We start from the raw sequence: 144,179 nt of genomic DNA, 5'->3' as shown, positions 1-144,179 counted from the left end.
AGTTTCAGAATGACATCCCATCACTTCTGTCTCATTCTGTTCATTAGAAGTGAGTCAGTAAGTTCAGTGCATACACAAGGTGAGGATATTACACAAGGCTGTGAATTCCAGGAGGCAAAGAATGTTGGGGTCGTCACAGAGGCACTGATCACATTACACCTTCTGGTCCCCAGTGATTCATATCTTTCCTGCAAGTAAAATACTCGAGATCTCAAAAATAGTTTTGTTGTTTTTTGGTAGATGGGTTATTTTGATTGAGGTATAGTTGACATATAATATTATATGAGTTTCAGGGGTACAACATAATGATTCCATGTTGGTATATATGAAGAAATCATCACCACAGTAAGTCTAGTTAGCATCCATACATAGTTACAAAATTTTTTTTCTTGTTTTGAGGACTTTTAAGATTTACTCTCTTAGCAACTTTCAATACAGTATTCAATACAGTATTATTAACTGTAGTCACCATCTTATTCATTACATCCTCATGACATTCATTTTATAACTGGAATTTTGTACCTTTTGACCTCCTTCACCCATTTTGCCCACCCTCACCCCTCTGCTTCTGGCAACCACAAATCTGTTCTCTGTGTCTATGAGTTTTTTCTTTTCTTTTCAGATTCCACGTATAAGTGAGATCATATGGTATGTATCTTTCCCTGATTTATTTCACTTAACACAATGCCCTCAAGGTCCATCCATGTTGTCACAAATGGCAATATTTCATTATTTTTTTATGGCTGAATGATATTCCATTATATATATATATATGTATATATATATATTCTCTTTATTCATCCATCGATGGACACAGGTTGTTCCTATATCTTGGTTATTATAAATAACGCTAAAATGAAAATGGGGATGCGTATATCTTTTTGAGTTAGTATTTTTATTTTCTTTAGATAAATATCCAGAAGTGGAACTGCTGGATCCTATGATAGTTCTATATTTAATTTTTTGAGGAAACTCGATACCGTTTTCTATAGTGGCTACACCAATTTACATTCCCACCAACAGTGTGCAAGTGTTCCCTCTTTTCCATGTCCTCATCAAGACACGTTATTTCTTGTCTTTTGATAATAGCTATCATAACAGGTGTGAGGTGACATCTCATTGTGGTTTTGATTTGCATTTCTCTAATGGTTAGTGATGTTGAGCACCTTTTCATGTACATTTTGGCCATCTGTATGTCTTCTTTGGAAAAATATGTATTCAGATCTTCCACCCAGTTTTTAATCTGATTGTTTATTTTTTTGCTATTGAGTTGTAGGAGTTCTTTATGTATTTTGGATATTAACCCCTCACCAGATATATGATTTGCAAATATTTTCTTTCATTTTGTAGGTCATCTTTTCATTTTGTGGATGGTTTCTTTCGCTGTACAGAAACTTTTTAGTTTGATGTAGTCCCACGTTTATTTTTGCTTATGATGCCTTTGCTTTTGGTGTCTTATGATGATCATGTGATTTTTATCCTTCATTTCATTAATGTGGTGTATTACATTGATTGATGCGCAGATATTGAACCATCCTTGCATCCCTGGAATAAATCCCACTCGATAGTGGTGTATAATCCTTTTCATGTATTGTTGAATTTGGTTTGCTAGGATTTTGTTGAGGATTTTTGCATCTATGTTTATCAGAGATATTGGCCTGACAATTTTATATTATTATGGTGCCTTTATGTTTACTGGACTCCATTTATAAGTTTAGTTTAAAGAAACCTTCATAACTTAGTTAAGGAAATTGGTTTGAGTAGGAAGTTTTTAATGTCCCCTCATTCTTGAAAATATATTAGCACATATACAAATATATACTTTTAAGGAGAAATGCTTTTTTATTTTGCTAAACATCTTTCATTTTCTTTCTAAGTAAAAAACGAGAATTTTTATAATATATACCTTTCATCTCTTAAGTAGATTCCTCTTTAAAATTGCTCCATATAGTCTTTACTTATATTTTCCATTAATTCTAGTCTGAATCAAATTGCCATCTCTAACGTTTGAGAAATTTGGAACTGATATAATTTTGAGGTATATTTTTCAAACTTGCAAGAAATTATGTTTAAGAATACCAGTGGACACTTATTTGTTTACCATTTCATTTTTTTTTTACTTTGGATTAAAAATTAACTATTTTTTACTTTCAAAGGATTACAAGAAATTTATTTTGTTCTCCCTATGCTTTTTAAAAAATTAATGAAGTTTCAATAATTTTTGCAAACTCTTTCCAATTCAAAACAATTTTATTCTCTGATATATATCCTATCTCTCTCCTTGGAGAGCTCTTTATCCCATTACTGAATCAGCTCAATGTCCAGAATCTCATCATCTAAATCAGCTCCATACATGGATGAAGCCCTTTAGGTGTGTTTCCTAAGTACATATCCTCAATTATAGTTCCTTTCAAACTATGGAACCAGGAAACCAAAAAGACATGTTATGGGCCCTCAATATATATAACATAAATGGTGAGACAGGCATAGGATAATTGCTATAGACATTCCAGTTTAAGAAGGAGGGAAATGAGAGGCAAAATGCAGTCACTTGTTCCTAAGAATTCTAAAATCTATCCAAATATTGGAAACTCCTTGATTATGTCTCAAAGCCCAGAGATAATTCTCGTTGGCATTCATGTCTGCTCTCTGGGCTCTTGGTTTCACCCTATGAGTCATTTTTTCTTTTGCATGAAAAGTAGCACCTTTTTTGCAGTAAAGCAGATGCAGTAGCCTGCTTCCTGCAAGTAGAATTCTGGAGGTTAGAGGCCTCTTCTTTTTTGGTAGTTTCTTAATTTTAGCATCATGAGAGTCTAGAGAGGCTGAAGATTCTTCAAACCGTCAAGTCCTGCCTCTTTTTAAAGTCCTTCTTTCACTTTATCTCTTTTCTCTTGACTTTCACTATTAGCAGCATGAAGAAACCAGGCCACACCTTCGAACTTTTCTTGGACATCTCTTTAAGGAGATCACCCAGTTGGTTAGGCACATCTTCTACATTCTACACAATCAAGTTTAGTGTTGCTAATCTTTCTGCCATTAAATAACAAGGATTTCCCTTCTTCTGGTTTTCAAAAGAGACTTTTTCTCACTTTCCTATAAGCCCTCACCCACAGCATATTCAAAGTACAAAATTCCACAAATAGCATTTTCAAGGAACTTTAAGTTTCTAGTCACTAACCCTCTCCTCAAAGCCTACTGCTCTATTTCAAAGCCATTCTCACATTTTAGGTTTTTGTAATGGCAATCTCCACATCCAGGCACCAGAATAGATTAGAAATCTATTGTTGCCTAACAAATTACTCCAAAACATAGTGGTTGAAAACAGCAAACATTCATTATTTTGTAGTTTCTGTCAGTCCAGAAGCCAGGCACAGATTTGCTGGATATTTCTGCCTAATGGGTCTCTCAGGAGACTGCAGTCAAGGTGTCAGCTGGGACTACAGTTGTCTCATATTTCAACAAGGGAGGGATTCACTTCCAAGCTTTCTCTCCTGATTCTTGGCAAGCTTCAGGAGGTCTGCTTGTGACATAGTAGTGATATGGACCTCTCCACAGGGCTGCCCCATGATGTGCCAACTGCTTTCTCCCTGAGTGGGCAATCCAAGACAGAGCAAGAGAGAGTGCTAAAGACAAAGGCTACAGTCTTTTTATGACCTAATATAAGAAGTGACATCTCTTTACTTCTGCTATATTCTTGTCACTAGAAATAAGTCAATATGCCCAGCCCACATTCAAGAATAAGGTATTACACAAGGGCCTGAACACCAGCAGGCAGGGATCTCTGGGGTTGGGGCAGTGGGGAGGATGGGGAGGGGAGCATTTCAAGGCTGAATACTACAATAGTTTGGTATAAATACATACTAGTAGTGATTTGGAATTGTCTGTAATATTGTGTTAAATATTTCCCTCAATTTCAATGTTTTTACAAAAGTATACTTCATGTCTTAAAGGCGAAACCAGAAAACTTGAATGGATGGAAAATTTCCTCAATGTATCTTTTAAGACATACTTTAGCAGATTCTAATTAGATGTAGGTGAAGTTGCCTTTTTGCATACTTCCTAGCTCTTGTTTTGCGTATGTATGCACTGTGAAAAAGAAGACCATTACTTAAACATGTGTTTTTTATTGATTTTCCAATATAGGAATTTCATAAGACTTGACTTGTGCTCTCATGCTGCCGCATCTTTTCACATTATGTCCTGACAATGTTTATGTTTATATACTAAAGTTCTTGATGTTTAAGAATTTAGACCATGCTACTGTAGTTCAGAGAATACATGCTATATCAGTCAGGGTCCAGCAAAAAAGACCCAGAGATTTAATAGAGGCAGCTGTTTTCATAGGTGAAGTCTAAAAGAGGATAAGAGAGATGCTAAGGGAGCCCAGAGAATCAAAACTGCATAAACCCCCACCACCCTTTGATCAGGGAAACCAAAGGGAAGAGGTGAATTTACCTAAACCTCGTGAAGGGGACATCTTGCAGCTGGTGCTCAGACCTCTGATGAGGGGCTGGGGTTTGATGTCATTTAGACAGAAGAGGAGAGGTGGATACAACTTGATTCTTCTCAAACTTTCATTCCTGAGTGCATGTTTCTGGGCTGTTTTCATATTCCAGAGGGAGTGACACATGGCTGCTGGGTGTGTCAAAAGAAGTTGGATTCTGGACCTGGCCATCCTAACCAGAGAGAGATCAACCAAACCAGGCAGCTGGAAGCTCCTCCCCTCATTTCCAGCTTTCTAATCTTCCACAAGTGACTACCATTAGGAGAGATTAACTCGGAGCTGACAAAGGAGCTGATTAAATACCGTTTGCAGTTCTAACTCCAACATCACTGAGCAGAGTTTACAGGAGTAAGATTAAAACGAAGAGACTAAACACAAGTAAGGGCTCCCTAAGAGAATGTTGTAATGCTTTTGGGTTACTAAAAACCTGACCACATATAAAGTTCTGTGAGCTCTTAAAAATATCATAAATATTTATTTTCAGGTTGATATTAAGAGTCTTGATTCATGTAGTACTGGTACAACAAAGTTGTTGCGGGTCGGGTTCCAAATAAGCAGGTACTGAGAAAGAATTGGGCTGTAAGATATTTATTAGAGATTAACGTCCATAATGAGAAAGGAGAGGAAGAAGGAGAGAGGAGAGCAGTGCTTTTCATACTTCAACATCTATCAGAAATTGTTGATATCCACTTCCAGAATATCTGATTCAGTACTTCTAAGATCGGCTGAGAATTTGCATTTCTAAAAAGATCCCAGTTGCTGCTGCTGCTGCTGCTGGTTTGGGCTTTGTGTCGAAAAATTACTGTAATGTCATCCTCAAACTCAAGAAAAGCCCTGGCCAGGCTGGCAGGGAGCTCTCAGGAGAGGCTGCACATCAGCTGATACCCTGGATGAGGCCCTTGTCCTCTCATCTCTCTCAGTCACGGGATGCAGGTTGCCCTGGGAAGGGTGTGGAGTTGGGTGAGGCCAGCTCTCTGCGGCTGAGGCAGGCTCTGAAGAAGTTACGGGCTGGAAGCTGTGTGCTCGCCTTTGTCTCCGCTGTTAGGCAGTAAGCCTTCCTGATGGAAGATCTGGTGCTAAGTCTCTGTATCTACCAAAAAGGTTGAAATAAACTTCCTTCGCTATGGACTGCTGTAAGTTTTTAAAAATTTCAATTAAACTAATGGAGTATCCAATATAAGATAAAATACAAAATACAGAACTGCAGTTTCCTATAAAACACAATGGAAAGAAAAATATGCTTAGAAAATGAATGTGATATCTCTGTGTCCTCACGTTGTTCTGAAATAATTGTGCAATAAATCTATAAAACAAAGCTGTTTTACAAAAATAATACAGGATGCAATTAAGGATGTTGGAGCTATGCTAAACGATATAGATGTAAAGTCCAGGTATAATGGGTACAATTTATGATTCAATTACGCAAAATATTCACTTTCTTGGTTGCCAACATAAACTATGTTCAAACCATGGTTGGTCTAATTATGAATTCATGCTGAAACCAAAAATAAACTTGTTGATGAATTATAACATTTTTCAACATTAATATTAAAGTATATTTAAATGCACCATATTTTCAGATGAATAGCTGAATCTACATATATTTTAAAGCATTAAAACTTCATGTTTGTATATACCCAGAACCACAAAAATATTTTTTATTCAGAAAGTAACTAGCAGGAGGTTTTTATTTTGAGAAATGAATCAACCATTTACTACATAAAATTATCTTTTTTTAGAAAGCCTAGTCTTAACAGAATGAGTTTGATTTTTTTTTTTTTTTTGTGCTTTACTTTGCAAATCCTGTTATTGCTGAATATACAACTCAGGTGCTATTTCATAATGGCCATTCTCAGCTAGTCATTTCCAACTCCATGACTTAGTAGTAAGTATGTTCAAAAGTTGCAGCAAAAACTCATGGCCAGATTAAAAGATGCAAAGCCTACAATAATCATAAAAATGGCTGAAATATTTGACAGCATCTAAGGAAACATATTATACAAAAATGTTCCATTCTTCATGACATTCTCTTTGAGAACAAAAAGTGACTCCTTAAGGATCTGGAGCAAATTTTCACCCAAGAAATGACGTATTTTAAGCAAAAAGGAACATATATGCTATGTAGCTGCCAATTCCACAAAAGATTTTTATGTGAATATTTTATTTTGCAACACTGAATGAAGCAATTCAATTGTTATAAGTATTTTGATATTTATTATATCACCTATATTTAAAGCATCAGAATACATTAATACAGCAAGATTATTTTTGGATTGATGTTATTCCAATAATATTTGTAAGTACATTCCAGTCGTATTTATATATGTATGTATAAGTGTCAGTCTGTGTGTGCTTTTGGGTGTATGGGTCTTTATACGGTCACCTATGGATGGTTTGAATGTGATGTAAGAGTGAATGGATGTGCGAATGAGAGAAAGTGGGAGGTGTCTATGATTGGATCAGTGTTCAAGTAGTTGATATATTTATTTTTAATGCTGTCCACTATGCCAATAATATCCACATTTATGAATGTGTGTACATGCGACTGTTTGTATGTGTGCATGTTTTTAATTGAAATCTATAACACTAATACTTTAAATTGTATTTAAGAGGTGTAGTGACAAGTTTTATAATCATTGTGTCTGTCTGTATGTTTGTTTGAAACACTTAAGGGTATTTTTAAAAGAATTTATTCTGATATATTAGATGTAAAAGAATTTCAAACACCAGGAAGCTGCCTACACTTAGAGGTAGGTATTTCAAATGGTTGAAGGAAATAGACCAAATTTTCAGTTGTAGTTTGAAATGTCTTAAGGAATTGATAAAATCAAGTTTGTAAACATTGCTAGATGTTTAGGGAAATACTCATCAAAATGAAAATTAATTGAGCATTAAACATGGTTCCACTTATATGAGGTAGCTAAAATAATTAAACTCATAAAAACAGTGAATAGAATACAGATTCCTAAGAACTGGAGGGTGCAGGAAATGGGGAGTTGTTGTTCAACGGATATAAGGTTTCAGTTATGCTAGATGAATAAATGCGAGAGGTCCGCTGTATAACATAGTGCCTGTGGTTAATACTAAAGTATGGTGCCCTACACAATTTGTTAAGGTTGATCTCATGTTGAGTTCTTACTAAAAAATTAAACAACGACAACAAAGGGACATAAGGAAACTTTGGGAGGTGTTGGATATGTCTATTACCTTGATCATAGTGATGGTGTCATGGGTGTTTGCTTATGTCAAGACTTATCAAATGGTGTACATCAAATATATCTAGTTCTTTGTATATCAATTATACCTCAATAAAGCTGTTAAAATAACAAATATCCCAAATAAAAGTATTTAATTATAACCTACCTTACTATATTTATAATTGAAGATACTGGATTATAAACTGTGTTTAGGAGTTTAAAGGAATGTAGATTTTTAAGTTTGTAAGTTGAATAAATCAAGCACTAATGAAAATACAAGCAACTGTGAAGATTCTTCACTAAACACGGAAGCTACACCTCCCCCTGTACCAAAATCTCAAATAATGACTATACAGAGGGCCTGCAAAAATCTTCAAACAACCACACACATGTACAGATGAAAGATGATTTCTTTGTCAAGAAATGATTTCTTTTTCTTCACAGGCCCTCCCCTCCCCTTTTCCTGGATAGCATCTAAAGGAAAATCAACAGAAAGCTAGACATAGTGTATAAAATAAGCAACTTCAAGAATCTCTGATGGAAATACGGGGCCGGCCCAGTGGCACAGTGGTTAAATTCTTGCACTGTACTTCGATGGCCTGAGGTTCATGGGTTCGGATCCCAGGCACAGACCTACACCACCCATCAGCCATGCTGTGGTGGTGACCCACCTAGAAAATAGAGAAAGATTGGCACAGATGTTATCTCAGGGCTAATCTTCCTCAAGCAAAAAACAGAGAAGGATTGGCAACAGATGTTAGCTTGGGGCAAGTCTTCCTCAACAACAACAACAACAACAACAACAACAACAAGAACAAAAATCTCTGGTGGAAATAGTCAGTCTTTCTAGGTAAAAATGCTTAGTCTCTCAGGCTTCTCAGACTTCATCTACAAATGATGGAGAAGTGTTTGGAAGTATGACTAATGGGACCTCTTCTTAAGGTGAGGGGACAGGACATTTCTGTTTTTAGGGTCCTCTGGTCACTCTTTGCCCAGATAACCCTTGCTGCCAAAGTCCATTTCAGAGTAACAGATACCCTGCCCTCTGTGTCTTGATCAGGCTCACTAATAGTCCTGGCCTCTCTCAGCCTTCCTTTGAGCCTGAGTAGAAGAATACCTCTCTGTTAGATCTTTCTTCTGACACCTGCTTCCTTCTGGGACCTTGCTACTTTAGGGTCCATGACCACCCAATTGGCTCTGAACCAACCATGTCCACATCACGTGGTAAATATGGGTGGCTCTGCTAGGTAAATGGGACAAAGATGGCCTCTGTATATTGGCCCTATGTTGTTTATTTCTTCTTAGTAGGCTGGGACCCATTAGCTCAAAAGCCTGCCAGCACCAAATTCAGATTTTTTACATTAGACCATTTAGAGACTGTTTGCTTTGCATATCCTGCAAAACTGTGCTCAACACCTGCTAGCCATACATGTGATAAACCCTCGTCTATAAAAGACCCCGAGCTGCTGCTGTCCTTCAGAGATCTCGGACCCAGAGACTCCCCGCTATGCTGCTGAGTGCCATCACCTACACTGACCCAATTCTACTAGTTTACGTTACAATGTAAAATACTCTTTTAGAGCTACATTGATGTTTGGCCAATCAAATCATGTTTTTTCCCTCTCTTCTTTTTTTATTTCCCTCAATAAGAAGAAGAACCAATATTTATTAAATGCTGATTATGTTGCAGGCATTTCCCTAAGCATTTACATATATTTACTTAATTCTCACCAAAAAAACATTGCTATAGGTACTAGCATTATTCCAATTTAAAGATGAAGAAATAAATTCACAGAGAGATTAAGTAATTTGTGGAAGGTTACGGAACCCAGATTCAGACATGCTTGTCTTAGATGCTTACAAACTTACTTCACTGAATTTCATTTTATTGGGTCCTGAACTTTTATTAAAATTATAGCAAGACAAACAAAAACAAAAACCAAAGCAAAACAATATCCTCCATTTACTTTTGTTTAAAAAATTCTCTCCAAGAGAGTCCTCTCTCTGTTACCTCAGATAAACAAGGCATATATAATTGTCTTTCTCCTTTTATATACACAACATGTATGCAATATAATACACTCTAGATAGATAGATGCCCAGCCCTGGAGATCTAGTGGTTAAGACTCAGCATTCTCACCACCATGGCCTGGGTTCATTTTCTGGTCAGGGAACCACACCACCTGTCTGTCGGTTGTCATACTGTGGCAGCTGCATGTTTCTGTGATGCTGAAAGCTATGCCAACGGAATTTCAAATACCAGCAGGGTCACCCAGAGGGGACAAGTTTCGGTGGAGTTTCCAGACTAAGACAGACTAGGAAGAAGGACCTGGCTACCTACTTCCAAAAAAATTGGACGTGAAAACCCTATGAATAGCAGCAGAGCATTGTCTGATTTGGCATCAGAAGGTGAGAGGATGTCACAAAAAGACCAGGTAGTTCTGCGCTGCTGTACACAAGGGTGCTAGGAGTCGGAATCGGCTTGATGACACTAACAACAACAAAGATAGACAGATAGATAGATAGATAGATAGATAGATAGATAGATAGATAGATGATAGATAGATAGATGCTATAAATAGAGAAAGAGATGGGGGGAGGGGAGACAATGACAAAGATAATGGTCTTTCTTCTATCTTCTACATCTTCCTATAGTCCATGCTACTACAAGCAGCCAGTATAATCTGCAGCCAGTATAATCCTTTGAAAATAAAATCAAGTCATCAAAATACCCCATGGTTTCCATTTCACCAATGTGGCCTTGTTGCTTTTGGAACATATTAAGACTGTATTGAAATGTACTTGACACCCCAAATTCCTTCTATCAAGTACACTCTTCTACTTCTCCATGTGGCTTTTCCTCTTTCTTCCTTCAGGTCTCTGCTCAAAGGTTACTTTGTCCAAGAGTTCGTCCTGGACTATCTATAGAACACTGCTCTCTGCGCTATCACTCTCTAGCTGTTACGTTGCCCTAGTCGTCTTTATAGCATTGATGGTGCTCCAGAATGCAACTATGAAAGCAGGACTGTGTCTGTTTTGTTTAGTACTATATCCCCAGTGATTAACAGTGACTAAGGAGTCTTAGGCACTCAATACTTATGCTTTATGTGAATAATATATTTACAGCTAACTTTGAAGAGATATTAACCCAGGTGCTAGGTATTATGTTAAGTGGTTCAAATATATGATATGTAATCATGACAAGAATCTCATGTTACAGAGAGAAACGACCAGCTTATACATGGCAGAGAGGGGATTTGACCTTAGGTAGTTTGATTTCAGAGACTACACTGTTTATCATCATGTCAAATGAACAGATTATGAGAAACGTATTTAGCGTTTAAAGTAAAACATTACTTTCTCTTCTTTGAGGTTTTGGCACTCTTTATTCTTTTAAATAAAGAGAGCAAATGCAGTTGACATTGATTTTTACCCTGGCTGAGAGACGTCTACATGTTTTTTTTGTTTTCCAGCCATTCATTTCATCAAGGCCTGGGTTTATATGTGCCTTCTCTAACGTGCTATTCCAAGTTATTGGTCTTTTTCCTGGAAAAACATGTAGTGAACTAAAAATAATAATTTGCCTTTAAGATCTCTTATCCGCTGATCTTGTGCCGTGCCTTATTGGGATTTGCATTGCATTCACTGTCCTTTGGGGAATGCCAGGCTTTGATTCTTTTCTTCCTCAGTGTTTATGGTACGTTCATGCTTATTGCACTTAATTTTGTGCTTTGTGAACACTTTTCATACTTTACAATGTAATTTTAATTCTAATTATATATGACACGTCAGTGTTACTTTCAATTCCACATGTAAACTCTAGTTTTCAGATAAAAATGCAAAAGAATATATATTACTTGGGCATTTTCAGAAACTGACAGTATAATTATGTTATGAAATTCTGTGCTATTGTTTCCTGCTTTCTCACTGAGAGGCTGAATATACAAATGACTGACAGCCAGACCATATGTAAAAGTAGAATTCTGATCTTCAACCTGCAGCAACCAGTCCAGGAAGCTGAAGAAACCCTCGGTAACCATTGGCCCCAAACAGCCAGAACTTGATGAATAACTGACAGCTTCCCTAACTTTTGCTCCTGCTTCCAACTTAGGGCCAACCAAGAGAATGCCAAATATGCTCCCATAACCAGTTTTATAGGATGCCCTGCTTCTAGTTAGCGCACTTACAGCTTCTCCATGGAGCATCCTCCAAGAGGATACTTGAAGCCTTCCCCTTTTTTCCCCATATAAAGCTTTCCCATTCATCTGCCTACCTTTGAGTCTGCCACACAAAAGAGTTGATGGCTGACTCCCTTGCTATACCAAGCTCTGAGTAAGTGACATTTGCTCATTCTCATTTGGGTAGCCTTCGTTTATTTCCACAGTTCCTTTATTAGTACACTGGTAATTTAAGTTTATTTTAATTGCTTCTAGGTTACACGTTTCTAATATTATATTAAAAATGTAGACTTTCACTTATACGTTGTATTCATGAACACCCATTTTTGAGAGTTTAAGTAGGGAAGAAGTGGCAGTCAAGGACACAGCCCCCCATCCCTGGGCCAGCCATGCTCGTGTGTATATCAGCGTTCCTAGCCCAATTGCCTTCATTCAGAGACCACAGCTGAGACACTTTTTAGGTGTGTCAGCTGAAACCTCCTTACTAAGAAACTTTTCTCCACTCTGACTCAGCACTTTTTTCACTCCTAGCACATCTTCCTTCCTCCCTGCTACCTGGGTCTACAGAAGCCAGGAGGGCTTTGTTTTTATTTTTTCAGGATTCTCAGCCATAAGATGTTTTCTGCCACTGGGCTCCATATCATTTGACTGACCCTCTCCCAGTACCATTCTGTGGAGAAAAATGGAACATTGGGCAGCCTGCATTTTTCTTTTTCTTTGTCTCTTGCCTGCACTATCACAGTGTTATGGTTAACTTGTGTCCCTGCACAATTCATATGTTGAAATGCTAACTTCCAGTACCTCAAAATGTGACTGTATTTGGAAATACAGCTTTAAAGAGGCAATTAAGTTTAAATGAGGTCATTGGGATGGGCCCTAATCCATATGACTGGTATCCTTATAAGAAGATTTCAGGGCAGACACACAGAGGGAAGATCATGTGAAGACACAGGGAGAAGATGGCTATCTACAAGCCCAGGGAGAGGCTTCAGAAGAAATGACCCTGCTGACTCCATGATCTCAGACTTCCAGCCTTCAGAACCGTGAGTTTAAATCACCTAGTATGGGGTACTTTGTTATGGGAGCCCTAACTGACTAATACACACAAAAAGTAAGTGAATAAAGTCTTGACTTACTTTTGGTTTGCTCATTGTCCTAATTTACTACCTTGACACCTGGCAAATCAACAGCTTTTCTCTTAATTGCGTAAATGACGTCTTTTGGAGAACAATTTTATTTTGAGTCCTAATTTATAATGTTTTTCTTTTATGTTTCATGTTTTGTTTAGTCTATCTATGAAATTTTTGCAAGATTGCAAATAAACTGTATTTGCTTTAAGAAATTTTTTAGTTTATAGTGGAACATTTAAGTGTGCTTTTCATTTTGAGTTAATTTTTATGCATGGCATGAAAAAAGGGAGAATGTTCAATGTTTATGCATACAAATTAAATTTAATTGCTTTGGCATCTTTGTCAAAAACAAATTGACCCTATGAATGTGGGCCTATTTCTGGAGCTCCATTTTGTTACATTGATCTATGTATCTATCTTTTCACTAATATCAAACGGTTTTGATTTTTGTAGCTTTATTCTTAGATGGAATGAATCTTCCAACTTTTTAATTCAAAATTAATTTTGGAATCAGCTTGTCAATTTGTATAATTGGAATTGCGTTTAATGCATAGTGCAAATGGAAGGGATTACTATCCTAAATATATTGGATGTTTTAGTCCATGAATATTGTGTATTTCTCTGTGAATATTGTATATCTCCCCATTTATTTACACCTTTTTTATTTTTCTATTTTGAGTGATTTGTAGTTTACATTGTAGAGATATTGTACGTTTTTTGTTAGATTTTTTCCCTAGGTATTTTATTTTTTGTGTATAGTAAATGGACATTTAAATGTTTTATAACTGTTGCCACTAGTTAATGAAAATACAACCGGTTTTGTTATTCTAACCTTTTATCCTTGAACTTTACCATATTCATTCATAAATTTTAGTAGCTTTTTTTGCAGTCTCCATGGAATTTTCTATTCAAACAGTTATACATCTGTAAAAGGTTTACTTCTTACATTCCTGTATTTATGTCTTTTAATTATTTGTTGCTTATTGCAAAGGCTAGGACCTTCAGCACAAAGTTGAATAGGACCATTGAAAGTGGGAATTGCTACCTTTTCCTGATTTCACAAGGAAATAATTCAGATTTCCTTTATTAAAGAATATCTAGGCTGTAGCTATTTCTTAGATTCACTTTATCAGATTGAGAAAGTTCCCTATTACTTTTTTAACAACTTTACAGGGGTATAATTGATATACAAAGAACTACACATGTTTAATATTAACAATTTGATGAGTATGGACATATGCAAACACCCATGATACCATCACTACAATTAAAGTAATACATATATTCAATACCTCCCACAGTTTTCTTGTGTTCTTTTTCTATTTTTAATTTTATTTTATGGTAAGAACACTTAATATGAGATCTACCTTCTTAACAAATTTTGAAGGGCACAATACTGTATTGTTAATTATAGATACTATGTTGTGCAGCAGGTATACTAGAAGTTTTCATCCAGCACAATTGAAACTTATACTCATTGAACAGCAATTCCCATTTTCCCCACCCACTAGCTCCTGGCAAGCACTACTGTATTCTTTGCTTTTATGAATTTGACTATTTTAGATAACTCATATAAGTGGAATCATGCAATATTTGTCCTTCTGTGACTGGTTTATTTCACCCAGTATAATGTCCTCCAGGTTCATCTATGTTGTTGCAAAGGGCAGAATTTCCTTCCTTTTCAAGGCTGAGTAATATTCCATTGTATGCATATACCACATTTTCTTTATCCATTCATCTGTACATGGATACTTGCGTTGTTTCCAAATATTGGCTATTGTGAATAGTGCTGAAAGGAACATAAGAGTGCAGATATCTCTTCAAGACCTTGATTTCAATTCTTTTGGATATATATTTAGAAGTGGGATTACTGGATCACATGATAGTTCTACCTTCAATTTTTTTAGGAATCTCCATGCTATTTTCCATAGCTGTTGCACTATTTTCCATCCTCATCAACAGTGTACAAGAGTTCCAATTTTACACTACTTACCAACACTTATCTTTTTTTTTTAATGGTAGCCATCCTAGCAAGTGTGAGGTGATATCTCATTGTAGTTTTGAGCATTTCATATATCCATTGCCCATTTTATGCCTTCTTTGGAGAAATGTCTGTTCAAGTCCTGTGCCTAATTTTTCTTTTATGCTGCAAATATTTTCTTTTAATTTACCACTTGTATTTTGACTACCTGTGGGCCAGCAACAACACAGTCCCATGCCCCTCAGCTCATATTCCAATGAGGGCATGAGATGAAAGATGGATAATGATAGTACAACTTGATAAAGTTTTACACAGATAATACATTTCAAGAAATGCCAGAGGAGGCACTTATAACCTCTTCACCAGGAAAAATTTGTTTTGACCTTAAAAATAGTTTCTAATGGGTAATGAAAATGATATAGTTCCGTTGAAGGCCACTGGCATACTTTTATCATGAAGCCAGGCAAAAAGATCACTACTTTTAGATTTTGCCAGAGCTTGACCACTCTTTTTATTTTCTTTAATTGTTTATTGCAGTAATATTGGATTATAACATTATATAAATTTCAGGTGTACATCACAATACATTTCGATTTCTGTGTAGATTACATCATGTTCACCACCCAAAGACTAATTACAATCCATCACCACACACGTGTGCCTAATCACACCTTTCATCCTCCTCCCTCTCCTTTTCCCCTCTGGTAACCACTAATCCCATCTCTGTTGCTGTGTGTTTGTTTGTCATTGTTTTTATATTCTGCTTATGAGTGAGATCATTTGGCATTTGACTTTCTCCCCCTGAATTATTTCACTTAGCATAATACCCTCATGGTTCATCCATGTTGTCACAAATGGCCAAATGTCATAATTTCCTATGGCTGAGTAGTATTCCATTGTATATATACATACCACATGTTCTTTATCTGTTCGTCCTTTGATGGGCACCTAGGTTGCTTCCGAGTCTTGACTGTTGTGAATAATGCTGCGATGAACATAGGGATGCATGTATCTTTATGCATTTGTGTTTTCAAGTTCTTTGGCTAAATATCCAGCAGTGGAATAGCAGGATCATATGATAGATCTATTCTTAATTTTCTGAGGAAATTCCATACTGTTTACCATAGTGGCTGCACCAGTTTGCACTCAGACCAGCGGTGTACAAGGGTTCCCTTCTCTCCATGTCCTCTCCAACGCTTGTTGTTTCCTGTCTTGTTAATTATAGCCATTCTGACAAGAGTGAGGTGATATCTCATTGTAGTTTTGATTTGCGTTTCCCTGATAGTTAACGATGTTGAACATCTTTTCATGTATCTGTTGGCCATCTGTATATTTTCTTTGGAGGAATCTGTTCAGATCTTTTATCCATTTTTCAATTGGGTTGTTGGATTTTTGTTGTTGAACATATGGGTTCTATGTATATTTTGAATATTAACCCCTTATCTGATATATGGTTTGCAAATATCTTCTCCCAATTGCTAGATTGTCTTTTTGTTTTGTTGATGGTTTCCTTTGCTGTGCCGAAGCTTTTTAGTTTGGTGTAGTCCCATTTGTTTAATTTTTCTATTAATTTTCTTGCCTGGTCAGACATGGCATTTGAAAACATGCTGCTAAAACTGAGTGTTCTGCCTATGTTTTCTTCCTGGAGTTTCATGGTTTCAGGTCTTACATTCAAGTCTTTAATCTATTTTGAGTTGAGTTTTGGGCATGGTGTAAGATAATGATCTACTTTCATTCTTCTGTGTGTGACTGCCCAGTTTTCCCAACACGATTTATTGAAGAGACTTTCCTTTCTCCATTGTATGCTCTTGGCTCCCTTGTCGAAAACCAGCTGTCCATATATTTGTGGGGTTATTTCTGGGCTCTCGATTCTGTTCCATTGATCTGTGTGTCTGTTTTTGTGCCAGAACCATGCTGTTTTGGTTACTATGGCTTTGTACTACATTTTGAAATCAGGGAGTGTGATACCTTCAGCTTTGTCCTTTTTCCTCAGGATTCCTTTGGCTATTTGGAGTCTTTTATTGTTTCATATAAATTTTAGGACTCTTTGTTCTATTTCTGTGAAAAATGTTGTTGGAACTTTGAAAGGGATTGCATTGAATCTATAGATTGCTTTAGGAAGTATGGACATTTTAACTACGTTAATTCTTCCAATTTAAGAGCACAGAATATCTTTCCATTTCTTCATGTCTTCTTCAATTTTTTCAACAATGTGTTATAGTTTTTGGTGTACAGATCTTTCACCTCTTTGGTTAAGTTTATTCCTAGGTATTTTATTCTTTTTGTTGCAATTGTAAATGGGATTGTAATCTTAATTTCTCTTTCTGCTACTTCATTGTTAGTGTATATAAACACAACTGATTTTCGTCTGTTGATTTTGTATTCTGCAACTTAACTGTATTCATGTATTACTTTTAAAAGTATTTTTTAGTGCATTCTGCAGGGTTTTCTATATATAAAATCATATCATCTGCAAATAGTGACAGTTTCACTTTTTTTCCAATTTGGATCCATTTTATTTCTCTTTCTTGCCTGATTGGACTTCTGATACTATGTTAAGTAAGAGTAGTGGAAGTGGGCATCCTTGTCTCGTTCCTGTTCTTGCAGGAATAGCTTTCAGTTTTTCTCCATTGAGAATGATATTAACTGTGGGTTTGTCATACATGGCCTTTATTATGTTGAGGCATTTTCCGTCCATACCCATTTTGTTTAGAGTTTTTCTCCTAAATGGATGCTATATCTTGTCAAATGATTTCTTTGCATCTATTGAGATGATCATGTGACTTTTATTCTTCATTTTGTTAATGAGGTATATCACGTTGATTGATTTGCGGATGTTGATCCATCCCTGCATCCCTGGAGTAAATCCCACTTGAGAATGATATATGATCTTTTTAATGTATTGTTGTATTCAATTTGCTAGTATTTTGTTGAGGATTTTTGCATCGATACTCATCAGTGATATTGGCCTGTAGTATTCTCTTTTTGTGTTGTCTTTGTCTGGTTTTGGTATCAGGATGATGTTGGCTTTGTAGAATGAGTTAGGAAGCATCCCCTCCTCTTCAACTTTTTGGAAGAGTTTGAGAAGGATAGGTATTAAGTCTTCTTTGAATATTTGGTAGAATTCACCAGGGAAGCCATCTGGTCCTGGACTTTAATTTTTTGATTACTGTTTCTATTTCTTTACAGGTGATTGGTCTATTCAAATACTCTACTTCTCCTTGATTCAGTTTTGGAAGGTTGTCTGATTCTAAGAACTTATCCATTTCTTCTAGATCAGCCAATTTGTTGGTTATGTATATAGTTTTTCATAGTATTCTCTTATCTTTTGTATTTCTGAGCTGTCTGTTGTAATTTCTCCTCTTCCGTTTCTGATTTTACTTATTTGAGCCTCCTGTCTTTTTCTTTTGGTGAGTCTAGCCAAAGCCTTGTCAATTTGTCTATCTTTTCAAAGAATCAGCTCTTGGTTTCATTGATTTTTTTCTATTACTTTTTTAGTCTCTGTTTCATTTGTTTCTGCTTTGATTTTTATTATTTCCTTCCTTCTTCTGGTTTGGGACTTCGTTTGTTATTCTTTTTCTACTTCCTTTACGTGCACCATTAGATTGTTTATTTGGGATTTTTGTTGTTTGTTCAGGTAGGGCTGACTTGCTATGAACTTCACTCTTAGAACTGCTTTTGCTGTGTCCTATAGATGTTGTCATATTTTCATTTTCATTTGTCTCCAGGTATTTTTGATTTCTCCTTTGATTTCTTCATAGGACCAATCATTGTTCAGTAGCGCTTTGTTTAATCTCTACATGTTTGTGGCTTTGTGATTGTCTTCCTGTGGTTGATTTCTAGTTTCATACCTTTGTGGTCAGAAAAGATGCTTGGTATTATTTTGATCTTCTTAAATTTATTGAGATCTGTTTTGTGACCTAATATGTGATCAATCCTGGAGAATGTTCCATGGGCGTTTGAAAAAAATGTGTATTCTGCAGTTTTTGGATGTAAAGTTCTACATATATTTACTAAGTCCATCTGTTCTAATGTGCCTTTTAAGGCCAGTGTTTCCCTGTTGTCTTCTGTTTGGATGATCTTTCCATTGGTGTAAGTAGAGGTTAAAGTCCCCTACTATTATTGTGTTACTGTGTATTTTTCCCTTTATGTCTGTTAATAATTGTTTTATATATTTAGGTGCTCCTATGTTAGGTGCATAGATATTCACAAGTGTTATATCCTCTTGTTGGGTTATTCCCTTCATCATTAGGTAGTGCCCTTTGTCTCTTGTTACAATTTTTGTTTTAAAGTCTATTTTGTCTAAGTATTCCTACCTCAGCTTTCTTTACTTTGCGATTTGCATGGAGTATCTTTTTCCATCCTTTCACTTTCAGTTTGTGAGTGTCTTTAGGTCTGAAGTGTGTATCTTGTATGCAGCATATATGTGGTTCTTGTTTTTTTATCCTGTCGGCCACACTATGCCTTTTGATTGGAGCATTTAATCCATTGACATTCAAAGTAGCTATTGATAAATATGTATTTATTGCCATTTTGTTATTTTTTAATGGGTGTTTTAGTAGTTCTTCTCTGTTCCTTTCTTCTTCTCTTACTCTCTTCCCTTGTGGGGTGATGGCTTTCTTTAGTAATATGCTTGATTTCTTTCCTTTACTAATTTGTTTATTAAAGGTTTCTGGTTTGTGATTACCATGAGGTTCATATATAATATTCTACATATATAGCAATCTATATTGAGTTGATAGTCTCTTTAGTTGGACCTCTTTCTAAAAGTTCTACTCTTTTACTCTCCAACTCCCACATTTTATGTTTTTGAAATCATATCTAATCTCTTATTTTGTGTGTGTCTATCCATTACCCTTTTATCATTGAAATGGGTAATTTTAGTACTTTTAACCTACATATTATCATCATCAGTGGTTGATCTGCTACCTTTAGTGTATTTCTGCATTTACCAGTGGTTTCGTTGCCTGTTTGGTTTTCTTTGATACTTTCCTTATCCCTATTTGTGGTCTTCTCTTTCCCACTTAAATAAGTCCCTTCAGCATTTCTTGTAGAACTGGTTCCTTGATGATGAACTCCTTTAACTTTTGCTTGTTTGGGGAACTCTTTGTCTCTCCTTCCATTCTGAATGATAATCTTGCTGGAAGGAGTATTCTTGGTTGTTGGTTTTTTCCTTTAAGCAATTTAAATAAGTCATGCCATTCTCTTCTAGCCTGTAGGGTTTCAGCTGAGAAGTCCATTAATAACTTCATGGGCTTTCCTTTCTATGTCACTTGTTGCCTTTCTCTTGCAGCTTTTAGGATTCTCTCTTTATCTTTAATTTTGGACATTTTAATTATAATGTGTCTTGCTGTGGGCCTCTTTGGTTTATCTTATTTGGAGCTCTCTGTGCTTCCTGTATTTGGATGTCTGTTTCCTTCCTTAGGTTAGGAAAGTTTTCAGCTATTATTTCTTCAAACAGATTCCCTGCCCCTTTGTCTCTCTCTTCTTCTGGGACACCTATAATACAAATGTTGGTGTGCTTGATATTGTCCCAGAGTTCCTTTAGACTGTTCTCATTCTTTTTAACTTTTTTCTTTAATCTGTTCAGCTTACGTGATTTCCTCTAGTCTTTTGTCCAGCTCGCTGACCCATTCTTCTGTATCATCTACTCTGCTATTGAGTTCCTCTAGTGAATTTTTCATTTCTAGGATTATATTCTTCATTTCAGATTGGTTCTTTTTTATATTTTCCATTTCTTTGTTGACATTCTCACTGTGTTCATCTAGTCTTTTCCCAATGTCAGTGAGTGTCCTTATGAGTTTTTGTTTGAACTCTTTGTCAGGTAGATTGTTTATTTCTCTTTCATTTAGTTCTTTTTCCGAGTTTTTGTCCTGTTTACTTTCTTGGAATGTATTTCTTTGCCTCCACATCATGCCCTTTCTCTGTGCTTATATCTGTGTATTAGGTGAGTCAGCTATGTCTCCTGTTCTTGGAGAAGAGGCCTTTTATAAGAGACACCTTTTGAGGCCTAGCAGTTTGCTTTTCTCCTGTAGCCAGTCCAAATGTTACAGGAGTGACCCCCGTATGGGCTACTTCTATCCTTCTGCTTCTGCAGGGTTGCTTTTACTACAGTTATTCAGGATGTCTAGGCTTTCTCTCCTTGGCTGGCTGTTTGTAAATCAGGTTTGGGGAGCCCCAGTACCATTGGCTACTAGATCTAATAGCACACTCCTGTTGCAGATTTCCTGTTAAATTAGTAGGCACCCAGTGTATCTGGTTGCTAGGCTTAAGGGCTTACAGCTGCTGTAGGCCTCAGGCCTGCAAGCCTCTTGTTAGCTATCTTAGTATTGCAGTTGAGTGGGGCTGGCACCAGGAATGGGAGCACCCAATTGTTTCGAGCTTTGGAAGGTGGAGCCAATCCTCTTTGTGGCTGTTTGTGAAGCACAGGTCTTCTGCTACTGATAAGCCTCACTCCCCACAGGTCCACACACGCCATCAACAAAGTCCTGGCCTATGCACACTTCCTGACCCCCTGGAACATACCCAGTTGTGTCATTGCCAAGGCCCCCACCTCTCCACCAATGCCCCCCACATTTCACCTCATCCTCACACAGGTCCTAGCCCACAGAGGCAGACACACTCACCTGCCTGTTGAGGATCCAGGCACCTAGTCTGTGCAGGCTGAAAAGTTGCCCAAGGGCTTGCTCTTGTGTGATGCCAGTTTCTAGGGCAGGCTGCCTGCCATGGCTGAAATGCATTAAATCTGCACTCTAGTGGGTGTGGCAGACCCCTGGGCTAATCAGCTAGGGGAAGAACTCCAATGACGTCTGCCAGTGTCTGTATCAGCACACCTGTAGTAGGTCACAACAATGGCCGCCGCAATGTTTCAGTCTCTAGAGAGGTCTCACCTTTCACTGAGATGCACCCAGAGCCTACCAGGTGAGTTTCTTTTCACCAAAGGACTGTGCACCTTACTTTCTGGTGATTTTAGGTTTCCCTCTGAGAGGGGTGAATTTGTATATGGGGCCTTTAAGAGCTGGCTTTATTCCACTTGTGTTGATAACTCTTCTGGGAATATTCCCTGTTGTATTTAGTAGCCAGTTAAGCCACAGAGTATGACACTTGTCTCAGTTGTGCTGAGTCTGAAGGACAGTTATTCTGTGGAATTTCCCCTTTTCACAGTCTAGAAAACAGACAGATTGCAAATGATTAGATACGTACCATTAAGCTATTATTTACCTTTCTGAAATTAGTGATCTCATCTCAAGTGGGACTATAGTTCCTCTCATATCTATCTTACGTAGCTATTAAATGTATTAATATATATATCAATATAATGTAAACTGTAAGGTGATATACATATATAAGCTATAAATATTTCAATCAAATGAGAACATAATACTAGTTCTTAGTTGTTGATATGTGTAATTCAAGACACATACCTGGGTCCAGGAACAGATGATGCCATGATCTCAAATATCCAGATATTAGTGTGAGAATATGATTACAGGTTGAGACTTGATACATAGCTGTTGGGTAGTTGTGTGTTTTCTCCAGTGAACAATGACAGAAAACTCAGTTTAACCATAGATACTTATAGATTTAGTGGTTGCGGGAAAATACAATTAGTTCTGAAGACACTTGGGAAAATTTTAATGTTGTTACAGTAGTCTTACTTGTGGTAGTTTATAACCAGGGGAAGTGTGTGTGTGTGTATGTATGTGTGCATGTGTGTGTGTGCACGAGCAAAATGATGAATTAGCTGAGAGCTTCACATTGGAACATGCTCTATCTATTTTCACAACCTCTAGCTGTTCTAAAAACATAGCAACCTCTAGAGATGTAATATAATTTTTTTGGCATCAAACTTATGGATTTAGTACATTTCTTCCTATTTATCATTAAATAGCACTCTTGACTCTTTGCCTACAATGGGAAGTGGGAGTTAATTGCTTTGTGGTAGCAACAATGGATTGCATTCTGTCACTTAACTGATATCAGTGACCTGAGTGAAATGAGATAGTTCCTTGGTAGTGATTTCAAAAGTGAAGCTCTTAAATGCTTTCCCCAGGAATGTTAGTATACCCTTGTCAGTATCATATAGCTGATATAGTGGCAACCTAATTTCCCAGTGAGTGTTCACTGTAGCCATACCAGCTGCTAGGCTCTGCCACTAGCTACAGCTTTGATATTAAATAGAGATAGTCATTTCTGTAAAGAAGTAAATTGCTTTATTTATTACTGATGTTGCTCGTCTCATTTATTGAAACACTTTGTCACAGCTGGAGAATGCAGCTGCTTTCTTCTTATGTTACAATAAAAAATAAATCATAAGAAAATACATTAGAGAATAAAATGGTTTATTCAGTGTTTAAAATAGGCTGTCAGCAAGTTAGAAATATATAATTTCCAGAAAATGAATATATAATTTAAACCAAAGCATATTGGTAATGATCAATGATTCTAATTGTGTTGTAGTAGTATTTTGAAACTTTTATTTCTTAGTTAAACAAAATACCCATGTTTCAAACTTTTAAAGAAAATTGAAGCTTATGAATTTGGAGTCCTTTGTGTAATCATCTACAAAAGATGATCAGATGTAAATTTTTTATAAATATATTTAAGTATATCAGAGCCTGGCACATATTAGCAATGGGAAACTTGAAAACACAAAATATAATTGTTCCTGAATGATATGATGAACCAGTTTAGAACATCAAAAAATGATTTCTCTAAACCACATTTCTCAAGTCAAGAAAAAACTAAACTCATACATCCTTAGTTGTTTTCTAAGGTCAGGTATATTTAGACTTAGAGGCTCAAGCTCAGAGGGGATTTCTGTGCACAACAGAGAGTGTATATAAAATCCTCTTGATCATGAACTGAGCTGATAAAACCCTAGTATATAAAACACTTGAACTGAAAAAATCCTAGTGTATAAAATATTTTAATATACCAGCTGACTAGAACCTGGTAGAAAGTTTCCAACCCAAATGACCTAATAGTTTGCCAATTAAATAATTAAAAAATAAAACAATAACCTCCCTTTCCATCCATGGCAGAGTAATGGACTGGATTTACCCTCTCTCCTTATGCAAAAAGAAAATCTAAAAGCAGATGAAAATATATGAAATAATTATTGTCAGACACTGGACAAAATGTAGTGTAAGTGTGTGATCCTTTGAGAAAAGAAAAACAAACAAGGAGAGTCCTGTGAATTTTCCCAAATTAGTACCTGGAAACAGGTTTCTCACTGCAGTGCACGAAGGGTCTCTGGGTGTGGGGTAGGGATGGGTGAGACCTTCATGTTCTCCTCATCTCTTTACAGAGTGCGGGACATCTGCACAAGACTCAGTAGTGGAGTGAATATTTCTGGCCTGTGAAGGAACATTAAGCCATTGTTCTACACTTGATCTTAGGCAGAAGGTCGAGAAGCGATAAAGCCATTGTTCTAAGTTATGAGGTTGAGGATATTGAATCTGAGTGAAAACTATCCATGATTTATACAAATCTTAATTCATTAATTTTAGAATATATTGAAGGAATGATGAATTCAACTGAAGTCCATCAGCAAGCTGTATAGCAAAGTAACTGTTATTTAGAATACATAGTAGTAAACCTGGCTTTGAATTTTATAATCTGTGACCTTGGATAATTCTATTAACTTTTCCAGATCTCAGTTTTCTCATCTGTAAAATGAAGTTGCTAAACAAGGTCAGTAATTAATAATAATTGAAAGTAACAACAGTTATTGAGCATCATCTAAATGTCTCAATAATTCTTCACAATATCTCTATGAAAGAAGAATTCTTAGCATTCCTTTTTACAGTGAGAATAAGTAACCTGTCGAAGGTGAAATTGCTAGTAAATGACAGAGAATATGCACCCAGGGATGTTTGTTTCCCAACTCTGTTATTATTCACCATATTATAATGCTTAGATATGGGTTAACCACAAACGATGTGTTTGGATATGTACTTCATAATAGAAGAAATACACAGTAGTAGATGATTAATGTAAAAAAAAGTAAGATCAATGTAATTATTCTAAATATTTACAAAACCAAACTCTAAACACAGAAAGACTCACTCTGATCTCTTGGGCCAAGGTATTTTGACAGTCCAATAAACTTTATTTATGATGGTCTTAAATTGCTCATTAAGAATAAGTTCTGTTTTTAGTGTAATTTATTTGGGCAACTGGATTATAAATTGTTTGAACTTGTATATTGAAAATTAATCATTTTATTTTTTCTATTTAAAATTGTAGCGCAATGCACATCCTTGCACAAAAATTCTTTTATATATTTGTTTTATTGAATTCTTGAGTTATAATTCATGTAAAATTATCCACTGAAAGTATAAAATTCTATGAAGTCTGAGTGATAAAATACCTGTGATATCATTACCACAATTAAGATGAAGACCACATCCATTATGCCAAAAAGGATTCCTTATGCATCTTTGCAGCCCATCCCTTCATCTGCCTTTGGCTGCAATCACTGATCTGCCCCTTGTCACTACAGATGTTTCCATTTTCTGGAGTTTTATACAAGTGGAATCATGTAGTATGCACTTTGTGTCTATTTCATTTCACACAGGAAAATAACTTTTAGATTCATCCATGTAGTTGCATGTATCAGCAATAGTTTATTTTCTTTTTATTGTAGAGTTGTATCCCATTGTATAGGTATGCCATCATTTTTAGTCCACTTACTTGCTGAGCCTCTTATGTATGTATTGCCATCCATGAACTTTTTTGATAAAGTGTCTGTTAAAATATTTTCCTTATTTCTGAAGAAATCTTTTCTTACGTTAGATGGCAAAGAATTTCTCTAATATTTTCTTCCAGTAATTTTATAGTTTTAGTTTTTACATTTTGATCTATGATCCATTTAGAGTAAATTTTTGTATATTATGTGAGGTAAGAGTTTATGTTCATTCTCTTTTTTTGCTGTATGGATACCCATAGAGAGTAAATTAAAGTATAAATTTTGTAATATCAATTCATCTTTTTTTTCTCTATTGCCCCAACCTGTCTGCTGGCTTCATCCAATATCTAACTACTGTTGAAACATGGTAGTGGCAAGCATAGCTCCAAATAAAGAAGTTACCATTTTTTCATGTTCTTTTCTATCCTTAACCCCTGAGTAATAATACAGTAGTTGGTCCCCAAATACAAGAAAATATACTCCATCACTCATTTGGCCTTGTGTTTGGATCCCTTTTCTTTCGTCTTTGTCCTATGTGTTTACAAAACTATGTGGTGAGTGGTAGAAGGTGGTTCTTTCTCACTCACAGTCCTTTTCATCTCTCGTAAAGTTAGACAGTCAATGAGGTTTCCCAGAATTACTTCAATCAATGTCACAATGATATTTTAGAAAGGATAATTGCTAGTTGGCTATTATTCAGCTTATTGATTCTATTCATTTAAGGTTATCTTAGGAGGTTATGACCATTGTTTAGTTTCAGCGTATGTTAAGTTTTCTGTAAGTAAATTTTTCTTTGGCTATTTTGTCAAGTTTCAGCAAGTAAGGGTGTAGGGGAAGTGGTTGGCATTTGGTCACATGCTGCCATTTTTTCCAGATTTGGGGTATTCTCTCATTGATAAAATTATTCAGAAAAAATTTTCAAATCTTCCTTAACATCTTTTCCTGGTGTTAAATATTTAGTATTATAAAAAATCTTTGTAAATATTATTTGTAAAAGGTTCCACTTCCACTGTATTTTTGACATATAGATGTTTTTCTATATATTTCACTGTTGTTTTTTCTAGTTGCAGTTATATGGGATAATATTGTAATTTATATGTATCAGTTTTTTGGCTTGATAAGATGACTTGAAATTTTAACAGTTATTATACTAAGATTAAGGAAAGGATTCACAATATGTCTGTAGTAATGTCTCCTGAATGAATTAATAAATTTTTAGAAAGTCATCAGATAAAGAAACAATCATTGAATAACAGGTCTTATTCTCCAATCATATGGTGCTTACCTCATATAATACTTGTTGACTAAATTGAACGTGAATATATTGCTTACACATCACACATTTGATTACGGGGTTTTGGGAATGTGTGGCCTTTGCTTATTTATGAAGAATTCTTTAAAAAATGGTTTTGAAACATGATCTTCACCTGTAAAATGGTTGAAATGAGGATAATAAATTGACAATGTCCTTTGTCCTAATGTAAAAATTTCATTTTGTTTAAATAATAATCTTACTTTCAGTGAAATGCAATGAAACTTTAATATGTTTTGTGTAAACGAACTAAGCATATTAATTATTGTGCTATAATAAACATCAGAACAATGCACTTACTACCTAATATTTTTTACCAATAATTAAACATGGACTCCTAGGTTATTCAAAAACATAGCATAGCAGCATAACATTTAGCAATTCATAAATATGTTTGAAATGTGACTACTTTGAGGAATCATATCTAGACTACTCAATGGATATTTGAGTAGAATTAAAAATTATTTTGTTTTCTCTTCCTAATGTTTATTTTACCAGAAAAAAATAAATTGAATAAATCCTGACTGTAAATCTGCAAATACATAAAGAATCCTGATGATTTTTTCCAGATCATATGATTGTATAATCTGCTATAGTGAGGGGTTATGCAACTGAGAAACTAAGTATTTTTGTGGAATCCAGAAAATTACAATGAAATTCATGTTTCAAAATTTTCCTATCTGAATGTATTTGATGTAGTGAGAGAAAGGTGGCTTGTCAGTATGCATTTTTATATAATTCTTTTTCTTACGTTGCTAAATTTACCATTATTTCAAGTATCTCCATGGTTAAAAGTGCTTGAAAATCTGTGACGTTGAAATATTAAGAAGTGATTCTTTTAATATTAAAGGTTGATATTAAAATAAATGATAAATAATGAATATTTGCATTCCATTAGATATTTACATTTTATAAAAGAAAAAAAATGAATGCTACTCAGAGCTAACACAATTGTCCAATTTCCCAAATCACCTGCCAGACTTCTTATATGCTTGCATATCTATCAATGTTTCTTTATATGCCTTTATCTCTGACTTCCAGATTCTTTTCCATGATGTTGGTATAATTCAGTTCTTTTTATTATTATTTCCATTAGTTGTACAGTCATCTTTTTTATTACAAAAAACTTTATATTTTCACTTTCTATAAATTTATTTATGTAATTCCCACAAAACTGAAAGTTTTGGAATTTAAAAATTATGTGATTTGGTACATTTAGATATGTTTTTCATTTATCTTTCTTTCATGCTTTGTTTACATTTGTCATGCCACTTATTACCAGTATCGGGATTATCAGTTAATATGTATTCCTTGCATATTATATTGAACCAAAGGCTGTAAGCTGTTTTACTTATTCTTCTATTCTCCACTGTATGCAATGCTTGAGACATAGTAGAAGCTCAGTAAAGATTTGATTCCATCCCCTTTGTGGTATTCAAGAGCATCAGAATATAAATCTAAAATCCCGTGTGCAATTTAATTTAACTTTCAAGATCATCAGCATAGCACTTGTAGTTAGCATCTACTGAGGTGAAAAGTCATTACTACACTCTTGTCTCTCTTACCTCAGATCTTTCTGGTGCAAATGGCAATATTCTCTTTGGAAGCCACTGTGCCCACTGGGAGCAATTCATCTCACTAACATAGTATCTTCACATCTTTTTCAGGGTAGAAAGAGCAACTTCACTCTTCCAAGAACCAAATTTAACTGACATGAGCACTTTATTTATTATTTTTTTTTTACCCCCAGAACTCCTAGCACAGCTCCAAATTTAATATTTTACCTCACATGGAAGTATCACAAGACATTCCTGCCATAGGGCCCTCCATTGCCTTTGAAACAAAACTGTATGGCTGTTAACTCTGCTTTTGGTCTAAAGCAAACTGGGTATCTTAAATGAACCTCATTTCTCTTTCAATATGATTTCCTGGATTGTTTTAATTCTCCAGAGAAGAAATTAGGAATGAGAAGTTGGTTGGGAATGTATGTTAATTATTTCATTTGAGCACTCTTAAATTTACTGTGTGTCAGATTGTCCTAAGTACTTTACACATTGCAAGTAATTAAATTCTCATAACTATTTTATCTCCCCCAAATCAACTCTCTGCTATAACTTTCTTGAAATTTCAGTAAGAATTTTTCAATATTTTTCTTAGAAATTCAAAATGTGGTGATTTTATTCTATCAATGTAAAGCCTATAGTTATCATATGTCCCATCATAAAATAATCTCCCTCACAAAAATATATTTCCCTCTGCTTTTCAATTTTTGAAAGCTTAAATTAAATAGCATTCTTAAATTAACTAGCATTCTTATAAGTGCTATAGCATAGAAATGTTTAATTGAAAGCACAATTTTTCCTTGTTATATTGGAAATTTTATAATTTAGTATTATTTTTGAAAACTTCATATAATCTAATTAATTTATAATATGGCAATATTTGCACTAGGTTTTTTGCCAGTAAATTCTCTGACATTAAAATGATTAAAAATGATCCAAGAAGTTTGGGAAGATTAATGGTTTTGATCTCTAATTTCTTTTATAGTTAATAATTACTTTGAACATCAGTAGTCTAAATGTACCAACTAAGAGAAATTGTCAGACTGGGTCAAAAAAAAAAAGAAGTCTTGGGCCATCCTGGTAGTGTAGTGGTTAAGTTTGTGTACTCCACTTGGGTGGCTCAGGGTTCACAGGTTCAGATCCTGGGCAGAGACTTACACACTGCTTGTTAAGCCACACTGTGGTGGTGTCCCACATACAAAATAGAGGAAGATTGGCACAGATGTTAGCTCAGGGCCAATCTTCCTCACAGACACACAAAAAATACTCAATTATATGTTGTCTACAAGAAACTCCATTTAGTATAAAGACCCATATAGATTAAAGGTAAATAGATAAAGAAAAATATACCATGCTAAGACTAGTGAAAAGAACACAGGAGAAGCTATATTAATTTTAGACAGAACAGACTGAATTCAAAGCAAGGAAAGATATCAGAGATAAAGAAGGGCATCACATAATGATAAAGGGGTCAATTCTTCAAGAAGGTATAACAATCCTTAACATGTATGCACCTAATAACAGACTGACAATCTATATGAGGCAAAAACTAATAAAATTGCAAGGAGAGATAGGTAAATCCACTATCATACTTGGAGATTATAAACGGGCAGATTTAGCAGGCAGAAAATCAATAAGGACTTTCAACTGGATACAATGGAAATCTGTAGACTACTTCATCTAACAACAGCAAAATACATATCCTTTTCAAACATACACGAAATATTCACCAAGATAGACCACATTCTGGGCCATGAAATACACCTTAAAAAATTTAAAAGAATGGAAATCATATAATGTCTGCTCTCAGACCATAATGGAATTAAACGAGAAATAACAGAAAGATAACTAGAAAATTCCTCTTTATTGAGTCAGTTTTATCCTATTTTAATTCTTTAAGCATATGTATAATAGTTGAAGTCTTTGTCTACTAAATACAACATCTAGACCCTCTTAAAGTCCATTTATATTGCCTGCTTTTATTCTAGAGTATGGGTCACAGTTTCTCGATTCTTTGCATGTTTTCTAACTTTAATGCTTGTGCATTTTAGGTAATATATGTAGCAAATATTCTGCTTTATTTAAATTTGTTTTTGTAATTTTCTTGGATTAAACTGCCAAATCTATCACCTCAAAGAATGTATCTGGTTGTGTCTCTCCTCATATTTTATATTCTAATTATTTATTTTTTAGCCTTGGATCTTAGAGGTCACCCCAAGGGCTGCAAAGCTAAGTGTCAGCCAACGATTGGGGAAGAGGATATGCTCATACACCTGGAGTCCTTAAGGCTTTAAACCTCAGTCGACTTATCTGCATGTATATTGGAATGCTTTCAAAATAAGTCAGTCTGCCTCGGCTTTCACTTCTCAGGTAGCTAAGGTATATCAGGTATCAGAGATCTCAGGATCTCTCAAGCATCCCCTATGCATGTACCTAGTTTTTTGAGTCCATCAGGAATGTGTAGATGGCTTATTTCACTCTAATATATAGCTCTCCAATATCCAGGACCTCTAGCAACAGCACTTGTACACAACCATGACTATAAACTTGTCCTAGCAGAGTTGCAGGTTTTCCCCTTTCTTTCCTACTGAGTTCACTACTGTTAATGGAAAAATCATGCAAGTTTTTACCTTCAGCCCCAAATCAGCTGTGCCCTTTCTGGAAGCAAGGCTTCTGGTTATGGTGGTGAGCCATGACCTGGGAAAATTGTCCTAGCTGACCAAGATGAGGAGAGAGAAGGAAGGGAGCAGCCCCATGGAACAACAGACTCTCTTACCTCTCTTATTCATCTCAGGTTCTTACCTGAAATTCTGGTAGGTTATTATGAATAATTCCTCCATAATTTCTTGTTTGCCCTTGGTCTATTTTCAGATTCCTGATATGGTTTGTTTTTATAATTTTGTTTAGTTTTATACTTGTTATTGAGGAAGAGGATTCATTAAACTCCTTAAAGCCATTGCCAAAAGTCCCAGCCACAACCTTTGCAAATTTACTCAGAAATACTCAGGCACTCAGAGAAAACATGAATCTCTTTGTCTTTGTCTGTGTTCTAATAGTTCTTCCTTTGGAACTTCCTGGGATCTCTCACTCTGCTTACAGAGAAATAAACTTAATCGACAACATCTGAGATTCTTCTTGTTTAAATAGTCTCTTTTGGTTATGTGTTCAGTCTATTTAAACAACCTATCAGAGTCTTTTGGGTTTCATTTGAGTAAATAGTGTCAGTTGGGTTTCCTCCACAATTATCGCTCTTAGATTGGTCTGGTCCTTAGAATGGTGACCACTGATGTGTTTCTGGTAACCTGCAGTCATTTCAAGTACTCGATTGACACCCACCAATGAATCCATCATCCCAAATTTTGTTTTTGATCGCAAAGCTTAAAGCTATCTTCCAATCATAATAATGTTCATCTGTATAATTGTGTGTGGATGTATTTGAATAGGCACATTTTTATAAAAATCCATAGCATTGCTAATTTATTTATGTTTAAGAAATATAGAGAGAAATTTTATAATCATTATGCTTTTCTTTATGCTTGTTTGAAATACTTTAGTGTTTGATTTTTTAAAATTTAAAAGTCTAATTTATTAGATTTAAAAGACTTTTATAAGTGGTAGGAAGCATTTGTTGTCTAGATTGAGATGTAGATATTTTGGATGCTTGAGAAAAATAGACTAATTTTTTCAAATAGCTTGAAATACCTTAAGAATTTTACGTAATGAAATTTATAAGCTGTGGTAAATGTTTAAGGTAATTCTACATTGTCAAAATGGTAAACTAATTGAGCATTAAACAAAGAACATAAGTAAAAGTGTTTTTAATTTTAACACAAACTGCTGTATTTACAAGTGAATATTGTAAGTGACAGACTGTAGATTGTGTTTACAAGTTTAAGGAGACTTAGATTTATAAACTGAATAAATTGATCACTAAAACCTAGAATGTAAGCTATGAATCAGGGAACTTTGGGGCCTGTAGTGCAGGCACTGTACTATTGTTGACTCAGTGCATATCTCCCAACTAAAGAATCTAACACATTAGCAAACATTGATCCATCGCATGGCTGCACAGCAAAGGAGATCTCAAGAAAAAGAGGTAGAGATCAGGGAAACAGGAATGGGGAAGCAGTTGGAAAAGGGAGGTCTAGGAACTGACCACAGGAAGGAGTCAGGGAATAGAGGAATGGTCAAGCAGTCAGCAAAGACTGAGGGCTGAGCACTGATTTCCTCAAAGTTTTATCAAGGGCCCCATCTTGCCATATGCATAACTTACATCTCAGATTTATATTTTTAATTGACTTAATTGAATGTAACGAGCAAATAAAATCAGATACTCTTGGGTCTATGATGGTGAACCCACAATTCTATGTATGAAGTAATGTGTTGGTTTAGTAATTGGTTTCCTTTCTTCTTTAGGAAAAAATGCAAGTCAGGTAGTAGATAAAGTAGAGTTTGATATAAATTAAGAAAAAAATACCATGAAATTTCCTTAAATTTCTATATGCCAGCATTTCTGACCATGCAGCAAGGAGAAACTGTACATTGCATTTGGTCATGAAATCTATGCTTTCCAAAATAAAGTATGACATAAAACTATTCACTTGGTAAGCTCCTGAATTGAAACTTGTGCATAAAATTAGCAAAATTAGGACAGCAGGCTGTAGGACAGGGTAAAAGAGGAAAGAATTTGGGTATATAATGAGATTGTGAAAATATATGGCAGCTGAGATAATGAAAGTAAAATAAGAAAAAGCAAGGGAAATTTAGTGTTTAAAGTTTAATTAATGTTGTTAAATTAAGAACAGTACTACTGTGGAACACTAAATTTGAGAATTTAAGACTATAGTAGAGTTTAGTTTATCCATTATTGTATCTACTGGCTCTTTTGCATCCTTACAGTGTCATGATAATGAATATCTATAATAAAGAACTGCAGAAACTGTAAAAGTTTGCATTTCTTCTGAATGGTCAATGAGGATTACAATTTCAGCTAGTCAGTTTTATTGTACTCCCATTCCCAGAGTTCAGTTTGAAGAAGAGTGGAACTGAAGAACCTGTCTTGCCGCCCGCTCATTTCTTCCTTTCATTGCCTTTTTCTCTTACCTCTAAGAACTTTACTTTGTTTTCTAGGTTTATCCAATGAGGTAGGTCGTTCTTTTTGTTTTCTGCATCTGTTGTGCCTAAGTAACTCTTTCTACTGACTGATGCTCTTCTCAATTCAGTTAAATACAACATAACCAGATCTAGTTAAATATAGCATCTTCAGTTTCCCCAGAAGTCGAGGGTTTAAAACTTTCTAAAATTGTGGTTGAACATATAACATTTGTCATTTTAAACATTTTTAAGTGTAAAATTCGATGGCATTATATTGTGTTGAGCAACCATCACCACTAATTTCCAAAAATCTTTCATTACTCCTAACAGAACTGCAACAATTAAGCAGTAACTCCCCATTCCTACCTCCAACCTCTCCTCCTGGGAACCTCTAATCTACTTTCTTTCTCTATGAATTTTCATATTATACATAATATGTAATTTAAATGGAACCAAAGTTTGTCCTTTGTGTCAGGGTTATTTCACTTATTAAACAAATATTTTCAAGGCTCATTCATGTTGTAGCATGTTTCACGGCTTCATTCCTTTTGATTGCTGAATAATATTCCATCATATGTATATATCACATTTTTTTGTGTCCTTTAATCTGTTGATAGATAACTTGAGTTTCTACCTTTTGGCGAATAATGCTGCCATGAATGTTAGTGTATAAGTATATGATTGAATTCCTGTTTCCAATTCTTTTTGGTATATACCTAGGAGTGGAGTTGCTGGGTCATATATTAAATTCATGTTTAGCTTTTTGAGGAACCAACAAACTGTTTTCCACAGCAGCTGCAAGCCCCACCAGCAATGTATAATGGTTCTAATTTCTTGACATCCTAGCCAACATGTCATTTTTCTTTTTAAAAAAAATAATCTAGTATGTATGAAATGGTAACTCATTGTGGTTTTCATTTGAATTTCCTAATGAGTAGTGATGTTGAGTATCTTTACATAATCTTATTGACCATTTTTATATCTTGTTTAGAGAAATGTCTGTTCAAGTCCTTTACCCATACTTTAATTGTTCTTTGTTTTAAGTATGAGTTTTATGAGTTCTTTGTGTATTCTGCATGTTAAATCTTTATCAGATATATAATTTGAAAATATTTTCATCTATTCTGTAGGTTGCCTTTTCACTTACTTGATCATGTCCTTTGATGCATAAAGGTTTTTAATTTTTATGAAGCCCAATTTTATTTCTCATGCTTTTGGTGTCATGTCTAATAATTCATTGTTGAAATCTAAGGACATGAAGACCCTTTTCCGTTTATTTAATTGTTTTAAAATTTCTTTCAACAATGTTATGTACTTTTCATTGTATAAGTCTTTACCCATCTTGCTTAAATTTATTCTTATCATTTTATTATTTTAGATGTCATTGTAAAGGAAATTACTTTCTTAATTTCTTTTTTGGATTATTTATTTCAAGTGTATAGGAATACAACTGACTTTTTGAGTTCATCTTCTATCCTGTGATCTTGCTGAATTCATTTATTACTTCTAGTAGCCTTCTTGTGAATTTGCATATATAGAGGATCTCTATTCTCTCCTGCAAATAGAGAGAGTTTTACTTCTTTTCTCCAATTTGGTTGCCTTTATTTCTTTTCATTGTCTAGTTGCCCTGGCTAGAATTTCTATCACAATGTTGAATAGCAGTAATGAAACAAGGCATAAAAAACTTCCCAACAAAGAAAAGTCTAGACCCTGTGTCTTTACTAGTGAATTCTACCAAACATTTAAATGAGAATTAACACTAATATTTCTCAAACTCTTCCAAAAATGGAAGAGCAGGGAACATTTCCTAATTCATTCTATGAGTCCATCATTACCCTGACACTAAAGCCATGTAAAGATATCACAAAAAAGAAAATTAGACACCAATATCCTTTATGAAAATAGATTTAAAATTCTCAAGAAAATTCTAGCACACTGAATTTAACAGCATATTGAAAGGATTATACACCATGAGTCAGTGGGATTTATCCAAGCAATGCAAGGGAAGTTCAACATAAAAAAAACAATGAATGTAATACACCATGTTACAGGTTGAATTGCATCCTTTCCAAATTTATATGTTGATGTTTTAATTCTTATACCTCATAAGGGCAACTTATTTGGAAATAAGTTCATTGAAGATGTAATTATTTGTTAAGAGTAGAGTGAGCCCCTAATTCACTATGACTCATATTCTTCTGAAAGAAATGTCATGTAAAAAAACACGCACGGGGAAAGCACAATGTGAAGATTGGAGTTATGCTGCTCCAAGCCAAGGAAATCCCAGAAGGTAGGAGAGAGGCTTAAAACACATCCTTTCTAGTGCCTTCAGAGGGAGCATGGCCCTGCCAACACTGATCTCAGAATTCTAGTCTCCAGAACTGTGGCATATTTCTGTTGTTTAAGCCACTCAGTTTGTGGTACTTTGTTATAGCAGCTCTAATACAGAACACACTAAAAGAATAATGATTCTTAATTGACAGAGAAAGGGCTTTTTGCATGATCAACCAGTCTTTCATTATAAAAACACTCAGAATACTAGGCATAGAAGGGAACTTCCTCACCATGATAAAGTGGATTTATGAAAAACTCACATCTAACATCATACTCCGTGATGAGAAACTGAAACTTTTCCTAATTTTTTGTCAATCTAGCTAAAGGTTTGTAAATTTTGTACATCTTTTCAAAAACACAACTTACAGCTTCATATTCTATCATTTTTCTAGTCTCATGTTTTTTCACTCTAATCGTTATTATTTCAGTGTGTCTACTAGCTTTGGGTTTAGTTTGCTCCTTTTTCTAGTTCCTCAAGGTGTAAAGTTAAGGTTATTGGTTTGAAATCTTCATTCTTTTTTAATGTGGGTATTTACAGCTATAAATTTCCCTCTGAACAGTGCCTTTGCTGCATTTTATAAGTTTTGTTATGTTGTGTCAAGTATTTTCTAATTCATCTTGAGATTTCTTCTTTGACCCATTGGTTGTTTAAAAGTGTTGTTTAATTTCCAAGTGTTTGTGAATTTTCCAGTTTTCCTTATTGATATCTAGCATCACTCCACTGTGGTCAGAAAAGATATTTTGTATGATTCAGATTTTAAAAATTTATTGTGATTTGTTTTGTGGCCTAACATATGAAGAACATTCTGTGTGTACTTGTGTATTTTGCTGTTGTTGGGTAGAGTGTTCTGTATGCCAGGTCTAATCAATTTATCATTTTATTCAAGTGTTCTATTTATTGGTCTTCTGTACAGAAGTTCTATTCATTATCAGAAGTGGTGTATTGAATACTCCAACTTATTTAAGAACTATTTCTTCTTTGAATTCTGTCAATGTTTGCTTCATATATTTTGGGGGCTCTGTTGTTTGGTGCATATGTGTTTATACTTGTTTTATTTTCTTAATGAATTAACTGTTTTACTAATATATAATGTCATTCTTTGTCTCTTCTAACAGTTTTTGACCTAAAGTCTATATTGTCTGATAATTATGTAGCCACCCTAGGTCTTTTTTGGTTACTATTTGCATTGAATATTTTTTTCCATCCTTTCAACTTGTTTCTTTGGATCTAAAATGAGTGTCTCATAGGCAGCATATAGTTGGATCATGTTTATTTTTGTTTTTTCATTCTGAAAACCTCTGCCTTTTGATTGGAGAGTTTAATTCATTTACATTTAAAATAATTACTGATAGGGAAGGATTTTCAATGTATTTGTTTTCTGTATGTTTTACAGCTTTTTTTTTTTTTTTGGTCTGTCATTTTTCCATCACTGACTTCTTTTGTTTTTAGTTGATTTTTTGTGGTGAACCATTTGATTCCCTTTTCATTTTCTTTTGTGTGTATTTTTTAGATGTCTTATATGTGGATACCATGGAGATTACATTTAAAATTCTAAATTTATAACATATAATTTGACTTGATAGCAACTTAACTTTAATGGAATGGAAAATCCCTGTTTCTATACAGCTTTATCTCCCCTTCCTCACTGCATGTTGTCAAAAAATTACTTTTTTATACATTGTGGCCAATGCTATACATTTATAATTATTTTTATGCATTTGTCTTTTAAATCCTGTAGGAAAAGATGACGTTACAAATCAAAAATATTATATTGTTTTTTATATTTGCCTATGTATTTACCTTTACCAGAGAAGTTCATTTCTTCATACAGCTTTGAGTTACTATCTAGTGTCCTTTCATTTCAACCTGAAGGACTCTCTTTATAAATTCTTGTAGGGCAGGTTAGTGGTAACAAGCTCCCTTTGCTTTTATTTGAGAATATCTTAATTTTTCCCTCTTTTTTAAAGGACAGTTTTGTTGGATATAGAATTCTTAGTTGAGAATTGTTTTCTTTCAGCACTTCAAATATGCCATCCCACTGTCATCTGCCCCCAGTTATTTCTGATGAGAAATTACCTGTTAATCATATTGAGGATCCTTGTGCATGAATGTGAGGTGTTACTTCTCTCATTGCTTTCATGATTCTTTGTCTTTGGCTTTTGACAGTTTGATAATAATGTGTCTTGGTGTGAGGCTCTGAGTTTATCCTAGTTCCCCCCCCCCCCCAACCCTCAGACTAAATAATTTCAATTGTACTATCTTCAAGTTCACTGATTATTTCTTCTCCCTGCTTAAATCTGCTCTTGAACCCCTCTAGTGAATTTTTCCTTTCTGTCGTGCTTTTCAGCTCCAGAATTTGTGTGGCTCCCTTTTTGTTAAGTGTATTCTTTATTATTATTATTATTGTAAAATGTAACAGAAAATTTACCATTTTAACAATTTTAAGTTTATAACTCAGTGGCATTAAGTACATTTACAATGTTGTGCAATCATCACCTCTATTCATTCATTCTATTCTATTCATTTCCAGAATTTGTTCATCATCATCTCAGAAACTGCACCCATTAAACAATAATTTGCCAAACCACACTCTCTCCAGTTCTGTTAACATGTATTCTACTTTGTTTATGAATTTGCCTATTCTATTCACCTCAAATAAGAGAAATAATACATTTGCCATTTTGTGACTGTTTATTCACTTAGCTTAATGTTTTCAAGTTTCATCCATGTTGTAGCATGTATCAGAATTTTATTCCTTTTTAAGGCTGAATAATATTTTGTTGTAGATATATACTACATCTTGCTTATCCATTCATCTATTGATAGACATTTGGGTTGTTTCCACCTTTGGCTATTGTGGATAGAGCTGCTATGAACACTGGTGTACAAATTCTGTTTGAGTCTTTGCTTTCAATTCTTTTAAGTATATACCTAGAAGTACAATTAATAGATCATGTGGTAATTCTTTTTGAGAAACTGTAAACATTTTCATAGTGGCTGTTTTGTTTCTTTTCAATTTCTACTTCTTTATTAACATACTCATTTAGTTCATACATTGCTCTCCTGATTTCCTTTAGTCTTTGTCTCTGTTTTCCTTTAGCATTTTGAGCATATTTAATACAATTATTCTATAATCTTTGTATAATTAGTCCAAAATCTGGATTTCTTCAGTGATGGTTTTGTAATATTTGTTTTGTTCCTCTAAAGAGGCCATCCTTTCCTGTTTCTTTGTATTCCTTGTGTTTTTTGTTTTTATTGTTGAAAACTGGACATTTGATTTATTATAATGTGGTAACTCTGCTAATAAGATCACTCCTTCTTTTCCAGGATTTGTTGATTTTTTTGATTATTGAAGGCTATATTGTTATTTATATTGTTTAGTGTCTTTCCCAAACTTTGTTTTCAAAGCCTATATTCCTTGTCTTGTGTGGTCTCACTGAAGTCTTTGTTCCTTGTGTTAAACTAGAGTTTTGACAGAGAGTCCTTTAAATACCAGGAGATAAACACACACACACACACACTCTAAATAAAAAATCCAAAACAAACATGCAAACAAGGAAATGAAATAATAGATCCCCTAGTCTGCGAGGATGGGGTCTGGGCTGGGGCACTGCTTAATCACTAAGTTAGGCTTGCACTGAGCCTAAGGATCAGGCTGAGGTGAAGGCTTAGGGCCTTTCAGATCTTTTCTGAGCACAGGTTTTGCTCTAGGCATGTGTGTGGCTTTCTAAATTCCCTCACGTGGTGCTTTTAAATGTCCTAGTTTCTTAATGAATCTCCCTAACTTTTGCTCCAGGGCCTTTGGCATCTGTTTTATGTTTCCATCACATTCTTTTCCCAGGCATCAGTGAGTTGTTAGTTTGACTTTCAATTCTTTTGAGCAATGCTCACTGCTTTTCTGGTCCGAGTTCCCAGTTAGGTAAAACAGAGAGTAAAACAGAGACAAGGGCCTTCATCACTCACTCATGCAGCTCCTAGACAGTTTGGAATGGACAGATACACACAATAATTTTCCAGTAAGGTCTGCTCTTCTCTCTCCAAAACCAGAGATCAGGGACATACACTAGGAATGCAAGTTTCTTTCTTCAGGACTGCTACTGTGCTGGGGAGGGGGTGGGACAAGGGCAAGTAACGAGATCACAAATCTTTGCTACCATGTTGAAGTTACGTTTTTCTTGATTCAGTGTTCAATTAGCTGCTCTAAACCTTTAACTGTTTTTCAGAGCTCTGACAAAGTTGGTTTTGACAGTTTTTGCTTGTTTGTCAGGGTTTCTGAAGGGGGATGAGAACTTGGAGCTGCTTACTCCATTTGCTGCAGTGAAGACTAATGTTGAGTTTTCTACAAATATGACTACCAAGTGTTCTGAACTTATGTCTGGATCCATTTTGATTGGCTATTCCCAGGGTGAGAAACAATTTTTACTAGAAATTCAGCTTTAAATTAAATCTTGATTTAACTTATCTTTTTCTAACTCATTTTTTTTTTAGCAGAATGCTCATGTTCTGTCTCAGCAATATATTCAATAACCAAATCACTAAAGAGATGAACATTTGAACCCTTTTGTTGATAGGGCCGTTGAGTTGATTCTGACTCCTAGTGACCCTGTGTACGGCAAAGTGGGACCCTACTCAGTCTTTTTGCTCCGTCCCCTAACCTTTTGGTGCTATATCAGACAATGCTCCACTGCTATTCATAGGGTTTACGTGGCCAATTTTTTTTGAAGTTGGTGGCCAGGTCCTTCTTCCTATTTGAACCTTATATACTAATTTTTTGTAATAAAATTTGAAATTTCACCTGTAAAATTAATTGTTTTTAGAAATATGTGCCCTTTATATCATACTCAACTAATTTATGGATTCAAAATTTTCATAGTACAGGGGTCAGCAAACTACCACCCATGGGATAAATCTGGCATCCCATCTATTTTTGACCAGCCTGCAAACAAAGAAAGGTTTTATAACTTTCTAATCACTGGAAAAAGTAAAAATAATATTTTGTGATGTGAAAGTTAAATAAAATTAAAATTTAACTATTCATAAATAAATTTTTATTGAGTCACGGCCACATTTATTTGTTGATATTTTGTCTCTGGCTGCTTTTGTGCTACAAAGGCACAATGGAGTAGTTTTGACAGAGATCATATGCCCTGCAAAACTATGATGTTTACTATCTAGCCCTTCACATATAAAGTTTGCCAACCTCTGACTAGTACCACATAAAGAGAATCAACAACCTGAGAAATCATTCCAATGCCTTATAGATTTAAAAGGCATTCTTCAGGAGCAACAGCTCAAAGATTGTTACTTCTAGAAATTTCAACTACTACAGATTTTATCACGTAATATGCATTTTTTTTCAGTAAAAATCTGATACTTTTAGCATTTTTTTCACTAGATTAGCCAAATATGGACAAAGTTTCATTTAACATATGATGTCTAACACAGAACCTTTTCTGAATTAAAGTTTTTCCTAGAACTTAAATTTATCAATAATTTTAAACAGTTTTCCCACAATTTTGAGATCTTCAAGAACTAATTCTGAACTTGATGCTTCTTCTTGTACTTGAGTTGCAAAAAATTGGAAATCTCCTTTCCCACTATAAAACCTCACATAAGAGAGTATATTACTCTTATATATTGTCTTTAACTACATAAGTAAGTGAACCAGAATGCCTTCAAAATCAGAGTGCATTTCAGCCACTAGAAATTTGCTTATTTCTTTAACAACTTTTGAAAACATGGATAAAAGATTTGATAAAAAATTTTACAGTAAAATATTCTGTCATTTTAAAAGGCAGTTTAAAAGCATGTGATATCTAAGGCTGGGGAACATTGGTGGTTTGGATGACATCTGAAGAATGCTTTCAACGTTGCTGTCAACTTACGCACGTTGGTAGAATTTGTTCTCTTGAAAATAGTTTTCAACTGTATTGCCAGTCATTTTTCTCCAACTATCATTTTTGAAAAGGTTACATGATTATGTATGATCTTTGTGATCAAATAATTTATGAGATTACTATAAATAGACTAAATTACTAATAAAATAACTTCAATATCATTGGAATGTAAAAATTCTATATAATCACATCTTTTTCTCTGGAGCACCCTGTCATAACCTGACTAACTTCAGTAAAGGAAATCCAATATTTTAAAACAAAATTTTCTCAGATGTTTCTGCTTTAGCCCTGGCTACTGTCAAGAAAACTTTAGATAAAAGAGAAAATATCACAATCTCTTAAATTTGAATCAGCATCAGGGCAGATAATGCTGATGATTGACATTCTTGGTGTTTGGTCCACCTTTTGGATCTTTTAAAGAAGATTTTCAGATTCCAGAGTCAAACATACTGAAGCTGGACCCATATCACAAACAGCAATTTAACTGATTTTGAAAAATTTATCATTGTACTAGCTATACATCTTGTTAAATTTTCCTCGTTACTTTTTATGTCCTTACAAGTATGGTCTTTATCTATGTTCATGTAAAAATATTTCTATAAAGGACTTAATAACTTTACTGACCAATGATTTATTTATTGGTAGTATTTTATCCACAACATACCTTATCTGAAAAGGAAAGTTTTTAGTTACACTGGTCATTTTATGCACATATAATATTTTATCCACAGTAACTATTTACTTCCAGAAGATGCTTATCCATACTTGGATCTTTTTGCTTGGGAGATTTTTTATAAACAGATGAAACTATATCTGCAGGTGGAGAAAACTTAATTCTTATGTCTGGTGTAAATGTTTTTAGTTGAAAATCTGAATACACCTTTAACAGTGAACAAATCAGTTTCATAGCTGTGTCATGAAATTCAGCTTGAATTTCATCTCAATTTGCTATCTATGTTGGTGATAATATCCTCTAAAATGCTAACAGCAAAAATTCAAGTTCATTTTCTGGTGGGTCCTGGGGGCTGAGTGGTCTGCCAGGTATACTTTTTGTCTCTTTCTCCTCATGGCACGCAGGCAATCCTAGCACTCAGCATCTTCTCATGCTAGAATGCTTATCAAAAGCATTTATAAGACCCTTCTTTCACCCAGGTTCCTATTATACTTTCTTTTGCTCTTCATTTTTTGCTCAGTATTATATGAATGATAATATAGGACACTATGTTATGCTTCAAAAGCCATTTTATTTCCTAAGGGAAGTAAGCACAGTTATATCAGGTATGGAAGCTTCAGTGCTCGTCCTGGTGAGGTGGTGAGGAAGATTTGGAAGTACTGGTGCCAGTTCTAGAAAACACCTTTGACAGAGCTGAAGATACCTTCTCTAGCATTTTAGATCCTGGTTTGGAAATAGTGGGCTTGGGAGTATCTGTGGACAAAGCAAAAATGTAATATGGATATTTATTAGACATTTTAATTGAGGCAATTATGCTGCAGCACCAATGATTTAGACTTCACAAATTGACATTTATAAAATACTTCATGGGATTTAAAGAACATTCACAAAGATTCTTTTATTTTATCCTTCCAACACTCGTGTGAAGGAAAAAGGAAGAGTGGTATCTTCATTTCTGGACACTGAATCTTGGCGAGGTCAAATACCTCGTCTAAGGTCACATGGGTAGAAAGTGGCTGGGTATAGAGTCCAGGTTTTCTGACTTTCATGGCATCATTATACTGACAGCGCTCTGATGTTTCTCTACTTACGTGTGCCAGAATGCCTTTCCTTTTCTAGCAGAAAACTCTGAAAAAGCCTGATGAGCTAAACTCACATGGGAAAGTAACTTTCAACTCTATATCATGAAGGTGTCTATTTCAGAGGGCTCAAGTGAATGCAGAAGCGCACTAAAACTGCTGTAATTTTTCACCTACATGGGGTAAGTTTTCAGTTGACTAACTTCAAGTATTTTCTTTTTTATGAGATAAGACTGTACAGACAAGAGTTTCCTTTTGGATTCATTTTTCTAGACCACTTATTCAGCACATGGGCTCTTAGAGAATATCATATTTTAATTTAACAAAATGATTATTTTACATGTAAGGACAGAAGTGAGAATTTATGTACTTTTCTGAAACTTTATGATAGGATGTGATAGGACATGAAAATACACATGACAGTAAAAGCCCATATTTTCTTAATTCCATCACACACCAAAGTTCATGACTATACCTTTTGTAGTTACTTAGATTTTTCTGTTCAAGCAAGATAATATTCTATGGTTAACGCTAAGAAAAAAAGTATGCTTAGGTATTTTACTGTGCAATTATTTTGTTTTGTGTTGTTTTGGTTTTTGTGTGTGTGTTTTTTGCTGAGGAAGATTGGCCCTGAGCTAGCATCTGGTGCCAGTCTTCCTCTTCTTTGCTTGAGGAAGACTGTCCCTGAGCTAACATCTGTGCCAATCTTCCTCTATTTTGTATGTGGGATGCTGCCACAGCATGGCTTGATGAGTGGTGTGTAGGTCTGCACCTGGGATCCAAACCTGTGGACCCCAAGCTGCTGAAGCTGAGTGTGCGAACTTAACCACTATGCCACAGGGCCAGCCATTGTGTAATTATTTTTTAAATGACCTAAGAATTAAAATGGAAAAAGCCAAAATCTGCAGCAGATGAGACAAAAGGATGGAATAAAGAGAAAGATGTACATTCTGAAGAGTAAGATAAAAATTTTACTAACATGATTGAAGCATTGTTGCAAGACTTCTGAAATTCTCAGTGGAGAGACAAAAAAGCTTTTCTGTTCTTGAAACTTGTTGGTCCTATTAAAAATACAGATTCCTGGGCACCATTACTCAGAGATGCTAACTTAGTCAGTCTGGAGAGGGTTCAGGAATTTGTGTCGTTAAAAAGCATCCTGTGGGGGCCAGCCCTGTGGCCAAGTAGTTAAGTTCAGCACACTCCACTTCGCTGGCCCAGCTTCGTGGGTTCAGATCCCAGTCGTGGACCTACTCCACTCATCAGGCATGCTGTGGCAGCAACCCACATAGAAAATAGAGGAAGACTGGCACAGATGTTAGCTCAGGGCTAATCTTCCTCAGGGGAAAAAAGAAAAAGGATAGCATCCCGGGTAGTTCTAATGCAAAGCAGTTCCTGGTAACACATTGAGAAAACCGTCCCAAATCTGCATTCACTATTAGATTCCTGCATCTCCTTCATGACTGATGGGTGCCTGGTGTCCTAGGTTAATGGCACAAATGAAGCTCATCCCCAGAGAGAATAGTGAGCTCTTGCCTTTATCAGTTATAGCTCTTTTCACGGCAAACCTAAAGGCTATCTTTGGTCATTTACCCAATGTGGACTTCATTCTGGGATGCAATGGCAACTATATGGAACCATAGTGTGGAGGGAAGAAAGAATGTGGGATCAATGTCAGAAGACCTGTTTTCAAACCCTAAAAGCTCTCCATTTGTTAACTGTGTAACCTCAGGCAGTTATTTACCTCCATTCTGTCTTTTGTAAATTGGGGCTTTAAGATTTGCAGGAGAATAGTATAATGTAGGGGATGTGAACAAGTTTTGTTTTGTCCACAAAGTGTTTCACAAAAGCTCTGAATTATTGGATAAAATTTAAAAGTCAGGATTTTTTACATAAAACTTCCATTTCCAGCTTCTTTTGAAAATGGAAAGACCTGAATTGGAAGACGTGGCAACAATCCAGCATGACAATGATTGGCCCTGAGTAGCAGCTTGCTCCTTTAGATGGGACATGCCATCTCCAGTGAGCCACAGACCCGTTCAACCTACTGCTCTTGTTTATATATCTACTTGTTTCCTGTGAACATTTCAGTGTGTGAACTACCGTCACATTGAATGAGCTTAGACTTTAAAGTCAGGCAGATCTGTGTCTGAATGCAGCTTTGCAGCTTACTAGCTGTGGGGTGACCTTCAGTAACCTACTCTCACTTTCCTTCTCAATGACTCTCACTTTCCTCTTTTCTTTTTTTTTTTTTTTTGAGGAAGATTAACCCTGAGCTAACATCCGCCACCAATTCTCCTCTTTTTGTTGAGGAAAATAGGCCCTGAGCTAACATCTGTGCCCAACTTCCTCTATTTTATATGTGGTATGCCTGCCACAGCATGGCTTGATAAGCACTGCATAGGTCCAAGCCCGGGATCTGAACAGGAGAACCCTGGGCCACTGAAGCAGAGTGTGTGAACATACCCACTATGCCACCGCCTGGCCCATCTCACTTGCCTCTTTAATGAGGATAGCTGGCACCTAATAAATATTAGTTCCACTACCTAGTACCCCTTTGGTTTGAGGTTAACATAAGAGAACTGCATAATAAACTGCAATTGCTATATATATATATAAATAGTAAGAATATTGTTTCAATCTCATAATGATAATAGGTGTAAAAACTGCAAGGGAGTAGCCACTCATTCCAGGAGGGTAAATGGTCAAAAATTCTAAATTCAAAATGATGTAATTGAGAGATTTATTATACTAGTTGTTAAAAGGATAGTATATTTTGTACCTGAAATGACTTCTTTTGAGGGATGCCCACTGCCAGGAATATGCTTGTTTCCTTCAAAGATGGTGATAAACTGCCAAGACAAAGCAAAGTACTTCACTTAGACTTTTGTTGTACACTACATATCATGGATACCTAGAAATCCTCAGGAGATGTAGTACAACCATTGTAGTATCTTCCAATAAATAACATCTGTGCTCTGCAGTCTCCAAGAATTATTCTGAGGCTCAGGCTCATAATTTTTGCCAATTTTAACACCAAGGATTGATCCTTGTCATAGATATGGGCCTAGACTATCATTAAATTATGATCAAAGGTTCAGGCATCTTAAATCACAGAAAATATGAGCTCTGTCTGCCCCCTCCCTCCTTTGGCTGAATTGGAATATGTAGTAAGTTATATAAATTATTTTCTGATACAAGATATAATGACAAGGAGAGAAGGAAAATGGACTTTCACAACACAATTCCAATTTCCATTTATGGAAATCTTAGTCATTTTGGGTTCTGGAGCAATAAGCTGTGTGGTCCTGGTAGGGCAGGGAACATGGCTCAAAGACTGGCTTTGCTCTGTAGGCCTTTATTACCTCTTTGAATGCAGAGGCAGCAATTTTCCCAGAAAGGCAAAAAACTGTCTGAGACAGGTAGCTGGGATTTACTGTAACTGTGCTATAATGCTAGCAATTAAAAAAGGAAGTGAAAATCAATGAAATAAATCCTAAATACATACAACATAAAATCTGTTGTGTATAGATTACGTAGACGCCACCAGATATCATTATAAGGGTTTTACCATAGTTCCTCCTAGAGGACTTGAGGTATCTTATGAATTAAGATGTTTCAAACAGGACATCTGAGGAATAAAATGGAGCAGAGACTATCTAAAGCAACTGATTCTCACCACTGGCTGCACAATAGAGTATCTGTGGATTTTTTTAAAAATATGACTCCCTGGGTCCCAAACCGGTTGAACTGAAATCCCTGAGGTTGGGGCAGATATTGATTTTTTGTTTTTTAAGAATGCCCATATGACTCTAATGAATGAAAATTAGAGTTGAAAATCTCTAATCTAAAAGAAAGCAGGTGCTACTATGTGCCAGAGGAGTAAATATACTTAAGTTCTGCTGAGAACATCTATCTTTCCATTAGATTCAAGAGTATTTGCCATTACTTCATGGAAAATAGTTATAATCATTGCTTTAAAGTTTTTGCCTGAAAATTTCAAAATCTTGGCTATGTTGGAGTTGGCATCTCATGTCCTTTCCCTTAAAAGTTGCAGACATTGTATTAGTTCTTTGTGTGTTGAGTAATTTTGGATTGTATTTTGGGCATTTAAAACAATTTATGAGATTCTAAGAATTGTTAAAATCCCTTGGAGAAGGCTGCTTTTTTGTTTGTTTAAGTAGATAATTAACCCACTTAGGTTCAGACCATACATCCTATCCTGCCTTCTATGACTGGAGTTCCAGTGTAAATTCAGTTTCAAAATCTTGGCAGTATTTTTTGGTATCCCTGTGTGTGTGCACCAGCATTAAGGCTATAGTTCAAATTCTTAAAGCCTTTTGTCTATAAACTTCAGGTCAGTTCCATGCATGCACAACTCAGGAAAGACTACAGATTTGTAGGGGGTCCTTTTATGAGGTCCCTACTCTCTGTGATTTCTTTCAGTGTCTCTGACTCTCAGCAGCCCCCCTTTCTGCTTCTATGGCTAGAATGCTGTGGCTCTAATCTCACTGTGTGTGCTGTCTCACATATCCCGTGACTACATCCACACCAAGGGTAAAGTGCCAAGAGAAAGCAGAGAAAAAAGTAGCAGGTTTCCCCCTAAGATTCTTCAGGTTACCGGACACCTTTTCCTAATTCCTCTCATCAGAGAGAAGGATTTTTAGGAGTCTCAGCAGTCACTGCTACTATTGCCATGCAGCTTTATGGCTGAAAATTGCCTCGAGGTAAGACCAAGAGAGGGGAAAAAGTGGGAAAAAAGTGGCTTCTCCACTTTCCATTCCACAGAAACCTCTTTCTAATTCTGGTAAGACAGCAATGGTTTCTCTCGGAGCTCTATGCTGTCCATTCCCTTTATGTACAGTCAGTTGCTTAATGACATGGATGTGTTCTGAGAAATGCATCCTTAGGTGATTTTGTCATTGTGCGAACATCATGGAGTGTACATATATAAACCTAGATGGTATAGCCTACTTCACACTTAGGCTATATGGTGCTAATCCTAGGGGGCCTTTGTCATATCTTCAGTCCATTCCTGACTGAGATGTCGTTATGCAGCACGTGACTGTAATTCCAGGATTTGAACTGCCCTGAAGCTAAGCTAGAAGACATGGGAGGAAAAACCTCAGGAAACTCATATTGTATTGGTTGCATTCATATTGTATTATTGGATTCCTCCCCTCAAACTCCTATTATTTGTTTTTCAGAATCCTGGGTGGTTGTCCAGAGTTTATAGTTTTAATCAGTGAGTGATAACAGAGTGGAATGTGCTTATTCCACCTTACTTGAGACTGGACTGGATAACAAGTTTAACCACAGTTTCACCATGCAAAAAGCATCAAGTGAGGGAAAAGACGAAGAGCCAGAAGGGTCCAGATTAGCCAGGAATTCAGTATGGCACAAGGAATGGCTTGTCAGCAGGTCCTCAGACTAAAGATTCAGTGTCTCCCCTTTATTGCCATATGATTTTACTTGGAAAGTATGGCCTAAATAAAGCCTCAGGTTGTCAAATATATGTTTATATTCATAAATGAGGATTAGTTTGCATGAGGAACTAACCCAGCATGTTTGGAGGTGTGGCAAAAGTTTCTTAAGTATGAGTTTTAAAATTTGGTTCTGAAAATTACTCTGACGAGAAGTGAATAAATGATGGATTGTGTGTGCATGGAATTGAGAAGACTCGCTTAAAGATGGGATTAAATTGAGACAAGAAACAAAGTGAAAAAACAGAGAAGGGAATCTGTAGCTTCAGTCCTCATTGTAAACTTTCTAATAAGGATTAGGGAAGAGGAAATTTCCTAAGTTTACACTGGAGAGGAGGTGGGCCTTTTGGAAAGCTGCCTTTGACCAGTTATTATTTCTCATGCAGAGAAATAGATGGAATCAGCAGTCACTTTCCTGCAAGCCACTCTCCTCCATTTTTGAAGCTTCTATTCCCTTCCTGCCTCCACCAAGCTCCTCACTTGGGTCCACCTGCCCTGGGCAGAGACAAGTGACTCACTCCGTCTAGGGTTTTCTCCAGAGACTGCAGCAATAGGTTTAAGGAATGGAATTGTATTTAGGTGCTAGGGAGGAACAATGGCTCATTTGTACACTAAGCAAGGAATGATAGCTCTAAGGAGAGAATTTTGATTAAGGGATTTCTCAGGTACCACGGACAGATCTCAACAAGGGGGCGAGATCTGATCATGAAGGATTTGTGAATAGGGAAAGCTTCCTGTTGTCCCTCAAATCATACCACCCAGTCCCTGATCTGACCTTGAAAACTGGTCTAGATTCACCTGCACCCAAGGCATACCAATTAGAGGCCACTGAAAAATACTTACCTTAACACTGCTTGAATTCTCTGGCTTTTGTTCCTGAGAACTTTCTGTTGTGGGTGGAAGGAAGGAAAAATAGTATTTTTTCTGAGGCATGAATAGTGTTGACACAAACCTGATCTTACTATTTTTTACTAAAATTCATAGAATTTAGAAGAAATTATTAATTCTAATTATATATGTATAGATATATACACATAGACAGTGTGTAGACAATGGGAACAAAACTGAAGTGAGACCCCTAGAATTCTGGGGCATGTCTTAGCCCTTCATTTAGGAGAGGCAGACTCTGGAACTTAGTAGCTAAACATCTATGCACAATCATTCAACATCTACGGGCCTATTTGTTCATCTATAAAATGAGGGGTCACCCTATAGATGATTCCTAAAGGCCTTTCCAGCTCCAACACTCTTTGATTTTATATAGCTAATTAAAAGCACATAATTGGAACAAAGAGGAAGGTGCTGGTCTTATGAAATACTTTGGTGGGAATTAGGAGAATTTTGAGGCAATACCAGGAGGAAATCTGGGGAGTTGCTATAGAGCTACAAGTTGCCTAAGTTCCAGGGGAGGTCAATATTTATTCCCAGTAAAAGAAAATCAGCCCAAGGAGGTAGAAATGATACTGTGGAAGAAGTTTCACAAAAAACCACCACTAGGGAGGCAGCTAACCTGCTAAGGAGTCAGAAAACCCGAGTTTGAGTCTTAGCTTCAATACTAAGAGCTGTGTAAACACTGGCAAGTTGAGTCTAACTTCTGTGACTCTCAGTTTCCCAGTATGTAGAATGTGATGAGATTATCCTCTGCCTGTCTCACAAGAGGACACAATGAGTTATCATATGGAAAAACTCTGCATTTCATAGACAGGTAATCATCAAGAGCCAACACAAGTGGTTACTTTCTGAATTATCCTTAGGCCAATGTAGGTTCTGGGGGGAAAAAAAACTACTAGTAAAATATCAATTAATGCAAATATGAGAGAAACTGATTATTTGAATTATCTGACAAAATTGATAAGATTTCATTGTTGGTTGATAATCTTTCTAAGATGTCTGACTCTATATTGCACATAATTGAAGGTACTTTTGCTTTCAAATGACTGACATCATTTGGATTTGCTCTGAGGGTTATCATTCCAACCATCATTTCAAAGTTTCTAGGTTAAATGGCTATCAACCTTCCAGGATATACTGGAAATTTGTTTTGATGAAGAGTCACAGAAAACTTCCTTATAGTTGAGGATGTCAGATATTCAGATTTAAGATATTTGAGACTTTATTGTATATTCCATATGAAACTAAGTGTATGTCCAGCTCTGATCTCTCCATTGAACTCCAGACTTAAATATCCTATTGCTTTTATGACACCTCAACTTGAATGTCTAATGGTACCTCAATCTCAACACAACCAATAAACCATAACATAACCATAAAACAGAATTCCTGTGTTCTTCCCTACCCCCTGCTTAGTTACTCCCATAGTCTCTCCTATTTTACTAAATTCCTCCTCCTACTATATGCCTGTTTTAGGTTCTTGGGAATACAGCTGTGATCTTCATGGAACTTACATTCTAGAGGGAGATAGTGAAAAAGCAATTAATTAAAATACACAGTCTGTTAGATAGTAATAAGTGCCGGGGAGAAAAATAAGCAAAGAAGTGGAATAGGTGGTGCCATGGTGAGAATGAAGTTACAATTTCAAAGTGTGGTCAAAGAAGACCTCACAGAGAAGGTGACATTTGAGCAAAGATCTGAAGGTGAGGAATGAGCAATGCAGATATAGGGGGAAGAGCACCACACAAGGATCAGCAAGTGCAAAGGCCCTGAATACCTGGAATGTTTAAGGAACATCAAGGAGGTCAGTGAGGCTGGAGCAGAGTGAGCCAGAAAAAGAATAGAAGAGGAGGTTAGAGAGGTAATAGGGCACCAGGGAGATGTCCAGGTGATGTTGGGTTTTGCAAGCTATTGCGATTTCTTTGGCTTTTGTCCCAGATGAGAAGGAAGAACTTATCAATATCTGGAATTATCTTGTTTATGTCCTTACTCTTTGATGCTCCACCCCAAGAAACATTAAATTTTATGAGATCAAGGACTTTGTTAGCCTTGTTCACCCATGGGATCTTAGAACACAAAGGAGATGCTCAGTAAATCTTTAATGAATGAATAAATAAATGATTGGATAGCTGCAATATTACCGAAGAATACAAGGATTAAGCATGATCATCACAACAAAGTTGGAAAAAGACAAGCACTGAATTCAGGGTCAAAAGACTTTGGATCCAGACAAGGGTTTGCCCCTGACTCCAAGTAACCTCAGGCAAGTCGCTTCCTCACCCTGAGCTTGAATTTCCTCATGTAAACAATGAGGGAGGTGGTATTAAGCGGCTTCTTTCTGACTCTAACAGCCCATGATTCCATATAAGTGATTATTGTGATACCTTCTGGTTGTGATATATTCATAAAATTCTGGCATACTTACTGATATTTGAATCATCTTAATGGAAATGATTTCCACTTGAGAGTTGAGAGAATGTGTTTCTTGAGTTACTCCTTGAGTGGGTTCTATGTTTGAAATAGCCGGGGTAAACCTGTGGTTTGAGTTTCAAGGCTACTTTACAGTAAAAACGACACTACCTCTATCATTGTTAGAACACATTGGTCCTCTGAGGTTTCAACAAATAGAGAACCAAAATGTCTTCCAAATGTTCTAAGGAGTCAGTGCTAATAGAGATAAGAAAAAAAGAAAGGTGCAGATTTTAATGTGAGCAAAAAAAAATTAGCTCTAAAAGTTTCTTTTGGGTACATTTTGTTAGGGCTAAGCATAAAGGAAGGATAACCTCTCAAATAAATTGTCAAATGCTACTATCATGGGTTCTTGCTCAGATAGAAACTATCATACACCCTAATTTTGTGGTTATTTCTCATAGGAACATGGTAAATATAAATTCATAATATCATACCATATTCTTGACCAAAATCATTAATAAAATCTTAGTAGTAATTCAGACAAGGCAAACTCGTTGTCTCATTTTCCAAAAGTAGGTAAGCTCACAGGAAACAAAAAAACAGTATCAACCTCAGGTTTGATAAGTAAAAAATTCATCATGATAAACAGTAAACAAAGTCTCCTTTAGAATACTTTCTAATTTAAATTAAGAAAAATAATAAATCTAACCTTCTAATATTTTAGCACTTGTATCTGGGGTACAAGCTTCAGTTTCACTAAAACAAAAGAAAAAGAACATGTCACTTCTGTGTATTTAATGAATGAAGAAATTACTGGTTAAGCAAAAGAACAATCTGTCAATCATTCTTCATATGGAAGTAACCCTGGAATAGTATATTACCGAGTTTCCAAATCAAATGAAAGTGATTTCTAAACTGGGTTTTTTCCACTTTTAAAATTCGGGTTAGATATACATAACAGAAAGTTTACCATATTAGCCATTTTTTAGTGTATAGTTCTATGCTTGAGTACACTCACAATGTTGTGCAATCATCACCACCATCCATCTCCAGAAGTTTTTTATCTTCCCCAAGTGAAACTCTGTACCCCTTAAATATTAACACCCCATTTCTGTCTCTCTCTATCCCCTGGAGCTACTATTCTACTTTCTGTCTCTATAATTTGACTAATATAAGTGGAAATCATGTACTATTTGCCCTTTTGTGACTGACTTATTTCACTTAGCATAATATCTTCAAGGTTCATAAATGTTGTAGCACGTGTCAGATTTTCCTTCCTAAGGCTGAATAGTATTCCAATGAGTGCATATAGCACATTTTGTTTACCCATTTATCCATCAGTGGACTCTTAGACTGCTTCCACCATTTGGTTATTGAACATTTGGCATGAACATGAGTGTATAAATGTCTGTTCACATCCCTGTGTTCAATTCTTCTGGGTATGTAACCCAGAAGAAGAATTGCTGGATCATATGGTAAGTCTACGTTTAACTTTTTGAGAAACTGTCATACTATTTTCCCTAACAATTGCACCATTTTAAATTCTCAACAGCAATGTACAAGGGTTCCAATTTCTTCACATTCTTGTTGACATTTGTTATTTTCTGATTTTTTTTTTTTATAATAGCTGTCATAAGAGGTCTGAAATGGCATCTCGTGGTTTTGATTTGCATTTCCCTAATGACTAGTGATGTTGAGCATCTTTTCACGTGCTTATTTCCCATTTGTATATCTTCTTTGGAGGAATGTCTATTCAATCCTTTGCTCAATTTTTAATCAGGTTGTTTGGTTTTTGTTATTGTTGAATTACAGGAGTTCCTTGTCTATTCTGGATAGTAATCCCTTATCAGATATATGATTTGCAAATATTTTCTCCTAGTCTATGGGTTAACTTTTCACTCTGTCCTTTGAAGCACAGAAGTTTTTAATTTTGGTGAAGTCCAATTTATCTAATTTTCCTTTTGTTGCTTATGCTTTCAGTGTCATATCCAAGAAATTACTGCTAGGTCCAATGTCATGAGGCTTTCCCCCTATGTTTTCTCATAAGAGTTCTACAGTTTTATTTGTCTTTGATCTATTTTGAGTAAATTTTTACATATGGTATAAGGTAAGGGTCTAACTTCAGTGTTTTTGTGCATGGTTATCTAGTTTTCCCAACAACATTTGTTGAAAAGACTGTTCTTTCTCCATCAAATGGCCTTGGCATGCTTATCAAAAATCATTTGACCATCTATGAAGGATTTGTTTCTGGGCTTTCTATTCTATTCCATTGGTCTGCATGTCTGTCTTTATGTCAGTACTATACTCTTTTGGTTACTATAGCTTTGTAGTAAGTTTGAAATGAGGAAGTCCAACTTTGTTATTGCTTTTCAAGATGATTGTGGCTTTTAGGAGTCCTTTGAGATACCATCTAAATTTTAGAATGAATTTTTTTTCTATTTCTGAAAAAATGTTTTCCTTATTTTTATAGGATTGCATTTAATCTGTAGAATACTTTGGGTAGTATTGACATTTTGACAATAAGTCTTCCAATCCATGAACACGGGATGTCTTTTCATTAATTTGTGTCTTCTTTAATTTCCTTCAGGAATATCTTGTAGTTTTCAATGTACAAGTCTATTGCCTCCTGGTTAAGTTTATTCCTAAGTATTTTATTCTGTTGGATACTAGTGCAAATCAAAGTTTTTTTCTTACTTTCCTTTTGGATTGTTCATTGTTAGTGTATAGAAATGCAACTGATTTCTCCATGTTGATTTTGTATCCAGCAACTTCAATGAATTCATTTATTAATCCTAAAAGTTTTCTTTTTTATGTGGAATCTTTAGGGTTTTCTACCTATACGATAATGCCATCTGTTAACAGAGATCCTTTTACCTTTTTTCTTCCAATTTAGATGGCTTTCATTTCTTGCCTAATTGCTCTGGCTAGGACTTTTGGAACTATGTTGAATAGAAGTGATGAGAGTGGGCACTATTGTCTTGTTCCTCATCTTAGAGGAAAATCCTTCAGGCTTTTACCCTGAGGAGGATGTTAGTTGTAAGTTTTCTATTTATGGTTTTATTATTTTGAGGTAATTTCCTTCTATTCCTAGTTTAAGTGTTACTATCATGAAAAGGTATTGGGTTTTGTCAAATGGTTTTTTTGCATCAATTTAGATGAGAATGTGTGTGTGTGTGATTTTTTTTCCTTTATTCTGTTAATGTGTTGTATTACATGGGCTTATTTTCATATGTTGTACTTCCCTTGTATTCCTGGGATAAATCCCACTTAGTCTTTTTAATGTGCTGTTGAATTCTGTCTGCTAGTATTTTGTTGAAAATTTTTGCATGAATATTCATCAGGGATATTAGTCTGTAGTTTTCTTTCCTTATAGTGTCTTTGTCTATCTTTGTTATCAAAGTAATACTGCCCTCATGAGTTTGGAGATATTCCCTCCTCTTCAATTTTTGAAAGAGTTTAATGAGAATTGGTATTCGACTTTAATTTTTTGCTGGAATTCACCAGTGAAACCATGTGATCCTTAGCTTTTCTTTGTTAGGAGGTTTTTGAATACTGGTTCAATCTCCTTCCTAGTAATATGTCTGTTCAGAATTTTTATTCCTTCACGATTCATTCTTGGTGGTTATTGTGTTTATTTATTTCAGCTAGGATATCCAATTGTTGGCATATAAATGTTCACAGTACTCTCTTATAATACCTTTTATTTCTGCAAAATCAGTTGCAATGTCCCTTCCTTCACTTGTGATTTTAATTATTTGAGTCTTTTCTCTTTTTTCCTTAGGCAATCTAGCTAAAAATTTGTCAATTTCGTTGATCTTTTTGAAGAACCAACTCTTGGTTTCACTGATTTTCTCTATTATCTTCTGTTCTCCATTTTGTTTATTTCTGCTATAATCTTTATCTCCTTCTTTCTGTTAGTTTTGAGTTTCCTTTTTTCCTTTTTCTAGTTCTTTAAGCTGTAAAGTTAGGTTGTTGTTATAAAATATTTTTAAATGAAGAATTTACAGCTATAAATTTCCCTATTAGCACTACTTTTGCTGCATCCCATAAGTTTTAGTGTATTTTGTTTTCATTTTCATTTGTCTCAAATATTTTCTAATTTCCCCTGTGAATTCTTCTTTGACCCACTGGTTGCTTAAGAATGTGTTGTTAATGTCCACATATTTGTGAATTTTCCAGTTTTTCTTCTGCTATTGAATTTTAATTTCATTTCATTGTGATTAAAATATATTAAGACTTACATGTGATCTATATATGGTCTATCCTGGAGAATGTTCCATGTGCACTTGAGAAAAATCTGTTTTCTGCTGTTATTGGTTGGAGTGTTCTGTATACGTCTGTTAGGTTCAAGTGGTCTATACTCTTGTTTAAGTCCTCCAGATATTCTGTCTCGTTGTTTTATCCACTATTGAAAGTAATCTATTGAAGTCCCCTACTATTATTGTAGAGCTGTCTATTTCTCTCTTCAATTTTGTCAATGTTTGCTTCATGTATTTTGGTGCATATATGTTTATAATTGTCATATCTTGGGAAATTGACCCTTTTCTCATTATATAATGTTCTTTGTCTCTTGTAACAGTTTTTCACTAATCTATTTTGTTTGATATTAGTATAACTACCCCTGCTTTCTTGTGGTTTCTATTTGCATGGGATATCTTTTCCCATCCTTCCACTTTCAACCTGTGTGTGTCCTTAAATCTAAAGTGAGTCTCTTATACACAATATATAGTTAGATCCTGTTTTTTAAATCCATTCTGTCAATCTCTGTCTTTTAATTGGAATTTCTAATCTATTTACATTTAAAGTAATTACTGATAGGGAAGCAATTACTTCTGCCATTTTGTTGTTTTATGTGTGTTCTATAGCTTTTTTAATCCCTCATCTCCTCCACTACAGCCTTCCTTTGTAACAGTTGATGTTTTGCAGAGACACATTTTGATTCTCTTTTCATTTCCTTATATGTGTATTCATTCTATAGATATTTTCTTTGTTGTTACCACAGGGATCACATAGAACATCCTAAAGTCAAGACATTCTCTTAAACTTATAACTTCAACTGCATGCAAATCTTTATAGATCAACCCTCATCCCCTCTATGTTATCAATGTCCCAAATTACATAGTTACATATTCTGTACCCATCAGCATAGGTTTGTAATTACTTTTTTATGCATTTGTCTTTTAAATACTGTAGAAAGTAAAAAGTAGAGCTATGAACCAAAATTATAATACTGGTTTTTATATTTGTTCATGTATTTAACTTTACTAGAGAACTTTATAATTTCATATGGCTTTGAGTTACTGTTTTGTATCCTTTGGTTTCAACTTAATGGACTTCTTTTAGCATTTCTTGTAGGCTATGTCTAGTGGTAATAAATTTCCTCAGCCTTTTATTGTTTTTTGTCTTAGAATGTCCTGATTTCTCTCTCATTATTGTAAGGTATTTTTGCTGGTTATAGAGTTCTCACTTAACAGTTTTCTTTCTTTTAACCCTTTAAATATATCATGCACTGCCTTCCAGCCTGTGAGATTTCTTTTGAAAATTTCTCTTATAGTTTTATGGAGATCTCTTGTACATGACAAGTTACCTCTCTCTTGCTGCTTTCAAGACTCTCCTTTTGTCTTTGTCTTTTGACAGTTTGATTATAATATATCTCGGTGTGGTCTCTGTGCATCTACACTACTTGGAATTCATTAAGCTTATTATATTTATATATTCATGCTTTTTTTTTTTCAAATTTGGGGAGGTTTTAGCCATTATTTCCTCTAATAATCTCCCTGCCTCTTTCTCTCTCTTCTGGAACTCCTATGATGCATATATTGGTTCACTTGGTATCTCATAAGTCCCTCAGGCTCTGTTCACTTCATTTTCAGTCATTTTTCTTTACTCCTCAAACTCAATAATTTCAAATGACTTCTGTTCAAGTTCCTTAATACTTTCTTCTGTCTTATTGAGTCTGCTTGTGAACCCATCTTGTGAATTTTTCAGTTCAGTTATTATATTTTCCAGCTCCTTTATATCTCTTTGTTTTTATTCTCACTTTGCTCATATACTTTTCCCCTGATTTCCTTTAGTTTTTTCTCTGTGTCTTCTGATAGCTTTTTAACAAACTTAAGACTCTTTTTAAAGTCTTTGCCATGTATGTCCAATTGGTATACTTCTTTGTGGACACATTCTAAAGATTTTCTTTCTTTAAGTGGGCTCTATTTCCATGTTTCTTTGTATGCATTGTGATCTTATGTTGAAATTTAGACATCTGAAGAAACAGCTACCTCTCCCAGTTTTTGGAGATTGGTGTGGAAGCCATTCATTAATTAGTGGGACTTTGGGCCTTGGGAACAGTCTGAGGTAGAGCCTTGCGTTCTTAAGTCTTTTCTGGGCATACATCCTTCTGGGTCTATGTGTGTGTGTTTTTTCCTTTCTTCAATTTTCCTGATCTGCTTTTAAATGTTTTATTTCCCAAGAATTTCATCATGCTTCTTCTCAGGGCCTTAGATGTTCTATTGTATTCCTCTGCCTATAATCTCTTGCCCTCATGTATTTGTGCATCTGTAGTGCCCTGTGATTTTCATGTACTGTGGCACCCATCAACTGCTTTCTGTGGCTTAGATCCAATCTATGCCACCATTTCCAATCTGAGCTCCTATTCAGGTGAGACAGAAAACATTCCCTCAGGCATCACACAGATAGGTGAGAACAATGCAAACAAGTCCCATCCCAAAAGAGGGAACCAGGAATTGGGCCATTGCTTCCCAGCTGTGCCACATCATGTTGCAGAGAGAGTTTGGCAAGGGCAAGTAAAAATCTGGAATTTCCTACCATCTTGAATGTGGCTTTTCCTTGATTGGGCATTTACTTGGTTGCTGCAGATATTTGACTGGTTTGCAGAGCTCCTATAAAGTTGTTCTATCAGTCTGTAGCTCTTTACTTTTGGTTTCCCTGGGGAAACAAGGCATGCTAATTTCACGGTCTGCCATCTTGCTCTAGATTGGCTTTTATTTGGTATTATTTGTACTCTTTGTCTTCATCATTGATAAAAACAAGAGAGAGGTGCCTGTATTACTAATTAAGTATGTTAAAATAACCATTATGCAGGAAAAAATGGCAATAATGGGCCAGGAAGGGATGTCCCAAAATAGTGTCAGTGTCATTGTCAAAAAGAAACAATTTCATTTTGCTATGTGGGAAAAAAATGTCACCAAGTAGATTTTTCTCCTTACACCCATTACTTCTCCCACAATAGAAAATACTACCTCTGTGAAGTTCTGAATATTTCTATAAACTTAAGAATAATTTTAGACAAGTTTTAACTATTCGAGATATAGCTATTAATTAATTTCAAGTGTACCGTCTACTTTGTTCTCTTTTTTCTCTATAAATGCCACACAGTCAAGACTTTGCTTCTACAGTCATCCAAACTTGGATTATCATTTCCTCCTGTAGATGCTATTCATCCTTACAGATCCACATAAAACTCCACTGCTTTCTAGAATTCATCTCTGAATGCTCCAACTTATACTGTTTCCTTCTTTCTTAGGATTCTTACTTTTATTTTTTAATTTATTTTATTGTGGTAACATTGGTTTATAACATTATATAAATTTCAGGTGTACATCCTTATATTTTAATTTCTGTGTAGATTACATCATATTCACCACCCAAAGGCTAATTATAATCCATCACTACTCACACGCCTAATCAGCCTTTTCACCTTCCTCCTACCCCCATTCCCCTATGCTAGCCACCAACCTTTGGATTCTTGTTACAGGCAGTTATACACACTGGAACATTTAGCTATTTAGAATTGAGCAGGAATGCTTTGCGCTGATAGTGCAGATACTATTGTGACCTAGTATGTATCTCCCAGGTCAAAAAAGAAAAAAAACAACCAGAAACAAAACACACTGGCAAATTCTTGATCCAAGACACCGCTATACTAGAAAGGATGTAGAGGCCAGGTAACTAGAAATGGTGGATCAGGTAGAAAGGGGAGACCTACGTGTCCACAGTGGGGAGCTAAAGGAGGAAAGAATAAGAAGGAGTGAGGGAAGGCCTATGGCTGAATACTTGCCCAATCATAGTTTTACCAGGGACCCATTCTTCCCATTAGCATTACTTTCATCTCAGATTTCTATTTTCATATTGCTTTAATTTTATGTACCCGGCATATGAAATGAAATCTTCTTGGTTGTATGAAGATGAACTCATAATTCTGTGTATGAGGTAGTGTGTTGGTTCAGTAATAAGAGTCTTTTCTTCTTTCTGGAAAAGTGCAAACCAAGTATTACATAAAGTAGAGTTTGATATGTACTTTCTCACATTATTGGCATATTATGCAGTCTAATTTACATTATACTGAGAAAAAGTTTTAGAGATTACTTAAAAGATGAATGAACCCTGGGGTTGGCCTCGTGGTGCAGTGGTTAATTTTGTACACTCTGCTTCAGTGGCCTGAGGTTTGCAGGTTCAGATCCCAGGTGCAGACCTACACACCACTCATCAAGCCATGCTGTGACACTATCCCACATAGAAAATAAAGATTAGCACAGATGTTAGCTCAGGGCCAATCTTCTTCAACAACAACAAAAAAAACTAAATAAAGATGGATAAACCCTATAATTCTAATTAAAATGTCTCTTTCCTATATAATTCTTTGGAAATGGCTCAGTGAACGTGACTTATAATATTGGAGTTTGGATAAATTTTAAAGATAAACCTCACACAACGTTTGAAGAATACAGTTTTCCATTCCTGTACTTTACAAATATTTTTAATCATATCTTACAGAGTTCAAAAAGAAAAAGAGCAGAGATACAACTCTGGTCAAATCAGAAGCTTATCAGGTCAATCATCTTAACCTGTACTCCGATCTATTTGTTGGGAAGTCAAGTGTGATTTCATGGCCATACCTTTTATGAGAATACCTTTATTGCGACGTCTGTTAGAATCCCTCCAAAAAACACAGGCTACTATTATTGTTCATATAATCCATTTTGACTGTTGCTAATGTTATACTATAACATTTCTTTAACTATCTATGAAGCCAGCATTTCTGACTATGAGGCTCAAGAAAACTATTCTGCAGAGTGTATCTGGTCATGAAATCACGTATAGCTTCCCAACAAATAAATGAGAGTATGTGTTAAGATGATTTACCAATTAAACTTCTGAATTGAAGAGAGTTGTATCTCTGTTCTTTTTCTCTGGTTCATCTCAGCTTTTATGTTAACCTGGGAATCATGTCAAATAGATAATAAATAGAATTGTCTCACTAGGAAATCTTAAATCATATGTATTTTCCAAAAACATGTTTTGGCACATATTTTTGGACTGGGCCAATCCAAAGGGTCACTGAAGTCCAGATCATCATTTGAGGGATATGGTACATAGGGAAAAGAACTGTACCCCGTGATGACAGTGGAGTTTATGGGCTGATTGCAAGAATGATATTCAAAATATCTCGATTATTAACTTTGGGCAAGTTGACAAGCAACTTTTAAGAAAAAAGTTGGCTATGTAACTTGCCCAAAAGACACAGAGCTATTAAGTGAGAGTCAGGATTCAAATCTGAATTTGTATGGATCTCTTTTTACTTCCTCCTACCTTGGCCCACATTCCAGTCCTGTCATACTTGCATAAAGCTTCTCTACACAAAACGTTCAGTGGAAATTTAGCCAGAATACAAAGGGCTAGAATCTATTAAATAATGGATTTAAATAATTAGCTTGCATTTCTCTGAAATGGTTTCCACTGTCTGTTCTCTTGGGCTTCTAATTAATCTAGGTCTCTTTCCATTATCTGCTTTTCCTCAATTGAATTTCATGGCGTCATTTGTTAATTACTTCTCTCTCTACTGTAAATATTACCAGGCTTAGGATGAGACTGGAACCATTTTAGTATTCTTTTCTGCCTAATTAAGGCACATTCTTGGACAGAATTTCTGAAGATCTCTACTCTTTCCATAGATATCTGGTCATGGGCAGTTGTGCTTCTCACTCACCTTAGGCTGTGCTTTTTTCTCCCAAGAGGAGGATGTTTGAGTCGTGGTTGTTGAGTTAGTGGCCATGTCAAGCTCAGCAACAGCTCTTTTAACTTGTCTCTCCTTAGGTTCTATTATATGATTTGAGGTTGCTTCAATACTTTCAATATTTGCACTGGATGTGAGTTGACAACATTTGCTTAGTGACAAAAATTTTTTCAGGCTGTATGTGCTTTGTGTTGTCTTGGGAGAACCAACCATGCCTTCTGCTGGCTTCATGGCTTCTTTCACTTGATCTTCAAATTGTTCTCCTACGTGTTCTTCTTGTGCTATCTCTCGTAAAACAACTTCATCCTCATCAGACATTGGTTCCTCCTCTCTGCCACTTTCTGAATCTTCTTGATCAATATCATGAGCTACTAACCGAATGATAAGATCTTTTTTGCTCTGAACATCTTTTAAAAGCTCCACCTTGGTGATATCTGGCTTTCTTATATTCTGAAATGAATTTCTGCAGACAGCCTAGAATTGAAAGTACAACGAATATTAAGAACAAGTGCCTCGATCATTTCTCCTGTGGTTCTATCGTAATATACATATTTTAATATAATTTATAGTTTCAATTTAAGTAGTATTATCTTTAAATGAGACTTGTATATTAATGATATTTTAAAAAGAAGAAACAAATGAAAATTATAAGAAATATTTGTTGGTGTCTATCATTTCTTTGACATTCAGAGATCACGTTGAGCTACTGTATCTTACTACAAAGTAGCAGAGGAAGGCCTAACATAGGTTCTTTTTCCTTTTGCTTAAAGTTTATATTTTGTTGCATCATAAGTTACTTTTTGTTGTTTTCTTTTACTTTGAAAGTTTTGTGGCAGAAGTAGATATGATCATCTATTTTTTCTAAAATTCTAGATAGAGAATGATAGATAAACCTAAATGCACATATTTTCAACAAAAAAGCAAGGTATTATCTGCTCTTGACTTGCAAAAAGATGAATAACAAAAACTGTGAAAGTCTTTGACTCTAATTCCTCTCCTTCCACTCCTGATTCTTTGGACCCATTTTCCAAAAGAATATTCAAAACATAAATCTTCATTTTTTATCTCATCTCTCTAGTCAAATCTTACTTTCCATTTTCAATGTCTAAAGACAGATCAAAGAAAAGACAATTATAATTAAATAACAAAATTCCCCCAATTCTGTAGCCTTTAATGATGCCACAAAACCTCCAAATTGATTTAATAATCACACACCTCAACATCCCTTTCGTTTTTCAGATAATAGAACCCTAAAAGAATATCTTCTTAAAAAAAAAAATACAGAGTCAGCCTCCTTAAGAAATTAAAATACAATCTATTTTGATTTTCTGTGTTAGTGGAGGGAACCAGTGCTTTAGAAAATCCAAGATCAATCTATATGGCTTTGGAATTTGTTACTATATATGATTTTAATATATATATGCCTAGTGTGCTGGGAACTTATGGTACTTCAAAACAGAAACTAAAGCTCTGGGGTGGAGTCAACACGTGTCGAGGTTCTCTGATCTAATCTAGTGTTTTGTTTCTTCTCTTGTCCCTGAACTGGAGATAGATAGTATTGGTACAAATCAAATGTCTTAATAGAGTTCTTGCTGTCTGCTGCTTTATTTACTTGTTTTCTATTTTTAGGATGGCTTTTCTTTCCTTTAAGAAAACAAGAGTAATTGTTCTGGTTGAAATAGTCTCTTGCTGCTTTCTGTAGTCTATAAATGGCTTAAGTAAAGAGAACTTGTAACTAAGAGTAAGATTTGTGACAGACAATTCTACAGATAATTAAAAATTGACGTTGAGTAGTGTTATTCCACAGTCTGTTCACACATAGTCTACTCCCAAGGGATTACTTATATATAGAAGGCAGCTCTGCTTACCACTGTACCACTAAGACACACGAGATTACTTATGTATAAATGAAGACTATTCAGTAATATGCTAATGCAATGATGAGAACTCTTATGGAAGAGAGAATTTCATAGCTGGAAAAGACTGTCATCTGGCCCCAAAAATTTAGGGCAAAACAGATTAGTGTCTCAGCCTATGATAATCTCAGTATTTGGGTGTGAAAACATACGGCACTAATTAACATATTTACCAGCCCTGAGACTTAGTTCAGTGGGTTGCAGGACAGTGTTGGAAAAAATTCATTTCAAGTTTATGCTCCAGAGAGAATGGTTCTATGAAACTTTGCTCATTTTCCAGGCCACAGATTATATCCCTAAGCACACTAAATCCTCTTATGAGTGAACCCTATCAGTACAAGGGGCTTTGGTAAAAATCAAAATGTGGTCAGTCAGTATAACTCTATTGGCCAGACAATCCCTTTGTCCTCAGTGGTCTAGTTTCCTTTTAACACGGACATCATCTTGGCATTTTAATGGCCCAATTAGTTTAATACATTTGGGGCTCAAGTATGGGGCTGCAGGTCAGACCTAGGTCTCTAGCAAGAGAAAATGGGTTCATAAAAATGGCAGCATTAGGGCAGCTGGGTCTAGAACAAGGATAGAAGAGGAATGAAAGTTGGCCCTTCTTTAGAGTGTAGAAGAAATTGAGGAAGGCTAACATAACTAAAGTGAAATAATACGTATCATCTAAGAATTTGTAGTCTGTTTGTTCATGAATGTTTCTAAAAGTAAAAAGTACTAATGCCATAGAGCCTTAAGTTTGAGCAATTACAACTATTTTAGATAGTTTTTGAAACTGCATATATCCTGATAGTCTATTAACTGGTCCTTTTAAACACCTTAGATATCCACAATGAAGAACTACAGGAACTATATGAGATTATGTATCTTCTGAATCTTGAAGATGATAATTTCAGTCAGCCTGATTTTACTGTGAAGTCTATGTCCCTCTATTCCCACTCTATTAAAAAAATGCCAGTTTAAATTGATTGTCTTAGGAAAACTAGCCTGAGACCGTTGGAGTGAGCCAGAGAGTGGATATGGTGAGTCCCAGTAAATCATATGACTATATGGATGAACCACTTCAACAATTCTCCTATTGGGCTGGACAATAACAGCAAAAATATGCATTCCCATGTACACATTTGAGAAGGGAATCACAGAACAACCGTTTATCACTATTTTTTTTCTATCGTTTTTGCACTTACCTCTAAGGGTTTTACAGCCAGTCGTCCAGTCCTATCCAATGAGATACGTCTTTCTCTCTTCAACTTCCCTACATCAGATGTGTCTGAGGAGTAACCTCTCCCACTTATTGATACTCTTCTCAGTTCTTCTATGTTATGTCCAGTTTGTCTTAAACACTCCATCTTAAGTTTCTCAAGAGGTTGAGTTTTTACAGAAATTACTGCTAAGTGTTCTGAGATAATGTGTGGATCTATTTTGATTGGTTTATTCCCAACATGTGGAACTATTTTAATTGGAAATTCCTCTCCAAATGAATCTTGAGCTAAGTCTTCTTCCTCTAAGTCAGGGATCATTTTACCAGCATGCTCTTGTGCCTTTTGAACAATTCTATTAATGTCCAGATCTCCAAAGAGATTTGGATTTGAATTCTTTGAGCTAACTGTATCTAATGGAAAATTTGAAACTCCATTAATAATCAAATTAGCCACTTTTTTAGGGAAAACTCTGTTTGTATCTTTTATATCATCATAAAGTTCGTTATGAGTTCCAAACTGTTGCAGTACTTCACTATAAACAGAATCAATAATTTGAGAAACAACTTCTACACTTTCTGGATTTAAAAAGTGTTCCTTAGGATCAGCAGCAACAAGACTGATATTACTTTTGGAAATTTCAGCTGTCACAGACTTTGTCAGTTGAGATGCAATTTTATTTAAGTCAGGCTTTAAGTTTTTTGCATCTTTGCTTGAGGCACTTGGCAACCTTACTATTTTAGCCAAGAACAAGGCCAACGCTTCCTCCAAAAACATGGCATCTAACATAGCACCTTTTTTGCACGGAAACTTTTCCTGGTACTTAAATCCATCAACAATTTTGACCGCTTTTTCCAAAATTTTGACAGCTTCAAGGACTAATTCTGAACTTGATACTTCTTCCTCTACTTGACGTTGAAATTCAGAATTGGAAATTTCCTTCACCATTAAAAAACCTATTATATCAGAGAGGATATTGCTCTTACCCAACAAATCTTTAAATATAGAAGTATAGGAGCCAGAGTGCTTTAAAACACTGGTATAAACAGAATTAACTACTTTTTCAATAGCTTCATTCTCAGCTAAAGGTACAGTAGGCAACTCCTTGGCTGGTGGTACAAGTTTAATCTTACTTTTGGAGATAAATTCTTGAATTGAATTTAATATTTTTGAGGTTATTTTTTGCATTTCTGTTTCAAGAGATTTGTTTCTTTCCTTATCCACTTTTGGAAACATAGATAAAAGCTTTGATAAAAAGTTGACAGCAATTTCTTCTATTATGTTATAAGGCAGTATATGAGTATGTGATGGTTGAGGCTGGGGAGCATCAGCAGTTTTGATAACATCTTTAAGAATATTTTCAACAACACTGTCAACTTCTGCACACTGATAGGGAGTTAGGTCTCCAGAAAAATAGTTCTGCAACTGATTACCAGCTACTTCTCGTAGAACTAAGTCAACTATGGTTTCTGAAAGGATTCTGCATCCACTGGCTACACAATTTTGTATAATCTCTTGTGATCCAAACTGTGACAAGAGATTATTATACATAGACTCAACCACTAATTGAATAATTTCATCATCATTGGGATGTAAGGTTTCCACATACCGTATAATCATATCTTCATCTTTGGAGATCTCTGTTGTAACTGTACTTAATAACTTCATTTGAAGGAAATCCAGTTCTGTGAACAACTTGCCCTCAGATGTTTCTGCTTTGGTGTTTGATACTGTTGAGAAAATTTTAGATAAAAGAGCAGCAATCACATTCCCTAAAAATTCATGAGGCAGCATGATGGTGTATGGTGATGATGTTTGACAGTCTTTGCTGGCTGTTTGAGCCACATTTTGGACCTTTTTAACAACATCCTTAGATTCCAGAGGAAAACAAGCTGAAGCTGGAACATTATCAGAAGATATCAAATTAAGTTGATGTTGAAAAATTTCATTTATCACAGTGTTAGTTAGTCTTCTTGCTAAACTTTCCCCATTACTCTTTATATTCTTACAAATGGCGTCTTGAGATCTATATTCCTTCAAAATATTGCATATAGAGGAGTGAACAACTTTGTTGACTAGTGTTTTATCAGTTGCTGGTATTTTATCTGGAAAAGGTATCTTATCTGAAGAGGAATTTTTAGTCATTTTATATATATGTGGCATTTTATCTGCCGTTATTTTCTGAATGCTAGATGATGCTTCTTCTCTAGTTGATTCTTTATGGCTGGGAGATACTTTAGGAACTGATGACACTTTATCTACAGGTGAAGAAAACTTATTTTCCTTATCTGGCCTGAATACCTTAATTTGAGCATTTGAAAACTCCTTTAATAGTGAATTGAGAAGTTTCATAGCTGTGTCATAGAGTTCAGCTTGATTTTCACCATTGCTTACTTTCTGACATTTATCACATGTTTGTGTTTCTGGTGAGGAAGAAAAGATCAATTTGTTAACTATTTCAGTGATAACATCTTCTAAAAATTTAGCAGGAAAAATTCCAGGTTTACTTTTTGGTAGGTGCTGAAGACTGGCTGTTTTACTAGGTTCATTTTTAATCTCAGCTTTCCTTTTCTCTTTGTCTCTCTCTTTCTCTTTATTTTCACCCCCGTCTCTCTCTTTCTCTCTCTCTCTCTTTCTTTCTTTATCTTTCTCTCTCTTCGTCTCTTTCTCTCTGGCAGGGAGATTTTTGTTAATTGAAAGGGATGAATCCTTTGCTGAAATAGACTGTACAAAATCTTCGCCAACCTCTTGAATTACATCCAATGCTGTTTCACTTGGGGGGCTCTGGAGTTTTGAATAATCTGCTGATTCTTGAGAATAATCTCTTTCTAATATATCATCATAAATATTTTCAATGACATTTTGAACACTTTCATAATCTGAGTATTGTGCCTCATTTATATCTACTTGAACTGGAGAGTCTTTTCCCCCCTCATTGTTTGGCCTTTGGTCAACTGTTCTCAAAGTTTTCTCTGTTGAGCTCCCTGTATTTCTCACTTTGGATGTCAAGGAAGATAGCTGAAAGGACTTGTCTTCTTTTTTGAATGAATTTTCTGATTTGTCAATCTTCATTTCATCGTCTATCTCAAAATATGGTACAAGTATTTCCTTCTCACATTCTCTATCATCAGTAGCTACTGGAAATTGTGTATGTACCTCATTACCTTGCCCCTCCTTATCTTTTGAAGCTGATATGCTTTTATTCTCAATTTCCTTATTTTTAAGTGTTATCCTCAAATCTGGCTCCTGAGTATCTTTACTTTTCACACTAGTAGTTGGAGAAGTAACTTTTGATACAGTCTCATTATGTTTTTGAATTGAAATTCCCATTTTATTTTTATTCTCTTTTTTTTTATTTACCACACCTGCAGGTGACCCTGACAACAAGTTAAACATGTTGTTTGCCATAAATTTAGTTAGAGAGGTAACTATTGGATCTTGGATGTCACCTTTCCTCATTGATGCTTCCTCAGTTTTGAAACTCTTCTTTCTACTCATTGCACCTCTGTCTATTTCCAAAGTGTCCAACACATTTTTCTGGTCTGAGGTTGAAGAAGTGTATTTATATGATTTTTCTGGTAAAGTAAGTTGGTTCCCTTTTAAGCATCTGTTTATCTGTGTAGAGATTTTCTGTGGTAGGTGTTGAACCCTTTGGGTGATGTTATCTGGGTTTAGAAATGAAAAGAAGGTGGAAGACCAGTCTCCTGAAAAAAGTGGTTGAATCTTGAAAGCAGAGATTGCCTTCTGGGCTAAAGCAGCAATCATTTCTATAACAATGTTACTCTTATCATCTTTCTGAATATCATTAGACTCGTAATTTCCTATGAACTGATCATACACAAAATTGGATATTTTATCAACTGTATCTTTACCAACTGGTGGAAAACAGAACACTTCTTCAGCATTTGGTAGAACTTTAATTTCACTTTTTCTAAATTCTCCTATCAGAGAGTTTGCAAATTTTATAGCCAAGCTGACAACCTCTGGCTCTGGCATTTCTTTTTTCTTAGAATCTTCAGTAATACTTGGAAAAGAATAAAATTTGTGAACAAGGTCAACGATTACATCTTCTAAAAATGTGGCTGAATATAGAGAAGGCTGTGCCTTTTCTTTACCAGCTTTAGTAAGTACAGAGACATGGTTATAATCAGATAAGTAACTGGAAGATGATTCTTCACCATGTAAAAATGGCTGCAGATGATGATCCATGATTTCCTTCATAATGAAACCAGCTATTTTACTGAGGAATGAGCCTCCTCTTTTGTCTGCATCTTTCTGTACTTCAGCTTGAAATTCAGATTTTTTCAAAATATTATTACATATAGAGTCAACCAAATTCTCAATCATTTCTAACTGCACACTTTCTGCATTCTCCTCTGCCCTGGCAAGACGGATCTCATGTTCAGAAATTTCTTTGATAATTTCATCAGTCAGTTTTGAAGCTTCATCCGCAAACTCATAATCTGGTAAAACCTCTTCCTTTTCTAGTTCACTTTCAGTGTCAGTTGAAGGGAACATATGCACTAGAAGCTTGGAAATCATATCTTCTAAAAGAGAACGAGGCAGCACAGTAACACATGATGGCAAGGAGTAGGTATCCCTCATGATGACACTGAGCACATTTCTGATGATATTATCAGCTTGAAGGGAAGAACAAGAAGAAGATACCAATTCTCCTGAAACCAACAACTGCACCTGATAATCATAAATTTCTTCCAATAGCAAATGATATATTTTCCTTCCAAAACAAATACTGTCACTTTGTATAGCCCTATATACTTGAATCAGAGATTTATATTCATCTAATATTTTTTCATAAATTAGGTTGACTGTTTTTTGAACCATTTCTTTATATCCTTCTGAAAAACACATATCATCATCAGAGTTATCTGCAACTAAAATCTCTGATGTGTTGAACTCCAGAACAATTGACTTTACTAATGTTGTAACAATGCCAGTAATTGTGGCTTTTACTGTATCTGGGTTTTCAGCAGCCAAGACATTATGTGAGAATGCATAAAGGAGTTTACATAAAAGCTCAGAAATTACTTCCTCGACAAAGACAGCTGAGTTCACAATGAAAGACAACTCTCTTTGTTTAGAATCTATTGCTTTTTGTTTACAAGTTTGATCAACTGCAGCTGAAAGGAGAGTTTTATCTTCAGATAAAAATGACTGAAGATGATGGTTAAATATTTCTTTTATTATACAACTTGCTACTTTTGAAACAGGTATGTTACTTATACCTTTTTTATTTTTTGTAAGAGACTGGTATACATTTGAATGTGAAAGATCAGCATAAATGGAATCAACCATAGACTGGATATCTTTTTCTGAAATCTTGCTTTGTTTTTCATTCCCGTGTTTAATAATACATATTGCATGTTTTGAAATTATTGACATGATTTCATTTATCAGTTTTAAGACAGTCTTACTTAGGTCTGATTGACAAGTATCTGGGTGTTCTGCACTGGAGGCCAATGGACTTATCTGAGATATAAGCTGGGTGATGATTTTTTCTAAATGAGTATGTGATAGCATAGTAGTATATATTGTTGAAGCTTGTCTTTGGAACCTTGATTTAGTAATGTCACACTGAACTCTCTTTATCAAAACATTAGTACTGAGTTTGGAGTGTGACTTAAAAGGAAGCTTTCCTATAAGATTTGGATGAATTTGGAAATCAAAAGTTTCGGCCAGGACGATTTTAGTTATCTTTGCAGCCAGTGTCTTAGTGTCACTTAGAAAATCTTTATCAGGCATTATTTCCATATCATATTCTTGCAAAACTTTGCTGTACACCATGTCAATAATGTTTTTGACTATATCTGTCTCCACTGGAGGCAAACAGAATTGTTCCTCAGCATTCTCTAGAATGCTAACTTGGGCTTTTGAAAATTCCTCTGCTATCAAAGTTATGAGTTTTTCAGCTTTATCAAACAGTTCATCTTCTGAATCTCTTGCTGATTTCATTTGTACAATGCCTAACACCCTGTGGAATATTTTGCTTAAGACCCCAGAGACCACATCTTCCAAAAACGTTGAGGAATAAACAGTGGCAGAAAACCACTGCCTTCTCTCATCATCAAAATATGTGTATGACAAAGAAGGTAATGACTTCCCATCCACAAACGGCTGAAGATGTTGTTGACAGATATGTTTAATGATAAAACCTGCTATTCTATCAATAAGAACATCATCACTGCTTGTGATATTTTGCTCAACTGATTCTTGAGACTCAGAGTTTTGTGAAATATTTTTGAACACTGAATCAACGAGATGCTGGACATCATCTTCTGAATAAACAAACTTGGTTTCTTCTTCATCTTTTGAAAATCGAATTTCATGTTGGGAAATTTTCATCCTAATATCACTGATTATCTTTGAAGCAATTTCATTGAAATTCACTCTTGATCTGTCTTTTGGAGTTTCTTTGTTTGGAACAATGCTAGATGCAGAAGGAAAGATCCTAGATAATAGTACTCTGATCATATCTTCTAAAAATGTGTATGGTAGCAAGGTGTTGTATGGAGATAAACTCTGACTTGGCTTGGTAGATTTACTGATATTACTAAGAACATCCTGAAAAATATTCTCAGCTGTTGAAAGAGAATAGGAAGATGACAAATCCCCAGAAAATAATGGATGAAGAAGGTAATCTGTAATAGCTGCTACAATTAAATTGGTAATATTTTCCACAAAAATATCACTGTCTTCAAGTTCTTTATCAACTTCAGGGTCCAGCCCATGCTGTTTTAAAACGTTTCCATAAACTGAGGTGACGAGTTCATCCACAATATCTGTATCTACAGAGGAGTGAGACTGTTCTTTGTCATCATACAGAATATGAATTTTAGCTTTGTCAAAATGGTTATTTATTGAGTTTACTATTTTTGGGGTCATTTTTTCTAGTTCAATTTCAGTGTTATGCTTTGGACTGAAAATCTTTGATAAAAGTCTGACAACAATTTCCCCTACAAATGTGTGAGGGTAAATACCTAAGAGTGATGGTGTCTGGGGTCTGTGTGACTCTATGACTTCACTGAGAACCTGTTTAACCATATTCGATACTGCATCCGATGGATTGTTTGGACGAGGTAAACCTTCTCCACACAAAAATGGTTGAAGATGATTTTCAATAATCGCTTGAATAATAAAACTGGCTATTCGGTCAACCATGATTGGACTTCGGCTGATTATGCTTTTCTGTATTGAAACAAGACAGTCAGACATTTGTACAAGATTGCTGTAAACAGAATCCACCATCTTCTGGAGGTTTTTTCCTGTGCAAAGATATTGACTATCATATATAGTGAACCAAATTTTATGTTTTGAAATGGCTGATATAACCTTATTTATTATACAGGTAGACATTTCATTAAAATCTGAACTCCTGAAATATGTGTTTCCCAAAGAAGAAGCCTTACTGGGTAGAGGAATGAGTTGACATAAAAGTCTTCTGATTATATCTTCTAAAAATGAGTGTGATAACATAGTGCTATAGCCTGTTGAAGATCTGTGTTGAGAAGTAAATTGTCTCAGGTTATTTTGAAGTTTCTGCAGTATAATTTCAGCTTTGAGAGGGTAATATGAATTAGGCATGTGCTTTCCCCTGAAGCAAGATGGGAGTTGGTAGTCTGAAATCTCTAACAATATGCCATTAGTTATTTGTTCTGCTATTGAGGTATTGTCATGTGTCAGATTATTACCACAGGTCACTTGCAATTTATATTGCTGTAAAACATCACAATAAACTGAACCAACAATCCTACTAACAGTTTCTTTATGGATTGGTGGAAAACACTGCCTTTCTTCAGCATTCCGTAAAACAGTGACTTGTGCATTATTAAACTCATTCACTACATTGTTGACAAATAATGTATTCATCTCATTGAGCCGGGCCTCAGTGATGTTTTCATTTTTGCCCCAGAGTGAAAGAGAGAGATTAAAAAACAGTTCTGAGATTATTTCCTCCAAAAATGTGGCTGAATAAATACCTGTATTCATATCTCCTGGATATAGCTTATTACAGATGCCTATTGTATCCATATCCTTTGTTCCCTGTCTTTTAAGAAGAGATGGCACAGAAGAGGAATTCACTGAACATTTCTTGCCAAATGGTGCTCGTATTTTGGAGCTAATTACACTGGGATTATTCAGGGATCCTGTCAAACCATTACCATTATAACTCATGAACCTTAAAGAGCCTTTACCTTGTCCCAATTCTGTTAATTCTGGCCCTTTTGCTTTTATGAAACTAGACTGTATTTCTCTTGTTTTATACATTAAATGCTTGTTTGCAAAAGGTGGACTTTGGGGGACTTGTATACCGTGACATAGTTTGTCCATCAATGATTTAACTAAGCTATGGGAAATAACAGTAAGCATAGAGTCCGATGACAACAAATCTTGATCCATTTCTGCCAGGTTTTTTGAAAGGTCTGACATATAATCACCTTGAAATTGTTCACAGTCCATTGCTCCCTTACAATAATCAAATTCTCCACTTTCTACACTTTGAAGTATTTTAAAAAGTTGACATTCTTCTGCTGATGTCCCATCAGAAAGAGGTAAATTATCAGCAAAGACACTGTTTGTGCATTTTTCCAAAAGTGTTCTGATAAGTTTTTCACACACAACATTGAGAAGAAAAAATGATTTTGGGGTGATCTCTAAGTTATTTCCAAGTATTCTACTACTTGGCTGATCACTTGATTTTTTATCAGAGTCCATAACCTCACCTGGGTGTTCATCTGGTAAAAATAAATCTAAAACAATATTAAAAACTTTATTGACTACTTCCTTGGATTCACGAGTTTTTAGGCTACCAACCAGACTGTCTAACTTATATGCCAGATAATTTAATTTATTTCTTTGAATGAGACGATCAATTTGGTGAGTAGAGGATTCCCAGTCTCTGGAGGCTTTCTGTCTTTCCACTGTATTCGTTTTGTTGCAAATGGGCACATCACTGCTTCTAAGCATGGAAAGTGATTTATTTCTTCCAGTGTTTTCAAGGTGATGACTTATTCCTATTTCTTTGGATAGTACATGAATCACTCCTATTAAGAGATCCTGAAAGAGATCATCAAAGTCAGCTGTAGCTACTCCTGGGCAGTAAATATACTTTGTTTTTAAAGGAAACATTTGCTGTGCAATGTCAGACTCTATAATGTTACTATTAAAAAGGATTTCAATAATGATTTCAGAAATATTTAAAGCAAGTTCTCCAACAGAAATTGACCTGTTCTCAAACACTTGAGAATCAATTGAAATAATCTTGTTAAATGCTGCATTTTGGCTTTCACATGCTTTCTCTTTTTCTCTACCATCTCTGGTGCTATCAGAAATGCTAAAAATTAAATGGCAAATGACAGACTCAGTGAGACATTCACAAAATTGATAAAGTGATGAATCCTTGTATATGCTTCTTAGAGGCTGTTTTGAGTCACATTTTTTTCTTGGCAAAGTAGAAATAACAGATACCTTCTCCTCACTGGAAACTTAAAAAAGAAAACATTACTATTGTTAGCATACATTAAGGGAAATATGAAAAATTAATTATATCGGTAATTATTTACATATGAATTTCACCTTTGGACCACCTCACTAAAGAAAAAGAAAAACTTAGCTAAGAGAGAAATTGGGTTTTCTTCAGATATTTATTTTCTACCTTGTGGAATCTTAATTTTAGCCATAAAGTTGAGAAAATAACGCTGAATAATTCAAATCTCTAAGTCAAGTGCTGGTATCTGTCTCACTTAGATGGTTAGGGGCTCTAAAAAGCTGGAAATTCTGGGGCGGAAAATGATTTCCAAGTTTATTCTTATATGATAACATGTCTGCAGTATTCTCAAGACCTCATATAATTATTAAAAATCTATTTTTGGTCAAAACATTTAATGTTGTGCTATGCATTACTTTTAGGAGGCTAAGGAGTTGTGTTGCAATGACAGCTTGACTGAAATAGAAGTGTGCAACTCCAGAAAGGTTAGGGATGGATTGCAATGTCAGTAGTACTTCAACCCCTACGTTACAGTTTGCCATAAGGATGGAGGGCCAGACCAGCTAGGCATAGGACTGTACTCTTTCTTCATTCAATAGAGTATTTATTGCAAATCATATGCCTACTAGGGATGGCCAATTCTCAGAGTGGCAGCCAGAGCAACACACTCTTTTTTCTCAGAACTTGATCATCTATTATACTTCTGCCTGCGGAATTGGGCAAGACTCTGTGGAGATGGGAGGCTTTATGCTAAGCTTTGACTCCTAGAGTGGATTTGGCCATGTTGAGATGAAGGGAGGGAGGAAAGAGTATTCCAAGTGGAAGAAGGGAGTGTGAGTGAAATCCCTGGAAGGCCCTGGACACGTCTGAGAATAGAGAGTAGATTTGATAAAACAAAAAAAACAAAAAAACAAGCCAAATACCAATAGGACAGAATCATGGATCTTCTCTTGTTTGTTTTGTTTCTCTTTATGAATTCTCTAAGTTCAATTAAGAAATGCTTGGAGAAAGTCTATTTATGAGCTTTCAATTGCAGGCACACCTTGAAAGAATACCAATTTTAAGGAAGGGAAATGACTTCCTAGCACAGATGGGTAGGACAGGTAGTATGTATTCTCCTATTTGAATGATGGGCAAGTGATGTATCTGAACTGATAACGTAGCAACTACTTATTGGTAACTGGAATTACTGATCCAGTTCAGTGCTATTATAGTATTATTAGATTGAATTTTAGGATATTGCCAATAATCAAGAGGTTTGGACATACAAAAATGGCTATTACATATGGTTCAACCTAACATACACAGATAAACATTCTTAGAAAGGGAGTAAAACTATCTTTGTAAAGATATGTTTACAGTATTATACCAAAAAGGAATTTAAGAACACTGGAATGCAAACAAAACAAGATGTTTAATACCACTGTTCTTATAAACCGTGACTAATAATGACACAGACATCAACTGTACACCCTGAAAAGATGGATCACTAAGGTTCAGTCAATAACTGTACATTTGGTATGATTATAAAGAAATCACGTGTAAGATCTTTAAAAACTCTTTGGACCTCATACCTCATGCTCAGCCAAAATCCCTTGCTTTAAAGTAGTCCTATTTTCTCCCATCTGCAGATAATGAAAACTGAACAGTAGACCCTTTCAGATTCAAACAGTGTGAATGTATAACTTTTGTTTTAGTATCCTGATTCATTAAGTAATTAACTATCCCACCTCCAAGGCTATTTTTAGAAAAATAGTAACTGCAACTTCTGGGACAAGAGATCTTTTAAATATACCTGACTTCTTTTTCTAAATTATGTCAAGTTCTAAAAGAGGTTATCTCTTGCTTACCTCTAGTTTCTAAATTCTTGAAATATGTGATCACAGATGTGGTAACATGTCTTGCTACCAAATGAATTTCATTTGGACCCAGTTCATGATCAGCAAAAGCAATGACTTCAACTTCCTTCAGGGTCCTTATCTCTGGGCACATCTTATTTTCCCATCTTTCCAATAAAGAGAAATCTTCCCTGCTGGCTTCAGGTTTTTTGTTTTCTTCTTCAGGTATAGAGCTGATTCTTTTATCCCACATTCTAAGCAAAGTTTTCTCCTCATTCTTTTGTCCTCCAGAAATTACAGACAAAGGGTTTTTCTTTGACATGAAAAACGGTTTCATGGTTTCCCTGCTTTCATTTTTGTGTGGTTGACTTGGAAAGCCATAGCTTGACAGCACAGTATTGACGATGCTTTCTGCAGCTAAACATATTCTGAGTGGAGAAACAGTTGTCTGAATTTGGTTTGGCGGAACAACTAGTTTTAGGGTGTCATAATGAAACACTCTTGGATTTTCACCTTTTCCCAGTTCTATGAATGACATGACTTGCTTTAATGCTGCCTCTGTGGATTCATTCGCTTTCTTAAACAGTTTTTGTAAGACACTGCCTTCAGGGAGAGAGCTATTTCCTTTCATGGTTTGATCAAAATGGCCAAAGTTAGACTCCTTTCTGCTGAAGTCTTGTACTTTGTTGCTAGAGCATGATGACGTATTTTCTGAATCAGGCTTTTCCATTGGCTCTGAACTTTTAACTGTATCTTCTACACAGGCTCTGGCATATGAGGGTACATTTGATGAAGCCCTATACTTTTTTTTCATATCTTCTGAATAAAACACCAAACTGGGTACACTGATTTGTGGAGGATTATTCCCCAAACTAGCTTCCTTTAACTTTGATGTGGGCATTTTCATACCAGTTGCTAATTCAACGTGATTAACAATGTAGGTATTTTCCACTCCTTGGAACAAACTTTTCTTTGGAAGGTTTTTGATCAGAGACTCATTGAAATGAGTACACTGGTCCATCAGTGTGCCAATGATCTCACTTGCTACAATGTTCTCTTTCAATATGCCAATTGGACATGGTTCCACTTGGCTTATTTCTTTGTCTAGCTTGTTCTTAATTATACCAAGCATGTCACTGATGATACTAACAGCATATGTAAGTAATTCTGAATGGAATGAATGAACCTGTAGAAGGGTATTCTGTACATTTTCCTTGGAAATAGTACTTGACTTGGATTCATCAGAAAACTTGTTCAGTGGTTGTAATTTTGGCAACATTTGTTTACTTAATTGTCTCTGTTGGACAGAAAAAATGTTTTCTATAGGTGTTTTCACTATTTCAGAAAACTCATATTTAGAGATATGTTTAAACTGCAAGTCTACAAATGACTCTAACATGTTTAAAACTCTTTCAACAATTTTTTGAACAACTTGGTTGCTAGAGCCCAAAGAAATTTGGTCTTTTTTCTTCATACTATAGATTGGCACACTGCCATGGATGTCCTCAGTTGGGAAATCATATTTATTTTTAGTAGTAATGTGTTCCTTCCTACTTGCTAGAGTTTCTTGACTGTCTGGGGTGGGTATCTGGGACAAAAAGCACAGCTGCAATTTTTCAAATAGCATTTCAACAATTTCCCTTCCAAACATATTAATTTGTGCTTTGGTGTCTTCAGCTCTAGCAGAAGCCCCTTTAAAATGATTATGGAGCCTGCTTTCACAATCCTCAAGATATGCCAAATTTAAAAGTGAAAGAGAATATTCTAATTCCTTTGCTTTTATTGAAATTTCAGTCAAAACATTTTCAGCTATGTTCAATAGCTTACATTTTTCATTTTCCATGTCACTTGATTCTGCCTGCCATTTGTCAAACATTTTCTTAAAAATACCTTCTTTAGGAAAAATCTGTTCTAGCTGTGAAGAAACATTTTCCAAGTAAAAACATGCTTGTGGTTTGGCAATCGACCCTTCACCTATATTTCCCTGTGAAAGCTTGAGATCATCCAGATGTGAACATTTGATCGGATAAACCATATTGTGGTTATTTGTAGCATATAATTCTTGTAAAACTCTATTAACTATTTTATTTGCTGCCATGATTTGATCAGATGGTAGAGCTGTAACATTTACCATTGCTCTAGTTTGCTTCACCGTTTCAAATTCTTTCACAACTGTTTCCAGGATATTACTTATTATATCCTTGGCATATATTTTTAGTTCTGAAGTGGGCAATTTCATTTCTAGTAGGTTTTTGGCATCTCCTTTTGATAGGATGTGTGACAGCCCAGTGGCAGACTTGGATCGACTGTCTTTTGGAGTCTTCTCGCCAGGACCTAACTTGGTCTTGCTTTTGGCCTTAGCACCACTAGGTCCTAGTTGCAGTTTTGTTCTAAATTTAGGCAAAGGAGTAACTTTTGATCTTGTTTTTAAACTTGTTTTAAAACCTGGCTGAGGGCCACCCTTAGGGCTCACTTTAGAACTGTGTGGACTTAGAGGTTGTAACTCATCAGAACAACTTTCAGGGGATAAAGTCTCTTCTAGATGAAGTGAGGCAAAATCTGTGATCTTACTGAGAACGATTTGGACTAAATCCTTTCCCACTTGCAATGGTGAATATTGCAAAAAAGTGTTGTCCAGTAGAGAGACATTTTGACTGCCTGCATAAGAATAAACCTGTGGTATTATATATCTAGTGGGATTACTTCCTTTTCCTGCTTGTTTAGCTTCTCTGACACATGATGGTTTCTTGGGTAAGGTATCACTGTTGTCAGATGCTTCTACTTTTTTATTACTTTCATATAATGATGTCACAACTACAGAGTACATTTTATCCAAAATACTTTCAACTATATCATTTGCTGTACTGTTAATATGTGATTGCGTCATATTTGATGTTTTACTTTTAGAATTAGCTATAAAGTGAGGGATTTCATTAAATGAAGGCAAACGGCCTATGATTTCCATTATTCTTTGATACACTTCATTTAAAACTTGTTCCACTGCACTGACTAATGCAGTTTTTCCTTTTTGTTTTGATTTTCCATTTCTCATAAATATTTCTTCCAAAACAATTCTCTGGCTTTCCTTTTCTAATGCCATTTGGTTTTGTTCTAATGGGTACTTTGGAAACAGAGAGAGTTTGGTGTTTTTTTCTTGCTCTCTTTGTCCCAGCAATATTTCATTTGACACATTTAGTTGTGAAAATAAGTTAGGATTGTCTTTTGAGTAAAAACTAATTTCCTTGACAGATCTTTTGTTGTGTAAAATCTTTAAGATACTGTTGACAATTTCACTCACAGTGATGTTTTCTTGGAATGAAATATTGTTTGGATATGGATAAGTCTTTTGGATTTCTAGGTCTAAGTCATTTTTAATAAGCTTCAAAATGGCTCTGGCGATGATGTCAGCATATTCCTTAAGACTAGCTTGTGATAGATGAATTGTGGATCCAAGTTTTTCTCTGTAACTGGCAAAAGTGGAATCTGCAAGCTCTTGGCTGAGAATAGTTTCAGTTGATATTTTCAGGACATCCACATTTGATTCCACTTGGCTTGACTCATGAAAGATGCTGTCATCTTGTTTACAATTTTCCAGTTCCGAGCTAACAAATGACTTTTCTTTAGGCTGGAAAACAAGAGTAATTAATGAATCTATTCTTTCTGTGGCAAAAGATTCTAACCGATTGAAAATAGTTTCAGTAATGAAGTTAGCATTTTCCTCACATGTGTCAGGAGCAAATTTCTTGGTGTCTTCTCTCTCTACTACAGTTATCTGACTATCGTCAGCACAGACTAATTTCAGATTTCTTGAAGATGGGAAACACCCTGTTTTTCCTTCACTTTTTGACCCTGTAAGAGGAGGCTGTTGACAGTCTGCTTTTGGAAACATATCGCAAAATGTGAGGGGCAATCTTGCAGCAGTAGAATTCTTTGGATTTATGCCAAGCATGATGGCAGAACTGAGATTATGAAGAACAATATCCACTATATCATTGGATATCAAAATGACATCTGACTTAGGAACTGAAAGTTTTGGAATAATCTTATTTGCACCCTCAATGAACATTTCAGAATTTGCTTGGAAATGTTTACCAGTTAGGCTACCTTTCAGAGCGTGTGTGGCAAGTGAGAGATTATTCTGATACAACGTTTTTTCATAAATATCACATAAGATACCTTCAATAGTATCTTGCATTTTAAACTGAAGTACTTTTCGATATTTGGTCTTATTAAACAGCTTTTCAATAATACCTTCTTGCTGATCTGAATCAACTTCTTTGTGAGAATTGTTTTTGTCATATTTGCCTTTAGATGATACAATATCTAACACTGTGTTCACAATCTGACTTGCAATACTTTCAGAAACCACAATGTTATGAGTTACAAAAGGACTTTCCCTTTCTTTATCCAACTCATGTTTGATTCCTTGTAAAATTTTTCTGGCAACTTCTGTTGCATATATATTTAATTTATTCAAAGGGAGTTGACACAATGAGTTGGTCTTTTCCGAAGTAATATGATCCATTGAGCAACATAAAAATTGATCATCAGAATATGAATCTTTGGCTGATAATGCTTTGCTTAATGCACTCTCATCCTGCTGAATAGATAAAGCCACTGGAACTGTGAAGTTGATTTGGGGACAAAAGAGAGATTTTACTTTGGAAGTAGCGAAAGTTTCTAAATTTGTTAAGATTGCCTGCACAATATCTTCAACTACATTTACTTTGGCCTGTTTGTCAACATTGAATGTGGACTGAAGAGTACATGGTTTCTTGTCCAGCACAGTAACAGAGGGCCTTCCTCCATAGGTGTGTTCATGAAAAGAAATATTTGCTGAAAAAGTGACGGTTTTATACCTATTTTTACTTGCATTTCTCTCTGTCATAGCAGCTGAATAAAGTTTATGAAATACAGTTCTAACAACATCATCTGCCACTATGGTTACATCTGCTTCAGATACCAAAGGACCCATCATTTTATCTATAAATTGAACAGATGTTTGAGCAATTGGCTCATCAACATTGTGAGAGATGCCACTTAAATGAGAGTGGGAGAGAGAAAGCACATTTAATTGATTGACCAAAGCATTTTGAAAAATTTCATTCAAAATATTTCTTATAATAGGAACGATTGGAGATTTCTGTGTTTCTTTGAGTTTCACTTCAATTTTGTTTAAGGTTCTTTCTAGAAACCATTGTTTCAGAGAATCTGATTTAGCTTCTCTTAGCGATGTTCTCTCTCCAATGAATTCTCTCTCTGTATGTGCAGCATCTTCTAGAAATGAATCTGATTCAGCTCCTCCAGGGAGAAGATTTCCATACGTTGGCCTGTATCGATAAGTTTCAACGTCTCTCTCTTCAGATTCAGTTTCATTAAACATATCTGAGGATACTGCATCTAAAATTAAATTGACTATATTCTTAAGCATTTGTTTCTCAGGTGATGGGGTTTTTACACTCGTCCTCAAATCTAATGAGTTCATATTTAATTCTGTTTGAATAGCTTTCAAAATAGTACTTGATACCTTCTTTGCATTCATGTATAAAGCAGATTTCAATAGTTCTTCGTGTGTGTCTGTGAAAACACTGAGACTTTCACATTCCAAATCCATCGTATTGCTTTTTTTATTTCCATCATTAATAGAACCCAGAGTTTCTAAATTTCCATTGGCAAACCCTTCCAGTTTAGCAAAAACCATATTAAGAATATCTGCAGCCACAGCCTTCAGTTTATTTGGATGTGTTTCTTTTAAGCTTCCTGTTTTGGAAGACACAGGAGCAACAGTTTTTGCCTTGCTTTTAGTCACCTCTTTATTACCCCCCTGAATCATCCTGGAAACTATGCTGGAGATGATGTCAGTGCATTTGGTCATTTCCTCAATAATTGAAGCAAATGATAGGCTGTCAATATCAAGAGACTCTGAGACAGCTTTAAATCCAGAACTTGCAAAACTGGTATCCATGTCAACATCACATAATTTTGCGAGTATATATTCCAAAATTGTTTTGGAAGTGAGCTGAATATTAGACTGCAATTCAGTAGCCGTTTGCTGATTCTCATTCATCTTCTCTCTGTTGAGCTTACTGCAAGATGGCTGACAGTGAGGATGGGCTCCTATGAGCTTGCATAACATTTCAGACACTGTTTCCCCAATACTATCTAATACTTGCAATCTGGCATTCTCTTTGAGATCTTTTTCATTAAAGACACTGTGGAGAGCACACGGAGTAGCTAAATATTTGGCAAAAGATTTTTTATCCTGCCTACTTGGCAAAATGTTTTGTTTACCAACATTGTCAGTTCCATATGAAATTGTGGACCTTGACTTATCAGAAGAGAGTGAAATATTGCTTTGATCTGAATATTCACTTGATAAAATTTCACAAATACAAGTTAGTAATGGAGACGCCATAATGTCATCATTGAGATTTGGGACAAAAGAGTCTGAGTTATCAGTGTCAGCAAAAACTCCTTTACCTTTAAGGGATTTGGTATGGTCTATTTCCCCAAGATTGAGGTTTTTCTTATTGAGTTCCAGTTCATTCTGAATAGCATGCAAAACAATGTTTACCACTTTAGTTGTGTAAGTGCTAAGTTGAGATTGTAATGAAGATTGCTCTGCAGGTGAAGGTTTGAAGCACATTGGCAATTTTGAACAAATGAGTAACTTCAGCCTTTCAAAAATTGTGTTAATGATCTTATCAGTAATGTCATCTATAGGTTGAGGTTCGCTTTCTTCAGATTTTAACAGGGAAGGCTTTTGAGGATCTACATTGACTGAAGATAAGCATTTCATTTTATTTTCACTGTCAAACCATAGTTTTAATGGCTTTTTATTTGGTGCTTCTTTGACCATGTGGGGAGTGTCAGAACTATCTAGAGAAGTTTGATGAACTGATGGTGAAACGGAACTTCTGGTGATTTGGGGATTGCAGCTTGATGCCTTATGAAGTATATTTAACACAGCATCTGTTATTTCTTGAGCCACTGTAGTAATTTCTGACACAGAGAACATCTGGTCCATCCATTCTTGATGTGACAGTCCTTGAGGTTTTTCTGAAACAAGAACTGAAGCTTCCTTGCCAGTTTTACTGTCTAAGTGACCAGGGGGAACAGAAGATATGTCCTTGAGCATTTCTGTTAAAATACTTTTAACTACATTTTCTGAAGCCTTTTGTATTTGATGCTTTTGATCTTGGCTGAAAATCAAAATGTCTCTATTCAAACAGGGTTTTTCCTTTAAAATTTCTTTATTAGTAAAAGATAGTAGCTTAGTCTCTAATCCCCCATGACAAAATGCAACTTTGCTTCTTCCAGAAGCAGGCTTTGTAGGTGGTCTGCTATTTCTTTTGTATTCAAAACAAGTGTTTCCTTTTGTAAACCAATGCTCAGGAACCTGCTCTTGTGATTTTGCTTTTTCCTCTTTGAAAGATGAATCAAGTACATTTTCCACAATTTTGTCTATTTCTTCACTATCATCTTCAGAATAAAGGACCATGCCAGGAACATTGACAGGTGGAAATGGTCTTCCCGACCTAGGACCATTAGATAATCTAGTACCAGTGAGTCTGTACTTTTCTTCAATGTCAGAAGGATTTCTCAGTCTAGAGTGTTTACATTTCTGAACATCAGCTTTTACTGGCTTCTGATGTAGCTGAGTGAAGATTTCATCGAGTAGCTGAAGGAGTACTACTGTTTCTTCAGATGCAATAAGTCTCTCATTTTTAAGTTCACTTTGTACATATCCTAGTATAGTGCTGATCGCTTCCTCTATTTGGCCAACCAAAGAAGACTTGGAAAAAATATTTGATATTAAATTTTGTATTTCTTCCTTAACAATTAAATTAGCTGTATCAGGTTCAGAACTACACTTCTTTTTGTCGGCTTTTGGATCTATCATATGTTGCTGATGGGAAAGTTTAGTTGCATCTTCAAGATGGGGAAGTTCACTTTGCTTACAAGAAGCAAGAGTCACCAGCTTCTCCAAAATGCCATACACCATATCCTCTGCAATATCACACATGGGATCCAAAGGCAGTGAAGTCTCTAAAGGTTTTCCATTTGATGGAGTGAGATCTTTTCCAGTGGATGTTAAGTTTGGTTTGATGTCGACTGACAAATCCTCTTGCGAAAACATCTCAACACATTTTTTCTCAACAGCAGACTGTAGCTTCTCAAGCATATTTTCCACAATCTCTGAAGCTACTGAACAGATATCAACATTGGAGAGCAAGTCTCCTTTTTCAGGCTGACTTTGGTCAACAAAAACTTCAGCAGTAACAGAAGAAATAGAGGGAATGGCTTGTGTTAAATCAGACATTATTTCTTGAAAAATGCTTTCTAAAATCAATTCAGTTTCCCCTTTTAAGTGACACTTAAAGTTAACAAAAACATTCTTTAAATTCTTCACTTCATTCATCGCTTTTGCTTTTTGACTAGATAACAGTGGACTCTCTAAGCCAACTGTTTCAGTGGTAGCATCCTTAGATTTTTTTGTGCCTGTTTCAAATGATGCTAAAAGGTGACTGTCAGATTTACAGCTTCTGAGCTTAGGGTATCCATATGTCAAGCTGGTTTTATTATATTTGAGTTTAGATGTTATACTCTGTTCTTCCATGTGATATGTTTTTCCCACAACTGTTCTTTCCACATGGGCAGGGGGTGGTTTCAAAGGTGTCGTTGGTCGTCTTACTGATATGTCAACTGCAAATGCACAGGGCTCTCCCTGAAATGTTTTAGTTGTTGCAGATGTGTAGCTTCCATATGTAAGCTCTTCACTGCATGTGCTACAGAAACTCGAACTATCTGAAGAAAGGACAGAGTCATCAGACACTGGGTGTGCATTATTTCGCAACCTTTCTTCATACTTTGTTATGGCTGGGTATAATATACTAGTCACTGTAGCCACAACCCAAGTCATTATATTCTGAATTATGCTATTCAGTTCTTCAGAAGTTACCTGGAAAAGAGGCAAGCAGGAATGAAAAGAAAATCATGTAACAGCTTACTCTATACTGGGACAGAGGGTAACATTAAATTTTTTATATTAAACAGTACATAGCTGTATATCATCTTGGTTATAAAGAGAACATAGTAAAGAATCTATTTAGAATTTCAGATTAATGTCGTTTGTTTATTCTTTTTTTTTTTTTTTTTTTTAAAGATTTTTTTTATTTTTTCCTTTTTCTCCCCAAAGCCCCCCGGTACATAGTTGTGTATTCTTCGTTGTGGGTTCCTCTAGTTGTGGCATGTGGGACGCTGCTTCAGCGTGGTCTGACGAGCAGTGCCATGTCCGCGCCCAGGATTCGAACCGACGAAACACTGGGCCGCCTGCAGCGGAGCGCGCAAACTTAACCACTCAGCCACGGGGCCAGCCCCTCGTTTGTTTATTCTTTACTACAGTAAACTATTTTTTTATGTTTCCATTTCATTCACATTCCCTGAGAAGCTTTTTTTTTGACCCTCCAACATTTATTACTGGGATAAATGACTTTTGGGTAAAAAAAGGAAAAAAAAAATCACCAAATTGCTGTCTAAGCACATAACATGCAAGTATGCTGTCAGGAAGAAACATAGTGTATATGACCCTATGTTTTATTTTAAATATGCCACACTATTTCTAAGAAAGTATTTCTCAAAACAGAAGCAGTCAAAACATTTGGGTGCCTTCAGGGGCATCTGTCTAGCTAAGACATGAGGATGGAAAATAAGCCACCTCTCCTCCTCATTTCTTGCTGCAGGGGTGAGCCTGCTATCTATATATATGGAAATGACTATAGCTCATTGTTAAGAATTATTGGATAGGCAACAAAAAAAGTTAATGCTTTACGAAGACTGAATGGCTCTGTATCCAAAGAAAGGGTATCAGTGCAAATTGTCTTAGATAGGAAGGCTGAGAAAAGATGGTGCTGTGAAGGAACAAATTAGTTCAGATAGAAAATAAGGGACAAACTTGAACTGGGCGTCAAAGAGTCAGGAGGGCTGAGCAAGGGTAGGAAAGTTGAGGAATTCCTCATTGTGAGCTGGAAATAAAAACCTAGGGACCAGATTTAGGTGACCATTTCCTTAGTGGTCAATGGTGCTGTCGTAGATTAAATTGGACCAAGAGTAGAAAACAGAGTGCATCTATAGAATTCTATACATCTCTACTTACTTACTGAAAATATATTTGGGGCTTGCAAAGATCTTTTTGCCTATAATAAACTAGTAGTCTGTTTTTAAGCTGTTATTACTCAAGACATAAAGGCTATAAACACAAGCGACTGACAGCAAAGCCTGAAAGGCTAGATATAGGCACCAGGGTAAACAACAGGATTCCTGTAATGGGGCTGTTTGCACCCACAATATTGCTTTAAGTTAGATGAAATTATTCATGCTTCAGGCCAACATTCAAAGAAAAGTTAACACCTATGTTGTATTCTGTGAATGGAATATTCTCTCCTGACTCATTTGAGAGTATTTGGGGGCACCCCGGGGAAAGCCATTTTATTCTGCTCTAATCCCCAATCTCCTAATATATTTTTTCACTTATCATACAGACAATGGCTAGTAGTTTGAAAAACATTTTTTGGATGACAGTGTATGTGGTATAATAGTTGCCTTATTAATCACATCTTTAATCAAATATTTTATGAATAAAACCACAATTTTAACAGGGAAAGTAATTGTTCTAATCTACTACAACACATATAAACTAAGACATTCAATATACATTATTTTCTTATTACCAGAGATAATAAAGAACAGACCTACATTATTACTCAGGCGAGGTATGAGAACGAATTTCCAACCTTGATGTATGAGAGCTATTCCTAAAGTTTTCTATGTAGTGAATGTGGTAAATAGAATCTAGTTTTTAGTTGCTTTCCCTTATAATATTAAACAGAAATACTCCCTTGAATCAAAGCTTTTGTATTTGCTACATGGTCTATGAATTGAGCAGGAATACATGTGAAAAAGTATGTCAGAATATATGTTGTTCTGCACCCCTTTCCCTTTCCTGACTGGCCTGACTAGATTCAGAGTTGGCCCTTATAAATATACCCTCTTGTCTGTCTGTTCTAATTCCCAGCTTGTACCTTTTTATATAACTTCTTAGGTGTCCAGGTCCCTTCCCACAAAAATGGCTAGAGACAGACCCAAGCATCTCACTCCACTGGCCAAGTCTGCAAAGCCATGTTGCTTAATGGTTTCCCATGGCAGAATGGGTTTGTGGTATTTGATGCTGTTCTTATGGTTGCTAGTTCCCTTAATGCCTCCCCCTGTTCTATCCCCATGAGACCCCTTCCTAAAGGGTCAACACTATCTTTTGATGAGAACTTTAGACCAATGAAAAAACTAAGAAGTAACTGAAAGTACATTTTAAAGAAGAAAGAAAGGACGAACAGGGAGACTGACATATCAATAGATGATTACTCATTATTTGATTCAGATTATTTTCTGTTATGACACATCAGAAAGTACCATTAATATGCTGCTTTATCAATGGATTTTATGATACATACTTTTTCTTGCAAGCAATTTTGTAGGAGGTCCTGTTGTCTGTAAAGTCAAGAGAGGTTGATCATTTAGTTATGACTTAGGGTCAAGAATTTATGTAACTTTTTCCAAAACTTCTAATCATTGAATCAGCTTCTTCTCTTTCTATCTGAGAGTTTTTCTACAGAACTCAAAAGGAAGAATAAACTTTTTTTCTCCAGTCCCCACCCCCCCCCCCCCCCCCCCCATTTCTCCTCCTTCTTCAACATTGGCCCATATGCTTTATTACTCAGAGGAGTAGAATTGTAGCTGCAGCATGAAAAATATATCTATCTGAAAATTCTACTTCTGACCTACCTTAGCCATGCCTGCTTTGTGGTTCTCTGTGGCAGGACACAGAATTGGAGGGAGAGTGTAGGCTAGTCCTTTCTGTCTACTAAAAGGCACCATGAGGTGACAAGACATCTGAGCAGAGTTGTCTGATAATCCTTTACTTACCCAAATCCCATAGTCCCACCCACACTCTCATCACTGAGTAGGACAGGAATATGTGGACGATTATTCAATAACTGGGTTAAAATCATAGGTTTCTTGCCATATTCAATACCAATTTAGATGTAGTCCGTTTCTATGTATGACGATATTATTCTGTCATGTGTTCTAATGAGAATTTTTTATCATCACACATTACTTAAATCAAAAATAGAATGCTCTGAATTGTAACAAATTAAAGGACAACTCAATAATAAAAATTATAGAATAGGAAAACAAAACAAAATAAGATCTAAGACTGTAGATCTGATTTATTTTCATATATTTCAGCTATATGTTTATTTTCATATATTTCAACATGGGCCCTTTGTTTAACTTCTTACTTTCTTGAAAGAAAATTGACCGTCCTTTTTCTTTTTTTCTGGTCCTGTTCTTTACATTATAAAATTTAATTTTTCTCGAAGTCTAAAATTCAAATATGACAAACAGCAAGACTGAGAATTATATCCTAAATCTTGGCAGAAAAAGAAAACTTCACTGGTTTCAGCTCAGAAATTGGGCTTGGTAGCAACAGTCCATACTTAGACTAGTACCTTTTTGCAATATGGAGCCTGGAGCATGAAAGCTGATAGCAGTGACATCTTCTCTATCTTTTGGCCTCATTTATTTTTTGAGAATCTGGTTTCTTAGGTTAACCTAAGTATAGTATTTTTCTTTTAGATATTCTGCAAACTAACTGCCCCAGATTCATTTTTCTATTCTCTTCACACTATGCTGTAGGCGCCAAATGGAATTGAAGGAGTCCGAGGTATTAATTGATGCCTGTCCCCACAGGCTTTCTGCTCCAAAGGCATGTACGTAGATTCAAACAAAGAGCAAAGACCTAGGATTAAATTAACCAAATAACAGAGACAGCTTCAATGAAGACCACTAAAAAACAACAGTATAACCAGATAAAGGGTGACATCAGTGAAAATGACATTCCACAGAGTGTTTATTCAAAAGAAAAGGCTGATCTAGGTAAGAACAGTGAACTTTGTGATGTTTTAACCACCCCTATTTCCATTCCCTTTCCCCAGCTCCATGATATCCTTGACAACACCTCACAATCATAAGGGCAGTTTTGTTCATTGTGGTATCTAACATTGAGCATTATGCTTTGAAGGTTGATAAACAAATTCCCATTTACAGTCTTCCAGATCTGGGCCTACTCTCTAATCCAAAATGAAGTCTTTGTGTAGGCCACTAATGGACTTCTGGAACTGGTTCCTAATCTCTTGCCTTCAGTTTTCCTCCTATGTTCCTGTCACAGTTATACATTATGTATTGCTAATTTGATCATAAATTCCCCCCTCCAAACTATCAGAGAGTCACTGAATAAATAAACTACAAATTTCTGACCACAGTTTGCAGGGCAGCAGACTTGCCTTCTCCATTCTGTCACTCCTTACATATTCCATCCCAATAATACAGATTTATCATCTAAGTGCAATGCTTAATTATTGCAGCTCTGTTTGCCCCCACTGCTATTATATTTGCTTTGTCTTCATTCTCTCAGTCATGAATTTCCATGTGTATTTTATAAACCTTTCTGTAAATGTTTTGTATTAACATTAGAAAAAACAGAACTAAGCAAAAGAGGAGAGGGACGAGAGATGAGCTGGATGATAGAACAGATGTGATGATTCTACAGTAAAGTTATGAAATCCGGAGTTAAATCAGAACAAGAATGCAACCTGTGTGTGATGGGCAGAGTCAGATCAGAAACTACTGTTAGCTGTATTTTGTTTGTACTCTGACTTGATGTTAGGCTGGGTGGGTACAGCTAAAAGTCTTTTATTCCTGTCAATTTGGATGGGAGTGGTGAAGAAGCTGCAGGTCATGCACAGAGTTATTCATCTTAGCTGAGATAAGATTTTTAATGAAAGGGTATCCAAAGTACTCGCTATAAAAGATTCAAGTGACTTTGTAGTTCTGTAATTTAGGTGGGGGAAATGAAGAGGAATGAATTAAGACTTTATTATGCGCCTCCTCTAACCTTTTTTATGAAGAGGCGGGATTTATATTTTTAATAAATAAAAATATATTTATTCAATAAATAAAATAAAAATGGTCATTTTGTACACGATTGTCATTCTTCCACCTGGTTCTATTGTTTTAACTTGGACTAGTCAGTTTCCTTCCTTCTGTATCTACTACAGTGCTGTGTATCCTGTGAACTCTCAGTAAGTCAGTCAAACTGACATCCATCAGTCCTCAAGTCAAGATCCTTCCTCCAACGAAGCTTGGTCTGAATATGTCAACACCACTTGCTACCATACATGACTTAACATTACCCAACCATTTCCATAGGAATTTGGGGATTGTAATGTGTATCCTGGCCCTTATTTGGCTTATTGAGTTTTTTAAAAGATGATGGTGTTGGGTCTAAAATAATAATCTGTCTCCTCTAAAGTTGAGAAAACCATACATAAACACTAACAGAAGAGGTGGCCACCAAGGTTTGAGGAATGAAAATCCCTGAGGCCCCCAAAATTTCTTCTTCAAAGACTTGTAATTTCCATCATTAGAGATTATTATTGGATTATACTGCAAACACCCTTTAGGAGAGGAACAACTGATTACATTATTAATACTTACAGTAAATTAACTTACCATCCTTAGGAAGCCAACAATCTCAGAAGGCCTAAGCAATGGTGAATATTTCAAAGGGGAGAAAGGCGAAGGGACAAGTCCAGATCCTAGAAAGCTACCTGAAGAGGAGAGGTCACGGTAGGATATACGTGAAAGTGTCATGAAGACGGAATATAGGGGAAGAGTAGAGTCACAGGTGGGGATAAGGAAATGGGGAAGGAAGAGCAAGGACATTCACTTTGTCTTCCTTACAGTTTAAGCTTAGCGCTGAGAGTTTGCAAAAGACAGAAGTTTCAGTGAATCCAAGTAGAACTACAAGAATGGAGGATTCCATGTAATCATTTGCTTTTGAATAGCACTCATATAATTATTAAAATATTAATTTATAATTACACATTAATCTTCTTAGATACTTACGTATTTGAGAAAACACGAGAAGTGAAAATATTCTGGCCTCTGACACGAGACTGAGGTCCTATTTATCAGAAAATGAAAATTATAATTAGTTTGTATCCTTCCCCAGCAACTTGTAAAATGGTAATTAATATCCTCTAGTAGGTGTTTATTCTCTGTTGTCATTGTCTTGTTTAAAAAAGCCTCCAGAGACGCCACAACAAAGTCCAAATTCCTTACCAAGGCATAAAATATACCATATGATCTGATGTTCTTACCTACCTCTCTAGTGTCTTCTCTGGCTAGTCTTCCATATGTATTCTATGGTCCAGAGACCATACAATTTCCTAAGTGTATCATGTTTTCCATGCCTCTGGGCCCTTGTTTTTGCCATTTCCTTTGCCGGGAGCACTCTATGCCTTCTTTTAACTTCGCATCTTTTAGGTCTCATTCCACGTGTGTTAACTCCTCTAGAAAGCCTTCCTTAAAACTTGCCTAGGTAAATAAATATCCTTCTCTAGTGCTTCTAAAGCATTCTACACATTTCTATTATAAAATTCATTATGCTATATTGTAATTAAATGTTTAGTCTTCTGTCTCCTTGACTATGATATAAATTTACCACTATATCCTCAGCACTTAATTAATGTATAGGAAATATTAAATAACATTTATTTTTGAATACATTATTTAATTAAGCTGTTTCCTCAATACTTATTCATTGATTTGTCTGCCGTTAATCTCTTCCCACTCAAATATCGTCTAGCTTGCTTTGTGTGTAATCTAGCAAGATTCCATTACTGGATTTTAGTCAACACTTTGGATACAGATGACGCAGGAACATATATGCAGAACATCTCTACAGGCATACTGGATTGGTGTATATGAATTATGCAAATACGTAAATGAATAAAAATTTTAGACAAAACGAATGCCCTGGTTACAGAAAGTAGTATTAGTAATTAGAGCCAGTTCAAAATGAAGTTCAAATGGCAACTCCTGTTTCTCCCAAAAAATGAGTAACGAATAGGTACCAATGATGTGTATAGAAACTCCTACTTAAATTCTATGAAACTGAAGTAGTCTGGGTTAGAGTATATGTTCTTATTCATTCTGCTATACTGCCTTTGAAAGATCTGATCTGTATAGATAGGACATATGATAACTTTATGCCAATAAATTTGAAAATTTAGATGAACAGAATAAATTTAGCATTATTGAAATTGAGCAATGCATGAAGTAAGCGAGAATTTCAACAAAGAAAGAGAAAATACTAAAAAGTACTAAACAGAAATCATAGAGCTGAAGAATTAGTTGTATTTCATTAGAGCATCAATAAATAAAAAATGAAATTTTAAAAGATATTCTTTAAAGTATAATAAAAAATCATATTCCTAGGAATAAATCTATTGAAAAATATTCAAGATACACAACACTATAAATATTGTTGAGAGAAATTAAAGGAAATTTAAATATCATGTCCTTGGATTGGAAGACATAATACTTTAAAGATGTCAATTCTCCTGAAATTGATCTCTAGATTAATGGCATTCCAATCCCAGTAAGAATTTATTTATTTTTTGCTTGAGGATCATTCACCCAGAGCTAACATCTGTGCCAGTCTTCCTCTATTTTGTATGTGAATTGCTGCCACAGCGTGGCTGCCAAAAAATGGTACAGATCCGCGCCCAGGAACTGAACCCAAGCCTCCAAAGTGGAGCATGCTGAACTCAACCATTAATCCATGGAGCTGGACCCCCAGTAAGGATTTTTTGGCATTCAACAAGCTCATTTTAAAATTTATATGGAAAGCCAAGACACTCTACTTGCTCTACTGGATATTAAGATTTATTAAAAGACTTTTGTAATTAAGACAGTGTAGTACTGGCTTAATAATAAGATGATGAGGAAGTGCACAAACATACACAAATGGATATACAAACTAAACCATAATATCAGATTTCAAGAAAATAATAGTACTTGGGGAGGAGAGAGAAAATATTGATTGGGAGTGGGTATAATGAGGGCTTCTGTAAGATTTCCAATGTTAGATTTGTTGATCTATGTAGTGGTTTCAGGGGTGTTTTCCTTTGTGATAATTCATTTAGCTGTATGTTATTTTGTGGTTTTTTTCTGACTGTATGTTTTACTTGCATTTTAAACATATACAAAAGTATACTATGACAAGCATGGTTTATTTCTGAAATGGAAAGATAATACATGATGGAATCTATTGATATAATCCTTATAAATTAAAGGAGAAAAAATCATATGATTATATCAATAGGTGCTGGAAAAGGCTTTACATAAAATTCATAATTTCATTACATAAAATTAAATTCATAATTTCAATAAATGTTAGTTGAAAGTATGAATTAACAGATTGCATGATTTACTCAGTAGCTCTTGCTGATATCTACCTGATTCACAGAGGTAGCTTGGTCTCCTGTTTGGTCTTTCATTCCAATCAGCATTAATCTCCTTCTATATAATTAAAACAACAAAACAAACACTCTGAAGGGACTTTTTTCCCCCAGCAGTTGAACATCAACTATTATTTATATACTCAAAATACAGAAATTTAAGATTTTGAGAACTTCTCTTATATGTCAATTTGTAAGAAAGGCACATATTTTGTGATGTTTATATTACATCTATTATTCACAGAATTCAAAAATTCATATTGTATCATAGGAGTTACACAAGATCACCCACACATTTGGTGATTTGCTAAGACTCACAGGACTCAGAATATAACTGTATTCACATTTAAGATTTACCACAGTAAAAGGATATATACACTATAGGATAAGTAAGGGGAAAAGATACAGGCTGAATCTGGAAAAATCCATGCACAGTCTTCCTTATGCTCTCTCTGTCCTGTAAGAAGACACACTGGTGCATGCTCTTTTTTCCAACAACAAAAAAATGCATTAACATGTGTGCCAGGTTTCTGCCTAGGGAAATCCATTAGAAACTCAGCACTCAAGATTTTCACTGAAGGCTGGTCATGAAGACACACTCTCTCGGTGCATACTAAAATTCCAGCCTCTCGAAAGGAAATCAGATGTTTAGCAAAAATCATATTGTTTGCAAAGTCCAGGTAGAGTGTACCACCCATTCAGTTAGGGAAATGTCCATATGAGTTAGGGAATGTTAGAAAAGGCAACTTCTCAAACACTAGCAAAATGCCAACCTGTCAAGCAGGCTCTTCTAAAGGCAGCAGTCTTGAGCCTGTTATATTAACTCTCTTCCGTACAATAATATTCACTAGTATCCTAAAATTAAGTATCTGTGGAGTGCACTAATTAGTAAGGACGTTAATCAACTCAATGGGACAGAAGAATAGGTGTTTTTTTTAACAAAACTAACAGTAGGAGAAAAGTTTAAGTAGAGCAGGAATGCAGAGAACAGGTTCTCTGAATACACAGGGATGTGGCTCTCTAGACTTGTCCAAGAACTCAACCTGCTCAGGGAGGTAAATCCAGTGCAACAAACTTCTTTTTTCCCCAGGTCAGGGAGCTGAATACAGGCCACCAGGAATACATTTTCTGACAATGGTAGGCTGTGTACAACATGTTGGAAACAGGATGGAATACTTATCATAATAAAATGCTCATGCTATTTCTTATAATAGATCAGATACTTGTGGACATTTGATACTCATTTGAGATCTATATGGATGGCAAATTTAATAATACATACATTACCCAAAAAAGGTCAATAATAAAATTTAGACACTGTTTTTAAAGGAGTTTTTTGTTTTGTTTTTTAGTAAAATACAAAAGTCTTTGAAATCTGCTGGGCAATATGAGGACCTTAAATGTCAAAGTTGTTAAATTTCTTTTTCTGACTCTTAGCATACTTAATATGGATATTGACAAAGTAGAACACTGAACTGTAAAATGTTTACTTATAATAAAACAACTACAGAGAAGCATATTATGGTAAACATTAATTTTAGGAGTTATGCATAATGTAGTCTATCAATTATTATGCATTAGAGAACATGGAAAATGATGCCACTTCCACTCTAATCAAGTAGAATTCATTTGGAAAGAATTCAGTAAATTCCCAGTTTATTTAAATCTCTTTTAAACCATGTCAACTGTTTATTACAGTTGAACCAGTTAACACTGTGCTACTAATGGAATGAAAGATGTGCTTTTGACTCCTATGATAACAAGTTGGCATCCCACAGAGAAAAAAATCTATGTTACATCCAGAAGCCATATCCTGAATCTTTGCTAGTAACTTTCCAATGGCTGCCTCTGAACAATTCATCAGTACTAGTCAAAGCCCAATCAAAGAAGCACAATTTGATACTCCCTCTGAAGGGGGCAGACGTACTATGAACTATCATGTTGTAGCCTATATTTAGGAAAACTGTCCTAGGCTTATTAAAATTTTATTATGGTATGATTAATTTCAGGGGATAAAGCTATTCAGTATGGTCACTTTATGAATGAAATTTTTTTACACAGATTATGATCATAAGATTCATTCTGTATGCATTAGGGACAAAAGAAATAGTATATACCTCATCTTTTGGAGGATCCAAATAAGATTGGGAAGGTCTGTGAAAATTTCTTGTGGGCGAAGTTTGAGCTGAAATAATTGAATCTCGAGCTGAGATGTACATAGCTCCTAGAGAAAGAAAGATACTTTTAAATGTGAGAAGATAATATTGCTGGAACAAGGGTGAATGTTAACGAATAGATTGATCCAATGTTCCTCTGCTGAGTTGCCACAATCACTGGGTTACCACGATCAAGGATTTAAAGGAAGCATCTCCAAGAATAACCTGACCTTTTCTGATGTTCACTGCCTACAAATTTCCAGTGGTTCACCATTGCCCTTAGGGACAAGTCTGTGACCCTTAATCTCTGATCCTAACTTATTTAATATTATGCCAGATGAATCCCTGTAACTAACCACAGACCACTGCCAGAATTAACTGTGTGCATTTCATTCACTCCACAACAAAAAACCCTCATGACTTGAACAGGGGAATAACCAAAGCTATTGTTTTAGGAAGACTGCTTTCACACAAAATGTATCATGGACTGAAAAGAGGAAAAAGAAGGGGCTGGCCCAGTGATATGGTGGTTACGTTCACATGCTCTGCTTTGGGAGCCCAGAGTTCGCAGGTTTGGATCCCAGCCGCAGACCTAGCAGAGCTTGTCAAACCACGCAGTGGTGGCATCCCAAATGAAATAGAGGAAGATTTGGCGCAAATGTTAGCTCAATGACAATCTTCCTCAAGCCAAGAAAAAAAAAAACAAGGAAGCTTGGCAACAGATGTTAGCTCAGGGCCAATCTTAAAAAAGAGGAAAAAAGAGATTGGAGGAACGTTACTAAAATAGTCAAGGATGGAGGAAACAAGGGCAGGAGCTGTGAGAATGGAAAAGAAGAGAGGGCAAGATAAATTAAGGAGGTAGATTAGAAAGAAAGTGGCAACTTTGGGATGCAAAATAGGAGAAAGAAGAAGAGTCAAAGATAACTCAGGTTTTACACCTGGGTAAAAACAGAAGGATCGGGAAGATGATGAATTTGATTTTGTATTGAATTTAAGGTGGTCACTGGCCACTGGATGGGGGTGTCTAGTATTTTTTGTGTGCATATGTAGGATGTGCATGGAAGTATTTTTATTGACCTCCAGAAATCTAACAAGGCACAGAAAACCTTAGCTAATGTATATTCCACTCAAGGTTAAGATGGGAAATATTGTTTGTGGGAAATTGATGGCAGTGGAGTATGGGGACCTTCCTGGGGACAGTTCTCTGTACTGTAACATACTGAACCACAGTATGTAAGTAACTTGCTCTGCCTATGACTATAAACAGCCACAGCAGGGAAACTAACTTTTCTACACTTTGCAGATTTCAAAAGCCATACTCGTCAATCAACCACTCAACTATAGGGGCTAATTATAATATCTATGTTCACAAACAATTTTATACCATGCTTTATTTTCCAAACTAACCATGTTTTCTACAATCAGGTAAAACAAATAACTTGAAAAACTATATTATTATAACAATTATGTACTTAACAAATAACAGAACAATTAAGATTATTTTTCATTTTCTTACCTCTATCATCAAGACTTGACTTTTTAGTTACCACTCCATCTTTCTACACGGTACAATGTTAAAGAGAAAAACAGTCATTAGTAACTGTACCTCTGAAAGAGATTTTGCCTTCTATCAATCAACCAAATTAATGCAGACTTTTTTCCCCTTTATACCCTCTCTCTCACATGAAAATTGTCTCAGGGACAATACATATTACCAACCTCCTAAGATACCTTCCACAGAGGTCTCAAATTTAACTAGTTCAAAACTGAGTTCAATATGTGGCAATGTACAAAGTCGTTCCTCTTCTAGTATTCCATATTTCGCATAAAGGCATTGTAATCAATTCAACGATTAGTTTTAAAAAGTTTAAAGTCATTCAATTTGTTTCAGGTAAATATAACCCAACCCATTCTCATCCAATCTAATGCTTGAGGAACACATTGCTTAGACTCAAAATAAAATTTTTCATCCCAAGCTCTCATTTTATTGTAATAGCATTTTTCTGTGTCTGTCCCACTAGACAATGATTCCTCAAGAGGAGTGATTATGTCTTATTCATCTTTGTATCCTGTGTGACCCAGCTTCCTCATTTTCCCTTCCTTCTGGCTTAGCACAGGGCTTGGCCACCAGTAGATGCTCAATAGATACTAGCTATTATTATCATTATAATTGCTAAATGTTTGTTTGGATTAGTTTCCACTAAATTACATAGTAAATTTAGCACAAAGGTAACTCAACACTTTCAGAGAAAGGAATCAGGTCTCCTGAATAGACCCTAACGTCCCTAACCAATCAGTACCATTCTAGTGGAGGAGATAAGTCACAGAAGTGAAAGTTATCCAGATAAATTAATAATCACCAAACAAAAGTTTGAGACATACTTTCATACCTTTTGTTCAGTACCATTATCTTGTACATATGGCTGACAAACATTTGAAGCTGAAATTTTGACCACATTCTTTGAATTACTTAGGGATCCATAAATGGCATTTGCTGCAGGTTCTAAAAGTAAATGAAAGAGCAACACTATAGTTATTTTGTTTTTCACAACTTATTGAACTATAATTGAAGTACAATAAACTACTTATTTAAATTGAATGGTTTTATCAATTTAAAAATATATCTACATCTGTGAAACCATCACTGTAATCAAAATATGATTTGCAATACCCCTAAGTTTTCTCATCTACCTTTGTAATCTATCCATTTCTCTCCTCCCAACCCCTGTCAACACTGCTCTGCATCTCTCACAAAAGATTAGTTTGAATTTCCCAGAATTTTATGTAAATGGAATAACTGCATATGTACTCTTTTTTTGCCTGGCTTCTTTCATTCAATATAGTGTTGTGACATATTTTAATAATTTGTTCCTTTTTATTTCTGAGAAGTATTCCACTGCATGGATATGTCACAATTTTTTTATCCACTCACCTGTTGAGTTGTTTCGTTTTGGCCTCTTACAAAGAAACATTTATAAACTTTCATGCAAAAGTCTTTGTGTGGACATATTTCTTACTTTCCGTTGGGTTAAGTTCCTAGTAGTGGAATGACAAGGTCATATGGTAGGTATATGTTTAAGTTTTGAGAGATGCGAACTGTTTTCCAAAGTGGTTGTACCATTTTACATACCATTCAGCACTACACCAGAGTTTCAGTTCTTCCACATCCTTGTCAACACTTAGTAAGCAGAAGAAAGTAAACAGTAAAGATCAAGTGAAAATCAAGTGGATAGAAAAACAAGAGAGGAAATAATGAAACTAATACGCGACTCTTGGAGAAGTTCAATAGAAGTGATAAGACAGACTGATCAGGAAAAAGAGAAGACACAAATTTCTAGCATCAGGAAAATTAGAGATAACAGCACAACAGAGTCTACACATAATACTAAAAATAATAATAAAGGAATATTATAAAATGTGTGGCAATAAATTTAAAATCTAATACACAAGGGACAAATTCCTTGAAAAATGCAAGCCAACAAATCTCCTTCATAAATAAACAGATAACATGAAGAAACTGATATCTATTAAGAAAACTGAATATGTAGTTGAAAACATTTCCACAAGGAAAACTGCAGTCTCAAATGACTTCACTTCTGAATTACACTAAATATCTAAGCAAGAAATTACACTAATTCTACACAAACTCTTCCAGAAAATTGAAGAGGAGTGAACTCCTCTCCCAACTCATCCTGATCCCAGGGTCACTCTGATACCAAAATCATTACAAAACGTTACAAGAAAAGAAAACCTCAGTCAATATCCCCCATGGAAAAAGATGCATAAATTATAAATAAAATAAATCGAATCTAACAATATATAATAAAGATAATGCATAGTAATCAGGTGAGGTTTATCCCAAGAATGCAGAGTTGGTTTAACAATCAAAATAAGTCAAAATAATTCATTAAATTAAGAAAAAACAGGAGAAAATTTAGATGATTATCTCAAAGATGCAGGAGGGAATGTGCTAAAATTCAACATCCATCCATGATAAAACCTCTTAGTAAACTAGGAATATGACAGTATGTCCTTCTTCTGATAAAAGCTGCCTTCAAGTTCTAAAGCTAATATTCTAACTTATATTAATCACTTTCCCTTAAGTTTTGGAACAAGCTTAGGATGTACACAATCACCATTTTGTTCAACACTGTCCGGGAGGTCCTAGCCAGCAAGAAAAAGAAATGAAAAGTGAAGCCAAATAAAATCTCAGCAGACTATGTTGTAGAAATTGGAAAGCTAATTCTAAAATTTCTATGGAAATGCAAAGGCCCTAGAATAATCAAGTCAACCCAGAAAAACAACAAATGTTGAAGAATTAAAACTTCCAAATTTCAAGACATTATAAAGCTACAGTAATTAAGAGAATACTGTATTCAGATAGGGACAGACACATAGATCAAAAAACAAGAGAATGTCCAGAAATAGGTCCATCTATATATGATAACTTTATCTTTTCAAAGATGCCAATGAAACTCAATGGTGTTGAAGCAATTGAAATGTGTACAAGATAGGCTTAGATAATCTTGTCTTCCAAAATAGCAAGGAAACTATCAATAACTGCTAGGGTTACATCACAAAGAACTCATGAGTTATCATGAAGGGGTTACCACTGGCCAGAACTGTCACAATTTCAGCATTAATAAACACAATAACAGCAATGTATTGAAACACATCAAATTTATTGAAGTCCGTGAATCCATAATGACACAAAACAAAAGTAATTGCTCACTGTTGGAGGATGCTATTGAAACAATTTATGACTTCGAAAATTGATAAATGATGGTAAAATGTTGAGCATGAGTCTGCTTTTCCCAAGTATCCTGTACCACAACGTAACCAAGTGCAGTTGAGGGGAAGTTTCTTTTTATAGAAGTATTCTACCTAATCTATGAAGAAGGAATGATAGAATTAAAATATTCCAGTTTGGCAACCCCAATTAATTTATGGATCTAGGCTTTGAACATAAATGACTGCTAACATCACAAAGAGAAAGACAACAAGATATTATATACCTCCTGATGGAAAGACACATCACCACCTAGGAATCAGTCTTGCTAAAGAAATTGAAACTAAAAGTGTTTAGATCTAACTAATACTTTACAGGAAATGCAGAAAAAAATGACATACATAATTACACTATATAGATGCAATCAGCAAAAGCCCAGTCTGTTAGGAACTCTACAGGACAAGCAACTGTTTCTCCAACAAATAAACTATAATTCAAAAAATCAGGAGAGGAGGCAGAGGGACACATGGAAGAAGAACCTATAGATTAAAAGAGACTTAAAGATATAAACTGTTGCAATGTATGTCAATGTAGATTCAAACTAATATGAAAATATTTTTGTGACATTTTTGAGATTATTGGAAAGTTGAATAGTGATTAAATATTTGACTACATTAAGGAATTATTAATTTGTGCAATGTGATAATGGTATTGTGGTTATGCATTAAAAATAATCCTTTTAATACATATTGATAGATGAAATCATATTATGTGTGGGATGTGCTTTAAAACAATATGGCAGCAGGGAGAGGTTGAGGGTATAGACAAAACAAAATTGGCCATGAGATATTGTTGAAGTTGAAGGATAGGCACAAAGGATTCTGCAGGGTTTTTTTTATGTTTGAGAAAACCTATAAAACTCATTAACAAAGCTGTGGAAATATTTTCCACAAATAAGACAAAAGATTAATGTCTTTGCCACATCGAAGAGAACTCATATGAATGGACCTCAAATAAAAAGTAACAAAACGTATAAACCATGAAGAAAAAAATGTAAAATTGTATTACCTTGAATTAAGAACTTCTGTACATCAAAAGATAAAAAGAGAGAATAGAAACAAATCACAAATTGGAAGAAGATATTTGCTATGCCATATATGTGTATATAATAGATGAGTGTCTAGTATGACTAAAAAATCTTTCAAATCCATAAGAAAAAAGAAAAACAACCCTACTAGGAAAACGTACAAAAGATTTGAAAAGATAATTTCTCAGAAGAGGAAACATTACCCAGAAATCCCAAATCTAGCCCCATAATCCCTAGATAATATCCTGTCCATGATGGCCAGGAGATATATATATATATATATACACAAGAATGTTCAGTGCAATAGTGTTGAAATAAATACAGCAGAAAAACTGATGTATAAATTGTGATATATTCGCACATTGGGATAGGATCAGTAATGAAATGAAGTAAAATGCCAGGTAACAGATAGATGAAAGTTTTGAAACATAATGCTGACTGTAAAAAGCAAAGCACATAAGACTAGATACAGTATCATATCAATTACATTAAAATAACTTAATAATGGTATATATATATGTATATGTCTATATGTGGTTTAAAGATACACATTCATGTAGTAAATATGTTTTAAAAATAATGGTTATGATAATCAACGGATTTGGGTACTAGTTCCCTTTGTGAGGGAAGGAGGTCTGCTTAAGGGAAATTTGGCAAAAGATATAAACTTAAAAGTTTAAAGAAACTCAGTGAACAGGAGAGAAAAATGACAAAACAAATCCACACCAAGACATATCATAATCAAATTTCTAAAACATATCCCCCTCCCAAAATCTTAACAACCAGAGAAAAATGTCACATTACTTACAGAGGGTCAACAATTTGAATATTTCAGATATCTCATCAGAACCATGGAGAACACAATGAAGTGGAACAACAGTTTTAAAGTTCTGGGAAAAAAAACTGTCAACTTACAAGTCTCTATCAAGTGAAAATGGTATCATTCAGGAACAAAGGTAAAATAAAGGCATCCTTAGATAAAGGAAACTATAATAACTCAGTACCAGAAAATCTGTTCTAAAAGAGATACTAAGGGAGGTTCCTTAGACTGAAGAAAAATGATACCAGAAGGAAACCTGGGACAGCAGGAACTAAAGGGTAACCAAAATGGTAACTATATGAGTAAATATAATAGACTATGCTTCCCCTATTACGTTACTTAAAATAAAACTCATTACATTGCCTGAGTGGATGTTTGACGTATGTAGATGTAATACACAAGACAACTACAACAAAGGGGAGGGGAATAAGGAGACACATATGGTGGCAAAGTTTCCACATCCACTTAAAGAGGTAAAACATTTATTCATAGTTGATTGTGAAACAATCACTAAGTAAAAAAAAAACAGCCATGGACAATTGGAAACCAAATTTCCAAAAAAATGAAGTTCTTATGTATGAATATAACACAACATATACAAGATCTCTATGCTGAAAACTACAAAACACTTATGAAAGAAAGCAAGCCCCATCTAACCTAATAGAGAAGATGTCATATTTATGGATTGGAAGACCCTGTGCATGGTAAAGATTTCTTTTTTCCTTAAGTTAATCTATAGATTGATTTAATGTACTTCATTCAAAAATCCAAGCATATTTTTGTAGACAAGCTAATTATAAAATTTATATGGAAGAGGCAAATGAATTAAGGTAGCCATAAAAATTCTGAAGAAAAATAAAGTTGGTAGAATCATACTACCTGATTTTAAGACAATAAAAAGCTACAATAATCAAGACAGTGCAGTATTGGCAAAGGGATAAACACATAGATAAATCAATGGAACAGAAAATGAAAAGGCAAGTCACAGACCAAGATAAAAGATTTGCAAATCACATCTCTGAAAAAGACTACTATTCAGAATATATAGACAAGTCCATGAAACTCAACAGTAAGAAAACTACCCAATTAAAAATTGAGCAAAAGTCTAGGGGTCAGCCCCAGTGGCCTAGCAGTTCAGTTTGGCATGCTCTGCTTCCACAGCCCCGGTTTGGTTCCTGGGCGTGGACCTACACCACTCATCTGTCAGTGGCCATGCTGTGGCAACAGCTCACATACAAAAAGAGGAAGATTGGCAACAGATGTTAACTCAGAGCAAATCTGCCTTAGCAAACAAAACAAAAAAAGAGCAAAAGTCTTCAACAGATACTCCACTAAGCAGGATTTAAAAAAGGCAAACAGCATATGAAAAGATCTTCATCATCATTAGCCATCAGGGAAATTCAAATGAAAACCATCGTGAGATACCACTACATCTATCAGAATGACCAAAACAAAAATTACTGATAATACCAATGGTTGCAAGGATGTATAGCAAATGGATCTCTCATGCATTACAGATAGGAATGCAAAATGTTACAGCCACTCTGGGAAACACTTGGGCATTTTTTAATAAACTTAAACATACACTTACCATATGACCCAACAATCCCTTGTTCACATAAAAAGCTGAATGTGAATACATCTAATCTTTCTATTCATAATCACCAGAACCTGGAAACAACCCAAATTTGCTTCAACTGGTGAATGCATAAACAAACTCTGGTGCATACATACAATGGGATACTACTCAGCAATGAAAAAGAGTAAATTACTGCTACATGCAATAACTTGAATGAATTTTTAAGGTATTATGCTGGATTATCAAAAGGTCAAATACCATATAATTCCATTTATAAGACATTCTCCAAAGGAAAAAGAACTATAGTGATGGAGAACACATTTGTGGTTACCTGCTGTTATTAGTGGTTACCTGCTGTTATTAGTGGGAGGGAGGAAGTTGTGACTACAAAAGGAAATTTCTGGAATCTTGGAACTGTTCTTATGTGATTGTGGTAGAGGTCATACAAATCTATACATGCGTTAAAATTCATGCAATTGTAAAAAAAATCCATTTTGCTTTAGGGTAATTTATAAACCAAAATAAATGCCTCAGGATCTTTTTTTGAGAATGAATAATAGAAACACAAGATCAGAAGCACGGAGGACAGGGAATTCAGAGCTCTGAACTCTGCTTGGAGAGTTGCCTGCTACAAAATGTGAGGCAAACTGCCCATAAGAGTGTAAAGGCTGTGACACTGTACAAAGCTCATACTCAGGGTTCAATGATGAAATGGAAACTAAGAAGGTTTAATTACGGTGAATGGGAAAGAGGGGCAGTTCTAATAATACATAGCAACTTGTCACTACTGTATATTCCTAAAATTGACAAAAAAGAATGACTCACATGCCACTCTCTTAGAGTGGAGAGTAAATATAGACAGATCCCACCCCCAGATATGTTATCAATATAGTTTCATCTTTTGATGGAATATGTCTCCCACCTGTGCTTAATTAAATTTATAGGTTTGATCTCTGGACAATTGTCACAGATAGACTGGTAGCCTGTGAGGCTGAAAACAATATTTTTTGTCCACCATCCTTTCCTCCAACACCACTGAGATTTTTTGACAACAGTAAGACCAGTCTGGGCTGCATTAAACACTAGTTTTAGAACATCACTCTGCATGAGATAACTACTTTAGAGACTGAGAATTTAGTTTTTATTGTCTACATTTAATAGATGTGGGGCTGGTGTTGTCATAATTGTGTGTATTGTAATAACTCTTTGGTGTGTTATAAAAAATCTTTGGACTTTAAAAATGGGACCCATAAAGCTTAGAGTTGAATTAACTCAACCTGAGTGGTCCTGAGAGTGGACGACAGCCTCGGTTAAGGCAACTCTGTCTCTCCCCAGGGTTCTGGGTCTTGATGAAACTAATCGAATTACATACTCAGGGAGGAAAGATTTTGGACTTTTTTCCTTTGGATTTTAATTGATAGGACAAAGGGTTTCACTTTCACACTTTAATTTTTCCCTGGAAATTTAAGAGTGGGAAGAAATTTGTTCGGTTTTGAATAGTCTTATACTATTGATAGTGTATTATTTGGAGGAGTCTTTTGCTGTCATTTGAGTTCTTGGTCTACACTAGTGAGCTCCAACAGATAACAGGTTAAGTAACATAGTGTGAGATAAACAATAAAGAAACTGATATTTCAATAGGGTTCACAGTAGCTCTGGCGTTAATGTACTTAATTGCTGACCCACTTTAGAGTTTTCTAAAGTCATTTTGAACCTTATAAAAATTATTTTGGAATTTGTTAGGTTTCATGTAATGTTCTTTTAACAGCAATAAACCCTTCATTTAATTTTTCTAAAATGATGATATACTGTTAAGTTCAAAACACTAAATCAGTAACTAGAGATCAAATTCTGAAAGCAATAGAGGTTGTATCATTGTTGTACATGTATCACTCTAAATCAGTCATCTGATAACAGAGAACAGGGGATTTATCTGCATTTAAGAAAAAAAAGCCTTCCAAACTCAGTCTTTCCCCAAATTACTATTTAGTATTTCTTATGACAATATTCAATTACCGTATCCTCCTTTATTTGCTGTCTGATCAGTAACAGAGTAAACTAACTTTACATCTTCAGAAAACTTCTTTTTCTTCTTTGGAGAAGAAGCTAAAAGAAATATAAGAAAACATTTTTTTTAAGGTATCCTTTTTTTGTGAGGAAGATTGGCCCTGAGCTAAGATTTGTTGCCAATCTTCCCTTTTTTTTTCCTTTCCCCAGACCCCCAGTACATAGCTGTATATGCCAGTCGTAGGTCTTTCTAGTTCCTCGATGTGGGATGCCACCACAGCATGGCTTGATGAGCCACAGTGTATAGGTCTGCACCCAGGATCTGAACTGGCGAACCCCAGGCCACTGAAGCCAAGTGTGCGAACTTAGCCACTATGCCACTGGGTTGGCCCCAGAAAACATTTATTTTTAATAATGGTGATGAAAGAATTACTCAGGATAGTCTCCCACTGGAGCAGATTCACCTAATATTCCCTTCATCTCTCATGCTCTCTCTCCCTCTAGACGCTGTCTACTTGGTGGAAGATGACAACATTACTATAGAGGTATAATTCAATTTCAATTATGAAATAGATATTCTTCTGTCATTTTGATAATATAAATTAAATTCACTTGTATCTTACTTCTTCAAAAGAGGGGATCGGAGGAAAAACATGTTTAAAATGTCTACTTGGGGGCTGGCCCCATTGCCTAGTGGTTAAAGTTCTGGGTGCTCTGCTTTGGCGGCCCAGGTTTTGTGGATTTGAATCCCAGGCATGGACCTACTCCACTCAACAGTTATGCAGTGGAGGCATACAAAAAATAGAGTAAGATTGGCACAGATGTTAGCTCAAGGCTAGTCTTCCTCACCAAAAAAAATAATAATAAATAAAATAAAATGTCTACTTGAAATTCATTTCTTATTCAATGAGAAGGTTAACAGTTGGAAATATAGGGATGTATGTAGTTACTAAAGTGATTTCTTTTCTGAAGCATGAGATTGCTCTCATTATCTTAATGAATTGAATAGATCGAATTAGTCCATTCAGCAAACATATATTTAGTGTATGTGTGCCTGTGTGTGTGTCCCCACACGCATATGTACAGTACTAGATGCTCTGTGGGACACAAAGGTGAGAGTTACAACATTATGGGTGAGTAAGACAGTGTGAAGTACATAATAAGTGTATTAAGAATGATACAAGCACTACAGGGACTCAAAGGAGAGGGATCTTCAAATTAGAGTTATTAAAAAAGACATTACAGAGTGTCATTTACAGTGGAGCTTAAAGAATTGTAGGATTTGAATAGAGGGACAGTGAGCACGTCATCCAGGCTGAGGAAATTGGATAAAGAGGCAAAGAAGAACAAAAGGTAATTTGTGTTTTAGGAAGGGTCAGTAGTCTCATTTGATCGGATGATGAAATAAATTGCTTACTATGAGCTAGAACTTTTGGGCTCTTTATGGGAATTACTTAGGAGTATTCTCTTTGTTTTCAGATGATGGAAGTGTGGCTCAAAGAGGTTAAGTGCTTTGTCCGAGCTAAGTGCATGCCGAGACAAGGGTAAAGCAGGATGTGGACTGCAGCAGTTTTGCCCCAGAGCCTATGCCCGTCACCCCTAGACCACAGCTTCTTTCTTCCAGGAGGTAGTGTGAAATAAAGTTAAAAAGTCAGGTTTGGGTTGGACTCTAGGTGGTGATGAATAGTTGCCTAAGAAGTCTGAGCTTCAGTTAAGAGGTACTGGGGATCTTTAAGTTTTGGGGCCAGGAGAAGAAACCAGGAGAACAGAGTTTTAAATGTAATTACATAGCAGTGTAAAAAAATGGATTTTGAGGTAGGTAAAAATAAGAGCCTATGGAGACTAGTTAGCAATCTGCCAGAGTGACACAGGGAGGTTCTCACCTAGAAATGGGCTTGATGGGATGGAGATGGGACTAACGGGATGCTACGATGATAACTGTGTGGAAAAGGATCATGCTCTTTCCTGATACTACAGTACCACAACTAATTAAAACAAGTCTCCTTTTTTGCATTCTGCCATGAAATTTTAACTAATGTCATTCATTAATTTAATAAATTCTACTATAGTCTTATGTTATAAATAAAAGGAAGCTGGTAGAGATTGAGCATAGCAAAGTCATGACTTGAAGTTCCTCCTTTATACTTTCTTCATTTCCTTCTTTTGCTCCTTCCTTTCTTCCTTTTTTTCCTTCCTCCCTTTATTTTTTCCTGGTACTGTCTATTCTTTCTGGCTGGCAACATAGTAGAACATCAAGTTGATCTGTAATAACAATTATCTTACACACAAGTTTTTAAAGTTTCAGTACCAAAAAATACATCATTTTAAGTATAGGGAAGTTGGTTAGAACTGCAGTATAAGTAAGCTTGTCTACCGAACCACTTGGTAAGATAAGTTTGTCTTAATTTTTACATATACGTCTACTTTTCAACTTGAATTTTAATAGGGAAATGCTTAGAACCATGCCCGGTATAAAGCAGACAGCAAGTGTAAACAGAGTTTTACAAAAAGATTTTTGCATAAATACATCGATAAGTACTTTCTACATAGCTACATCATCTTTGAATGTTCTCACGTTCACAATATGTTCCATCTTGTCCTCTGTAATCAAATGTATTTTTTCTCCTCTCATCTCTTTTAAAGCCATTTTCTTGAATTTTCTGTAAGTGATAAGCCATTTTTTTCTCTAGAAGGGCTTGTTTCTAGAATTAAAGAAAATATATTGGTTAATACCAACTTGCTATTAGAAATGCAAAACAGATATTTAAAATGTGACAGCATAGAGTCATGTGCTGCATGACGACATTTCAGTCAACAGACCGTATATACAGTGGTGGTCCCTAAGATTAGTGCCATATAGCCTAGGTGTGTAGTAGGCTATACCATCTAGGTTTGTGTAGGTACACTCTATGATATTCGCACAACAACAAAATCGCCTAACAATACGTTTCTCAGAATGTATCCCTCTTGTTAAGCGACGCATGACTATATTGAAAATGAATAGTCATTCCTGTTTTGTGACTTGCAGGGTTATGCTGAGTACAAATTTGGGAGGGTAGTAAGGGGTAAATTTCCATCTGTGATAAAACATGAAGAATATATTTAACACAGATGAAATTTACCTCACTGCACACCTTCAGGGAACTAGTCTAGTTTCAGATCAGATAGGGTCTCTTAATCCATAGCTATCTTGGTAAGTATAGGCAATTTCTAAATCATCTTCAGTTGGAGGATTCCTGAATGATTTAACCAAAAGTCATTCAGGCCTACCATAAGGAAACATAAGGCAGTACCTGAAATGTGACATCCCTTTTTGAATCTCTGGGCTAATATTTCCCTGAATGTACCAGGAAGGAGACAACTGCACAGAAAAAGAACCACAGACATCCTCAGAGGGCTCCTTAGAGTATTCACCAAGAGAATGGATCAGTACATGTGTGTGAGGAAACTACCCAAGCACACAGAAAGGACCATTCTGAAGGAATAGCAAGAACAGTGCTTGGCACCTACCCATCACGCTTATTCTCACCAGCCACTCTGGAAAAATTTCCTAAGTCACACGGCATTGGGTAGAGTACAAAAATAAGTCTTGCCTCAGTAGTGGAGAATAACTACTCCCAGATTAAGCATGGCTCTGGCCCTGTCTAATAAATCTTGAAAAGCAAGACATAACAATTGAACTATTTCCAAATAAATTATGTATAGCTAAGAAAAAAAGCCAGATAATCTTTATAAGAATACGAAAATATCCAGCATCCAAAAAGTAAAATTCACATTATCTGGCATCCAATCAAAGGATACCAAGCATATAAAGAAGCAGGGAAATATGACCCATAAAATGAGTAAATTAACAAAATTGATCGTTAAGTGACACAAATGTTAAAATTCCAGATATGAACATTAAAACAGATAACATAACTGCATTCCATATATTTACACAGTAGAGACATAGAAGATATAAAAAGGACCAAAACCAGTTTTTTTTTAATGTGTGAGATGAGCAATACAATGGATGCATTAATAGCATAGTAGACACTGCAGAAGAAGAGATTAATGAATCTCTATTCAGGAACAGAAACCATTTAAAAAGGAAAAACGTAGAGAAAAAAATTGCAAAATGAAAAGAGTATCAGAGAGATGTGTGACAACATCAAACAACCTAATATGTCTGTAGTGAGGAGAGAGGGTATAAAAGAAATATTTGATAATAACGTATTCCATCACTGCTTCTGTTCTACATTATACTGAAGGTTCCAGTCAATGAAATCAGACAAGTAAAAAAGGAAAAAGAAATAAAAAGGCATCCACATTTGAAGGAAAGAAATAAAACTACCCTTATTCAGACTACTTTTATACAGACAACATGATCACTTATGTAGAGTATCAATTGGCATCTAGAAAAGCAATACTAGAACTAATAAGCGATTTTAACAATGCAAGGTACAAGATGAATATAAAAAACTGCTTTTCTATATACTAACATCAAATAATCAAAATTTGAAATAAAAAATACAAATTATAATAGCATAAAAACTATGAAATGCCCAGGTATGACTCTATCAAGAGATGCGTAATACCTGTATACTGCAAAAGTACATAACATTGATAAGAAAAATTAAAGAAACCTAAATAAAGGAAGAGATGTATTTGATTCATGAGTTGTAAAACTCAGTACAGTCAGGTACCACATAACGATGTTTCAGTCAATGACAGATGGCATAGACAACAGTGGTCCCGTAAGATTAATACCATACAGCCTACGTATGTAGTAGGCTATACCATCTAGGTTTGTGTAAGTACACTCTATGAAGTTCACCCAATGATGAAACGCCTAAGGACACATTTCTCAGCACCCCATAATTAAGCAATGTATGACTGTATTATCAAGAGATCAATTGTGCCCAAACTGACCTATAGAGTCAAAACAGTTCCAATCAAAATCTCAGCAAGATTTCTTGGAAAAATTGATGAGCTGATTCTAAGATATACATGAAAATGTAAAGGGCTTCGATTAGCCAAAACAACTTCAAAATAGAAGAACAAAGTTGGAAGCCCAGCACTACTGATTTAAGAAATTATTAGGATAGGTTCAAGATGGTGGTGTAGGAAGATTCTGAACTCATCTTCTCCCACGGACACAACAAATATACAGCTACATATGGAATAAATCCCTCTGAGAAAAATCTGAGAATTAACTGAACACCTGGTCTGCAACAACGAATAAAAGGGCCACATTGAGACAGGTAGGAGAGGCAGAGACATGCTTTCGCCAAAGACCCCACACCTAACGTGGTAACCCATAATTGGGAGGGAGCTCAAAAAAACAAATAAACTCCATTTAGAACTTCCCTCTTAGAACTGCTTTTGCTGCATCCCAAAGATTTTGGTATGTCATATTTCTATTTTCATTTGTCTCCAGGTATTTTCCGATTTCTTCTTTGAGTTCTTCAATGACCCATTGGTTGTTCAGTAGCATGTTGTTTAATCTCCACATTTTTGTAGTTTTTTCTAGTATTCTTCTTCTAATTAATTTTAGTTTCATACCATTGTGATCAGAGAAGATGCAAGCATCCAATTATGATAAAAACACTGAACAAAGTGGATATAGAGGAAAGGTACATAAACATAATAAAGGCTATATATGACAAACCCACAGGTAACATCATACTCAATGGTGAAAAGTTGAAAGCTTTTTAGCTAAGATCAGGAACAAGACAAGGATGCCTACTCTCACCTCTTTTCTTCAACATAGTAGTGGAAGTCTTAGCAAGAGCAAGGACGTAAGAAAAAGAAATAAAAGTCATCCAAATTAGAAAGGAAGAAGTAAAACTGTCACTATTTGCAAATGACATGAAACTATACATAGAAACCCAAGACTTCACCAAAAAACTGCTAGAACTAATAAATGAACTCAGTAAAGTATCAGGACACAAAATCAATATACAGAAATTTATGGCATTTCTATACACTAACAACAAACTATCAGAAAGAGAAATTAAGAAAACAATTTACAATTGCATCAAAAAGAATAAACTATCTAGGAATAAATTTAACCAAGGAGGTAAAAGACCTGTACACTGAAAGCTGTAAGACACTGATGATAGAAATTGAAGAAGACACAAATAAATGGAAAGATATTCCATGTTCACAGACTGGAAGAATTAATATTGTTAAAATGTCTATACTATCAAAAGCAATGTACAGATTCAAGGCAATCCCCATCAAAATTCCATTGGCATTTTTCACAGAACTAGAACAAATAATTCTAAAATTTGTATGGAATCACAAAAGAGCCTGAATAGCCAAAGCAATTTTTTTGTTTTGTTTTGTTTTTTGTTTTTTTATGACAGCCAAAGCAATCTTGAGAAAGAAGAACAAAGCTGGAGGTGTAACACTCCCTGATTTCAAATGATACTATAAAGCTACATTAATCAAAACAGTATAGTATTGCCATAAAAACAGACACGTGGGGGCCAACACTGGTGGCCTAGCAGTTAACTTCAGTATGCTCTGCTTTAGTGGCCTGGGTTTGGTTCTCAGGTGAGGACCTACACTGCTCTATTAGCAGCCATGCTGTGCTGGCAGCCCCATACTAAAAAACGGAAGACGATTGATATGGCTATCAGCTCAGGGCAAATATTCCTCAGCAAAAAGCAAAAACAAAAACAAAACCAGACACACAGATCGATGGAAGAGAATTGAGAGCCCAGAACTGAACTTACACATATATGGACAATTAATTTATGACAAAGAAGCCAAGAACATACAATAGAGAAAGGAAAGTCTCTTCAATAAACGGTGTCAGGAAGACTGGACAGCTACAAGCAAAAGAATGAAACTGGACCGTTATCTTACACCATACACAAAAATTAACTCAAAATGGATTAAAGACCAGAAACCATAAAATTCCTAGAAAAAAACAGAGATGGTAAGCTCCTTAATATCAGTCTTAGTGATGACTTTGTGGATCTGACTCCCAAGGCAAGGGAAACAAAAGCAAAAATAAACAAATGGGATTACATCAACTAAGAAGCTTATGCACAGCAAAGGAAACCATCAACAAAAGGAAGAGGCAACCTACTGAATGGGAAAAGATATTTGCAGATCATATATATGACAAGGAGTTAATATCCAAAATATATAAAGAACTTACACAATTCAACACCAAATAAACACACAACCCAATTAAAAAATGGGAATTGGATTTAAATGGACATTTTTCCAAACAAGACCTACAGATGGCCAACAGGCACATGAAAAGATGTTTAAGATCACTAATTATTAGGGAAATGCAAATCAAAACCACGAGATATCACCTCATAACTGTTAGAACAGCTATTATCAAAAGGACAGGAAATAACAAATATTAGTGAGGATGTAGAGAAAAGGGAACCCTCATACACTGTTTGTTGGACTGTAAATTGGAACAGCCACTATAGAAAACAGTATGGAGATGCCTCAAAAAATTAAGAATAGAACTACCATATCATCCAGCTATTCTACTTCTGGGTATATATTTGAACACAAAACACTAATTCAAAAACATATATTCACCCCTATGTTCATTGTAGCATTATTTACAATAGCCAAGACATGGAAACAACCTAAGTGCCCACTGATGGATGAATGGATAAGGATTTTGGTATACATATTCAATGAAATACTACTCAGTTGTAAAAACAGAATGAAATCTCGCCATCTGTGACAAGATGCATGAGGATATTATTCTACGGGTAATATTCTAAGTGAAATGTCAGATGGAGAAAGACAAATATCAAATGTTTTCACTCATATGTGGAATCTAAAAAACCAAAACAATGAACAAACAAAACAAAAACAAACTCAGAAACAGAGAACAGATTGGTAGTTCCCAGAGGGGAAGAACTTGATTGAGGGGAGGGGAAAATGGGTGAAGGAGGTCAATTGCATGGTGCAATGGTGTATGATGGATGCTAGCTAGACTTTTGGTGGTGATCACTTTGTAGTGTATATGGATTTTAAGTAATAATATTGTACACTTGAAACTTTTGTGATGTTATATACAAATTTTGCCTCAATAAAAAAATAAAGAATTATTAAAAGTACAATAATCAAGACATTACAATAGACAAATAGGTCAAAGAGCAGAAAAGAGTCCAAAAATAGACTGATACAATTGACTTTTAACAAAGATGCAAAGGCAAAATCTTTTAAAGATTTTTATAACTGTAATTTAAGCACATAATTTGAAGTAAAAATATATATAATGTCAAATCTGAAGGGAAAGATAAAAATATTAAGAAACACACACAAATGAATTAAAAACCTCTCGTACTAAAACAGGATTCAAAAAAGACAACTTAGAAAAACTCCATTGGAAATATCAATAATCCAAACATCTCTGCCATTAACATGGCTCAAGCAGCCTGCAGTGCCTATTGTCAGTGCTCGTGTCTAATGGGCACTCCCAGTGCCAGAATTTGACCCACTGCACCTGTTGCCATTAAGATTGGCCAGGGCTCATTGAATAATAATTGATATCAGGCAAAAAGTAAGAGGAAAATTGGGGTATTGTGTTGCTCTCCAAAAACAAAGATACTTTCAGAGATGTCTGAAAGACAAAAAGGCCAACTTGTAGAGAACTCCCACTGAAAAAAGTGAAAATTAAATATTAGAAAACAATAATTACAGTAAATTGGACTGAGCTTGCCATATGAACAGTGAATCCCTATTGATACTAAAAGGTACATGTAAACAAAAGTAGAATAAAATATTATCATACATATTTCAATTTCCAATATTTAAAAAATTGCTAGATGGCAGTATATATCAATTTAACCAAATTATGTAACTCTTACACTTACATCTAAGTTTGTCAACAATACACTACCTGATTTGATTATTTAGAATTTTAGACCAACATTTATTGACATGGAAGTTGTCAATGCTATTTTATTACATGAAAAAGCAATCTAGAAAACAGCCTGTAAGGTATAAAAACATGAATTTATTTCTTTATTGGAATAATAAATATTTATAGAAATATTATGCAAATGTGTGCATGTAGTTGTGTGTACCAATAAGTTAATAGGGTGGTGCTGAGATTACTAATTATTTCTCTCTCTTTATACTGATTTATATTCTAAATCATAAAATATATATTATTAAAAATTAAAAACAATTAGTCTAAAAAATTAACTGGTGGGGAAAAACAGAACTTTTTCCAAGAAATCTGATTCTAAGAAAAATTTAATGAGTTATGTCATTTTTGTATAGGAATTACAAGTAGTTTACAGTGTGAGATAAAGTCAAAAGTAGTTATATCAAATAGGACAGCACTTTTTATATTATAGTCAGGATATAATATGGGCAAAATAGAGTAAAAATTTTCCTAACTTTCAGTTTTACGTAATGCATACCATTTGGGGTAACTAGTCTGTCATCACCTCACAAAGTGTACTTTCAAAAATCAAAATTAGCAAAAGCTTCATCTCCACCAGTCCCAGTTAGAGGGTAAAGCTCACCCCACCTTCCTGTCGCTCTCTTCTCTGCTTCTACGCCGTTGCTCCTCTATCCTAGCTTCTCTTCTGACATCTTCTCCAATCTTGGTCAGAAGTAACATCTCTTTGGTCTTCCATTCCTAAAGAGCACAATGTTAATGTACTCAGTATGGCTTCACAATAAACCTTTGTAGTTTGTCCACCACCAACAAACAAATTAGAACAAGTCAAGGGCCTAAAGAAATCAGGTCAAGCTAAGGGAAGTCATAGGTTGGCTTTAGAATGGGCTTTCTTACCGCACTCCTATTAGGAACGCAGGCATGATTATTTTTTACTAAAGCTAAATTTAACAGGTTTTCCTCCCCAAACTGAGGACGTGTCTAGTAACTTTCACAATCATCTCTGAAAGAGCAGATATTGGCTCATACACATAGTGGGTGGTATCAGTCTCATTATTTTATGTAACAACTTTTGTATTGTAGCTGTGAAGAGAGATTAGTATGGGTAAATTATCTGACCTGCAATGACGTCAAGAAGCATGATGGACTGCTAAAATTATTTACAAATGAAGCAACTCTACGCAATTTTTCTCTCTGTTTGTTCTCTCTCACCTCTTCAATTTTTCGACGCAGAATCAGTTTTCTCCTTGTCTGTTCCCGCTGTCGTCTTTCTTCTCTGTCCATGCGGACGAGGTGCTGCTCTTCTGCTGCGTGCTCAAGTTGTTCTAATTCCTTACTTATCATATCCAAATACCTAAGGAAAAGTGCAAATATAAGTGAAGCCGATTTGGGTGTTTCCCTTATGATGGCATCATCTGCTTTGACATTCCCAAACCACCTCCTTGTTTGCTTTTTATTTCTTGAACTACAAGAATTTTACAGTTTTTCTATCAGCTTTGTTCATGGACCTTTAAACAACCCTGACCCACCAACTCACTACATTTTCTTCATTATACAGGACTCCCTACTTTATAAGCACCTGTTTTTATGGCCAAGACAATTGTAAAACATAGAGCAGACTGATTTAAAACATTTTGCACAGGAAGTATTCATAACTCAGTAGGTTTAGGAATATGAAATTGCAAAGAAGCCTAAAATAACTGAAAGATTGACTTCAAATCTGGAAAAAAACAGAGTTGAATCTCTTATGAAAAATATGTGTACTGAGTCCCTTGTAACTTACAAGGCCATGAACAAATCTTCCATCTATAGTCTGGGTCTCTAGTGCATCATATGCGTTATGGAACTACCATGAAATGAAACCATGGGATATAAAACTCAGGTGATGCAGCCCAGGCCCTCACCTTAATGAAGGGGGAGAAAAAGAACTATAATATCCCTCCACTTCCTAAGAAATGGGCTTGACCATGGAATGGTAATGATTGAATCTGAGTAGATAATATCTGAAGGGCTTATAGAATTTTTTTAGAAACAATGCATATTTATATTGGCATTAGATAAAGTTATATCAAACCTCCTTTTTTGACTTTGCACTAACTTCCTCAAACTGAATGCTGTCAGCCATTAAAGATGAATTATAAAAAGCTGTTGTTACAGGCATGTGGTAAGATAATTTCCCTCTATCCTCTACTATAGGAAGGATGCTGGATCTGGTTTGTCCTTCAGTTATCAGTTTGGATCACTTCTTGGACTCCCAGCAACCCTGTTTGCTACCTGTTCTGGTAGAAATTCCTCTTCACAGTCTAGGCACCCAAGTTCCTAATGCCTGTATCTCCTGTTCTCCCTTCCTCTCCATACTGAGGGCAATATTGGAGTTAAATAGTGTCTAGTACTTTTAAAAAATACTTTCTGGTATTTTCCATCTTGCTTGAGTCTACAACATATACATAAAATATGCTTTAACTTCAATCTCACCTGTGCCTTATTAGTCGTTCCTGGTCCTTAATAGGTTGGGTGCCATCTTGTAACAACCAATTTTGGAACTGTGCAACATCAGAACGTCGAGGTATTTGATTATTTTCCTGTAGTTTATTTACTTGCTTCGCAAGCACTTTCTATTAAAAAAAAATTCGCATTTATCATACATATGTATATATGTGTGTGTATATATATATATATATAATATTTTTTTAAATTTCCTAGAAATAAAAATGTCCTTTGACATACCTGTTTATGTTTAGTGTTTAGTAAAATTCCTATACTTTTTAAATAGATAATTCTGTTTAACTGCATTTACATCTGTTTTGAATCAATCACAGACATGGACACTGGAACCAAAGTAAAGATTTTTCTCTGAAAATAAATATTGATCTTATTTTTCTATCCATTCTGAAGAAATTAAATGAAAATATGGAAGAAGTAAAGGAAAAACTCTAGGCACAAAGGGAGAAACAGAGGAAAATACAGAACACAAGTATGGGGAAGTCATTCTCATTTCTATACAACTCTCTTAACATTAGAACATAACTTTGTAAAAGTACACATACACACACCTTTCTCATTTTTATCCAATTCTCTTGACCTTAAAACTTGAATTCATTCACACACGTATGCATACGCACACATACACACACACACACACTCACACAACCTTTCAATCAAAAACTGAAAGGAAGTCACTGTCTGTACCCACTCATTCTACATCAAATCATTCCACTTCCCCTTTTAAAACAACACTTCTCACTGGATGAACACAGCTGCATGTGTGTAGGTACAAACACTCAGTGAAATGTTCTTTGAGTTACCTCTAGGACACTATAACTATTCATATTGTTCCTCTCCCATTACTCAAGCTGTTTAGGGTTGCAGCTTAAGAATCTTGCTGCCACAATAGACTCTTCCTGTTGGCCCCAGCTGAGGTAGAAGGGACACACTTGAGTAGCAATTTAATTACTAAATTAGATCAGCTACCACTGGCATATTAATAGATGATCTGGTCCCTTTCCCTTTCTTGGCCATTATAGCAACCACAAAATATTATTTACTCCTGCTCTAATTTTCATTTGGAAAAATTATTTAGCTTGTCAAAATTAAAGGTAAAAATATTATAAGAGAATACTTTGCATACAAACAAAGCTTTCTTCCAAACCCTGTGTAAAGAAACCAAATTTAAATATGTAACTTACTTGTTCTCTTATATAGTTTCTTTCAAAGTCTAATTTTAAACTGGTAAGATATTGCCTGTACTTATTCAATTCCCTCAAGGTACATACAATCTAAAAAACAAAGCAAAACAAAACAACAATAACAAAAAATATATATAAATACAAATATTTAAAAATCATAGCAATCACTTTTCAGAGGAAAAATAGTAATAACATACCATCTGATAACATTTTGTATCAAGAGTAAGACATGGCTAACACTTTTATAAGTAGTATCTCTTTATAACTGTTAATTAATCAACAGGAAATTTCTATCCAAATAACATTACTTTATTAATATGACTTATGCCAGGATAAGGAATTTAGTACACACAATTGGAGTTATTAAAACAAAATACCAATGTAATAATAATCTTCAACCCCAGTAAGAACATAGTTTATCAGAATTCTATCAAGCTGCTTTTGCTAGGTAAAAGAAGAAGTAGTCTCATTTAGAAATAACTGTTGTCTGATTTCCCTTGACCCAAATACTGAGAAATTTATGGAATTTCCAATTAAGTATCTCTCATGATCAAATTAAAGGTGGTACAGGTCCCCCAGTGAGGTTACAGAAGCAAGCTCATATCGAGTCTTGGAGTTTTCAATGATTAAAAAAAGTAATCTAGGTGATATCAGCATCACGGCAGAGTGAGCTCTTCCCTTAGTCTCTCCTCCATAAGAAACAATGAAAAGGACATTCATAAATGAACAGAACACATTCATACAACACAATAGACATCTGAGAGATCCACATAGCCATAAGTCTGAAGGTGGGGATGCTGGACCCCCCCAGGAGGCAGTGGAAGGAGGTAAGGGGATTCCCTCTCCCTCCTGGAAGGCAGCGATCCAGAGCCTGGGACCTTGCATGGTGGCCAGCATGCAACACTGAGAGGAGAAGGGGGAAAAGGCAGGCCTCCATGGGAATGCTTGGGCTCTAGGGTTGCCTCCCAGCTGTGGGAATGCTCAACACCAAGGTGTCTATGCAATAGCTGAGCAGCCCAGGTAGGTGGGCAGACAGTGAGTGCAAAGCAGAGGTGTGTGGGATCATGCACGTGAAAGAATGCACCCACTGCCCCTCCTGCCTCACACACCAGCTCAGCTGGTCAGCCAGAGCAGGGGATCCCTACCAGAGTGCCTGAGCATATGTGGGTAAAGCGGCTGCAGCCAACAGACAAACACAGATAGGCTCTATCAGCACAGCTTCCAAAGGACAGGCACACATCTGCCAGGGTCGAAGAGGTCTTAGAAAACACAGCTCCAGCCCCTCCCTGTGATGGGAGGTGGAATCTGTGACCAGATACTACCACTAGGCGATGGAAAAAGTCCAACCCATCAAACAGCATGAAGAGGTATATTAACACTCCAGACCAGAAGGAAAATGATAAGTACCCAGAAATCAATCCTGAAGTCACAGAAATTTACAATCTAAATGACAGAGAATTCAAAACAGTTATTTAAAGAAACTTAATGAATTACAAGAAAACAGACAGTTTAATTATCTCAGGAATAAAATTAATGAAAAGAGGGAATTCTTCACAAAAGAGATTGAAACTATTAAAAAAAAAACAATTAGAAATGTTGCATATGAAAAACACAATGAATGAGATAAAGAAAAACCTGGACTCCCTGAATAACAGAGCTGTTATTATGGAGGACAGAAACAGTTACTTAGAGGACAGAAATATAGAAATGCAGAGGAGGAAGAAAAAGAACTAAGACTAAAAAGAAATGAAGAAATTCTCTGACAAATATTCAACTCAATTAGGAAATGCAACATAAGGATTATAGGTAATCCAGAGAGAGAAGGGAGGGAAAAAGGAGCAGAGAGCTTGTTCAAAGAAATAACAGCTGAGAACTTCCCAAACCTGGGGAAGGAGCTAGAATTACACGTAAATGAAGCTAATAGAACTCCTAATTACATCGATGTAAAAAGACCTTCTCCAAGGCATATACTAGTACAACTGGCAAAAATCAATGACAAAGAAAAAATATTAAAGGCAGCAAGGCAGAAGAAAATAGCCTACAAAGGAATGTCTATCAGGCTTTCAGCAGATTTCTCAGCAGAAACCTTACAGGCTAGGAGAGAATGGAATAATACATTCAAAATTCTGAAAGACAACATCTTTCAGCCAAGAATATCCAATGAAACTATCCTTCAGATATGACAGAGAAATAAAAACTTTCCCAGATAAACAAAAGCTGAGGGAGTTCATTGCTACAAGACACCCCCCAGCCCCCCAACAAGAAATGCTCAAGAAGGGCCTCATACCTGAAAACAAAAAAAAAAGAAAGGGGTTACAAAGCCTTGAGCAAGGAGATAAAAACACAGACAAAATCAGAAAATTGCAGCTCTCTCTCAGAACAGGTTAGCAAACAATTATAACATTGAAGATAGATACGTAGGGGCTGGCCCAGTGGTGTAGTGGTTAAGTTTGTGCGCTCCGCTTTGGTGGCCCAGGGTTCCCCAGATCGGATCCTGGGTGCGGATCTATATACCACTCATCAAGCCATGCTGTGCCGGGATCCCACACAGAAGAACTAGAAGTACTTACAACTAGGATATGCAACTATGTACTGGGGCATTGGAGAGGGAAAAAAAAGGAAGATTGGCAACAGATGTTAGCTTAGGGCAAATTAAAAAAAAAGATAAAGGGAAGGAAAGCATCAAAAATAACCATAATCACTTCAGTTTAATCACAATCTCATAACACAAAATGGAATAAGTGGTGACAGTAACACAGGGAAGAGGAAAGGGATGCAATCTGCTTAAACTAAGGAAATAGGCCATCAGAAAATGGACTATCTCATCAATAAGATCTTTTATACAAACCTCAAGGTAACCACTAAACAAAAAATCAGAACAGAGACACAAATCATAAATAAAAAGAAAATTGAGAAAACTATTATAGACAAACACCAAACTGAACTGGCAGTCAGAAATACAAGGGAAGAGAAACAAAGGAAATACAGAAAAACTAGAAAACAAGAGACAAAATGGCAGTATTAAGTCCTCATATATCAATAATTACTCTAAAAGTAAATGGATTGCATTCTCCAATAAAAAGACACAGAGTGTCTGGATGGAGTAAAAAACAAGACCCAATGATATGCTGCCTCCAGGAAACACATCTCAGCTCTAAAGACAAACAAGGCCCAGAGTGAAGGGTTGGAAGATGACACTCCAACCTAACGGCAAACAAAAGAAAGCAGATGTTACCATACCTATATCAGACAAAGTAGACTTGAAGATAAAAAAGGCAATGAGACACAAAAAGGGGAAGTTTAAATAATAAAAGGGACACTCCACTAAGAGGACATAACACTTATAAATACATATGGACCTAACACAGGAGCACCAAAGTACCTAAAGTAACTATTAACAGACCTAAAAGGAGAAATTATCAACACAGTAATAGTAGGGGTCCTGAACACAACACTTACTTTAATGGATAGGTCATCCAGACAGAAGGTCAACAAGGAAACAGTGGAATTAAAAGAAACAGACCAGATGGATTTAATATATGTATATATTAAACACTCCATCCAAAAACAGCAGAATACACATTTTTCTCAAGTACACACGGAACCTTCTCAAAGATAGACCATATGTTGGGAAAAAAGGCAAGCTTCAATAAATGTAAGAAGATTGAAATCATATCAGGTATCATTTCCAACCATAATGCTATGAAACTAGAAATCAACTACAAGAAAAAAGCTGGGAAAGTGAGAAATGTATGGAGATTAAACAACATGCTACTGAACAACCAATGGATCATTGAAGAAATTAAAAGAGAAATCAAAAAATATATGGAGACAAATGAAAATGAAAACACATTATACCAACTCACATGGGATGTAACAAAAGTGATCCCAAGAGGGAAATTCATAGCAATACAGGTCAACCTTTAAAAACAAGAGAAATCTCAAATACATAATCTTAACCTATACCTAACAGAACTAGTAAAAGAAGAACAAAGCCCAAAGTCGGCAGAAGGAGGGGAATAATAAAAATTAGAACAGAAATAAATGAAATTGAAACCATAAAACAGTAGCAAGCATCAATGAAACAAAGAGCTGGTTCTTTGAGAAGATAAACAAAATTGACAAACCCTTACCCAGACACAGTAAGAAAAAAAAGAGAGAAGTTTCAAATAATAAAATTAGAAATGAAAGAGGAGAACTCACAATGGATACCACAGAAATACAAAGCATTATAAGAGAACACCATGAAAAACTATATGCCAACAAATTCGACAATCTAGAAGAAATGGATAAATTCTTAGACTCATACAACCTCACAAAACTAAAACAAGATGAAATAAAGAGTCTGAGGAGACCAATCACAAGTAAAGAGATTGAAACAGTAATCAAAAATCTCCCACAAACAAAAGTCCAGGATGAGAGGGCTTCTCTGGAGAATTCTACCAAACATTCAAAGAAGATTTCATATCTATCATTCTCAAACTATTTCAAAGAATCAAAGAAGATGGAACGCTTCCTAACTCATTTTATGAGGCCAACATCACCCTGATCCCAAAACCAGACAAGGATGAGACAAAGATGGAATATTACAGGCCAACATCGCTGATGAGCATACATGCAAAAATCCTCAACAAAATATTGGTAAAGTGAACACAGCAATAGATTAAAAGGATTATACACCATGATCAAGTGGGATTTATACCAGGGACACAGGGATGGTTTAACATTGGCAAATCAATCAGTGATACACAAGATCAACAAAATGAGGAATAAAAATGACATGATCATCTCAATAGATGCAGTGAAAGCATCTGACAAGATCCAAAATCCATTTATGATAAAAACCCTCAAAAAAATGGGTATAGAAGGAAAGTACATCACATAATAAAGGCCATTGTGACAAACCCACAGCCAACATCATACTCAATGGGAAAAACTGAAAGCCATCCTTATAAGAACAGGAACAAGACAAGTGTGCCCGCTCTCACCGCTCTTGTTCAACATACTACTAGAGGTTTTGGCCAGAGCAATTAGGCAAGAAAAAGAAATACAAGGTATCCAAATTTGCAAGGAAGAAGTGAAACTCCTGCTGTTTGCAGACAACATGATCTTATATATAGAAAACTCTAAAGAATCCATCAGAAAGCTATTAGAAATAATCAACAACTACAGCAAACTTGCAGGGTACAAAATCAACTTACAAAAGTCAGTTGCATTTCTATACTCTAATAATGAACTAACAGAGAATTCAAGAATACAATCCCATTTACAGTCAGTACAAAAAGAATAAAAAATCTAGGAATAAATTTAACCAAGGAGATGAAAGATTTATACAATTAAAACTATAAGATAGTATTGAAAGAAATTGAAGATGACATAAAGAAATAAATAATATTCCATGCACATGAATTAGAAGAATAAACAAAGTTAAAATGTCCATAGTACCTAAAGCAATCTACAGATGCAATCAATCCCAATCAGAATCCCAATGACATTCTTCATAGAAATACTACAAAGAATCCTAAAATTCATACGGGGCAACAAAAGACCATGAATTGTTAAGCATTCCTGAGAAAAAAGGGAAAAGCTGGATATATTACAATCCTTGACTTCAAAATATACTACAAAGCTACAGTAATCAAAATAGTGTGGTACTGCTACAAAAACAGAAACACAGATCAATGGAACAGAATTGAAAGCCCAGAAATAAACCCACACATCTTTGGACAGCTAATCTTCAACAAATGAGCCAAGAACATATAAGGGAGAAAAGAAAGTCTCTTCAGTAAGTGGTGTTGGGAAAATTCGACGGCCATATGCAAAAGAATGAAAATAGACCATTATCTTTCACCACGCACAAAAATTAACTCAAAATGGATTAAAGACTTGAGGGCAAGACATGAAACCATAAAATTCATAGAAGAAAATATAGGCAATACACCCTTTGACATCGATCTTAGACGCATCTTTTCAAATACCATGTCTACTCAGGCAAGGGAAATAAACAAAAAAAATAAACAAATGGGACTTCATCACTTAAGAGCTTCTGCAAGGCAAAGGAAACCAGGAACAAAATGAAAATACAACCCACCAACTGGGAGAAATGTTTGAAAATCATATATCTGACAAGGGGTTAATCTCCAAAATATATAAAGAATTCACACATCTCAAAAACAAAACAAAAAAAACTCAATCAAAAAATGGGCAGAGGATATGAACATTTTCCAAAGAAGATATACAGATGGCCAATAGGCACATGAAAACATGTTCAGCATCACTAATCATCAGGGAAATGCAAATCAAAACTATAATGAGATATCACCTTACAGCTGTTAGAAGGGCTATACTTACCAAGACAAAAAATAACAAATGTTGGAGAAGATATGGAGAAAAGGGAACCCTCATACATTGCTGGTGGGAATTCAAACTCGTGCAGCCACTATGGAAAACAGTATGGAGACTTCTCAAAAAATTAAAAACAGAAATACCATACAATCCAGCAATCCAACTACAGGGTATTTATCCAAAGAACTTGAAATCCACAATTCAAAGAGACTCATGAACTGGTATATTCATTGAAGCATTATTCACAATAGCCAAGATGTAGGAGCAACCCAAGTGGCCATCGACTGATGAACGGACAGAGAAGATGTGGTGTGTATATATATATATATACACATACACACACATACACAATGAAATACTACTCAGCCATAACAAAAGACAAGATAGTCCCATTTGCAACAACATGGATGGACCTTGAGGGCATTATGTTAAGCGAAATAAGACAAAGACAAACATTGCATGATTTCACTCATATGTGGAAGATAGATAAATACATGGACAAAGAGAACAGATTAGTGGTTGCCAGAGGGGAAGGGGGCTGGAGGTTGGGCATGAGGGTAAAGGGGTACATTTATATGGTGACTGACAAATAATAATGTACAACTGAAATCTCATAATGTTATAAACTATTATGACCTCAATAAAATACTTTTTTAAAAAAAGAAGTAATCTTTAACCCACTTTATTATTGCTGGTGATGTAGCCACCTTTCTTTAACCTCCTCAGGATATCTTTGCGCTTATAGTATGCTCTCAAATGTGGATCGTGGAGACTTTTATACTGGTTTTCCAAAAGTCGACAGTAAGGGTCAGTCAGATTAAAACCATAAGAAGGTCGAAAAAGCTGCGAAAACAGATTTAGAAACATTATAAATGTAAAATTAATGAATTACACTTTTAAATATCATTCAATTGAAATGACTAGACTGTTCACTGAAAATAAAACATGTAAGAAGAATGTGAAGTGGGGAAAAACCAGCAACAGAAAGATTTGTATTGGGCAATGTTAATAGCCTATCCTAACCTCTTTTCCCTACTGACTTGAATTATTCTAAAAACCCATCCTCACTCAATTAATTCCGCTCCTGATCAGCATCAGTCTTTGGCCCTGAGCCACAGAAGAAAGGAGGAAAGGAAAAGAAAGGGAATAGGGTAAAAGTTGTTTTGATATATGAAACTGATGCTAAGATTCTCTCTTTTCTTCTTCCCTCTTCCAGATCAACCCACTGCATTCAAAGGATAAAGGGATAATACTAATTATGATTATTACATTTAAATAATCTGAAAATGAAAATCTTCATGAAGATGTATAGAAAAAACTTTAACAAAAAATAGTAAAAGTAAAACTCAGATGTTAAAGATAATGGATTAAAGACTTATTGTATCTTGGGTTCTTACCTAATAAAAGAAACCCAACAATCTCTGAGTGGTACAGTCAAGAAAACAATTCAAGGTCTATAAAGTTGAACATATTGGAGAACCAATTATAAAGGATATTGATAGGGATTGAGGTTTCTCCATATGTGTAAACACCAAATACAACCTATTCCATAGCAACTAACATATAAAAGGAGGCAAATATCAGCTAATAGTCATGTTTCTACATCTATTACTTTAGAGGAAACACCTGCGTTATTTAATCTCATTTGTAAGTTAAAACATTACCAAAGTGAGTTTTGGTGTGAGTTCTTAGTCCACTTTTCAATAGCAGGATAGTGATAACAGGTTATGAGAGAACCTCTGAAGGGGAAAACGTGGAGGATGGAAGTAGGTGTGGAAGTTGTCCTAATGTTGCTTTTGCTTTTTTTGTTTTTTGCTTTCTTCTAAGTTTTCTTGGCCAGAACAAGATAACTTTAGTCTAAAGTAACGTCAAAGCAGGAAGTGGCTCAAGTGAAAGGCAACTGGAATGTTGCCAGAGGTAGCAAATCTGAGAGCACCTGCTCTGTTTGCAGAGCAAATGGTATTACAGCAAATAGTACATTTGAGGAAGCAGACAAAAGAGAGGGCTAAGTTTATACGCTAAAAACGAGGGATACAGACTGCCAGCAAGCTTTAGGAAAGTTAGTTTGTATGGATGTGATTCAGTCAAATTATGTGAGTTTGGCATATTTTTAGTTAGCTTGCTGTATTCTAGTAGAACAGATTTGTTTTTAAAAAGGGAAATTATATGTTTTCTAGAAACAAAAGTCACTTTAAGAAATCATATTTATTAGGTAAGTATCAAATACCAAGGAGCCCTACTCATTTCTGATGACATCATAGACAGTAGAAGGGTAAGGGGGTCACTCAGAATTCATACTTGTAGAATTTTTTGCAATATCGATCAAAGCAACCACTCCAAAAGAATGTACTGAACCTCCTTCAGCATTAGTTACTGAGTGAAGGGCTGGGGAGGTTTGAAGATGGGAGTAGCATTGAGGACTAAAAACATGAAAGAGTTTGAGGGAAGTACACACTATAACCCAGTATAACTTAAATTATGAAGTTAGTGTTGAGTAAAATTATATAAACCAAGGGCAATGCAAATTCTAAGGAAATATAAGTTAATTTGGAGGATTCAGAAAGAATCCTGAAAGGTGAATCAAATTCATAGGTTGAGGGGAAGGGGAAAGGGCATTCCAGGTTTGGGAGGCAAGGTGAACAAAGGCACAGAAATATTAACACGGTATGTGTGGGCAGGTATGAAAGACCCCAGCTGGAAGGAGCTGAGGCTCTGGATGGGAGAAAAGACTAGATGGGGAGGCCACGGCAAAACACGGAGTCTGCTCACGCAAGCAGAGCCTTCTTCCATTAAAGTGAGGTTAAAGTACTAAACACGGTAACTCAATTCAGCTCCACTTGTTTCTCACTTAGTGTGTGAACCAGAATTCAGCTCCAAACAAAATCATAGAGAAGTGTTCTGTAACGAAAATTTTGTCCAAATTATTATTGGTTAAAATCCTAACATATAATTAAATGCCAGCCAGCACCGATAACCTTTCACCTTTCAACCAAACATGTTTCTAATAAAATCTCACTAAATGGGTATATATGAAGTGTTATTATAAAGAAAAGTTAATATGGATCCATAAATTATAAATTAAGACGGAACTAAGAATCTAAACTTTCTAGCCCCTGATTCTGTCCAAACCATACTGGATGAGGTTGCTGGGTAGGCATCCTAGACAATACCTCAGGTTAGATGTGGGTTTGATTATTTTTTCCTGTGAATGTTGGTGCAAATTCCCTTAATGGACTTTATATGATGTAGCTCCTGAATTGAACGGCAAGGAGCAGAAAATGGCAAGGAAAACCAACGTAAAACAGTAATTTTTAAAAGGTAAAGTAATTTTTAACTTTACCTTTTCACTTAACTTTGTAGTATAGTACAGAGTGTTGCTTCCTGGGATCATAGGCAGCTTGACCCCGAGAGGCAGATCCAGGAGTTGAGCCGCTCCGACACCCGGAAAGTGGGTTTTGTGCACACCCTGTCGGATTGGAGCGCAGAGGCGTGTCTCTCCCTGGGTACCACTCCTTCAGTTTAGGTGCTACTCCTCCCCAGCCACAGCAACCGGAGCCCGCAGCCCGGCTCCAAGGGGCCTGCCCTGCCACGCAGCCCTGAAGCCCCGCCTGCAAGGTCCCCTGCTCCCCTCCGACCCCGCAGCCCGAGCGCCTCCCCACCCCTGCCCCGGCACCGCCCCAGCGCCCCCGCGAGGCCCGGAGCCGACGGTTAGGCAGCCCATCTCCCCGCCCCGCCCCGCAGGCCGGACCGGGCCCACCGCCACTCACGTCTCCGCACTGCTGGCTGTCTGCGGCCAGGCCGCTGGTGGCCGACTTGCTGGCGGCGACGTTGGCCGCCTTGGAGCAGGCGCTGAGGTAGAGCTCCATAGCCGGCCCGGGCCGCCCAGCCCGCTCGCCTTCCCTCGCACCCCTTCCGCGGCGTCGTCCCCCGGCCCCACCGGCCCCGGAATGGCCAGTACCCCGCGTCCTCGAGGCCGCCTCGCGCGCGGCGTTCCGGCTCCGAACGTGGGGCCCCGCGCGCAGAGTCGGGGAGGTGCGTGCGGGGCCTGGTTTAACGGGGTGCACCTTCCAAAGAGCCTTCTTCTTGAAGCCAGCAGCCCTCATCAAACCAATCCCAAATGAAAACCTCTAAGGCTTTGGGGCGGTAACTGGCAGTGTCTCCTGGCTTCCAGGGAGCTGTGGTTCTGTGCAAAAAAGAAAGCCAGGAGTGATATTACAGCCCATTGTATGGCCACAGAAGCCTGGCTTTCTACATGGCCCCTCTTAGAGACACTGTGACCACACCCCAGCCCCAGGCTCCCACACCGTGTTCCCGCTCCAAGTCCCACGCAATGTATATTGGCTTCCTCATGCGCTCATTTGCATTCCTCCTGTCCTCCTCCCCCTCTAGTCTTGCACTTTTCTCTAGCTCTCTTCATCTCTCCCTCCCACTCCCTCTTCTCTGCTGCCTTTGCCTTGTTATATCCCTCTTTCTCCTCCCCTCAACCGTCCAGCCAAAATTTATAAAGTGCCTGACCCGTTTGGGCCAGTCCTTGAGCTGGGCACTGGGGAGACAGCAGGGAGTAAGATGTGGCCCTTCCTTCACGAAGCTGACTAGACTGGGAGTACTTTAAGAGCAGAGACTGCTTCTGAATTGTCAGGAGTTTGGACTTAGCCTCTTAGATTCCTTGGCCCACTGTTGTTTTCTGTGATTTCTGGGCCAATTAGTAATAATACCTACTATTTATTGAGAATTTGCTAACTCCAGATATTGTGCTAAACGCTCACTGCATTTAATCTTTATAACAGCTGTGTCAATAAGTACCCCTTTTCTTCCCAAAGATTAAAGAAGAATGATAATTACTATTAAATAGTGGGCCCAGAGGCAGTTGCTTAATGATGTATTCTGCTTTTACATCTTCTTTGTTTTAATGCCAGTCCTATGCTTCAGACTCCTGAATTTGAAATCTAGCCTTGGGATATAGTCCAGGGCCAGCTCTCCACGTGGATGTCTCTCTCCACATGGATGTCTCACGATCATCTCAAACTCAGCAAACTCACATCTCAACCCACCACCTTCACCCAAAGGGACAAAACAAAGGTCATATTCTTCCTGCATTTCCCATCTGGGTGACAATACCAGTATTTACCCAAGCCAGAAACTGAGAAATGCTCCTAAGTACTTCCCTTGTTGCCCACGTTCAGTTGATCTCTTAGTCCTACTGATTTTATCGCTGACATTAACTGGTCCTTGCCTATCTATCTCTACACTACTCTCCCAAGTAAGTCACTCATCATTTTTTATTTTTTGTCTGTGATTGCCACAGCCTTATAACGTCTCTCTGCCACCATTCATCCTAACAATCTTTTAGCAAGTTGATCTCTGATGCCATTTCTCTCCCCTGCATTCAATCCCTAATTGCTCTCAGGAAGACAACACCAAGCATGTAACAGCCTCTGTGACTTGTTCCCTGTTTCCTATTGCTGCTGTAAAAAATTACCACAAGTTTAGTGGCTTAAGACAACACAAAGGTATTACAATAATTGAGATCAGCATCAGCAGTCTGAAGTGAATCTCACTGTGCTGAGTGAGTGCTGGTGTTGGCAAGGCTGCATTCTTCTGGAGGCTGTAGGGCACAGTCTATGTCCTTGCTCTTTATAGCTTCTAGAAACTTCCCTTTCCTCTCTTTTCAAATCTAGCACATGGCATCTTCATATCTCTCTCTGACTCACACATCTTCCTCTCGCTTCTATAATTAAAAATCTTTTGATTACCTTAGGCCCATCTAGATGACGCAGGATAATTTCTTTTTTAAGGTCAGCTGATTAGCAACCTTAATTCCATCAGCAATCTTCCTCTCCCATTGCCCTGAAACGTAACATATTCATAGGTCTTGGAAATTAAGATGTAGCCACCTTTGGGGCATATCATATTGCCTACCACTGCCCTTTTCTCCCTTTCTAAGGAACAAGTCCCCTATACTACCTCTCAGAATTGAACCCCAAAGGATGTAGAACTGTTCGCAGTTAGTTCCCTGCACCAAGCCTGCTGATCCAAGACTCTCTGTCTTTGCTGTGCTCTTCCTTCTGCCTGGCAGCTCTTTGTACTTCATTGCTTGGCTAATTTCAATCAACCTCTAAGACTACTTAAGTATCATCCCCTCTAGGAAGCCTTTCTGACATTCTAAGCTTTTGCCAAATTCTCTTCCTCTGTGCTTGCCTCCATCTTGGCACTTTTCACATTACATCAAAAATCTCTCTTTACTTATCAGTCTCCCTTTAATAGGACGGAAACTGCTTGAAAGCAGGTATGGGCTTATTCAGCTTTATATGCACAATATTTAGCATAGAGCCTAGCAAGCATTTAGTGAGCCCTAAGTATATTTTTGTTGTCTTGACCTATGCAGATCTGAGAGAGCCCAGTGAAGTGTTTTAAGCAGATTGTCATTTTAGAAGATCATCCTGGTGACGTTATGGAGGGTGGCTCTGTAGGGGTGAGACTGAAGGCCTGGGAGACTTCATGATATGTCATCTCATAGGCATGAAACAGTCAGGTCCTGAGATGACAAGTCAAAGGCAATAGGAATGAAGGGGAGAGAATGGATTTGAGAGACATTTGAAACAACAATGTCATAACTTTGGGTTCTCCCTCATCTCACCTACTTTAAAGACAAGAGTTGGAGGGCATGCTTGCTGTTGTGAAGCTGACAAGGGTAGATGACAAGCTGGGATTCTGGAGGAAACAGTTAAGTTAGAAAAGTAAATGAATTCCTTAAAAGAAACACATCAAACAGATGAGTTCTTTTTACAAGGAAAACAGTTGAAAAGTGAGAACAGAGAGGCAGGAAGTCTATAATATTTATGTATAAGGAAGGATTTGTTGCATTCTTGGAGATGTTAGAGGAGTATGTTTCTGAAGTTATATGAACTTTGGGGTCTTTTCAGAGACTATATTTATTGGCCTTTGCTTCATAACAAACAGTTTACAAAATTTAACAGCTTTAAACAATGATTTATTATTTCTCACAACTCTCTGGGTTAGCTGGCACTTCTTTTGGTCTGGGCTAGCTCAGCTTGGGCTGGATTATCTAGGATAGCTTCACTTACATGTCCAGGGTGTCAGCTGGGATGGCTGGAATAATTGGGATTGGTGGACCACTCTCTATAGATGTTCTTTTTATCTTCTGGGTAATTAGATCATGCTTTTTTACATGGAGGTCTCAGGGTTCCCAGCATCAAGAGAGGATAAACAATGTGCTTGTGTGCTTTTCAAATCTTTGCTAGCATCACGTTTTCTATTATCCCATTGGCCAAAGCAAGTTGCATGGCCAAGCTCAGAGTCAGCATGGGCAGGACCTACCCAAGGGTTTAGATACAGTAAGACTTGCATGCTTGGGGACGTTTCTACAAAAATCGTCACAGTTCATTCTCTGACCCCTGTGATTTATTACCCCTCCTAAGGCTACCAAAAGTCTCATTCAATGATGTTGTTAAGCTTAAAGTTCAGTATCTGGCGATGTACAGTCATGTCTAAGGCCTCCTTGGATACTACCTTTATTAATTGAGAGATCCATGAACTAAAAACCAAGTTGTATTAGTTATCTATAACTAAGTAACACATATCCCCAAAACTGTTAGGCTTCAAACAACAATAATCAGTTATTATCTCTCGTGGTTTCTGTTGTTTAGGGATTCAGATGAGGCGTAGAGGAAACAGCTTGTCTGCTCTGTGACCTTTGGAACTTCAGCTGGAAGACTGAAGGCAGGGAGCTGGAATCAGCTCCTTCTAAAGTTATTAGGAAACTGTTCCTTTTGGATCTTACCTTTAAGATTTGTCAGAAAGGACAAGAATAGTCTCAGTCTAGGCCTAATTATTATTAATCCTGAGGTGAGACCCTTCTGTGTACTCTGTGGAATGCCTCATCCATCAAAAGATTTTCTAGTCTGGCTGGTAGGAAAAGGCACTATTATTTCCAGCTCTGTTGTCAGTGCCCAGCACTATTTCAAATCCTTTTGAGAGGTTCTTTCCCTGGCACCTGCCAGTTCTGTCATACATGCCTGCTGACCAATGGGCAAAGAATACACAAAGATGACCCTCTGCGCATCTTGGGAATTCTTGTCTTATGCAGCTCTCGTCTCCCTAGTTCTCTGTCCCACACACTCTACCATGTTGGTCTCCCTAGGTGTGGGAGACACCGTGGTATGGAAACTCTCTCAAGTCGGTAAGCAGGGGCAATAGTATGCTTCACTTTTTGGTTTCTCCAAACAGACAATGTCTCTCTGAGGTGATTGTCCTGCATTGCCTAATGTCCAGTGGCTTGAAAACTGTTGCTTCATACATTTTGTATGTTTTTTAGCTATATCACGTGGGTTTCAGGAGGGTAAATCTTGTCCCTCTGGCTGTCTCTTTACAGGAAGTAGAACTCAATTTGAGTTTGATAATCAAACTTTAATTCTGTGGGTAACAATCACCCTTCTAATTTGAGGAAACTTCTGCGTATCTGAATCTTGGTAGGCATTCAACTCCACTTTTAACTGAAACCACAGATGAGGCACAAATTTCTATCCTACATGCCCTGGCTGCAAGGTCACAGGCATGTGACTTTGTATCCTGAAAAGGAATTAACACAAATATTCTTGGACAGTAAAGGACCGCAAAGACTGGGCAGTGGCTAATTTCCAGTCACATTACCAGTGGTAACATTTTAATCCAGCGGCATCTGTGACCTGATATTGTATTTCCTCTCCTAGTTTACTTAGAATTCTGTGGCTCCTGTCCTATTTTCTTCAACTTGGATACCAAACCTTTTTATATATTGTCTATTTGCAGCTCAGATCCCTAGCTCATGTAATTGTTGCTGTACTCCCAATTCCTCTTCATTTTTATTTATTGTTTCTCAATGTAACTATGAGTAGAAGATCCAAATGCTTGGGGTTTACTACCTCCTCATGTCTGGTTAAGAAATGAAACCTAAGATATTTATGATCCTGTATTAGAATTCTCCAAAGAAGCCAATAAACAGGATGTATGTGTGTGTTTTTGTGTGCGGAAAGAGAGGGAGAGACAGAGACAGAGAGATTGATTGACTTAAGGAGCTAGTTCATGGAATTGTAGAGGCTTGACAAGTCTGTAATGTCATGGAATAGGCCAAGAGGCTGAAGACTCAGGGAAGAGTGGTGTTTCAATACAGTGAGATCTGCTGGGAGAATTCCTTTTTGCTCAGTGAAGGTCAGTTTTGTTCTATTAAGGCCTTCAACCGATTGGGTGAGGCCCACACACATTATGGGGAGCAATCAGCTTTACTCAAAGTCCATTGATTTAAATGTTAACTTCATTCAATATAGACTCTCACAGAAACTTTCAGAATAATGTTTAACTAAATATCTGGGCACTGTGGTCACCCAAGTAGACACATAAAATTAACCATCACAGATCTTCATTCTTTGTTTACTTTAAATTAATTTAATGAATTAAATTCTGAACCTGGAAAATAGAAGTTGATCATTTGAGTTTGGGAAAAACATTCTGATTTCAGTTACTCTCTTTAAACACTGTATTCAATTAATGTAATCTTATATGGATTCAATCTAGCTATAAATTTTCCTGATTGTATTTATCTTTAACTTTTATTCAATTATATTTACCTCCTTAATTTCTTGAATGCTTAAGGGTTCATTCAATTATTTGTGCTTCACCTAGTCTTTGACATATATTCTATAACAATAGGGGATATTAATAGGGATAACTCTTTATAATACCCTCTTTTATTAATATGTGGTAGACCAACATTCTTCCAATAGCCTTATTTTTCTTCCTAAGCAAGATTTCTTATTAGAAATAAAAGGAAAACTTTTATTAAAAATTAATTTTCTTTGCTTTCTTAAATTTATGTTGTCCAAATTTGATAACTGAACCTTAAAATTTATAATCATTGATATTAATAAAGTCATCAGAAAATATTCTCAATATTATATTGCAGTAATAGTAATTCATGTAACAGTTATAAGAGCAGTCCTCACATAGAGTATGCCTAAACTTACTACAACGGGGGCCAATTAGATTATAATTTAATAGAAATACAGTCATATGTTGCTAAACAACAAGGATACATTCTGAGAAATGTGTCCTTAGGCAATTTTGTCATTGTGCAAATGTCATAGAGTGTACTTACACAAATCTAGATGGAATGGGCTACTGCACACCTAGGCTGTAAGGTACTAATCTTACAAGACCACCATCCTATATGTAGGCCATCATTGACAGAAGCGTCCTTATGTGGTGCATGACTGACCGTACTGAAAATAGAATAGACTGAAACTAAGAAACCTGGAAATGGCATAACCATTTTAAAACGGCAAAAAGTTTGAAAGGTTTTAATATTTCTTTCCAGAAATGTATAGTAATGATTGCAATGTGCAATCTAAACAAATGCCTGAGAAATAAAACAGGAAATGAAATAGAGATATTCAAATATATAGTATTTAAGGTGAAATGCTCACCCAGTTGCAGTTATAGGCTATAAAATAGGTATAGGTAGATAGAATAAAGGGCAGAGTAATGTAAATCCCTTCAGAGACTTCTAACATAGGACTATAAGAGTGTATTAGTTTCTTGGGGCTATCATAACAAAGAACCACAAGGTAGTTCTGATTAAACTGATTAAAACAACTGATATTTAGTCTCTCACAGTGCTGCAGGCTAGAAGTCCAAAATCAAGTATTGGGAAGGCTGTGCTCTCTCCAAAGACTCTATGAGAGGATCCTTCCCTACTACTTCCAAGCTTGTGGTGATTGTTGGCATCCTTGACATTCCTTTTTCTTGTAGATACATCACTCCAGTCTTTGCCTCCACCTTCAGATGGCTGTCTTCCCTCTGTGTGTGTCTCTGTATCCAGATTTCCCTCTTTTTATAGGAACACCAATCATTGGATGAGAGCCCACTAGTTAATCCAGTCTGACCTCATCTTAACCAGATTACGTCTGTAAATTCTCTATTTCTAAATAATTTCACAGGCTGCGGTTCTAAGTAGACATAAATTTTGGAGGGACACCCTTCAACCAAGTGCAAAATGTTACAGAACATCCTGCTGATGGGGTAAGATTGATATATTGATGTGTCAAAAAGGCTTTGTTAGGATATTGATTAGACAGAGGGTTCAAAATAAGAATCTGTCTAGTAATAACAAAAATATAGACGTCAGAATCATCCTGATGTATGTGGTTTCTAAACAATCAATCCCAGAACCTACAGAGATAGGATTAAATTATGTAACCTGCCATAATTGATTCAGTAAGAGTAGGCAAAAAGCATAAATGATTATCACTCACCCGTAGTCCCTGAAGTAGTCTATTTCTGCCAGGCAAAAGCTTACCTTCTGTTTAGTTACTACCTCTGATTAAGCACTGCTCCTTGTGTTGCTGACAAATCTGACTGAAATTTTAAAGTAAACGATCCTCTGATGATATGTAGTTTATCAAATGTAAAGTAATTATTTTTCCATATTTCTGTAAAATAACTTGTTTGCTGATGTTTTAGATTTTTTTCTAATAATTATCATCTTTACAAAAGAGAAATGAAAATTTATATTAAAAATCTAGTAAGAGAAATTTTATCCTTAGTACTGTCCTGCCTCTATTGCAGAACAAATTAGCACCTGATTTTTTATTGCCTGGCCCTTATCTCTCTCATTACTTGATGGCTCTCTGTGGGTCTTATGTCCCCAGTAAGATTCTGGGTGCCTCTGATGGGAGTTATGTTGCTTGAATCTCTTGGTTCAGTGGTGCCCAGAGCTGTGCTAGGCATTCAGGCTGCTCAGTATTTCTTGATTACCCTTTAGACACTGCTAATAGCATACACATACACACACACACACACTCACAATCTAGTAAGGACCACACAGGATCTTTTCATAATGTACGGTATATCTCTTTGACAATATCCCACCCATTTAAAAACTTTGCATTCTGCTTGCATTGTTTTTAAAACATATATTTATCTTAATGATGATGAAAAGCTGATACTTAATTCAGATTCCTGATTTGTTAAGTGGTTCAGACCATGCAGAAAGAAAGTGACCAAATTAAATATTGATTGGGAACTTTATTCATGTATATTCAATATATATTTTAGGTTATGGCACAAACAAATCATAGTGAAATATTATGTAAACAGTAATGTTCAAACATATTTCTGGTTTAAGCTTTCAAAGGAGGGTAGCATAAAATTTAAGGTAACCAGTCATACAACACATCACAGGTGGGAAAAATTCCCTGGTAGCGAGAGGCATTAGGAATAAATGGCGCAATATTAATACTGCGGAGTTAGGGTTTAAATCCTATTTATTTCAACTCTTGGCTTTAGTTTCCTCATCTCTAAAATTATCATAATGATAATCCTTATCTCATAGGATTGTTACATGAGTTAAATTGATAAAAACAGCAAAATGCACTGCCCGTAGAGATGCCCAATCGATGATAGTTTTATTATTAGCATTACTTTGATTGAGTGACATTAATAGAGACAATTAATTTAAATGATAGGCAGTCTTCCCCAGGTCAGTGTAGTACCGACTGCTGTACCATTGAGACAGGAACCAGTCTAATGAGATAGGGCCATCTGCAAGGCCCCTGACCTAACAAGATTGGCCCTAACCCATCTGAAAGCTAGGAGAATCAGATGGAGGTTACCAAGGTCCACATTCTGCAGCCTCTGGACTTTCCATTGTTTACGCATGCGCCCTAGCACGCAGGAGTCCACTGAAGGTGACCCTAGTCTCATTAGCATATTAAAAATCACACCCAGGGGTGGAGAGCTAGCATGCTAATAATACTTGAGTCACATGTAATAGCATGCTACATGACAGCGCAGGCGCCAGTAAAACCCCACCTCTAAGTGCCATGACAAGGCACTCCTCCCCAACTTCTGCCTAATAAAAGCCCCACAGTCCTGCTCCATAACGAGCGGGTTGCCTGCCCTTTACTTTCCGCACCAGCTCCCTTGTGCCTTTCCTGTGCACAAGCTAAAAAACTTTTACTTTTCTACTCCTATTTGTTGTCTTTCTTGATGTCTATCCTGGAGTACAATAAGAACCCAGTGTTCCAGTAGCACCATGTCTTCTAGCTTAAAATCATTGAGACATTGAGGAAATGGCCTTTCTGGTTATTATAGAATTATTTCTTGTCATTTTAATTGTTGGACTACATTGCCCCCATAACCCCAATCACTGTTATTAATGGGAGTATGCTGTATACATTTGGTGTGTTTGGGGAAAAAATGTTTGAAAAATAGTTGGAAAATATTATCCAGCAAAATGAGTATTTTTGCTCTACTAATCAAGGAACTGTGGTTGGGCCAACAGCTTAATTGCAGCCTTGTGAGAAACCTTGAGCCAGATGCATAGGCTAAGCTGGGCCCAGTTCCTGAGGCTCAGGATCTGTGAGATACTAAACATTTGTTGTTTTAAGCTGCTAAATTTTGGAACAATTTGTTACATAGCAATAGGTAACTAATGCTTATTCTGTACCGTTCACTGTGGTAGGCAGCCAGCAAGGTATGTATCATGAAATCCTTTCATTAACATTGAGAGACAGTTATTACAGTCTCCATTTACAAAGAGGAAATTTGGGTTTGGAGAAATTAATTTGCCCACCATCATAAAGCTTTGAAATTTGCTGAGATCTAAGAGATTCTTAACCAGGAAACAATTATCCTTTCTTTCCATCATTTTTAAAATAAAATTATTTCTTATGTCTTAAATTTTTTTGCAGTGACATTGAGATAATTGACATACATGACTGTGAAAGTTTAAGGTATACAGCATAATGGTTTGATTTACACTTATTTTGAAAAGATTACCACAGTAAGTTTAGTTAGCATCCATCATCTCCTATAGATACTAGAAAAAAGAAAAGCAAAGCAAGAAAAGAAATTCCTTGGGATGAGAACTGTTAGAATTTACTCTGTTACCAACTTTCCTGTGTATCAGACAGCAGTGTTAGCTATAGTCATCGTGTTGTACATTACATGCCTAGTACTTATTTATCTTATAATGGGAAGTTTGTCCCTTTTGACCACCTTCCTTCACTTCCCCTCCTCTTAGATCTTGAAAAACTATCTACATATGTGCTTCTCTTGTTGGACTTCACTAGTATAAAACTAGGGAGAATAATAGAAAACCAACAGTAAAACTACTACATGGGTGTATCTTTGTCATCTGTACTATGCACCATTATGACTATGACAGAGCCTGAAAGAGGCATGAGGGGCGGGTTATAAAAGGATTGATATACTGAGTTCTCTCCTTGATTCTATCTCAGATGTTAAAGATAGAATCTCTAAACTACTTTACATACTTCAATAATTTGTCATGATCCCATTCATCTATTTATCAATTTTAGTAATTTTCTGTGCTTAATACAGAAGAAGGTAAATTCACCACATCATGAATTAAATACTAATTTCTTTCTTGGTTCTTAAGAGGTAACTTCCTCTCTCATTCTAAGGTAAATATATTTGATCAACATGTCCATAGCAGCTTATCCTTGTCATCTGGAAAGGAAAAAGTGAAGTTGCAGGTCTGTAATACAATCTTTCCATTTACTAGGTCCAGGGAAAGAAAGAGGCAAGTGGCCTGAACTCATCCACTTATAAACACGCCAAGGACAAACTTACCAGCACAACAACAACAAAGATTTTTGCTAGCAAGAGTCTTTCTATGGAATGCTTTAGCAAGATGTACCTAATTGTCTAGAACTGCATATGGTAAACAAACTTGAATATATAGACTTCTACATAATGGCTAGTTGAAAAATGTTATGTAGTCTATGTAACCCTCTCCATATAAAATATAAATGTCTCCTAACCTAACTGGTCCTTCTATTGAAACCTGCAAACGGTTAGCTATTGATGATTAAGTAGCTAGGGATTAATTTTTTTTCCCTTTTGCAATTGCTGATTATAGCTTTTAGCTGTTTACCCACCCATTGTTAACCGTGCTGTTTGGGCAATATGCTATCTGACTCCCACTAGGTTCCTGTAGAGAACATCTGCCTGGCACCTGGGTCACCATGGTAATAGGTGTTTGAGCTGTTTTCCAGGAATTAGAACCCCTTGTCCACATCAGGCTGGTTGAGACCACCAACTCATCAACTGGGGCCATGCAGATGTCCGATAAGTGACCTTTTCACATCAAGAGCCTAAAAACTCCACCCTCCGATTATGCTAACACCACCATTTTGTGAACATGCATGCTATGAAGAGCCATGAAGTCTGACTACGCTTGCTCAGATCATCAATTACCTCACCTCTCCTCACCTCCAATCACTTACCTCCACATTTCAGACCACCTTATTCCCCTACCCCATAAATAGCCCTGAGTCCCCATTTTTGAGGAAGCAGATCTGAGACTCATTCTCTCACTTCCTCACTTGTCTGCCTTGTGATTAGACCCTCTTTGTGCTGCAATCTCATCCTCTCCTTGTTTGGCTTTCCAGGCAGCAGGCAAAAAAGAACCTGCTTCAGTAACTCTATAAAAGTGAGCTAACTTCAAACCTCATAGAAACCTCATCTTTTCACTTGGGCCCAAGTGCATCTGATATGGATGACAGGGCTTGAGGAACTGCCCTAGAGGGCCTGGGCCTCTCTGTTTTATCTGTGCCTCATGAGTACATGTACCTTGAAATTATTAGGAAAGCTTGATGCTGGGTAAGATCACTGAGTTCTGTGAGTCTGCGTTATCAGTCTGACCGCTTGTATTATCTTAAATTCCAAGATATATTGATTTCTATGATAGCCCTTCTGAAATGTCATCCTTCTATTAATTGATTTAATCATTTCGGTGTCCCTTAGAAGCACAGGAGGCAGAATTTTATATTGGTAAAGTAATAACATGTGTAGGTAAAAATCTAAACAATAAAAACTAAAATAGTTCACCTTTATTCCTAGATACTAAGACTCTTAACCCTGAAGCAAGCAACAGTAGGCTGTGTATCATTATACACATGCAGACATATCTTATGAAGCGTTTAGTGTTCAGAGTTTCACATGTTACATTTTTCACTGAGCAATATATCTTCAAGATCATTCCATATGAGCACACTGTGATTTAATTTGGTTTTAATTACATCTATATGGTATTTAATATAATTATCGTAATTTATTTAACTAATCTTCTATTTACCAATTTTTAGATTATTTTCTGCTACAAAAGTTTTATAATAAGCATCCTTTTATGTAGATTTCTGGATTAAAGGGTACGTTGATTTCTTTTTTTTCTTATAGATATTGTCATGTTTCCTTCAAAGCAGTTACACTAGTTTATCCTCCCCCAAACGGAGATTTGATAAGGTACATGCCCGCTGTTTGTGTCTTCTTTCTATCCTGGATAGATCTCTCTTACAGGTTGTGGTTTCAAATAATGGCTAAAAATAGTTTTTCTAATTTTTTTATTTGTTTCAGAGACAATAGAGATTCTTTTCCCCCAATTTTTATGCTCTGTATTTTTAATTTTGTATTTTGAAACTGTTCAGCAAATTTAAGCAAAATCATTGGATAATTTTCTGTTATTTTTAAGCAACTTTAAGCAAAACCACTGGATAATTTTATATTATTTTTAAAATTATATAAGTTTAGGGGATGAGTAAAAAGAAAGTAGTGGCCAAGTTGCTTATTATGGACTAACTTGCAAAATATTATAATTTTTATATCCTTTAAAAATCAAAGCAAAATTTAGTAATCATAATAAACATATGTATGTCTTAGGCCTAAAATGCATCACTAATTAAAAATAATCTTGAACTTGTCAGGTGATTGTGTCCAAAAGAGTTACTACAGTAGGCCAGAGATGGCTCTCTTTTAGAGAAGCCTATTCACATGGTTCTCTCTTGACTAGTATATGGGAATTCAGCAGTTGACCCATTTATGAACTGATAACACTGGCTCACCGTGCCTAGACTGTTTGTAAAATCAATGTAGTTTGTGCTGGACACATGCTTTCTATCTAGGAGTCTGGAATTTTGATACGTGCCAGGCAGCAGGTGCTTACACTATCAGCCACCAGAAAAACCTTGGGCTCTGTCAAGGGCTGAATTGTGTCCATCTGGAATTCATATGGTGAAATCCTAACCCTCAGTACCTCAGAATGTGACCGTATTTGGAGAGAGAGTCTTTAAAGAGGTAATTAGGACAGGCCTTAATCTAATATGACTGGTGTCCTCACGAGAAGAGGAGATGAGGACACAGGTGCAGAGGGAAGACCACGGGAAGACATGGGTCTGTCTCATCACAATAAAGTGAAAATTCTTTAGGGAAGATTTTTGTTTGTCTTGTTCAGCACACTCTACAATAGCTAGATCAGTGCCCAGTTATGATTATTAAGTAGAAAAGACTCAATAAGAGGTATTCAATAAATACCACATTAGTAAATGAGTGAATCAATTATCTCTTTTTTCTTGGTCACTGCTTAAATGGACATTGCCAATGTTTACTTCAGCATATCTCTGGTTTTAGAGGGTTTTTTTTGTATTTTTTCGGCATTCCTCTCTGAACAGTGATTCTTCTAATACACTAAGACACTTCTAAGACACTGTCTTCTTTTAGGTAGCACCCTGTGTTTTTAACCCCTAAATTATTGTTTTCCCACACGATGTTAAGAACATGAGCTATGGAATAATAAGAAACTGTTATAACTTGTCATTCCTCTCTCTTATTCATTTATTTGTTTAATGAATGGGTACATCATTATATAAGTAGTGGTACCTTTGTTGCATACGTTCTTTGACTGCATCAGAATAATTTAATTGTGACTGTTCAGCCTTCATTCACTCATGCTTATAAAACCTATCAGTATCTGCAGATTAAACAAAGCACAGGGCTTATTGATCTGCATAAAAATGTAGTTATTTTGTTAAGAGGATGATCAAAAATTGTTAGTAACTTGTGAAATTACCTCAGCAGATCAAGGCAATATATACATATATATTTTTGAGGAAGATTGGCCCTCAGCTAACATCTGTGCCCATCTTCCTCTACTTTATGTGTGGGATGCTTGCCACAGCATGCGTAGGTGCATGCCCAGGATCCGAACCAGCAAACCCTGGACGGTCAAAGCGAAGTGTGTGAACTTAACCACTATACCACCTGGCTGGCCCCTCAAGGTGATAATTTTAAACATTAAACAAAAGAGAAAAGAATAGAAAATAGGGTCTTTCAGATTTAGCAAGAGTATTACTTTATGCAAATTTTTTAAAATTATACATGTATAGTTTAGATATTTTGCTTATGTAAATATATAAGATATATAATATGTGCGTTGTGAATGTAAGGAAGGAAAATTTGAAAGTGACCCAAAATTATGGATTATGAGCATTTATATTTCAATAGAAGACTCTAAAATGTGAAAACCCTTCAAAATGTTAGAACAGGAAATGTTATTGGACATCATTTAAATGAATAGTTTTATTTTGCAAATAAGGAGCGATCAGCAAAATTAAATCTTTCAAAATTACAAATTAGAATAGTGGGAGATTTAATGTTGTAACTCAAGTCTTCCATCAATTTTCCATCAAATCGTAGAGCTTAAGAGAATA

The 144,179-nt window shown here is 35.8% G+C and overlaps 1 protein-coding gene across 1 annotated transcript; it reads right to left on the bottom strand.

Moving 5' to 3' along the window:
• Positions 1-43,172: 43,172 nt before the first annotated feature.
• Positions 43,173-129,482, bottom strand: FSIP2 (fibrous sheath interacting protein 2). The gene is made up of 23 exons (XM_046659863.1): positions 129,384-129,482; positions 128,957-129,082; positions 126,298-126,459; positions 119,272-119,361; positions 118,061-118,200; positions 116,798-116,939; positions 116,216-116,326; positions 109,289-109,409; positions 106,717-106,806; positions 98,876-98,988; positions 98,002-98,044; positions 96,447-96,553; positions 94,327-94,390; positions 91,931-91,988; positions 88,414-88,450; positions 76,919-85,868; positions 65,552-75,066; positions 62,419-62,919; positions 60,580-60,680; positions 53,128-53,174; positions 49,959-50,002; positions 46,415-46,484; positions 43,173-43,309 (listed from the first exon to the last, which is right to left on the bottom strand). Exons 1-23 carry the CDS (start codon positions 129,480-129,482, stop codon positions 43,173-43,175), a joined length of 20,868 nt encoding a protein of 6,955 aa, XP_046515819.1.
• Between the last annotated feature and the right edge of the window lie 14,697 nt (positions 129,483-144,179).

The sequence above is a fragment of the Equus quagga genome, chromosome 4 (genome assembly GCF_021613505.1).
Source record: "Equus quagga isolate Etosha38 chromosome 4, UCLA_HA_Equagga_1.0, whole genome shotgun sequence".
Lineage (NCBI taxonomy): Eukaryota > Metazoa > Chordata > Mammalia > Perissodactyla > Equidae > Equus > Equus quagga.
This window is presented reverse-complemented; position numbering and strand designations above follow the sequence as displayed.

What these genes read in the sequence shown, in the direction of transcription:
- FSIP2 (XM_046659863.1), bottom strand. Translation starts at nt 129,482, where the DNA reads ATGGAGCTCTACCTCAGCGCCTGCTCCAAGGCGGCCAACGTCGCCGCC. An exon ending in ACAGCCAGCAGTGCGGAGAC is followed by an intron (nt 129,083 to 129,383) that starts GTGAGTGGCGGT and finishes CCAATCCGACAG; the next exon opens with GGTGTGCACAAAACCCACTT. An exon ending in AAGCTACCTCTGTGAATCAG is followed by an intron (nt 91,989 to 94,326) that starts GTAGATATCAGC and finishes TCTGATAAATAG; the next exon opens with GACCTCAGTCTCGTGTCAGA.